This window comes from Bufo gargarizans, chromosome 2 (genome assembly GCF_014858855.1).
Source record: "Bufo gargarizans isolate SCDJY-AF-19 chromosome 2, ASM1485885v1, whole genome shotgun sequence".
NCBI lineage: Eukaryota > Metazoa > Chordata > Amphibia > Anura > Bufonidae > Bufo > Bufo gargarizans.
In genome coordinates, this window is record NC_058081.1 from 692,115,982 (window position 1) to 692,237,877 (window position 121,896).

Here is a 121,896-nt window from a genome sequence, read left to right on the forward strand (position 1 = left end):
TTGTCCACGCAGGGGGGGACTGGGAACTTGAAGTGGCCCTGGAAAAAAAATACTAAAAGTGGCCCCGTTTTGTAGTCTGGTCCAAATTGATGGGAGGCAGGACCAGCAGTACCATGCACATTATACCACCCAACAGAGCCAAATACCACAGTCTGCTGCTGCCAGCAGCACAAAATACAACCCCAAAAACGTCCACTGGCCGGCCGTGAGGAGGGGCCCAGGTGGCCCCCTGGGAAATTTCCCTGTAAGGTCTATGGCCAATCCGCCCTGCTAACAAGGCATATCCATCAGACTCACCATTAAAGAGTTCATGGTGAGCTATCAGCTATTGTGAATCCTACACTACTCCTCCATAAGCAAGCACACGTAGGTCAGAATGGTATGTTATTTCTATCCTGAGACAACTCTGACACAGAAGGGTGGAAAAGCCATCTACCCTGCTCCCCCTGATGGCAGAATTGGTGGAAAGGTCTGCTGGACATCATATGATGGCCATACACCCTTATTCCTATGCAATGAATAGGGTATTGCAAGTGGAGTATATGTATTTTTTTTGTACATTACATTTTCCTCTCTTGTAGCACCCCCTGCTGGTTATCCTCCTAGTCCATCTTTTCCTGCATTCAGTGGTGGACACACATGCTCAGTAGCTTCCCTGCTTCCTTCCCCTCAGTGCTGGTGTGGTGATCTCATAGAGAAGCAGGTGAAGCCACCCAGACACCTCCAATTCTTTCCTCCCTACTTCTAAATTGATAGAACTAAATAGTTTTTCTGAATAGACATTCAAGAAGGAAATTGTGTGGGGGGATCACATTCAGTACCACATGTATGTATCTCTGGGGCTGTGTGTGCGGGACTATTTTCTATGAAGCGGAGGAAAGGGGTTAACAAGAGCTAATTGCCATGTATCCTGGGAGAGGCAGGAACTTGACTGTCTGATGTGAGCTGCTGCCCACACACGGAAAGGGAAGAAAGTCCTCCAAATAAGCAGATACATGAGTAAAAAAAAAAGTTATAAATTCATGGGATAACCCCTTTAATAGCTGCTCACTGGAGGCTCGGTCAGGCCAATGGCATTATAATAGGGGCACTCGAGTCGGCAGCCCGGGGTCCGACATCAATGAGGGGCCCAACGCCACCCCAAATGCACAGGTGCTATTATATATTAGTATTTTTGTATTTTCTGAGAGGAAGGAGCGAGGCAGAGGAGAGTGAGGCAGGAGGGACTCACATAACTGTAACACCTCCGGGAGTTTGCGTTCCAGTGCCAGTGTTGTGTGTACAGAGAGGCAGAGCAGAACTGGGAGAGAGTGAGAGCAAGAGTGAGCCCCAGTCACACACCCTGCGCCTGTTGTTTAGTACCGTCACTCACTGGTAGCTGATCCTCAGTCACACACCCTGCGCCTGTTGTTTAGTGCCGTCACTCACTGGTGGCTGATCCTCAGTCACACACCCTGCACCTGTTGTTTAGTGCCGTCACTCACTGGTGGCTGAGCCTCAGTCACACACCCTGCGCCTGTTGTTTAGTGCCGTCACTCACTGGTGGCTGATCCTCAGTCACACACCCTGCGCCTGTTGTTTAGTACCGTCACTTACTGGTGGCTGATCATCAGTCACTCACCCTGCGCCTGTTGTTTAGTGCCGTCACTCACTGGCGGCTGATCCTCACTCACACACCCTGCGCCTGTTGTTTAGTACCGTCACTCACTGGTGGCTGATCCTCAGTCACACACCCTGTGCCTGTTGTTTAGTACCGTCACTCACTGGTGGCTGATCCTCAGTCACACACCCTGCGCCTGTTGTTTAGTACCGTCCCTCTCTGGTGGCTGATCCTCAGTCACACACCCTGCGCCTGTTGTTTAGTGCCATCCCTCACTGGTGGCTGATCCTCAGTCACACACCCTGCGCCTGTTGTTTAGTGCCGTCACTCACTGGTGGCTGATCCTCAGTCACACACCCTGCGCCTGTTGTTTAGTACCGTCACTCACTGGTGGCTGATCCTCAGTCACACACCCTGCGCCTGTTGTTTAGTACCGTCACTCACTGGTGGCTGATCCTTAGTCACACACCCTGCACCTGTTGTTTAGTACCGTCACTCACTGGTGGCTGATCCTCAGTCACACACCCTGCGTCTGTTGTTTAGTACCGTCACTCACTGGTGGCTGATCCTCAGTCACACACCCTGCGCCTGTTGTTTAGTGCCGTCACTCACTGGTGGCTGATCCTCAGTCACACACCCTGCGTCTGTTGTTTAGTACCGTCACTCACTGGTGGCTGATCCTCAGTCACACACCCTGCGTCTGTTGTTTAGTGCCGTCACTCACTGGTGGCTGATCCTCAGTCACACACCCTGCGCCTGTTGTTTAGAACCGTCACTCACTGGTGGCTGATCCTCAGTCACACACCCTGCACCTGTTGTTTAGTACCGTCACTCACTGGTGGCTGATCCTCAGTCACACACCCTGCGCCTGTTGTTTAGTACCATCCCTCACTGGTGGCTGATCCTCAGTCACACACAGCCTTAAGGCCTCATGCACACGTACCGTGTCGTTCCATGCATTGGGGACTGCAATTTGCTGTCCCCAATGCACGGGCACCATCTGTGCGGCTCCCGCAGATGAATACAGCCCCTTTCAACTTAAATGGGTCCGTGATCCGTCCGCACTGCAAAAAAATAAAACATGTGCAATTTTTTTCCGGGGTGGAGGCACGAAGAGAAACCCCAGGCAAACCCTAAAATAATAAATAAAAAAAACATTATAAACTTGGTCAACCTCTTAGGGCTGAACTCATATGTAGTATTTTAGAATGGTTTTTTTTTCTGCTCTTTTGCATTTCTTTGCACGTGTTTTTAGTGCTTATTTTTATTTTCCAGTAAAAAACGCCCCCTCCAGATGTAGGCTGAAGGTCTATGGGAAAGATGAAGCACAGAACAAACAAGCATTTTTGGTGTTTTTGTTTTTCTGGTTTATTTTAAAAAATGATACATCCTTGAGGTATTGGCGGTTTTCAGGCATCTTCACGTCATCTTGCATATAGTGAAAAAACGCCATGAAGAATAACAGCAATGGAGCGAAGGCGCAGATGTAGCGGAGTGCGCTTTGACTTGGGTGGAAGTGCTCAGGCTAGGAAGGGGTTAAGGTTGGTAGTTGGGGTTGGGGGGAGGAGTGAATTTTCGCGGGCAGTATATAGGAACGGGGGAGTGGCTTTGTAGGCAAGTGTTAGTGCAGGGAGAGTGTTTGCAAGATGTCGTCTCTGGAGGAGCTGGTGGCCGCGGTCAGGGCGGCTGTTCGCGAACACGGTGCGGAGCGTCTGCATGACACCCTGCAGGCGGCTCTTGTCCCGTCCCCTGTGGCAGTGGCGGCGGCTCGGCCCTATAGGGCGCGGAGGTCGGTCCCCCCGGAGCGTTTGAGTCCGGAGTCGACGCCGCGTGTGCGCCGGCGTCTCCGGAGTCCCCTAGTTCACCCTCCGCTGTCGCCTGTGGTGCCGGAGCCCAGGCGCAGCGGGAGGCGGTCGGCGGTGCGTGTTGGAGCGGCGGGAGGGGGCCGGAATACACCCGGTTCGGGCCCCCAAGTGTCCAGAGGCAGAGAGCGCGGGCCGGCGCGCGTGGCGCCTGGGGTGCTGCGGCGTGGCGTGCGGTCTGGAGCGGCCTTACCTGTGAGTCGGCGGGTGAGTGCGGCCGGGAGGTCCTGCAGCCTGGGTCTTGAGGGCAGGAGTGAGGAGCGGTCGTCTGCGCCGCGGCTGGTGGCTTCCGGCCGGCGGCTGGAGAGTGTGGAGTCGGCGGAGAGCAGTGGAGGAGGACGGTATGTGCGTGCGTCGCGACCCCTGGTGGTGGGAAGACGGCATGGCAGCGTGGAAGGGGACAGGGTGGTCGCCTTGTCCCCTGGCCGGGGAATGCGGATTGCGGCTTCTGGCGGCACGCCTGGAGAGCCTGAGGTGCTGGATGAGATGATGGAGGACGGTGTGCGGCCCTGTGCTGGGGTCGGTGCGGCGCATGACTTCCCGGATGACGCTCTCCTGCAGGAGCGGGGTGATGCGGAGCTGTCGCCGTTGGAGGAGGGCGAGGTGGATCCGGGTGACGATTTGGCGGCAGGCGGTGTGGACGTTCCTCCTGTGGATGAAGAAGGGCCGTGCTGCTTGACTGCGCCATCGCGGATGTCTGGGAGGAGTTCGGCGGCTGCCGGCGATGTTGTCCGGGGACGGCCAGGTGAGAGACCGGCGAGTCAGAATAATGTTGGGGGGGGTGGGGACACTGTGGGGGTTCATGTGGGGAGTTCAGATGCGTTGGTGAGGGAGGTACTGTCTGGTATGTTGTCCTTATTGTCGCGGTTGGGGTCCGTGCCTGTGGCGGGGCCGGCGTCAGTCTGGGCTTCGGCACCGGCGGGGGGTCAGGTTCAGGGGCCGGCGGTGGGGCCTGTTGGGGTGCGGGAGGACGGTGTTAGCGGTGGCGCCTTGGTGTCTGGGGCTGGAGCGGTAGCGGCTGCTGGGGGTGCAGCGGGGGATGGTGTTCGGTTGGCGGATGCGGCTAAAGGGGAGATTTATGTGTGTTTTGAGGGGCCGCTGGGGGCTCATTTGAAGCAGGAGGTTAAGGATAAGATATGGCGGGATGAGTTTGTGGAGATTTTTGCGTTGCTCCCCTTGGAGAAATTTAATTTGGATAGGGGTAAGCCGGATGAGAGTAAGAAGGAGGAGGAGGAACGGCGGAGGTATCGGCTGATACCGCGTACTTTTCAGAATTGGCTTCAAGCTTTCGCCATTCTGGCGAGTGTGATTGGGGAGAAGGCGCCCGAGCATTGCTCGGCTCTCTTCTGTTATATGGATGCTATCGGGGAGGCCCATCGGACTTATGGGGGCGTGGCGTGGCTTAGGTATGACGAGCAGTTCCGGCAGCGGAAGGCGGTCAGGCCTAGCATTCGCTGGGACCATAAGGATATTGGTCTGTGGATGCGATTGATGGCGGCCCCGAGGGGGGGTCCGCAGCCCTTTCGTGGAGGGGCCGGGGGTGCCTCGGCCTCGGAGGCTTCTGGGAGTGGTAGAAAAGGGTGTTGTTGGCAGTACAATGAGGGGCATTGTCGGTTCTTGTCCGACTGTCGGTACAAACACGAGTGTTCCGGGTGTGGTGGTTCCCATAGCTTGTCCCGGTGCTTTAAGCGAGGTAAAGGGAAGGGATCCGAGGTTGTGCAGAAGAGGGGTGACGCCGGTGAGGGTGGACGAGATGGCGCCGTATTTAAGGATGTATCCAAATAGGGAGGCGGCGCGGTTGTTGTTGGCGGGGTTTACTGAGGGTTTCGTTATCCCGTGTGGTTCGGTGGGGGTCAGTCGGGCGCTGCGGAATTTGTCTTCGGCTTTGCGCCATCCGGCTGTAGTGCGGGATAAGATTGCTGGGGAGGTTGCGGCTGGTAGGGTTGTGGGCCCCTTTTTGGAGTGTCCTTTGCCGGATTTGTGGGTTTCTCCTTTGGGTTTGGTTCCTAAGAAGGAGCCCAACAAGTTTCGGCTTATTCATCATTTGTCTTATCCGGTTGGCGGTTCGGTGAATGATGGTATTGCGGATGAGTTATGCTCGGTGTCATATACGTCTTTTGATGCGGCTGTGCGGTGGGTGCGTCGTTTGGGAGGGGGGCACTACTCGCGAAGACGGACATTGAGGCCGCTTTTCGGTTGTTGCCAATTCACCCTGATAGCTTACATTTGTTGGGTTTTCAGTGGGACGGCTGTTATTATGTTGATTGTTGTTTGCCGATGGGTTGTGCGATTTCGTGCTCTTTGTTTGAGGCGTTTAGCTCGTTTTTGGAGTGGGTTGTGAAGACTGAGGCGGGTTGGAGTTCGGTCTTGCACTATTTGGATGATTTTTTGTTTTTGGGTCCGGCCGGATCTAGGGTTTGTTCTGTTTTGTTGCGCACCATGGAAAGGGTGGCGGCGCGTTTTGGTATTCCGTTGGCGGCTGATAAGACGGAGGGCCCGTCCACGGTGATTAAGTTTCTTGGGATCGAGATTGACAGTGTGGCTATGGAGTGTCGTTTGCCGGCCAATAAGGTGTCTGATTTGTTGGAGGAGGTGTTGTTTTTGCGGAGGGCGAAGAAGGTGCAGCTCAGGCGGGTTCAGTCGGTTTTGGGAAAGTTGAATTTTGCCTGTCGTATTTTGCCGATGGGGCGGGTGTTTTGTCGGCGCTTGGCCCTGGCTACGGCGGGCGTTTCTGCCCCTTTTCATTATTTGCGTTTGCCGGCGGCGGTAAAGGAGGATTTGGTGGTTTGGGAGTCCTTTTTGTCTGAGTACAATGGTCGGTCCGTGTGGATGGAAGCGGTGGTGGGCAGTCCTGAGTTGGACTTGTTCTCGGATGCATCGGGATCGTGTGGATATGGGGTGTTTTGCCAGGGTCAGTGGAGTGCGGGTGAGTGGCCGGTGGAATGGAGGCAGGCTGGTTTCCTTACTAACTTGGTGTTGTTGGAGCTCTTTCCTATTGTCTTGGCTACGGAGTTGTGGGGGACTTTGCTGAGGGATCGGCGGGTTCGCTTCTATTGTGACAATATGGGTGTGGTTCAGGCGATTAACAGCCAGTCGGCGAGCTCGCCGCCGGTCTTGAATTTGTTGCGTCATCTGGTGTTACGGGGTTTGCAGTTGAATGCATGTTTTGTTGCTGTGCATGTGCCGGGCGTGGATAACTCACTTGCTGATGCTCTTTCTCGCTTTCAGTGGGATCGTTTTCGCGGCCTGGCGCCGGGTGCCGAGGTCTCGGGGTTGCCCTGCCCCCAGTGGCTCTGGAGCGTGGCCTTGGGGTGTCGGCGGGCCTCATTAGACGGTCGCTGAGTGGAGGTACGTGGTTGGCGTATTCTGCTGTGTGGGTGTTGTGGGAGGCTTTGATTGACAGGATGGGTGGTTGCGGGTCTTTTGCGGATTTTAGAACGATGTTGATCTTTTGGGTGGGGCAGTGTTATGCTGATGGTTTGTCTTTTTCGGTTGCATCAAAACGGGTGGCGGCTGTTGCCTTCTGGTTGCGCTTGAGGGGATTGGCGGACGTGTCTCGGTGTTTTATGGTGCGGCAGGCCTTGAAGGGTTATCGTCGTAGTGTGGTGAGGAAGGATGCTAGGAGGCCGGTTTCTTTTGCGGTGTTACAGGCGCTGTGGAAGGAGGCGGGGCGAGTCTGTCGGTCAGCGTATGAGGTGTGTTTGTTTAGGGCGGCATTTGTGTTGGCCTTTTTTGGGGCTTTCCGGATTTCTGAATTGGTGGCTGCGAGTCGCACGAGTGGGGGCGGTTTGTTGTGGGAGGATGTCGAGTTGGTGGAGGGTGCTTTGAGATGTCGGATTCGCAAGTCGAAGACTGATCAAGTGGGTAGGGGCGTGGTAGTGTGGCTTCGGCCGCTTGCGGATTCGGTTGTTTGCCCTGTGCGTTGTGTGCGGGAATTTTTGGACTTGCGGCCGGTCGGCGCGGGTGCTTTACTTGTGCATGTGGACGGCTCGTGTTTGTCTAGGTTTCAGTTTGTGGCTGTATTTCGGAAGTGTCTGTCGGCTGCTGGTTTTCCGGCGTCGGATTTTGCGTCTCACTCGTTCCGGATTGGGGCCGCGACGGAGGCGGCCAGGTGGGGACTTGGAGGGGAGGTCATAAAGCGTATCGGGCGTTGGGAGTCTGACTGTTTCCGTACTTATGTTAGGCCTCATCTCTTGTAGAGGGGTTGGGGGGCGTTGTGTGTGATCTGGTTGTTGGGAGCGGGTTTGGCGGTGCTGGTTGTTAATTTGAGTTGTTTGTTTTATTGCAGGGGCAGCTCCTTGTCTCGCGTGGATTTTTGGACATTCGTATGTCTACTGGGGGGCTTTGCGAGCTGACGTGCGGCGGAACGGCCGTCAATTGGGTTTTCCGGCGGAGGATCTGCAAGTACGGTGGATTGGGGTGCGGGGGCTTCTTTGGGGGCGGGTCTTGCCGGAGATCCGTACGAACGTTTTGTTGGACCGTGCGCCCGATATTTTGGTGTTGCATGTGGGTGGCAACGACCTGGGGGTTCGGCGATCGCGGGATGTGATCAGGGACATCAAGTTGGACGTGTTGCGGTTGGTGTCGGATTTCCCGGACTTGTTATTGGTTTGGTCGGATGTGGTGGCGCGGAGTAGTTGGCGTGGTGCGCGTTCAGTGGCGCGATTGAATAAAGCACGGGCGAAGTTGAACAAGGAGGTAGGGCGTTTTGTGCGCAGGCAGGGCGGCGTGGTGGTTCGCCACCGGGAATTGGAGGCGGCGTCGCCTCAATTCTTGAGAGCTGATGGTGTGCATCTTAATGATGTGGGTGTGGATATGTGGGCCTTGGGTTTACAGGAGGGGTTGGAGACGGCCTTGAGGGTGTGGCAGGACGCCCACAGGTGAGGTGTCACCGGTGGTCTTCTGGTGGCTGAGTTATATGAGATCCTGGGGGAGCAATACAATGGTTTTAAGAGATGCAGGACATGTTGGAGCCTGTATCTCATGTGGTTGGTGAATGCCGAAGATGGGGCTCCTGTTGGGCTAGAAGGTCTACAGGAGGAGATACTTGGATGCTTCAAGGATTTGGTGCCCTTGGGTCGGTGAGCGCGGCCAAGGGTAATTTTGAAGTATATGGAGAGATGGTTACGGAAGATACCGCGTGGTTGTGTTGCCCTCCAGGATCCTTGTTACGGTGCAGTGGTTCATAAGGTTGACGGATGTATTAAAGTGATTATTGTTATTATTATGTTATTTGTACAATAAAGTTGGCCGTAATGGTCATTTACCAAGCAAGAAGGTGTCGGTGTGGTTATTGGTAAGAAAAGGGTTGTGAGGTAGCCTGAGGAGAAATCTTCCATCCTTGAAGTCAGACACTTGAGGCAAGACATCGTGGTAGGCTCTACATAGAAAAGTCATACATTTTCCGTTCTGGCGCACAGATAGCAGGAGATGCAGCAAATATATTAAGAGTTGAGCGCCCCTTAATAATTTAGTCGGATCTTCCTCCAACTGGGTTTTCACTAGGGCTGGCAAGTGTAAGGACCCTAACACCCTTCATGCACACAGCCGAGTCCATATTCCGGTCCGCAAACACTGGATCTTCAAAATACAGACACCTGCCATATGTACTGTGCACGCTCGTGCGCATGAGCCCATACGGATAAGAATAGGACGTGTTCTATCATTTGCAGGACGGCCACACGGATACGGACAAAGATACGGATGTTTGCATCACCCCATAGAAAAGAATGGCTCAGTGCGCGGTCTGCAAACAAAGAGATGACAAACACAGTCACGTGCACGAGGCCTCAGGCTTCTTTATGGGATATCATTTTGAATTTAGTGCAATGTAATGGCATTGACAGAACTGAGAAAAGCTATATGTGCACGTTTTCTAGGAAATTGTCAAGCAACCAGTTGTCTCAGAATGATAAAGCCAAATATTTTTTTCTTTTTTCCTTTAAAAGGGCATCTGTCAGCAGTTTTGTGCCTATGACACTGGCTGACCTGTTACATGTGCGCTTGGCAGCTGAAGGCATCTGTGTTGGTCCCATGCTCATATGTACCCGCATTGCTGAGAGAAATTATCTTTTATTATATGCAAATGAGCCTCTAGGAGCAACGGGGGCGTTACCATTACACCTAGAGGCTCTGCTCTCTCTGCAACTGCCGCACTCTCTGCACTTTGATCGACAGGACCAGGCAGTAAACACATCATCACACTTGGCGCTGTTAGGCCTCCTGCACACGACCGTAGGTGTCCCGTTGCCGTATTGCGGACCACATTTGTTGATCTGCAATACACGGGCACCGCTCCGTGTGCATTCACTTCAATGGGTCCATAAATCCGGAGATGCGTAACGGTACACTATGAAAGCACTATGGGGTGCTTCCGTGGGGTTTCGTCCCGTACTTCCGTTCCGCAAAAAGATAGAACATGTCCTATCTTTTTGTGGAACGGCCGGATCGCGGACCCATTAAAGTGAATGGGTCCGCGATCCGCTGGGGCTGCCCCACGGACGCTGTTCGTGCATTGCGGCCCGCATTTTGCGGGCAGCAGCACGGCCACGGGGCGCACACCTTCATGTGCAGGAGGCCTTAATCAAAGTGGAGAGGGAGCGGCAGTTGCAGAGAGAGCAGAGCCTCTAGGTGTAATGGTAACGCCCCCGTTGCTCCTAGAGGCTCATTTGCATATAATAAAACATCATTTTTCTCAGCGATGCGGGCACATATGAGCATGGCACCAACACAGATGCCTTCAGCTGCCAAGCGCACATGTAACAGGTCAGCCAGTGTCATAGGGACAAATCTGCTGACAGATGCCCTTTATATATAAATTGCATTAAGACTAGAGTTTTTTTTGTCTGTTTTTTTTTATTTAAATTCCAAAAAGTATTTAACTAACTATCACTTAACAATGGAAACATAGCAGATGTGGAAGGTGAGATGGATACCTACATACCTAATGTTGCACAGAAATATAATAATAATAACAATAATAATAATTATTATTATTATTATTATTAGAGATGAGCGAATTTCCGCTTATGAAATTTGTTCGCACTTCGTTTGTTGGTAATAGGTGAATTGTGTTATGGATTCCGTTACCACGGACCATAACGCCACTTTATGACGGAATTCCTTTTAGAGGCATTCCGTTATTCATTCCGTCATAATGGTAGTCTATGGGCTACAAAACGGATCCGTCCCATTTCCGTTATGCAGAAGAGGACTCCCCTGCATAACGGAAACTGGACGGATCCGTTTTGCAGCCCATAGACTTCTATTATGACGGAATGAATAACGGAATGCCTCTAAAGGCATTCCGTCATAAAGTTGCGTTATGGTCCGTGGTAACGGAATCCATAACGCAATTCACCTATTACCAACAAACGAAGTGCGAACAAAGAAGAAATTCACTCATCTCTAATTATTATTATTATTATTAGAATGGTTGCAATAATTGTATTTATAAGGCCTCATGCACACGACCGTTGTGTGCATCCGTGGCCGTTGTGCCGTTTTCAGTTATTTTTCGCGGACCCATTGACTTTCAATGGGTCCGTGGAAAAATCAGAAAATGCACCGTTTGGCAGCCGCATCCGTGATCCGTTTTTCCTGGCCGTGAAAAAAATATGACCTGTCCTATTTTTTTCACGGCCAACGGTTCACGGACCCATTCAAGTCAATGCGTCCGTGAAAAAACACGGATGCACACAAGATTGTCATCCGCGTCCGTGATCCGTGTCCGTTTTTTCCAATCATTTCAATGGCAAACTTGACTTAGATTTTTTTTTCATTTTTCATGTCCGTGGATTCTCCAAAAATCAAGGAAGACCAACGGACGAAAAAACGGTCACGGATCACGGACCTACGGACCTTAAAAAAAAACGGTCGTGTGCATGAGGCCTAAACAGAAGAAAGCTACAATGCTATTGTTTCCAAGGAGACAGAAAATAACAAACATTTCCAATCTTTATTCAGAAGTTTTAGACTGTCTTCCAGCAGACATCCACTTGGATATTATGTAACATACACTTTTGCTATCAGGTTGTCCCCCCCCCCCCCTCCTCCTATGAGCTACACCTATGGAGCTGAGAATCCTGCCCATCAGGAAAAGGCTCCGAAAATTCAGGTCTTGATCTGCACAAAAGAAGACAAGTCTGAACGCAACAAGCATTCCCAGCGATTGTGTTCGCTTTAGGGAAGTGCGCGGGGAGGGCGAGTGCTTAACCCTTTAGCCTCCTACACACATGCTCCCTTACCGGTGGCTCTTAAGGGTATGGCCGCGCGGTCCGGTTTCCGCGTGCAGTTTCGGAAGCCGAAATCAGGACAGGGGTCATAAAAGGAGAGAAAGTATTAGGGACAGATACGACTTTTTAAAAATTTTTTAAAAAAAAATGTATTCACTCCTTCCAGTACTGCATGCAGAAACCTGACCGTGTGGCCCTACCCTATCAAAGGTGAATGGCAGCAAAGTGGGCATGGAAGTCCTCATCCCTGGTAAGACAAAAGCGCATTGCCAGAGGGATGGGCGACAATGTGTGCCTTTTCCTACATGGACAGTAAAATAAAGTGTTAAAGCTGTGAAGACTAGTTCCCAAGCCCAGCCCTCCTGCTTTCCAATCACTGACATCATACAGAGAGGGGGAGGGAGAGAGAACTGCAAGAGTCACACAGGGGAAGGCAGGCAGGCAGGAGCAGGGGCTCAGACACAAAGTGTAAAGTGTCCAAGGATCCTGCACAAGGCACTGCTGGACTGGAGAGACATCACCGCACAACCAAGTCCTCCAAGGCTCACCACTCATGGACCCTGAGACAGCATGACCACAAAAAGCTGAAAAAATATAACATTTGTTTCCGAGAGAAAGCTCTTGGGGAAGCAGGGAAAATTGCTGTGTATGGTAACTGTCTCCCTGGGGTGGAGAAGAAGGGGGATGTGTGGATGCCTTCTCCCTTGTCCTACTAGTTAGCAAAAACACCCCCCAAAAAAAGAAGGATTTTGCACATGCAAAGGAAATTTTGCCATTCTGCATTGCTGTTACATGTCCCTGGAAGAGGATAAGAGGGTGGAGAGTGTCTCTTAAGTTGCTCCTGCTTTAGATACTTGGATTTGATGCTTATCCGGTGGATTATGGCTCCAGGTCGGGAAGGATCCTGCTGCTGTTGCTGCTTGTGGTGGCCCCTGACCATCAGCATCTTCATAGCTTCAGTCTTCCAAGGTGAGAGAAACTTTGATTTTGCAGTGGAGGTCCTAATGAAGTCTGTTCAGGGGGCTGCTGGGAAATGGGATGCTTTCATTGGGATGGATGAAGGTGACACCATTCATGCTATGTGAAATAAGTAGAAGAATGAATGGTACATAAATGGTTTAGTCTATGGGTACTGGGGAAGTGCCATACAGAGGAGGAAGAAGAAGAGAGAGTCGAGGTGGACTCTTGGGATGTGAGTCATGCACATAGAGCTGAAGCGCCTGTCATCCCAAAACTACAGCGAAGGATAATATTATATACTTTAGACTCTAATGCCCTGCTGGAATACGCATCATGAAAGCCAGGGCGACTTCTCTGGTGTCATTCGCCGCAATCTGTCAATTAGGATGACCGTTTATAATGAGACTAGAGAGGGGAAGATTATCATGTGCCATCAGCCACCTAAAGGGGTGACAAAACAGCCATACAATACAATATTACAATGTATCCCATAACAGTGCAGGCAATGCGATACGATTTCAGAATATATAATACAATGTGTAATTGACAATATTACAGTGTATAATATACAGGAAAGCAATGAATAATATAATACTACATGGTATAGTATACAAGAAAGCAATGCATAGTATAATACAATGTAGGATATGCAATAAAGCAATGCATAATATAATACAATGTAGGATATGCAATAAAGCAATGCATAATATAATACAATGTAGGATATGCAATAAAGCAATGCATAATATAATACAACAATGTATAAGATGCAATAAGGCAAAGTATAATATAATAATACAACATATGAGATATAATAAGGCAGAGTATAATATAATAATACACAATAATGCAACGTATAATATAATCCATTGCAAAACAATACAGTATAAGACAATGTCTGGATTGAGGCATTTTGGTTTCGGCCCCTGTGATGGAGGCGGCGGTGTCATCTCCAGGGACGAGCAATCACACTTGTTGGTGATTTAATTCCTGGCGTCCATTCTAGTGGGCAACAGGTTGGCTTGGTGCCGAACGACAATAGAAGTACTACTTCTACCTTATCATGTACTACTTTCTTCCCAACCATCATTCTATGTACTGCTTTTGGCGGAGCCAGACCTGTGTCACAATATATGACACTTGTATGAGACCATAGCAAGGAGGAGCCATGGAACTTTCCCTGATTTCTATAGAGGCTGCCCGGTTCTGCGTGAGTGCCACCCGGGTAACTGGGAGAAGTAGGAATGTGCCGTTCTGCGGACTGGAAAATAAAACTGGAGGCAAAATTGTAGCTCTTTGTGATCTGATCCCTTTTTGGGGGGGGAGGGAGGGTACAGTAGACATCTATGCCAACCAACATGGAGAATGAATGGTCCCTCCTCCTCCTCCCCCCCCCCCCTCCACAAAAACATCAACATAGGGGGTTGAGCTGCCAAGGGGTTTGCTGTCTTTTTGACATGGGGGCAGGAGCTAGAATTAATGTTAGCTGGGGGATCATGCAGATGCAGAGTGTGGATTACGCCGTTTTGGGACCCCACAGCTGTCTGATCTGCATCCTCTCGGAAAACTAGTTCCGCCCTGTAAAGTTTAGAAGAGATTCTTTGAAAAAAAAAACATATACATTTTTAGCTCTCCAGGAGGGAAATTGTCTCGATTCGCAGTTAATCTCAAGCCTGGTGAATCGAATCATTTTGTCTCATATTCTAATGATAAATGGGGAGGGGGGGGGGAGTGATGGGATTGTACGACGGCTCGTATGCCATCTACCACGACTCCCAAGTGTAGCTTTTTTGTGCAGTTTTTGAACCAGAGCCAGGAGTAAATCCAAAAAGGAAAAAAAATATATAAAGGAAAGATTGATACTTCTCCTCTGTACCCTCTTCTATGTTTGGTTCCAAAAACCATGTGTGCCAATCCGGCCTCGGAGATAGAAGAGGATATATATACAGGAGGAGACAACCCAAGCACAGATACAGAGGCTCCCCTGTCATAGGAAGATGTGCAAACTTGACGGTGCCTTCAGAGCACTGGAGGGAACAATGGCCGGCACCAGACACGGCTTAAGCTCTATTCATACTTGAATTTCTTCAGACCTTCCTGAGAAAAAGTAGGTAGAGAAGGGACTCGCGGAGCTAGAACCATCCGTATATTTCACTTGGAACTGAAAATCGACACTCAACCCATTAAGGCCTCCTGCACACTAACGTGTGCGCTCCGTGGCCTGTATTGCGGACCGCATTTGCAGATCCGCGATACACTGGCACCGTTCCGTGTGCATTCCGCATCACGGATGCGGACCCATTCACTTCAATGGGTCTGCAAATCTGGAGATGCGGAACGGAAGCACGGAACCCTAATGAAGCACTGCGGAGTGCTTCCGTGGGGTTTGGTCCTGTACTTCCGTTCCGCAAAAAGAGAGGACATGTCCTATCTTTTTGCGGAACGGCCGGATCGCAGGACCCATTAAAGTGAATGGGTTCGCGATCCGCTGCGGCTGCCCCACGGGGGGGGTTCGTGCATTCGGCCACGGGGCGCACACGTTCGTGGGCAAGAGGCCTAATTGTGACTTGTTTTTAGCCGAATTTCTATATTCATTCCTGTCCGAAGGCCCATATAATGCCCCAGGCTGAAATGCATTGAAGTGCATGAGCCGATTAGATAGTCTAAGCTGGCCATAGACTTTAGATACTCTTATGGCTGAAGGCTAATCCTTCTGATCTCCCTTCCCCCCCCCAGACATACACACTCAACTTGGCAGAGCATGCATGTGTTCTCCAAAGGGAGGTAAGAAGCCACCTGAGATGTCTGGCAGTGGCTTTCTTCTCTCTTCCCATTGATAAATATATATTATAGGCCACGTGTATATGGGGGAGTCATCTGCCGGCCATTGAAGGTGTATGGGCATCTTAACCAACCTCTGGTGTTAGATTATCACTCCTGGGCATATTGCAATCCAACCTGCCTGACCTTGATCACCAGGGAGAGTTGTGGCACCATCATACCCATTACATGGTCGGCCAATGCCACCAAAATCCTTGGATTCAGCCAGCAACCACGTCATCCGTACGGCCACCCTTAGATGCGATCATTTAGATGACACCCCACGATCATTCCAGATGGGACTGATCAGTGCAGGTGTCGGCCCTGTATTCTGCTCACACGGGCCATGGCGTCGCACACAGTAACTTACATTCAGGACGATTCCTCCCCAAAATGACTCGAAGCCAAGTGACGTGGACTAATGCCATAATCTGCCCATTATAAGACTCAGTCATGCTGAATCCTCCGTCTTACCATTCACATTCGGCAGGCTATTTAACTCCTCATAGACCGGTCCTGCTTAATCACCAGCAGACGGATGATGACTACTTCCCTGAGCCCCAATTTCTTCGCATTCCCGGCCCCTGATGCTTTAATAATTAGACCCTTCCTGCTCGGTGGTGAAGGCTCTCATTGTTTGGAATGACCTGAAGCAGAGTTTGCTTCCAGATTCGATAAATGTGTCCGTTAGGGTACGAAAAGGGTTAAACGATATCCTCTCAATTGCCAGGAATTAATCAAGACGGCTCTTATCATCACCATCAATCCTTTTAATGAAATCTTCCCTGATTAGCGGGAGTATATCGGACGGTGATCCAGCCCCTGTGCATCCATTAGCCTCCGCAGCAGCAATCACATCATTATAACACGCTCGCTGTATCATTAGGCGGCACAGCAGGGCAGAAAGGTCAGCAACGATGCGGGGCGTGTGCCACGGGGCAGGGTCACTGCAATTCCCAGAATGACCTCTAGGGGACATTACAAACAAAAGGGGTTTTCAAATCTGATATGATCTTTAGGCCTCATTCACACTACTTTTTTTTCCCGTTTACAATGGTTCCGCAAAAAAAACTGAATGTACTCCGTATGCATTCCGTTTCCGTATTTCCGTTCCGTTGAATGATAGAACATGTCCTATTATTGCCCACAAATCACTTTCCGTGCCTCCATTCAAGTCAATTGGTCCGCAAAAAAAAAAAAAACGGAACACATACGGAAATGCATCCGTATGTCTTCCGTATCCGTTCCGTTTTTTGCGGAACCATCTATTGAAAATGTTAAGCCCAGACCAATTTTTTTCTATGTAATTACTGTATACTGTATATGCCATACGGAAAAACGGAACGGAAACGAGAAACGTAACAACGGATCCGTAAAAAACGGCCCGCAAAACACTGAAAAAGCCATACGGTCGTGTGAAAGAGGCCTTAGGAAGAGGAAGCTGCCTTTACTAAAACTTTGCAGATGTAGCAGAGCCGAGTGTGTCATTTTTACTCAATACAGAGTGCATTATTTTCCTACTGTCGTTGCACAACCTAATGTGTTATGGCAGATAGCAAACTTGGCTCTGCTACTTCATTGGCATGATATTGTTTGCTGCATGCCCTGGCATTAAAATCGTATATTGTATATAAGAGGAAAAAAAACTATCGCCGCACGCTCCTGTGACAAGGCCACATGTGGATGACTGGGGCCAGGATGGACCGCCACCTCTGCAGTTGTCATGACAGACTCATCCAATCAGTAATGGTTGGTGAACTCCCTCATTTTATTCCCCTGACATGCTGAACAACACATCGCTCTCCGTCTCTACCTTCTCCGCTCTGTCTCTCTACCGCAGTTCTCTGCTGCGACCCAGTGTCTAGGCTGAGGCTGAAAACACCAAAAAGAACTTGCAGATGTCCTCCGCTGACTATACCAGCGAATGCTGGGATTTGCGGAGCAGTTGGGCATCCGCCGTGCTGCTGCTTTTTGCGGTAGATTTGCTACTGCGGCGTATGGTTAGTAAATAGTTAATCCAGGAGATCTTTAAGGGAAACTGTTGTACAGCATAGAGGAGGACGAGTTGAGCAGATCGATATATCGTTTTACGGGAGAAGACTAAGGCTTCGCGGATCCACAAAATACCGATGCGGTCCGTGTGCCGGCTTTTCGGGTGGACCCGTTGCATTCAGTGAACTGATGTAAGGAATGGATGATCCATATGCTTTAAGCATCCGTACGTAGGATAGAACATGTTCTATACCTGTCCGTAAAAATGCGGGGGGCGGATCCATTGAGGTCAAAGGGTCCACCAAAAGCACGGATGCAGCGCGGACGGTATACGTCTGATTGGCGAAGGTCCAGCCGTTGTGATCCCAGCGAAAGAGCCGTGTTCCATTGACTTGTGCAGACTTTTTTTTTATATTTTTAGGCGCGTGAGATTTTCCTGGTGCCGCTGACACTTCGGCGGTACAGTGATGTTGGTCGTATGTTGTCGATGTCTGTAATAGGACAGCCCCTTTAAAAAGGAGTTGTCCCATCTGTGGCATATCTACAGGACAGTCCGATAGGGGCAGGTCCTACTTCTGTGACCCGTTCCTATCTCGAGAATGGAGCCCTGTTGTGAAGAATGGAGATTGGCCCACGCTTTCTGCTATAGGACTTCCAAAAGTAGCCGGAAAAATGCAGTCAGTCCCATGTCCAGATGGGAGTACTCGTATAAAGGGGTTTTCAGAGATTTTTTAACTCATGAGCGATCATCTGTATCTGATTGGTGGGGGTCCAACGCCCCGGACCCCCCGCTGTTTGAGAAGGCAGCGGCGCTCCTGTCAGTGCTGCGGTCTTCTCCTTGCCCACCAAGCACAGGTTGTATAGCGGCTATGGTTGGTATCACAGCTCGGCCCCATTCACTTCAATGGGGCTGAGCTGCACCTAGGCCATGTGAGCGACGAATGTGACATTTCGTGGCCCAGAGAAGGATGTGAGAAGGCCGCGGCGCAGCGCGCTACTGCAAGCGCCTATGCTTGCTCAAAAAGCTGATCGGCAGGGTGAACCCCACCGTATCAGAAACTGATGACCTATCCAGAGGAACGGCAGAAAAAGACCACCTGGTCCATCTACTCTGCCCTTATGTATCAGTTAAAAAATTTCGGAAAACCCTTTTAATACTGAAATCACACATCCGTTTTTTTTTTAGCCAAAGTCATACAGACGTGGACAAAATTGTTGGTACCCTTTGGTCAATGAAAGAAAAAGTCACAATGGTCACAGAAATAACTTTAATCTGACAAAAGTAATAATAAATTAAAATTCTATAAATGTTAACCAATGAAAGTCAGACATTGTTTTTCAACCATGCTTCAACAGAATTATGTAAAAAAATAAACTCATGAAACAGGCATGGACAAAAATGATGGTACCCCTAACTTAATATTTTGTTGCGCAACCTTTTGAGGCAATCACTGCAATCAAACGCTTCCTGTAACTGTCAATGAGACATCTGCACCTCTCAGCAGGTATTTTGGCCCACTCCTCATGAGCAAACTGCTCCAGTTGTGTCCGGTTTGAAGGGTGCCTTTTCCAGACTGCATGTTTCAGCTCCTTCCAAAGATGCTCAATAGGATTGAGGTCAGGGCTCATAGAAGGCCACTTTAGAATAGTCCAATTTTTTCCTCTTAGCCATTCTTGGGTGTTTTTAGCGGTGTGTTTTGGGTCATTGTCCTGTTGCAAGACCCATGACCTGCGACTGAGACCAAGCTTTCTGACACTGGCTAGTACATTTCTCTCTAGAATTCCTTGATAGTCTTGAGATTTCATTGTACCCTGCACAGATTCAAGACACCCTGTGCCAGACGCAGCAAAGCAGCCCCAGAACATAACAGAGCCTCCTCCATGTTTCACAGTAGGGACAGTGTTCTTTTCTTGATATGCTTCATTTTTTCGTCTGTGAACATACAGCTGATGTGCCTTGGCAAAAACTTCGATTTTTGTCTCATCTGTCCACAGGACATTCTCCCAGAAGCTTTGTGGCTTGTCAACATGTAGTTTGGCATATTCCAGTCTTGCTTTTTTATGATTCGTTTTCAACAATGGTGTCCTCCTTGGTCGTCTCCCATGTAGTCCACTTTGGCTCAAACAACGACGGATGGTGCGATCTGACACTGATGTTCCTTGAGCATGAAGTTCACCTTGAATCTCTTTAGAAGTCTTTCTAGGCTCTTTTGTTACCATTCGGATTATCCGTCTCTTAGATTTGTCATCAATTTTCCTCCTGCGGCCACGTCCAGGGAGGTTGGCTACAGTCCCATGGATCTTAAACTTATGAATAATATGTGCAACTGTACTCACAGGAACATCTAGTTGCTTGGAGATGGTCTTATAGCCTTTACCTTTAACATGCTTGTCTATAATTTTCTTTCTGATCTCTTGAGACAGCTCTTTCCTTTGCTTCCTCTGGTCCATGTCGAGTGTGGTACACACCATATCACCAAACAACACAGTGATTACCTGGAGCCATATATATAGGCCCAATGGCTGATTACAAGGTTGTAGACACCTGTGATGCTAATTAGTGGACACACCTTGAATTAACATGTCCCTTTGGTCACATTATGTTCTGTGTTTTCTAGGGGTACCATCATTTTTGTCCATGCCTGTTTCATGAGTTTATTTTTTTACATAATTCTGTTGAAGCATGGTTGAAAAACAATGTTTGACTTTCATTGGTTAACATTTATAGAATTTTAATTTATTATTACTTTTGTCAGATTAAAGTTATTTCTGTGACCATTGTGACTTTTTCTTTCATTGACCAAAGGGTACCAACAATTTTGTCCACGTCTGTAAGTGGATTCGAAAAGGATGAGTTACATAAAGGCAGGACATGGGTTGCTGTCAAATGGCCATGTGCAGTCCGTGTGGTGGCCATATTTCCCGGTGGTCACAGCCCGACCGGGCATCTAATGATGCTGTGGGTACCGCACAGTAGACCCTCGGTTCGTCTGGATCTCACAGCATCCTAGATCACTGTGGTCCACCACCAATGAGGCCAGCTGAGGCGATCGTCTCACGCAGCACCAGGTGGGGGGCAAGAGGGCAGCAGCGGAAGGGCCAAGGAGTTCAAGGGCCAAGGGCATTTCAGTTTTCGCCTCAGGCAGCAGAAAGGCTAGGAGTTCAGATAACGTGAGGCGCGGTTGATCCGGGAAATGTTGCCGTCACACGGACCGTATTTCACAGAGCGCACATGGCCATGTGAAAGCAGCCTGACACTGCTCCTGCCTGCTGCATCCACTTCTCCCAAAACTGCCCGTGTGCGTCCACTCATGCAGTGTATTGTTATCATGTACGGCACGTATGCTGCAGGTCAGCTTTTTTACGGCTTTTCCTACCTCGCTGGTGAAAAAACTGATGGTAAAAACAAAACAAACGATGTCTAGTTTTTATATGCAGGTTCGATAAAGGCATCAGAAGAAACCTTTCCTAGAACTTTTTCGCTGGCACGATCACCCCCATCGTCCTAGATACTGGGGGATGAAAACATGGTGTCACCGGTGGCATTAGCATAGCCCGTCTTCCATCGTCATTGTCATCGTCTGCAGCACATCAACCCCACGCAGTACGGAGAAGGGCTCTGCAGTCATCCATTAGCACCAAATCTTTTATAATTGGGTATCAAATCCGATCCTTAGATACAGTTCAGCGTTCCTGTAATTAGATGCAGGCGGGCAAGAAGTCGCGAGCTTATGCACTAAACTCTATTGATTTCATCAGCGCGGTGGTTTTTCGAGCCCATCAGCAATGTACTGTGAATGGTTCCCGAAACCTCCAGACAAATACATCAGGTCAAGCAATTACCTCGCACGTCACTAATTCAGACTGACATGCAAAGTACAACAGACAGTTATCCGGAGAGCGGCACAATGGGAGGTTTGTAACGCGCTGGAAATAGACAAATTGCACGCTCGCTGCATTCTGTATTGTATCCAGGTGCGATGAAGAAAAAGCCGCCTTGCAGTAAGAGGCAGACACAACAAGCGCGCACACAGCGACACGCAGATACGAATGGAGGGGAGACAGCGGTGCCCGGATTAGACAGATGGAGTCTGAGATGCAGGGCATCCATGCTGGGGATTAGAGTGCTCGAGGATAACGGCGGTGCTGTACTGCGCAGGCACTATGCACACCTTCCTTACTAGTAAATACCAGTGTAGCAGAGCTGAGTTTGTGACTGTTTTTCACAGTGCAGTGGGTTGACTTGTAGTCCTGTGAAGTCCTGAAGAGTTAAAGGGGCTTTCTCATCAAAGGGGGGGCTGTCCGACACCTAAAGGTTGTTGTTTTACAAAAGTCTCCTGAAGGGGTTTTAAAAAAGTATAGAATCAAGTATTCACCGATTGCCCAACTCTGCCGTTCTGCTGCCGGCCTCTGCCTCCTGGTCCCTTTCAACACATCGGAAATCACTGCTCAACCAGTTATTGGCTGGGATTGGGATCATTGGGACTGGTAAAATTACCGGCTGAGATCGGTAAATTTACTGTTTTTGATTGAGATTACTGGATTGGTCAAGTTACTGGGTCGCACTGGATTGGTAACATTACTCGCTAGCATTGGGATTACCTATATTGGTAAAATTACAGGCTGGCACTGGGATTACCGGGATTGGTAAAGTTACTGTCTGGTATTGGGATTACTGGGATTGGTAAAGTTACTGTCTGGCATCAGGATTGGTAAAGTTACTGGCTGGCATTGGGATTACTAGGAGAGATAAAGTTACTGGCTGGTACTGGGATTGGTAAAGTTACTCGCTAGCATTGGGATTACCTGGATTGGTAAAGGGACTGGCTGGCACTGGGATTACTGGGATTGGTAAAGTTACTGTCTGGTATTGGGATTACTGGGATTGGTAAAGTTACTGTCTGGCATCAGGATTGGTAAAGTTACTGGCTGGCATTGGGATTACTAGGAGAGATAAAGTTACTGGCTGGTACTGGGATTGGTAAAGTTACTCGCTAGCATTGGGATTACCTGGATTGGTAAAGGGACTGGCTGGCACTGGGATTACTGGGATTGGTAAAATTACAGGCTGGCACTGGGATTACTAGGATTGGTAAAGTTACTGGATGGCATCAGGCTGGCATTGGAATTACTGAGATTGATAGTCACTGGCTGGCACTGGGATTACTGGCATTGGTAAAGTTACTGGATGGCACTGGGATTACTGGCATTGGTAAAGTTACTGGATGGTACTGGTTTACTGGAATTGGTAAAGTTACTGGATGGTACTGGGTTTACTGGGATTGGTAAAGTTACTGTCTGGCATTGGGATTACGGGCACCGACTGTGGGCCAGCCGCATGCGGATCGCGACCCCATTCACTTGATAGGGGTTCGCGATCTGTCCGTTCCGCAAAAAGATAGGACAAGTTCTATCTTTTTGCGGAACAGAAGCATGGGACAGAACCCCACAAAAGCACTCCGTAGTGCTTCCGTTCCGTTCCGCATCTCCGGATTTGCGGACCCATTCAAGTGAATGGGTCCACATACGTGATGCGGAATGCATACCGCCGGTGCCCCGTGTATTGCGGACCGCAATACGGCCACAGGGGACACGCGGTCGTGTACAAAAGGCCATAGCCAAACGCTGAGCTTGATAGTCAATGTGCACTACCACTCCATTCATCCAGGAGTGATCAGGGGGGTCCCGGCCACCGGACCCTCAGCCATCATTCATTTGTCACCTACTGTTCACGCAGAACCTCTTTAAATGACAAAGTCAGCTCTGCTACGTATGGGCGCATCTACATTATCTCCAGCCCGATCCAGGAGATGACAGGTATCTGGACTCGAGTCGTTATCTGGTGCAGCAGCTACAGGCACAATGCAAATAGATACAAGCCTTTGGCGCGGTGCCAGCGAGTAAATCCTGACGCTCAGCGGAGGGCGAATCTATTGTATATTTGGTATTAAGTCTCTTTTTTTGTTTATCCAGGAGATATTCTTGGAATGGAATAGCGGTTTCACAATCATTCTGCTCGTATCAGCGTTAGTAAGCTCCTGTGCACCCAGCAATTAAATCCCTTATGTTATTGAATCATCCGAAAGCCGAGCGAACCCAAAATACGACCGAAATCGGCGTAGAAACTGACATAAAACACGTAGTAATTACATGCTTGACATACGTGTAACAATATCTGCTCTGCCTCTACAGCAGCTTTAAAGGGGATTCAGATGTAGAAAACCTACGCCTACTCTAATAGATAAGGGGGGCTCAAGATCCTCACGTACTACCCAAAGCAGAGAACGGTTACAGGAGCGTCCCCCATTCTGGAGGACCCAGAGCATCCACAAGTTACAGAAAGGGCCACTGATCTCAATGAGAGCAGTGTAATACCTTTTTTCTCCTGTGGAGGTGCTGCAGTGGAACACTTGCTGCCCATTCCTCCGCTGATCACATTGGATCACTGTGGTCCCAGCACCGAGGAGAGACGCCCTGCTTGTCATCAGGGGACCCTCGTATAGAAAAGTGATTGTCCAAAGCCGGCAACCCATTCGGTTAGGGTACTTTCACAGGAGCTCAATACCGGAGCATTTTATCCTAATGCATTCTGAATGGAGAGCATTCCGTTCAAGATGCATCAGTCCAGTCCCTCTTACGTTTTTTGGCCGGAGAAAATACCGCAGTATGCTGCAGTTTTCTCTCCGGCCAAAAATCCTGAACACTTGCCGGAATGCCAGCATTAAATCCCAAGTGTTCCGGCAAAACGGATCCGGTTTTGCGGTCTGCGCATGTGCAGACCTTTTTAAAAATGAAAAAAAATGAAAAATACCGGATCCGTTTTTCCGGATGACAACTGGAAAGATGGATCTGGTATTGCAATGCATTTGTGAGACAGATCCGCATCCGGATCCGCCTCACAAATGCATTCATTTGCGTCCGGATTGCCGGAATCCAAGTGTGAAAGTACCTTTTAGCATACGTATCCTTTAATGACTAGGAGCCATATATTTCTTTAAATGGCGCCTGTCGACTCTCCTGACAATGTCTGTTTCACCTAATCCTTGCATTCTGGATCATATTTATATAATATATATCTTTGTGTTGTGCTGTTACTCTGTTATTCCTACTAGAAATGGATGAATAAATAAATAAATGGATAACTGGGGGGGGGGGGGGGGGTTGTGAAAGCGGCATGTCCCTACGCAGGCTGACGCGGCCAACGCGGTCTGGTCATACTGTGTGGAGACGCGCCCTCAAACTGGTAACTCCAACATGTCAATTTATTCATACATTACTTGGAGGAATAACAGAGGGACCACACAACGCAGAGTGCATTGTTATATTATTTGTATATTTCTCACTGAAGGTGTTCATCCCTTACTAATGCATTTTTATATGTTTTATATATTTTTTATATACCGTATGTATTTTTATATATTTTTTTATACATGTTATATGTTTTATTTTATTTTTTTATATATGTTTATCATCTACAGAATTTGGGGCTCATTTATAATGCTGTGACACATAATCTGCTCCAGTCCAGAGATTTATTGACGGCATAGATTTCACCATCGTTCACGGGAGATATTTTGCAATCGTTGCATCGTTTTTGGTCGCTCTAAACAAGACCAGAAATCCAAAAACGTAGAACATATTGTTGCAGGGAAATCCGATATTTAGCTCCCAGCACAAATCTGACATTGCTGCCGAATTTTGTGGATTTTACATGGATTTATTAATACAGTCGTCAATAGTACAATCTAATCAATCTGGTCCGTACACATTATATCATCTGCTGTCTATGGAGGGAAGGGGGGTGTCCCAACTGTTCCCAGATTCACAGACAGCAGGGCTTAAAAAATGGATTGGGCTGTTGAATTCCAACATGTCCAATCCTTTTGTTCTCAGTGGAAGTAGCAGCTGCCAGAGGAGAATTCACAGCAGCTCCCCATTTAAAACAGTCAGGGAGGAATTGCTGTCGACTCAACTAGTGTTTGCCTTCTAAGGCCTCATGCACGCGGCCGTTGCCGTATTGCGGCCCGCAAACAGCTTGAATGGCTCTGCAATCCGGAGCTGCGGTGCGGAACGGAGGCACGGAACCCCATGGAAGCACTGCAGAGCGCTTCCACTGTGTTTCTCTCCGTGCCTCCGCACCGCAAAAAAAAAATGCGGTGCGGACGGATCACGGACCCATTCAAGTTGAATGGGTCTCGATCCGTCCCGGCCGCCGCACGGAAGCTGCAAATTGCGGCCCCGAATGCACGGAATGGCCGTGTGCATGAAGCCTAAAGCATATGAACATCCTAAAAATGATTGGCTACAAAATGTTTTCCTTTGTGCCATCTTTCCCACATATAGATTATCATAAACTAGCCGTATGGTGCAGGAAGCATATCGTAAGGCTACTTTTTGAGAAAGGAACCCCACCCTGAGCTGTGAGAGGAAGACTTGCAGCAGAAAGGACACACCCTATTGAGCAGAGATAGGGAAATTTAGTGTAGCCACTGAGTTATTCACTGAAATCTACCTGTAGAGCGCCACCTGCTGTTTGTCCTGTTTCCAAATTCTCTGTCCTGCTCACTGAGGTAGCTTGACATACACGCTCAGTTCCATTCTTCAACTGCCATGAGCAGCAGCAGAAAGGACACTCTCCCTAAGAAAGGACACTCTCCCTAAGAAAGGACACTCTCCCTAAGAAAGGACACTCTCCCTAAGAAAGGACACTCTCCCTAAGAAAGGACACTCTCCCTAAGAAAGGACACGCTCCCTAAGAAAGGACACGCCCCCTGAGCTGCCAGCTTGATATAAATCTAGCAGAACAATGAATGGGGAGATCTCTGGATCCATGTGAGGTACAGGGCTGGTCCTAGCTTTGTTAGAAAGAGATGGTCATGTACTCTATGGTGTCTGATTTTGATTCTTTACATTAGATACTGACATGTAACCATATTTAATATACTTTGCATTTGTGCGCAGAGATCAGCGTCTAAACGAGTTACACGAAGAAGCGATTATTTTTCCGTCACTTAGAAAGAAACATGTAGAGAAAACCTCTGTTATGATTTATCAATCAGACTGTTATTTATTGCACTACAATGACATTTCCTAGACGCAGACTGTTATTATGTGTCATCTAGTGAAATTCAGCTCCGCCATTTATCTAAACGCATCCGCATTAATTCCATAATGTATCCTCATAGGGGTTAGAGATGCTTTCTGATTCTGGGCTCCGAATCCCCAGCGTATCCGCAGAATTAAAGGGAGTGGCCCCCAGAAACTACTGCTGGGACCCCACTGATTACGGGCTTTGTGGGAATGGAGCGGTAGTGGGCATCAGGGGCATAGCTAAAGGCTTGCGAGCCCTGGTGCAAGAGTTCAGCTTGAGCCCCCTTTCCCTCCGCGCTTTGTGGACGGGCAGGGAAGCACATTGCCTTCGTGCTGCCTGAAGCAAAAATTGAAACGCCCCCCCCCCCCCCCCCCTCCATGCCACATTCTAGACCTAACCCTTTCCCTCCATTCAGGGTCTTCTTATACGGCACAAGGGTCTTTGGGCCCCCTCAGGCTCCTGGACCCGGTAGCGACTGCTACCTCTGCACCCCCTATAGCTGCGCCCCTGGTGGGCATGCTGGACCACCACTCCTTTCACTTCAATAGGAATGCATGAGATAAAGCTTTACATGAAAGCCCCATAGAGAGGTGGCCGTGCACGAACACTGACGATCCATTCAAACAGGGCATTTAGGGACAATCCTTCTTGTGATCGGGACGGTCCCAGTGGTCCCAGTTCTGGTATTTATCGGCGCAAAACTTGAAGCTTAAAAAATAGTGGTCAGAGGTGGACATTTAACTTTGGTTTGAAAGTGTCTAAAAGTTCTTCTACATTCTTAAGGTTCAGCAGGATCAGTCAGCTATCTTAGGGCTCATGCACACGACTGTATGTATTTTGCGGTCCGCCAAAAACACAAATGACGTCCGCGTGCATTCTGCATTTTGCAGAACGGAACAGCCGGCCCCTAATAGAACAGTCCTGTCCTTGTCAGTAATGTGGACAATAATAGTAGGACATATTCTATTGTTTTGCGGAACGGAAATACAGAAATACGGAAACAAAATGCACGCAAAGTAACGTCCGTTTTTTTTTTTTGCGGACCCATTGAAAGAAATGGTTCCGCTTATGCTCCGCAAAAAAAAAGCCGGAAGGGACACGGAAAGACGATACGTTCGTGTGCATGAGCCCTTGTATGTATGGTGGCATGCCAGCCTTGCCCATACTGCGGACCACAGATTGCGGGCTGCAATGCACGGGCCCCTACCGCGTGACTGCATTAACCAGCTCCATCACTACACAATGGGTGACTAGAACAGTCCGCACAGTCCGTAATATGGACAATAATAGGACGTGTTCTATTTGTTTGCGGAACGACCAAAACTAAATGCACATGGAGCAAATTCCGTATTTTATGCGGGGCGCGTTGAAGTGACTGGATCTGCATACGGGCCGCCAAAAAAAACGTTGGTGTGCATGAGCCTCAGCTCCTCAGACGGGAATGGCCTCTGTAAACCAGAAGAGCTGGCCGTGGTCGGGAGCATTCCCCATCCATGATGCTCCAGCCCAGATCACTTCTACTCTCATCATCCTATTAAGGAGGGCAGAGGATGAGTGTAAATCACAGACCAACTGCTGGTTCTCAGTCTGATCCGAGACAATTAGAGATCACAGCGAGCCTGGGACAAGGAACAAAGGGCTTCCTCATGGCAGCAAATGGAGGACGTGTTGGCACAATAACACGTGGAGCCGTTCCTCCCGTAATCCTACTTGTAAAGCCTTGGGCTGTCTGCGATTTGTACCTCAAGAGGGTGGACAATGGATGCATATGTAGGGTAATCCTCTCCGCATACTGTACCTGCCCGTATAGCTTGTAATATCATTTCAATATTTCCTATTGGTGACATAGCACCGACATAGGGTGCAGCGCTGTACAAAGCTTATCATCTCAGACATGGGGTGCAGCGCTGTACAAAGCTTATCATCACCGACATAGGGTGCAGCGCTGTACAAAGCTTATCATCGCCAACATAGGGTGCAGCGCTGTACAAAGCTTAACATCGCCGACATAGGGTGCAGCGCTGTACAAAGCCTATCACTGACATAGGGTGCAGCGCTGTACAAAGCGTATCATCACCGACATAGGGTGCAGCGCTGTACAAAGCCTATCACTGACATAGGGTGCAGCGCTGTACAAAGCGTATCATCACCGACATAGGGTGCAGAGCTGTACAAAGCTTATCATCACTGACAGGGTGCAGCGCTGTACAAAGCTTATCATCACCGACATAGGGTGCAGCGCTGTACAAAGCTTATCATCGCCGACATAGGGTGCAGAGCTGTACAAAGCTTATCATCGCCGACATAGGGTGCAGCGCTGTACAAAGCTTATCACCGACATAGGGTGCAGCGCTGTACAAAGCTTAACATCGCCGACATAGGGTGCAGCGCTGTACAAAGCTTATCATCACCGACATAGGGTGCAGCGCTGTACAAAGCTTATCATCACTGACATAGGGTGCAGCGCTGTACAAAGCTTATCACCGACATAGGGTGCAGCGCTGTACAAAGCTTATCATCACCGACATAGGGTGCAGAGCTGTACAAAGCTTATCATCACTGACAGGGTGCAGCGCTGTACAAAGCTTATCTTCGCCGACATAGGGTGCAGCGCTGTACAAAGCTTATCTTCGCCGACATAGGGTGCAGCGCTGTACAAAGCGTATCATCACCGACATAGGGTGCAGCGCTGTACAAAGCCTATCACTGACATAGGGTGCAGCGCTGTACAAAGCGTATCATCACCGACATAGGGTGCAGAGCTGTACAAAGCTTATCATCACTGACAGGGTGCAGCGCTGTACAAAGCTTATCATCACCGACATAGGGTGCAGCGCTGTACAAAGCTTATCATCGCCGACATAGGGTGCAGAGCTGTACAAAGCTTATCATCACCGACATAGGGTGCAGAGCTGTACAAAGCTTATCATCACTGACAGGGTGCAGAGCTGTACAAAGCTTATCATCACCGACATAGGGTGCAGCGCTGTACAAAGCTTATCATCGCCGACATAGGGTGCAGCGCTGTACAAAGCTTATCACCGACATAGGGTGCAGCGCTGTACAAAGCTTAACATCGCCGACATAGGGTGCAGCGCTGTACAAAGCTTATCATCGCCGACATAGGGTGCAGCGCTGTACAAAGCTTATCATCACCGACATAGGGTGCAGCGCTGTACAAAGCTTATCATCACTGACAGGGTGCAGCGCTGTACAAAGCTTATCATCACCGACATAGGGTGCAGAGCTGTACAAAGCTTATCATCACCGACATAGGGTGCAGCGCTATACAAAGCTTATCATCGCCGACATAGGGTGCAGAGCTGTACAAAGCTTATCATCGCCGACATAGGGTGCAGCGCTGTACAAAGCTTATCACCGACATAGGGTGCAGCGCTGTACAAAGCTTAACATCGCCGACATAGGGTGCAGCGCTGTACAAAGCTTATCATCGCCGACATAGGGTGCAGCGCTGTACAAAGCTTATCATCACTGACATAGGGTGCAGAGCTGTACAAAGCTTATCATCACCGACATAGGGTGCAGCGCTGTACAAAGCTTATCATCACCGACATAGGGTGCAGAGCTGTACAAAGCGTATCATCACCGACATAGGGTGCAGCGCTGTACAAAGCTTATCATCACTGACAGGGTGCAGCGCTGTACAAAGCTTAACATCGCCGACATAGGGTGCAGCGCTGTACAAAGCTTATCATCACCGACATAGGGTGCAGCGCTGTACAAAGCTTATCATCACCGACATAGGGTGCAGCGACCTGTACAAAGCTTATCATCACCGACATAGGGTGCAGAGCTGTACAAAGCTTATCATCACCGACATAGGGTGCAGCGCTGTACAAAGCTTATCAGCACCGACATAGGGTGCAGCGCTGTACAAAGCTTATCATCACCGACATAGGGTGCAGCGACCTGTACAAAGCTTATCATCACCGACATAGGGTGCAGCGACCTGTACAAAGCTTATCATCACCGACATAGGGTGCAGCGCTGTACAAAGCGTATTACTGACATAGGGTGCAGCGCTGTACAAAGCGTATCGTCCCTTCTGTCAGTCCTCCATAATCCAATATCCCTATTACAGAGGACCTGTCACCTCCCCTGACAGGCCTGGTTTAGTAACTACTTGCATTCCCCATGTAATAATTCTGGAACATCTATTCTTATGACTCTATGTTGCGCCATTCCTGTATTATTCCTACTAGAAGTAATAGATAGATATATTAGCCAAAAGGCAGCACTTAAAAAATGCAAAAAGTTTATTCACCCATGTGGATACGCAACGTTCTGCTTGAGAAAAGTCTTTTTACTATTTTGTATATTGGGCAATGGTCTGGTCCCTTCAGGCGTGCACCTATCTTGGGCAATTTTCTGTATATTATCATATATACCATATATATATTGCATTGTGCAATGAAGGTCCAGATGGGTGTTTGGTAGGTGTCCCTGCACAGTCTGCCACTATCCAATCAGTGATGACCGTGTCAGACTGTGCAGGGGCACACCCCAACAGGTAACACCCATCTGGACCTTCATTGCAAACTGCTAGTAATTCATTCATAACTTCTAGCAGGAATAATAGAGGGGCGGAGTCAGAAGAATAGACGCTCTTGAATTATTACATGGGGAATGCGAGCAGTTACCAAACACAGACATGTCAGGAGAGGAAAGGGAACTTTTTAAAAACACTAGCACCAAATCCTAAGTCAATTAAACTGTTGGACTATAGGAGGAAACCTACAAACTCCATCCAGCTGATGTCCACATGGCATGTTTAGTGCATGCAAATAGCGTACTCGTCATACTGTAAGGGGATGAATGATCGCTACTAGGATTGTTTGTCTATGACGATTTTTATGCTCCCATAAAAGTTGATGACAAAGCACCATTTGCTCATTTGTTGGCTGAACGTTGGTTGCAGAGAGAGCAGAGGCTCCAGGTGTAACGGTAACGCCCCCGTTGCTCCTAGCGGATCATTTGCATATAATAAAATTTCATTTTTCTCAGCAATGCGGGCACATATGACCATGGGACCAACACAGAAGCCTTCAGCCGCACATGTAACCGGTCAGCCAATGTCACATGGACAAAACTGCTGACAGATGCCCTTTAAGAAAGCCCCGACTGTATGAGGACAATCTGCCACCCATGTGGAATATTTTTTTTCGTCCTTGTTCCTGAGCTCTGGTAAGAAGATAATGACTCTGAATCCTATTCCCCAGTAATATCTCAGTCATGCGGAAAGGCTAGTCCTCTCTCATTCCAGTTCATTAAGCTGCGGATTTCTATTAAACGGGCACCGTTATGGGTGGGAGTCATTTTCCTTCTGATGTTTTTTTGTCGAAACAGAATCACATGATGGAGCGGATGCTGACAATGTAGCACCGAAACCAGAACGTTGGTAACTGATCGGCCGTATACAAGGCAGAGGATAGATTCTTATGCTTGCGTCATGTCAAACAAAGCAATTACAAGCGGGGAGGAGTAGCTCCCAGCGCAGATCTGCTGCTGAAGGAACATTCCCATTCAGGCTACCTGCACACCAACAATGTTTCTTTCCGTGTCCGTTCATTATTATTTTTTTGCGGATAGGATGCGAGCCCATTCATTTCAATGGGTCCGCAAAAAAAATGCGGACAGCACACTGTGTGTATTACGCATCAGTATGTCCGTTCCGTAGCCCCTCCAAAAAAATAGAACATGTCCTATTCTTGTCCGTTTTAGGCATTGTTATAATAGATCCGCAAAAAAAAAGTATGGCTTTTTTTTGGGGCGGATCAGCAATTTGCGGACTGCAAAACGCACACGGTCATGTGCATGTAGCCTTACTAGAAGAATTGGACCTGAACAAGTCTAAGGGTCACCCCCCGAGTCTACACACCTCTTTACATTGTCTCCCCCACTCCCCCCCAATTCCGCAGTAGTCACAGCAGCCCCCTGCCTTCTCACGCTGTAATTACAGGGGGCCTGCCGACTTTGTAAGCAGTTAAAGGGGTTGTTCCATATGAGACATCGGTGGTACCTCGCTAAGATAGCCCATCAAAGTCAGATAGGAGCAGGTCCCAGCTATGAGACTTGCACCAATCTCCGAAATGAGCTCCTGAAAGTAAATGAGAGCGCACCGCGCATGCGCAGCATGCTCTCTATTCATTTATATCAGGGTTACAAAATTAGCCAAGCAAACATGTATGCGCTGCGTGTTTTTCATTCATTTCTATGGGAGTTCCGAAATTAGCCGAACAAGCAAGCATGGGCAGCGTGATCTCCATTCATTTCTATGGGAGTTGCCAAAATAACTAAGTGAGCACGCTCGGCTATTTTCAGGAGTTCCATCGAAATGAATGGAGAGCGCACCGCGCAAGCGTGGCCACCGCTGCCTCCACTTCTATGGGACTGCTAGAGATAGCCAAGCCGGCTACTTTCGGCAGTGCCACGGAAAAGAATGGTGGCTGCTCTCCGCTCACTTCGGGGGTCCTAGTGATAGACCGCCAATGTCTCAACCTTGTTAAGCTGGCAATACACCTCCAGTAGCTGTCAGCTCGCCCGACACACGAACGCTCTGTCCAAGCACGGCATGTGTTTCAATATGGATACACTCTAATAACTAGTTATATCTTTATTCATAACCTTATAGGAATAATAGAGGAACAGGACAACATAAAGTCATAAGAATAGATGCTCCAGGATTGGTATTACAAGTAGTTACTAAAACAGACATGTCAGGAGCGGGGGCCATGACTGGTAGGGCTCCGCGCACTTCATTCAGTATGGCGGCTGGCAGATATTTCTGTTTATATAGTTCCTGACCTACAAACCGTGCGCATGGTACACACTGATAACGCTTATCATCTCCCAGGTTTGCTTGCTTACCTGCTACTGGAAAAGCGCTGGCTTGTATAAACACGCGCATTCTGCGGCCTGATTGATACATTGTAGCCAGAATATATTGTATGTTGTAATGATTGTTTCATTTATTTGTTTAAAAAGTCAGGAGAAATCAGACCTCCGAGAAAGCCAATTAACACGATATTCTTCTGAGCTTCTGATATTGTGATCTGAAGCCTCTTCTTATGGAGGCGCTGAATGGCGATCATACAAGCAGCGCAGAGGATACCATGACTGTATTATGGGACTTTTTTTATAGTGCTTCCCATATCTACTTCCATTTACTCAGGGCGGTTCCAAGCTGAATACATAGAGCTGTGGAGCGCAGCTGTCATGGATGGAGCAAACATCTTCAGTATTAAAGAGAAAATAAGGATACGTTTCATTATGGTATCCTCACCCAATAGTCTATGACAGTGCTGCAGATGAGCGTCATATGGTGAGGTGCGGCGGCTGCTTATCTTACTAGGCTAGAAAAAGGTAATGTGGGCCACATCGGGTGTCTATAGGCATCTGTATGATGTTGTGCTGTCTGAGATTAGCACTCAGCAGAGGTCCCACCAATCAAGTAGATATCGTAGGTTAGCATTACAGATAGATGGTAGATTAGAGGGATTGTCCAGGCAGTACAGATATTTATTTATTTTCTTTCTTTCTTTATTTATAAATACAGAATGGCATAACAAAACATTGTGACGCTTCCTGGGTCCCTGCCGGTGTCTACTTCCTGCTCCCTCAACACAGGAAATGTGTTCCCTCGGTCAGTACCAGCTGATTGGCTGAACAGTCATTTCCGGTGTGTCGAGAGGGAGCAAAAAGTCCCTCTTTTAATACTATAAATGGATGGATAGTAGATGGATAGATAGTACATGTATATTAGATATTGGATGGATAAACAGTAGGTGAATGTTGGGTAGATTGATATTAGATGGTCAATGGATGGAAGGATGGATATTAGGTGGATGTTGGATGGATGAATAGTAGGTGGATGAATATTAGATGGTCATTGGATGGATGGATATCAGATGGATGTTGGATGAATATGAGATATTGGATGGATAAATAGTAGGTGGATGTTGGATGGATGAATATTAGATGGTCATTGGATGGATATTAGATATATATTGGATGATATTAGATAGATATTGGATGGATAGTAGAAGGATGTTGGCTGAATATTAGATATTGGATGGATAAATAGTAGGTGGATGTTGGAAGGATGAATATTAGATGGTCATTGGATGGATATTAGATAGATATTGGATGATAATAGATGTATGTTGGCTGGATATTAGATAGATTTTGGATGTTGGATGGATGGATATTAGAAAGCTATGCCAGATAAAAACTATTTGAATGAGAGGATACATTGATATTTTAGTTACACCAGTTAAAGAAGAATATATAGATATTATAAGTTTGACATTTAACGGTTCCTGTTTCTTTCTTGTGCTCCGTCCAGAGATAATATTCTATCTTTTTTAATATGTCAGGAAGTTATCCGCCGTTCCCTTAGGGAAATGTACTTGTTAATTAAGTTGTATATCACGGCCGAACCTCCCCACTTAAGGAAGTGATGAAGGTTTCTTAATCAGAACACTGGATTCTGGCCGGTCAGTCACCGTCGCTGAGGAGCGACCTCTAGAAAGGTTTGCCGGTGGGGGCATCACCTGCCGGGTTATGGAAGGGATAATTGGAGCAGAACCGAGACGGCTTCAAGCAAAGAAACTAAGTGGTAAGGCTAGGGGAGATTAATTTATATATATATATATATACGAAAGGGACGGAGAAGAAAGTAGAAGGGCTTGTCTGTGCGGGTTTATGGCATCCACTTGTGGGAGTCGTGGATGAGAAAGGCAGTGTGTAAACTAGAAACGCGTGAGCTGACTCACATCTCATTCATTTAGGTAGATTAGAGTTGCCAGAAGAGAAGAAATGGAATCCTATCGAATCCCACCACACGCTGTGTATCTGATGCAATGCGCACCTGAGCCCGATGCGTCTGCTGCGCCATACAAGCCGGGTTACAAATCCATACATTAGAATTTGTCCTCTGCAACATAAAAACACTTTAATAAAGCCACCTGGTAGTCGGTGCTACTCGCCCAGCACTAGGCAGACAGAATTGGAAGGTGTCAGAGCTTTGTGCTCGAAGAGCCGCCTGCCCGGCCTCATTCGCAGGACCAACGTCTTCTGGAGGATTTTATATTATTAGGATTTTATAATTATAGCTAATTAATACAATTACGGTTGGGTTTTACAGAAACCGTTTCAGGAACCAAATGACTGCCTAAAGGCACGTCTAAAGAGCGTATTAATAAATGGGAAAAATGAAGTGCTAGACGTGTTTCCGAAAAACTCGGTCACAGCTTCTCCCTTCAAGGGAATTTATCATTGATATTTTTTACTTATTAAAACTAATATTGACACACGTTTTTTACTTCTAATTTGTTTTAATTTTTAGTCTGCACATGATTATGCAGGAAGGGGGGGGGGGGGGGGTGACCATCTTGCCTAAGTTGCCATTGATAGCACTGAGAGCTGTGCTTTACAGCAGTCACGTGGGCCTTAGTAATTTGTAGTCAGGAGGTGAGCCATTGATTTCTATGGGAGAGGTTTGTGGGCATGCTCTGTGAACTGTGCAGAAGTCATTGTGCGGGGAGGGGGAGGAGATGAGCTGTGACTTGCCTATTGTAAATGATGGATATCTGTGCGTAGGTGTTACCAGTCATTGTAATCCTGTCTGTAATGATACTGAGATGACTGCTGAGAAGTGACCCTGTACAGAACAGAAAGTGGAAGTCCATTCCGCTAAAAGTTAGAATATGTCCGCGATAAAATGAGGACAGCAAATGGACTGCATCTGTGTTTTGCGGACTAAAAAATGGATATGGTCGTGTGCATGGGACCTTATAGAGTAAATCTGCAGTCTCAGGACAACGGGCCTTGGCCCTAGGCGAGTGATGTCACATGGCCTAGGAGCAGCTCATCTCCATTCAAGTGAATGGGACTGAGCATCGGTACCAAGCACAACCTCGGTACAATGTATGGCGCTGCGCTTGGTAAGCCGTGGTCTCCTCAGAGAGCTGATCGGCGGGGCTACTGAGGGACGGAGCCCCACCGATCGGATACTGATGACCTATCCTGAGGATAGGTCATCAGTACAAAACAGTTGGGGGCTACTAGAGACGGAGCCCGACCGATCGGATACTGATGACTTATCCTGAGGACAAAACAGTTGGAAAACCACTTTTAATGCAATCACACTGTTAGACAATTATTGGCTCGTACAACTTTCCTGAAATACTCTGCACTGCCGGGACATTGCGTCTTCCACTGTCAAACTATGATTCTGTACCTTTTAATTTTAATCTAATTTTTCCTCTTCCAATGATGACCTATCAGCCCGCCAAGTGAGGTTCGCTCCTCATTTTCATAACCCCAGGAGCAGACCGATCGCCGCCTTCTACGAAATCGGAAAACGGTGCTGCAGTCAGATACACCTTCATTGTGTTAATGTGCGAAAACCTTTATTGAAATTTTATGATGTGATGTTAAATGTTGCTTGGGGATAAATAAGGGGGCAGGTATTTAGCACTGGAAGCAGTGTGCCGCCATGCTGCGGTGCAATCCGATACGTCTGAGTGAAGTGTGCACATACTGGAGGGCGCCTGTGTGCGCATTACCTCATCCTGACTCACCTGTACACTCCCCGGCCTTGGCTCTTGAACACATTATCTCACCACTTCCCCGTCCTGCCAAGTTGATGTGACCTCACGGTAAAGTGAAGGACAAAAGCAGCGAGTAATTGAGGAAAGCTTCCATCAGCTCCTCCGTCTGGTGCTCTGATTTAAGTGTTTCCGGCAGTCATAGAACATTTCTATCTGGAATATAAGACACAGATAAATATAGCCTTCCCTCCTCTGATAATGGCTATTAGTGTGAACAGACATTTTATTCCCTTGTTTTCCAAAAAGGAGATTGCTGCTACTACAACTCCCATAGAGGGCGCTGCCGAGCACGTGGGGCAAATCCACCCGAGCAAGATGCTGGCTAAGGGCTCATGCACACGAATGTATTTTCTTTCCGTATTTTTTATTTGTTTTGCAGACCGTATGCAGAACCATTTATTTCAATGGGTTCCTCAACAAAAACGGAAGTTACTCCGTGTGCATTCCGTTTCCGTATTTCCAGTTCCGCAAAATAATAGAACATGTCCTATTATTGTCCGCATTACGGACAAGGATAGGACTGTTCCATCAGGGGCCAGCTGTTCCGCTCCGCAAAATATGGAATGTACACGGACGTCATCCATATTTTTGGCGGATCCGATTTTTTGGGACCGTAAAATACATACGGGTCATGTGCATGAGCCCTAAGTCTACGTCCACATCATAGTTCAGTAAATCTGGTAGTCTGTTCTGGCAGAGGAGTAGACCACTATAAATACCGTATCCGGCATAGCTGGACACCGCCAGGGGCCCACCAGATCCCTATTCACTATAATGGGATCTGACAGAAAAAAAGTAACTAGGGATCTGGCGTGCCCCTGGCAGTGTCCGGTTATGCCGGATACAGTACTTATAGTAGTCTGATCCTCTGCTCTATTGAACGCAGATGTGAACGTAGCCTTAGCACTAACCCTGCTTTCACACCTGAGCGTTTCTCAAACGCGCGTTTTACGCGTGTTTTTGTCGCGTGTTTTTATGCTCGTTTTTTGTAATAGTAAACGCGCGTTTGACGCGCGTTTGTGTGATTGACTGCAGTGTCCTATGGCCACAAACGCGCGTCAAAACGCCCCAAAGAAGCTCAAGTACTTGTTTGAGCGTCGGGCGTTTTACAGCGCGTTCGTACGTGCTGTAAAACGCCCAGGTGTGAACTTAGGGTTAGGGTAGTGGCATCCTTTGCCTGGCCTCCTTCTGCATCATGTTCCTGGGTCATGTTCATGCGCTGATTCCTGCTGTCTTAAAGGGACAGTGCTCACAAAGTGCCCCCTGACTCCAGCCAATGTCCATATGCCCCTAAGCCATAAAATGACTAATTTGGTGTGCATTACAACTTGTTCTCCTAACAGCGACTTCTTGTCTGCTCACATTTTGGCAGCGCTGGGGGGGCTGGCGAGTGACGGCAGCTCTGGGGGGAAGGCGGGTGACGGCAGCTCTGGGGGAAGGCGAGTGACGGCAGCTCTGGGGGAAGGCGGGTGACGGCAGCTCTGGGGGCAGGCGGGTGACGGCAGCTCTGGGGGGCAGGCGGGTGACGGCAGCTCTGGGGGCAGGCGGGTGACGGCAGCTCTGGGGGGGCGGGTGACGGCAGCTCTGGGGGGGAAGGCGGGTGACGGCAGCTCTGGGGGGGAAGGCGGGTGTCGGCAGCTCTGGGGGGAAGGCGGTGGCGGCAGCTCTGGGGGGCAGGCGGGTGACGGCAGCTCTGGGGGCAGGCGGGTGGCGGCAGCTCTGGGGGGGAAGGCGGTGACGGCAGCTCTGGGGGGGAAGGCGGGTGACGCCAGCTCTGGGGGGAAGGCGGTGGCGGCAGCTCTGGGGGGCAGGCGGGTGACGGCAGCTCTGGGGGCAGGCGGGTGGCGGCAGCTCTGGGGGCTGGCGAGTGACGGCAGCTCTGGGGGAAGGCGGGTGACGGCAGCTCTGGGGGGGCAGGCGGGTGACGGCAGCTCTGGGGGGGAAGGCGGGTGACGGCAGCTCTGGGGGGGAAGGCGGGTGACGGCAGCTCTGGGGGGAAGGCGGGTGGCGGCAGCTCTGGGGGGAAGGGCGGGTGGCGGCAGCTCTGGGGGGAAGGCGGGTGGCGGCAGCTCTGGGGGAAGGCGGGTGGCGGCAGCTCTGGGGGGAAGGCGGGTGGCGGCAGCTCTGGGGGGAAGGCGGGTGGCGGCAGCTCTGGGGGGAAGGCGGGTGACGGCAGCTCTGGGGGGAAGGCGGGTGACGGCAGCTCTGGGGGGAAGGCGGGTGACGGCAGCTCTGGGGGGAGGCGGGTGACGGCAGCTCTGGGGGGCAGGCGGGTGACGGCAGCTGTGGGGGGCAGGCGGGCGACGGCAGCTCTGGGGGGCAGACGGGTGACATCGGCAGCTCTGGTAGCTGTAGGGACAGTCTTTTCCCGTTGCTCTTGGAGAAACTGAATTTTTTATTATTTGACAGAAGAGAATTTAAGAACTTCAATTTACTGAGCTGCGGTAGGAGAAGGAAGCTCCCTGTAAATGCGGGATGTACTCCGCTGATAGAGGAAGCTGTCCCGCCGTGACTGATTCTTTTTAATATCAGGTGTGACAAAGGTCTAACCCAGCAAATAGTCTAGATAAAAAATGGCAGTGCCTAAAATCTAAAACATGACACCTCCAGACAAGACACACATTAACCTGCCGCGTATAGAGTGCGGAGGGGATTCCAACCACCAGTATATCAGGCAGACGGAATTCAATCATGGTCCGTTTTGGGGTGACTTTTTTCCGATTTTATTTTATTTATTAATTTTTATTAATTAATCCCCCCCCCCCCATCACTTTAAACATAAAGGTGTGCATTTATCAAATCTTCTACGCCAGTTTTGTGGCATAAAGATGTCACAAGCGATGTCACATGCAACAATTTGTGAATTTTTGTGCGACTTTTGGTGAAATTGTGCGAATATTGCATCCGTTTTTTTTTGCGGATCCATTGTTACAATGCCTGTCAAAAGGACAATAGTAGGACATGTCCTATTCTTTTGCAGAATGGACATGTGGGCATACGGAATCGGAACTCTTGCTGAGTCATTTCCGGTATTTTTCCAGCCCCACTGAGATGAATGGTTCTGCGTACGAACCTGTAAAAAAAGGAACAGAAACTGAAAAATACGTTAAAAAAAGTCACAAAAAAGGTCGCCACTAGGGATAAGCGAATCGACTTCGGATGAAACATCCGAAGTTGATTTGCATAAAACTTCGTTTTAATACTGTACGGAGCAGGAGCTCCGTACAGTATTAGAATGTATTGGCTCCAATGAGCCGAAGTTATTGCTTTGTGAAGTCTCGCGAGACTTCACGCAATCACTTCATAAATTAATTTGTACTGTAAAAAAACATTTCCGGAACCAGAGTTCGGGAAATGTTTTTTTACAGTACAAATTAATTTATGAAGCTATTGCGCGAAGTCTCGCGAGACTTCACAAAGCAATAACTTCGGCTCATTGGAGCCAATACATTCTAATACTGTACTAATACTGTCGATTCGCTCATCCCTAGTCGCTACAACAGGCAACATTTATGGCAGTGGCGAATCCACATCACACTTGCACCCAATTTAATAAAACGGAGCGTCATGGTCATAAATTTGCCACACACCTACAATGATAAATTCCACCCAAAATTCGTTTTATGATATCACTTAGGGCGGATCCGAATTAGCGTTATAGTATAGATTGCGTTATAGTGTTCCGTTATAACAGGGTTAAAACGGAATATAACAGAATGCAAAATGGAACCCTTTAAGAGACCTTCCGTTTTGCTCCGTCCAAATTTATTTCTATGGGCGCAAATAACGGTTCTGTTTTTTTCCGTTATGCCCGAAACAGAATGCCTCTTTAAAGGGTTCCATTTTGCATTCCGTCCTAAAATTCCGTTATAACCCTTTTATAACGGAACACCTATAAAGCAATCCCTTAACGCTAATGCGAACCCGCCCTTATTGGTAAGCAGAATAACTTTGTGGGTGTACTCTGTCTACCAGGGATCAGCAACCTGGTGAAACTACAGCTCCCAGCATGCTCCATTCGCTTCTATGCGAGTCCTGCAAGTGCGCACGCTGGGAGTCGTAGTTTTACCACAGCTGGAGTGCCGGAGGTTGCTGACCACTGCTGTACACTATGCTATTTACATGCAGTCTGATTGCAGGGCGTGTGGCTTGAATATAGAATTCATACAATGATGATCGCTTGACAGCGCGGTAATTTGCCAAAAATATGTATATACTGTATAATCTTGATAGGTCAAAAGATTCCAGATTTTAGCTGAGAAATGTTGCAAACTTGACGTATCTGCCACGAAAAAAAACCATGCCCTTTAATTATCGGAGCATCCATCAAACTCACTATGACTCTGCCCTTTGAAACAATAATTGATTATATCTTGTAATATTTTAGTTTCATTTAATATTTTTCAATGCCTGGAGGCTGCATGGTGCATTTATACCCCTAGTCCTAGTTAGCGGCTTTAGATTTCGACATCTGCAGGGGACGATATCCTACGGACGTAAAAGTCAAAAGTCATGGTGCGGATATCCGCCATCGAATTGCTGTAGCGGAGGCAGAAGTATAAATTGCGAGCTTTGTGTAAACTTGGACCGGTGCTGATTTGAAAGCGAACCTGGGAAATGCTGTTCACAGGCGTGATGTTATAGAGCAGGAGGAGCTGAGCAGATTGATATATAGTTTTATGGGGAAAGATTCAGTAGAACTTCTTATTTAGCAATTGAAATCACTGCAGTTTCTATGATTTAGGAGTCCTCTTGGTGACTACCAGCCTCCCTAATTAGGACCGCCCACTGGACTCTGAAGACCAGACTGAGCAAGGCTTTAAATGAATAAAAAACGGAATCTTACTGAATATTTTCCCATAAAACTATATATCAATCTTCTCAGCTCCTCCTGCTCTATAACATGCTGCCTGCAGAACAGACGTCATTTTCAATGTGACATGTTCCCTTTAAGCACATTTGTAGAGTCTGTATTTCTTCTGTAGGTCTCCAAGTCTCCTGAAGGAACAACCTTTTTCCACAGCAGTGTTGTTGCTGTGTGCGAGCTCTCACACCACAAGAAGGTCATCACAATTATTCTTTCCGTGTGTCACTCATATGGAGACAATACACATGGAAGCATCTGTTTTATTTATTTTTCTATCTGTATTCTTTTTTTCATTCTGTATATTTGCATTTTTAGCCAAGCAAGGATTAAACCTCATTTTTGGTATGAAAAAAAAAGGCTTACAACCGTTAGGCCTCTTTCACCTGAGCAATACGGATTGCGTCAGGATCTGTTCAGGGAAATGCTGATGGTTTTGTACGCAAGTTTTTTTTCTGTGATTGCGTTCAGTGTGTGCGTATTTCCGTCCAGGTTGTATCCGGATTGTATGCATTTTTCACGAGCACGTGAGGAAAAACTGAAGATGTATTCATTCATGACGTCATGATGTCATCCATGGAAAACCACGTTAAGGTCAAAGCATACGTGAGCGGCCTGTGGAGACCACGGACAGCACACGTGCATGATACACTGACATGTAAAAGAGGCCTTAAAGGGGTTCCCTGGCTTTTAATAAGGATGACCTATTCTCAGGATTGGTCGTCAATATCAGATCGGCGGGGGTCCGACTACCCGGCACCCCGACAATCAGCCGTATGAGGAGACGGAGCGCGTGTAGTCTCCCTTCTCTCTTCCTGCTCGCCATAGACATCGCAGCAGCAGCAAGAAGAGACGGAAGACTGCACGTGCACGCCTCTCCTCATACAGCTGATCGGCGGGGGTGCAGGCTGTCGGACCCCCGCCGATCTGATCTGATATTGATGACCTATCCTGAGGACAGATTATCAATATTAAAAACCGGGAGAACCCCTTTAAATATTTCAGTGCATGCTTCAGAATGGGGGCCCTGTACCTACGTCAGTGCATGCTTCAGAATGGGGGCCCTGTACCTATGTCAGTGCATGCTTCAGAATGGGGGCCCTGTACCTATGTCAGTGCATGCTTCAGAATGGGGGCCCTGTACCTATGTCAGAATGCCTTCAGAATGGGGCCCTGTACCTATGTCAGTGCATGCTTCAGAATGGGGGCCCTGTACCTATGTCAGTGCATGCTTCAGAATGGGGGCCCTGTACCTATGTCAGTGCATGCTTCAGAATGGGGGCCCTGTACCTAGTGGAGCCCCCTGAAATGGACGGAGCCCTGTACTCGTCGCTCCCATAGAAATGAATGGAGCAGCGGCGAGCATTTCCGACCAGCCGCTCCGAGGGTATGGAGCCCCCTGTTCTTGTGATGGGTGGGAGTCCCAGAAGTAGGACCGCCACCGATCTGATAGTTATCCTCTGGATGGTGGATAACTTTCTACTGTATAACCGGAATACCCCTTTAAGCTCCTCTTTAGGGCAATGCAGCTTGTAAGGCAGATGCGCACAAATCTTGCTAAAGCAATAGGTCATGGCAAAACCAAAACTGGAGGGAAAATATATAAAAAATAAAAAAAGGTCTTCAAGTAGTAGACGATATTCCATTGCTTGACCCTAGAGAAGATCCTACAGTGATCTGGGAGAGCCGCCCCGAGGTTAAACCAATTTCATAAATCATTTCCTGTGGAAAATTCATGCTTTCTACAACCAAATTGATTAAAATGCTAAATCCAGCTTAGAAGATGCAAGAAGGTTATGCTGACAAGGCGACGAGGAGAAGCAGATACTGCCGGTCATGAAGGGGTTATTCCTTAGAATTCCCACTGACGTGTACGGTTTATGTTAATGTCAGGCATTACTATGTATGATGGCGAAATAAGCATAATAACGCCGCAAATGATATTAATATTACATTTCCAGCCGGGATCCTGTTTCCTCCTACCCTACGTAACTATAATAATTAAATGTATAAATCCGTCTGAAAATCATAATCCTAAAATATGCGATGCGGCCGGCCGTAATTCCATCTTTTTCACGACGGCAATATCGCCTTCCATTGCCAGAGGCTCAACGATTTTAGCAATGATTTGAATGAAATTTGCATCTTTTACGAAATAATGGCGCGGGGCTATATACTGTGAGGAGGGTGTTCTACATCTCGCCTGTCGGGGGTGACATTTTATAGGCCTGTCATGAGAATAATGGCTTCAATGAAACTTCTGATATAATGCGGAGATGCTACTCGCCAGGGGCGTCGCCAGGTCAAAACATTGGAGGCTTGAGCCCCTGATGCTTTGTCCAGGGCCCTGAATGTTACGGCTGGTAGCTATACAACTGCCTCGCCGACTCAAGGACGGCGATACAGTTGAGTTACTGTGGCTTCTTGTAGAATGGCGCGGGCGGGCGCCAAGCAACTGCCTGTGCCTGGTCTCAGGCGGCGTGATGATGTCATCGCACACGCCTGCGCCAAGACACAGACGGCGCGGTGACTTCAACATGCCCGTCTGAATCCAGAAGCCTGCAACTTGGACCTCCGGCGGTGGGAAGTCAGGTGAGTATTTTGTGAATGCCAGGGGCACTAACTGTTGGCATTATACCTGCTGGAGCCACTGGGAGATTGGTTATAACTACAGGGGCCTTTGCAAGTACTGGGGACACTGAAGAGGTCATTTTACATGGGGGCACTATGTGGGGGCCATTATAATTGTTGGGGGGCACTATAAGGCCTCTTTCACACGGGCAAGATTTCTGCGCGGTTGCATTGCGTGAGGTGAACGCATTGCACCCACACTGAATCCCGACCCATTAATTTCTATGGGGCTGTGCATCACTTGTGCGTTGCGTGAAAATTGCAGCATGCTCTATTTTGTGCGTTTTTCACTCAACGCAGGCCCCATAGAAGTGAATAGGGCTGCATCCGCAAGCAAGTGCGGATGCGGTGCGATTTTCACGCACGGTTGCTAGGAGATGATCAGGACGGGGACCCGATCATTATTATTTTCCCTTATAACATGGTTATAAGGGAAAATAATAACATTCTTAATACAGAATGCATAGTAAAATAGGGCTGAAGGGGTTAAAAATTAATAATAATGTAACTCACCTTAATCCACTTGCTCCCGCAGCCCGGCTTCTCTTCTGTCTTCTTCTTCTTTGCTGTACAGGAGCAAATCCGGAGATGCGGAATGGTACGGAACGGAAGCACTACGTAGTGCTTCCGTGGGGTTTCGTCCCGTACGTCCGTTCCACAAAAAGATAGAACATGTCCTATCTTTTTGCGGAACGGCCGGATCGCGGACCCATTCAAGTGACTGTGCTCGTGCATTGCGGCCCGCATTTTGCGGCCCGTACCACGACCACGGGCGCACACGTTCGTGTGCAGGGGGCCTTATCCTGGTGCTGCCCACAATTCTGTGCCTACTGTGCTCCCCAATGCCCCTAAATACTATATAACAGAAATGATACTGCCATACATGTACTATATAGATATTAGCTCTATCCCTTTTACATCTCAGGGGGAGTGTTCTTCCAACTGCAGCTCTCTCCCTATCACAGCTCAGGGGGAGTGTCCTTCTAACTGCAGCTCTCTCCCTATCACAGCTCAGGGGGTGTGTCCTTTCTACTGCAGTTCTCGCTCTTTAACGGTCACAGGTCTAACAGTAGATCTGGCTGGTGGCAGTTCAAGGATGGAACTGAGCACGTGCATCCACTTGTTACTTACGTGGACAGAGAAAAAATGAAAAGCAGCAGAAAGGACCAGCTGAGAAAGGACACGCCCCCTAGGCTGCCAGCTTGATATAAATCTAGCAGAGCAATGAATGTGGAGATCTCTGGATCCTTGTGAGGTGCAGGGCTGGTTCTAGCTTTGTTAGAAATTGTCCACTTTGATCAACTTTAGACTTTAATGTGTATAGGAACTGTAAAAGTTCGTTTTAAAGAGGGTTATCCTATGACTAATGTAACAAATAAAAATCAGACATCCTATAGTACACGACAACCTCTTTATGACAAAGCTAGAACCAGCCCCGTACCTTACATGGATCCAGAGATCTCCACATTCATTGCTGCAATTGCTCTGTATTTATGTCACTCTGGCAGCTTGGTGGGGAGGTGTGTCCTTTCTGCTGCAGCTCTCTCCCTATGTCTGTCACAGGTCTAACAGTAGGTCTGGGTGGTAGCAGTTGAAGGACGTAACTGAGCATGTACGACCACCTCAGCGATGTAACTGAGGTGGACAGAGAAATAAGGAAAAGAACAAACAGCAGGTGGCGCTATACTGATGTATTATATTGAATACGTCAGTGTCTCTACCACTTTTTTTTATTATATACAGTTATAAAAGTATTCAGATCCAGGAGCGGGTCTAAAAAATGTAGAATATTTTTCGTGAGACAACCCCTTTGACATCGATCGGTGCTAGTAGAGTAAAGAGACCCCTATGCTAGTAGAGTAAAGAGACCCCTTTACTCAGACCCCTGCAGAGTAAAGAGACCCCTACAGTCTAATTCCGCACATACATGTTTCATGTATGCGACATCGTATGAGGTTTTTTCAGGTTTTTACTTATTACATTTCAGTCTATGACCACCGTGCGTCTCTTCCTGTCTTTGGGGCAATTAACTCTTTAGTGCCACTGGATTCTGTTCCGGCAGAATGAGCTCCGAAAAAATACAGCATTTCCCCGCGGCTCGTGTGCCATCCTTCCAGTTACAGAAGCAATCTCACAAAAATGTTTTGAGTATCCAATCCACCATGACACCCTTTATTTTCTCTGTGTGCTGTCTGTGTCGGGGAAGGCAAGAAGCGTGAAGTTAAAATGTGTCCCCGGGGAAAGGCTCTTGGCAGGTGGCAGATTGTCACTGTTTTTACACACCGTTTTACCTTGACATTGTTAGTGCGATCATCACATCATTCTGGATGATATTTCTAGCTATATTTCGCTTTCTGCTTTTTTTATCTTTATACCTTCAGGGCTGGGGGAGGAGGAACGCAGTATATTTTCTCTAAATGCTCGTGAGGCTGAGCAGTTAGGATTGTCTTCTGCAAATGTTTTTCAGGGTAGACTCTAGGAACATAAAAATAGAGCTAAAGGGGGTTGTCCGGCTTTTACTATTGATGGCCTATCCTCAGAATAGATCATCAATATCAGATTGGCGGGGGTCCGACACCCGGCTGATCAGCTGCATGAGGAGACGGTGCATGCAGTGTGCACGTGCCGTCTCCCTTCTTGCTCTGCTGCTACTGTATGTCTATGGGACAGCAGCACCTGACAGGAAGAGAGAAGGAAGATGGCACGTGCCGTCCCCTCATACAACTGATCGGCGGGGGAGTCGGGTGTCGGATCTGATATTTGATGACCTATCCTCAGAATCGGTCATCGATATCAGATCGGCGGGGGTCCGACACCCAGCTGATTAGCTGTATGAGGAGACGGCGCATGCAGTGCGCACGTGCCGTCTCCCTTCTCTCTTCTTGCTCTGCTACTGTATGTCTATGGGACAGCAGCACCGGACAGGAAGAGAGAAGGAAGATGGCACGTGCCGTCCCCTCATACAACTGATCGGCGGGGGAGTCGGGTGTCGGATCTGATATTTGATGACCTATCCTCAGAATCGGTCATCGATATCAGATCGGCGGGGGTCCGACACCCGGCTGATCAGCTGTATGAGGAGACGGCGCATGCAGTGTGCACGTGCCGTCTCCCTTCTCTCTTCTTGCTCTGCTGCTACTGTATGTCTATGGGACAGCAGCACCGGACAGGCAGAGAGAAGGAAGATGGCACGTGCCGTCCCCTCATACAACTGATCGGCGGGGGAGTCAGGTGTCGGATCTGATATTTGATGACCAATCCTCAGGATCAATAGTAAAATCCCGGACAACACCTTTAAAAACGCACCTGTCAGCAGGCGCGACCCTCTAAATCCAGACATACTAGGGTTGATCTTACCGACGGTCGGAGAACTTTTCTAGCAAAGGGCATTGACCAGAGTGGAGAACCCCTTTAAAAAGCACCTGTCGGCAAGATCAGACCTCTGAAACCAGGCCTACAGCCCTGTTTCAGGTTGATACTTCCGATTAAAACGATACCTTTCTTGTGAAAATCAGTTGTGATATCGAGAAAATAATATTTGCATTCTTTATGCAAATGAGGGCTTCGGTGCACTGAGGGTTGTGGCCAGCACTGGGAAGGTTGAGTCGCACAGAGGGGCTAGACCAGTGATGGGCAAACTACGGCCCGCGGGCAGTATATGACCTGGCAGGCCTTTTTATCCAGCCCGCAGAGCTGTCTGGAGGCAGCAGGAGTGGAGATGAGCGCTTCCATTGTGGAAGCGCTCATCTCCATATTCATCTGTATACCCGTCCTCAGAACAGCGATACAGATGAATGGTGCGGAGGAGCAGGGGAGAGGCGTGTCCCTTGCCCGTTCCTCTGATAGGTAACAGGCCTAGTGCCCCCTAGGCCCCTCCCCCTTTTTGCACAGAAGCCCTCATTTGGATACAGAATCGATACCAAAACCGATTTTATGCATTATTTTAAAGGGAATGTGTCATCGGAAAAAAAAACTATGGTTTAAAGAGGACCTTTCACTTGCTATGAGCTGTGCGCTGCGATTGGCCAGCACTGCAGCAAGGGACACGCCTCCTACAAAAAATCAGTCCAGTACAACAGACGGAGCTGAGACACCGGAGCCTATACCGGGCGAACGGAGCGGCGCCCAGGCATACTAGTAAGTGCAGGGGGACCCCTGGGCGCCGCTCTGCCCACATTGGTATCTCTATTAAAAACGTGTTCTTTTTTCCTTGGAGATACCTCTTTGTAATTTTTTTTCGCATGGAGCATTGCCAATAGGTTTCCATACACAGCTGGTCTTTTTAATGAGAGCCGGCACCTGCCTAAGCTAAAAAAAAAAAAAAAAAATATTTAAATTCACTTTTACGCTGGTCAATAAGCCTTATAATTTTGTTCTGTACAGATCACTCTTCAGCAGTCAGCAGCTATTATCATCACGGGCAGGATTACAATGTCACCTACGGTATAGAGACATAACGCATGATCCACCATTCACAATAGGTGATGAGCACATCTACTCCCCCACCCTGCACAATCGCCTGATGCACGGAAAGTGAAAGCTCTAGAACAAAAACTGCTGAAAAGGTTTAATAAAGACTGATTGAAAAAATTATAATTTAGCCCAAAATTGGTAAGATGCAATGATTAAAAAATTGCCCCAAAAGGTGTCCATAGCTGAGTAGTTTCTCAGTCATAAACTCTCTGTTTCTGAACGTTTACTAGCAGGCCTATAGCAGGCAGAGCCTTTTGGTTCCCTTTAACGCTGTTCACCCTGTAACCCTTAGAGCGATCTATTGTTTGCATGACCTCTATTCACTTTAAGGTCAGGGTTCATTTAGGAAATTGTCCTCACGCAGTGTTGGGGGGGGGGGGGAATCACCCCCATAAAGACAAATAGACCCTCCTGTGTCTCCAATAGCAGAATAGTAGGAATTTTCTGCCAATGTTGTTTCTATTCCTTCCAAATGTCCTTTGAAGATTTTTTTATTTTTATCTTTTGCCCCGCTGCCACGGCCGTTTAACCCTTCGTCCTTTTTTCCCTATGGGCGGACAGTGGTGGCCTACTGTATTTATCATCTTCTTTATTACAACCTGCCGCTTTATCGGTCCTTTCATTTTCGCCATTTCCTGGGCATTGATAGCGTTGACAGAATTAGCCCAGCTTATCAGCGCCGCATTCCCACGGCTAGATGCTGGAATTAATTGTGAAGTGATATTAGCGAGCCCTGCCCAGTCTGTTGGCGCCGCTCCAGCTTTTAAGCTAACTGTACCAAGGAGAGCTTGAGAACAAATGATTTCTGACCTGGAGTGTTAACATGTAATTTAGTGCACGGTATAGAAGACGGCTATAAAATTGGGCATTTTCACGTCCTTCCTGGCAATCTGAAATGTTTGTGCTGCCAAAGGGTCTATCGGAGGTGTTTAGCCATAGCCACGCGCTTCATCATCGCAGCCGCAGCGCCGATCACAACAGAACGCAGCAAAGACATATTAGTATTGGATTCACTGGGGTTTTTTTTTTGCACTTGAAGAAGGTCCTTCACAGCATGTTGATGAAATGCCCTTTTTTTCTGCACCATCTTCTACCCTGTAGCCAAATCCCAAAACAAGGCTATAAAAACACATGTGACATGCAAAACAACACCAGACCAAATGCATGTGTGTAGGAGCATTAAAGGGGTATTACCATCTTAGACAATGGGGGCATATCGCTAGGATATGCCCCCATTGTCTGATAGGTGCGGGTCCTACCTCGGGGACCCGCACCTACAAGGAGAACGGAGCGGAGAAACTTGAGGAGGGCGCACTGCGCATGCGCAGCCGCCCTCCATTAATTTCTATGGAGACGCCGAAAATAGCCGAGCGCTGGCTCGGCTATTTCCGTCGGCCCCATAGAAATGAATGGGAGCAGTGGCCGCGCATGCGCGGAGCGCTCCCATTCACTTCAATGGGAGAGGCGGGGAGCTGCACCTGGTGGTTTTTGGAGCCAAAGCCAGAAGTGGATCCAGCAGGAAGGAGAAGTAGAAGTCCTTCCTTTATAATTGCCATTCATTTTGAATCCACTTCTGTCCCTGAGCAAAAAATAATTAAATGGTGTTTTAATGTTTTTCTGAAAATCGCTGAGTGTGAAACCAGCCCAACAGATGTTTACTTTTTCCTTCACAAATTATACACACAGAACATTGTAAAGAAAACCTCGAACCTGAGCAATTTTTGAGAAGCTATTTGTAAGCATTCATGGTGGGTTCCTCCATTAGTGTCAGGCTTTGAAGTTGCATGGAATGTGCAAAGCAGCAGGAGATGTGTGCTCGTCCTGTGGCCGGCAATGACCTGTCCACTCCTGACGGTTAGTGGGGAGATGGATGGGACTTGGGCGCTCATAAACCAAGGAGAACAATGGAGACAAAGAAAGTCATAAATTGTGTGAAGGACCAACCTCAAGTCTATGGATAAGCCCTGATGAGTGTTTGTCCAGAACAGATAAGGGAACTGTTAGGTGGACAAAGGAGCGTGTCCCAAAGTAACCTTTTTATATGACAGAGATTAAGAAACGGTGAAAGCCAGACGAAGATAAAAACAGGGTGTGATATGGGGAAGAAGACAGCTGTGTGGGTGTTCACAGCATAAAAGGCATTTTATTTACAATCGGGATATAGAAACTACCACAAATCTACAAAGTGAATTTACAAATAATAAAATAAAAAAATCACATCATACCAAATAGTGGCCCACATTTGCTAACGTCTAGATTACGGCATAAATTGCTAAATTTGGTCCATCTAGGTTTAGCACAATTATCTGCACCTAACCTAGTAAAGATCCCCACAGCAAATTTTTCATCGGGCCCCCCCCCCCCCCACTGCCAGCGACTTCTTCGTAACTCCCGTCTCCTGTGCAACCCCCACTCTTGAGGCTAGTCATGATCATGCTCTCAGACGAGGCCCGGCTTCATCTGTTTCCTGCAGTGTCACTGTATATAATGTCATTAAATAATACTGCTGAGGGGGCACTGACAAAAAAATATTTTTAGTCCTACTCCTCCTCCTAGGTGGGGCCCAAAGCAGCGGCTTCACCTATGCCTACGCTCCTGCCTCCAGCCTGAGCCCCTGTGATAAATCTGGTGCATGTTTAGGTGCCACCTATAGGGTTAGTAAATCGTCACCTATCCACAAAGCATAGGCGCTGTCATTGTGCTATTAAAATGAGTGACTTTTTGCACGTGACCCATTGCACTTACTCTGTATATTGAGTCAGGGTCACATGATGCGGCTTAGGAAAGTTAAATGGGTCGACCCCCAAATTTTTAACTCGCTTATCTGGAGTTCTTTCTTCCCTTTCTGTGGGTGGGCAGCAGCTCAGACAATCAAGCATCTGTATCTCCCAGGATGCACTGCAAACAATCCTTCCCTGCATAGAAGATAGTTATTCACCTATAGCATGACATGTGACGCCCCCCCCACAATTTCCTTCTCCACGGTCTAGAGTGAGATGTAGCTATATATTTCTAGGAATTTAGAAGCAGGGATGAATGGATGAAAGGGGTCTGAGCCAATGCACTATGGACAGGGATGGCTAACCTGAGGCTCTCCAGCTGTTGCAAAGCCACAACTCCCAGCATGCCCAGACTGGCTACAGCTATCAGCCTACAGCAAAGCATGCTGGGAGTTGTAGTTTTACAACAGCTGGAGAGCCACAGGTTGGCCATCCCTGCACGATGAGATCACTACTACACCATCACTCAGATGGGGAGATGAGAGCAGGAAAGCTACTGAACGTGTTAGTCCACTGCTGAATGCAGGAGGTAGTGGTTCAGAAGGAAAAAGCAGGAGGCAGGGGGCGCTACCAGAGAGAAAAATGTCATGTACTAAAAAATAAAAAAATAAATCAAGTTGTGTGTGTGTGTGTATATATATATATATATATATATATATATACACACACACACTTTTTTTTTATGGGATAACACATTCAACTAACAGATGACAACAGTAGCCCCTTATTGCTCATGCCTATGTAAAATCTGGGTCACCTATTCCGCAAAATCAAACAAAATCCACATTCCCGATCATAAACCATAATTTCCTTAGTGATTTTTGCGCTCTAGAAAAGACAAAACCCGTTCTGTGAATGACTTTTCAAACGCAGATTCAATTACCACCCTGTAGAAACGAACACCACGCCTCTTGTCAAAACCGGCCTTTAATTGCTCGGCAGAAGTGCATACATTACCACGTTCTTCAGGTACCAATTAATGTGAACAGTGGCTTCTAATTAATGTTTTCCTCCTTCATCTACCCGGCAGCTTAATTACTAAAACAAGACACCATTCATAGAAATGTAGAAACAAGCCGACTACCTGTAAATCCAACGCCGAAGATCTAGTTCTAATGAAGATTTGCATGTGTAATGAGGGAATTTATATGCATGGGGTACGGAGAAAATATTTACCCAGCAGTGATGTATTACATTAGGGTGATTATTACTGTAAGCAGAGCTGGAGACGAGCTTTTGATAAGTGCCTGAACTTAGTCTATATTCTTGCATGTAATGCAGGATTTATGATAGTTCTGGTTCTAACCAATTGGCATCACGAGGGATGAGCAGTCTCATCAAAAATAGTTCTTCACCTGTAAAGGGCTGCCCCTGCTGGTGGAGAAGCTCCCTCCTGCTGCTAGATTGACGGGGGATGGACCTCTCGCGCCTGCATTGCTGTTTTGATTAGTGGCTCCAGAGCAGAGACTTTACTTCCGGAGCGTTGACTGTTCATGAGCAGCTACCCGGAAGTGTAGAGGCGCATGGACAGTAGCTGCTCTGAAAGCAGGGCCTCTGCGCTTGGGCAGCTACTTGGCAGTCTGAGATTGTCAGGGATGGGTGAGATGTCCAGCCCTGTCAAATAAGTGCTGGGGGAAGGTTCTTCAACAGCAGGGACAGCTCCTTGCAGGTGAAGAACTCTTGATGATGAGACAGATTGATTTCCTCATCCCCAATCCTAACATGCCCAAACCATCCATACTGTTTCCCTCACATAAGGTTGAACTATGGTGACTATAGAAATAGACCCCAGTGGCAACTTCTTCTTTATTAATTTTTTCGGGACCTTTGGGGCCTACTGTGGTATAAGAACCTAGGTCCACCAGAGGAACCACTGGTGGGACAGTCCAACACTGCCCTTACATTTTCCCCTAAATCCCTCACTTCAATCAGAAATGGTTGCAATCTTCCGGTGGGATACATACAGTCCTTGTGGATCCTCAGGCTTCAGAAGTAATCAGGGCATTGAGACTATACATCTCTCCACGGTGTGCTAAGTTTCGGGAACCTGGTGTGACTATGATTGCACATACTGTAGATCATGCAAATTTCCCAGAGATTCGATTTATGCTACATGCACATGAACGTTGTTTGTTTCCATTCCGTTTTTTGTTTTTTTTTGCATGCACATTGCTATGATGGAGGGAGGGGGATTTCTTTAGACTGGTATGACAAAATGAAATAAGCTATTCCCGCCAATACACATGGACCCCCAGCTTGGCACGTGTGCGTTCTCAGTGTGGAGAGGGCACCGAGCTGCTGCCGGACACTACTGGCAGTGGCAACTTAACTCTCATGAGAACAAAGAATCGGGGACAGGGGTGTAACTACCGTGGTGGCAGACCATGCGACTGCTATGGGGCCCATGGCAAGAGGGGGCCCAGTCTTAGTTGGGATCATCTCCTCTTCTACTGAAGGTGAAAACCTGGTCAGGACTCTACCCTCTAAAGGAATAACTTTTAGCAAATGAGGCAGTGGAAAAATGGCCCAAGGGTCATTGAAGAGGGTTTAGGAGGAAACCCTTCTGTCCTGTGTGGGGGGGGGCCTGGTTTGATCCTTGATATGGGGCCCTTACCTTCTCTATGTAAGACACTAGGTCAGGGATATTGAAATTCGACATGCCCAATCCTTCTTTCATCTGACATCATCTTTCAGGAGAAAGTTGGCATGCCCCCATGGATATAAGATTGTTTTGAGTTTGGCCGATTTTGCTCTTATGCGTAGGGCCGCCATTACCCATAGCTGAACATAAATTTCCAGGAATAACAGACAGCTTTGAGATCAGGCGTGAAGCTGGCATTTAACCATTAATTATTTGCTGTGTGCATTGTGATACATCAGTCACAAAGTTTCCAAACATGAAAGCTTTTTCCTGAGGTGAGAGGCTGAAATTCACACATCCTATAATGAGTTTGATGCAAATAAATGCAACGGCTAAATTAAGACTGTATATGGCAGATATGAGAACAGTACGCGGCAGATCATTCCCTGCGGTGCCTTTTAATGACCGAATATACTGAGGCTGGATCTGCCTTCTTTTAAAGGGGTTGTGCCGCCCTTTAATGTCATTTTACTATAAATCGGCACGAATAATTTACTTTCTGATACAAAAAACGCTCTGGTTGTGAGATATTTTCTTTACTTTGTTATAATGGCGCCCCCTGGCATTAAATCTGTATAGTAATGTGGACATCCACCTACTAAGGTGGTCGCACATGCTCAGTTTCATCCTTCAACTGCCATCAGCCTTATCTATCGTTAGAAGCTGTGACAGTTACAGGGAGAAATCTGCAGCAGAAAGTACATGTCCCCTGAGCTGTTACAGGGAGAGTGCTGCAGCAGAAAGGACTTGCCTGCTGAGTTGTGATAGGGAAAGTGCTGTAACAGAAAGGACATGCCCCCTGAGCTGCTAGCCTGAATTAAATCTAGCAGTACCCACTGAGGATGGCTACCTGCCATTTATTTTCCATATACCTTGCATACCGGCTTCTTTTTAGCTCCTCTCCATCTGTGACTACCGCTTAGCTACAGGTGCCAACAGGGAGTCTGAGGTCGTCTCAGACACACCCCCAGTCTCATCATTGGTTCAAGCTGCTGCTATCTCCCTCCCCCTGTATCTCTGCCTCCTCTGATTGGCTGTTTATTAAACACTCACCAGGAAGTCAGTGCATGAAGAAGGGTTTTTGATTACAGAAAGAGCAGAATGACTATAAAGTACAGATTCCGAAGCCACCTGTGGGTAAAATAAATATTATCGGCTGGAGGATCACTTTAAAGGGGTTGTCCTAGATATTCATATTGATGGCCCCAGCTGCTAGGAGGCCCCAACCTTCTTAAACATCTGATCGCAGGGGCGCTGAGAGTCAGACTCTCGCCGATCTGATACTGATGACCTATCCTCAATATCAAACACAACCCCTTTAAGGACCTAGTTTAACCTACTGTTAAATGCAAAAAAATTTTCTCTGTTAACAGCCATTTCAGGCTTGGAAGAGAAAAATTGTATCAGTGAGTGGAAGTCAAGTAAAATATCTGCTTTCATGACCAACACTTAAAGCTGTTGTCCCATTTGGACATTTATGGCATATTGATAGGATCGGCCATAAATATCTAAAAGTGCAGTGCAAGTCCCACCTTATCTCAATAGCAGGACCCTGCCATTCTCTGCTATGGGATTTCCATAAATAGTATATCCAGCTCTTGGCTTTTTTTTTTGGAAGTCCCATAGTGATGAATAGAGGGATGGCAGCGTCAGACTGAAGTTCCATGGGCCCATTAGAGCAAATGATTCTGAGGGCCCACCTTCCATGTGTATAGGACCTTATAGACCCTGTTTTATTAGGTGTCCATTATTGTCAGAGCTTGGGCCCACAGGAGGATCATCTTGTTGGTCAGCCCAACCTTGGTGGCAACACATGTGGACCATGCTATCCATTCACAGCAGGGCCATGTTCTTGAGATAGGGGCAGGTTGAAGAGGTGGAACCAGTCCCTATCAGACAACTTTGGGATCTCCTATCCATGTACCGTTCAAGCCCTAGATGTGAATATCCCATTAATCTTACATCTCCAGTTCTGAGAACCTCTAGAAACCTTTGCAGGTGTGAATTATAGTAGCAGCTCTTCTTATAAACTTTAAGCAGAGGTTTAGCCGAGGGGAGGACAACTGGGACATGTGTCCTTAGTGCTTATTGCAGGGACAAGTCACTTTACCTGTCATGGCAGAAAGATACACAGTGCTGCTGCCATGTGCAAAGCCTATACAGTGAGTTCCTTCCCGCAGGTGGAGTCTTCCACAGTGCAGGCTCAGACACATCTTGGTTCCTCCTTTCTCGCTCCTCTCCTCCAGTAAGACTGGATCCTGTGGACGTGTTACAGCTTGAAGCGCTGCACATGTGACAGATGGAGAGATGGAGTGTCAGTCATGCCGGCTTGTTTTCTCCATTCAGTGGTCACACCTTAGGAAAACGTACACAAATACATCGGCGTCGCTGAGTATCCGGTGATATTTTTGAAACTCTTTGAGTAATGTGAGAATTAGAAAAGCATTTTAAAGTAAGGAAAACTATTCAAGCCGGGGCAGCTTCCACTTATAGCTGAATTAAAGTAAAGGGAACTTACCAAACAGTTTTCAGGGTCAGTAAATTTGGGCAAACATGATAGCAACATCCATAATAACTGTTTCCTTTAGCGAGGTCATATTACACATACTTGACAATCTTTTCTCCTTCTTGTCTACATTTGGGGGTCATCCATATAGAAGTGGAATTGTTCACATCAGCCAGTCCATCTCTTTACAATACTCCAGAGCACATTTTACCCATGTATTTCCCTTTTTTTTTACAAATTGAAGGATTCATCTTGTTTACACCAATCCAATTTATGGAATTCTGAGGGATTCATTACCATGATCTTTTTACCAAAGTAGGAAGTGCCTACAAAGAACATCAGTGAAGCCCACTTGATTTCAACTGGATTTATTGCTTAAATTAAGCAGCCCCTTCAAAGGATTTTTAGGGAGTCCGATACGGATGACCTATGCCTGGGATAGGTCTTCAGTATCTAATTGGTGGTGGTCTGACTCCTGGCACCCATGCCGAGCAGCTGTTTGAAGGAGGCTGCATAACTTCTCTGAGCGCCGCAGCCTGCTCACAGCTTACCAAGCACAGCGCAGTACATTGTATAGTGCTTGGTATTGCAGCCTAGACCTAATAACTTGAAGGGGACTGAGCAGCACCTAGGCCATGTGACCAATGAATGTGAGGTCACTGGTCTACGAAGAGGCCACAGAGCTTACTAGAGTCCCGTGACCACGTCAAACAGCTGATCGGTGGAGGTGCTGGGAGTTGGACCCCCACAATCAGGTATTGGTGCCATATTCTGAGGATAGGTCATCCATCAGTATCAAACTCCTGGAAAAACTCCTTTTAAATGGGTTGTCCCACCATGAGACCTTTTCCCCTATACACAAGACAGGCGATAAGTATCTGATTGGTGGGGGTCCAACCACTGGGACCCTCACCGGTCACAAGAATGAGGTGCTAGACTTTTCAGTGTGAATGAAGCAGCGGTCATGCATGTGTCCTACCACACCACTTAACTCTAGGGACTGCTGAAGAGAAGCAAAGTAGGACGCTTCGCTATCTCCGGCAGTCCCATGTACATTAGGAGGAAAGTTCTTATGGTGAGATGACCATGGTATGATCGATACACATTATCAGATAAGGGGTGTCCACACCTTGCAGATGGATTAAGGGGGTTCTCCGTTTTGGACAATCCCTACTTTTCAGACTAAGCAGATAAAAAGTGTCCCTCTGCTGGCATCCCCAGCGATCAGCTTTAATCTGTGCAGGAACCTGATTCAGTTCCACTGACATCGCCACTACAGGGGAAATTATTACACACTGCCCATAGCCATCAAAGAATTGTCCGTGTAGTACAGGAGTGAACAACACCAAGAGATATGGATCCAGAACAGGACCTGCTTCTATTAACTCCAAATTCTCTAACAAGGTATGTAAAAATGGGTTTAGTGAAAAATGGGTTTAGTGGGCAACCCCATTAAAGTTACCGATCATAGATGAACCACTGAAACTGGACTTTGAAGATCCCAAGGGGAGCAGCTATAGAGGCAGACCATGTGAACAGCTATGGGGACTTTGGAAATAGGTGGATCTATCCCCTGTGCTAATGGGTGGTGTCAAGTCACCTCTCCAGAGCAAATGATTTGGAAAATTGGCCCAACGATCATGGTCACCCTTCCATCCTGGGTGGAAAACCCATAGCCATGCAGTGTTACACAGGACATAAAGTAAGTAATACATTAATGATGCCTGTACACAGGAGCACAGGTTCAGTAGCAGCAACTTTCATTGACATGTCTACTTCAAACTGGGAAGATTCAGCCTTTATTTCTGAAGCCCAGAACCTAAAGAGCATTATTTTGCAAAATCCTTCTCCTGCTATAAATATGTTACAGCCATAGCCTAAGGCAAAACTAGACTTCTGAAAATAGAACATTTCTTTTTATAAAAATCTGTGCGCAAATAGACTATCGGTCTAGTAAGGCATACAGCAATGTCCACGGTATACACTGCTTGGAGGAAATATGAAAACTGTATCTGGAAAGGTCTAACTCATGAAGATCCAATAGATGTCCGAACAAATTATAATTCATAAAGGACAAAGTCCTAGAAAACTTCAGTCAGTAGCTAGCAGTACTTATCTTCCCTCATCCAGGTGCAGGTAACAGTGGGCACTGACCCGACCTGGGAGGCCACCTTTTATGTGCCTGCTAACAAATCCCAGAGCGCCAAGTGTCCTACTCCCCATAGGTCATGATCCTGCCCTACACCTGTGTACAAGGCTTTGGTCGGTCGTTAGTCAATTAGACCAACGCCGGCCCCCTAATCTACTTTGAACTTGTGGCCAGGTGCTATTCCCATCGCCGGTCGGCGAAGCGCGTACGCGCGACAGCATATCCCCTTTCAAACCTGTCTTCAAGCGTACCCACGGACGCACGACAGGCTCTGCGAGAGTGCACGAGCGCGTAGACATGGACACTGAAATGGAATCCACAATAGGCACCGGAGACAAGCTCGGCCGCGGAGCAGTGCCGCTAGCCCGGCCAAGATGTCCCCAAAACCCTTGCGGTCTTCCCCTCCGGCGCACATGCGAACGTGTCCCCGCGTCGGTTCACAAAGGGGTAGGAGCTGGTGTATCAGTGGAGACACGCGTAACCTGTCCCGCCCCTCCACGAGGACCCTTTTTGGTCATACCAGAGTGCGAGACAGGTGAGGATCTTACACCTCTCATTACAGAGTGTTGCAAAATACTGTTTAAAAAAAAAAAGCAGGTCTTCTTGCTCCACTATCTTGGGATATGTTAAGCCAAAAAGAAAGGTATGCTCCCCATCCCATTTTTTGTGGTGCTCTTATCAGCTTTGCTTTTATGATACATACATTGAATGTCATAATGCTCTTTTGTCCATATAATAAGAGTCACGTCACTAGCATACTTGATTTTTGGATGTAGGCAATATTTTGTATATTTTCAAAAAGTTCTGCAATGGATAGCAGCTTGTTGGTATTCTCCAGTAATATGATCTATGCTGTGGTAAAAGATGCAAATTTCCATTGCACATACTGGATTCATGCTACATACATGAGGCCATACTTCTTCTACCCAGATCCTTGTAGTCTGAAGTTTTCTTTTGTGTCTGTTGCAGAAACAAAGTAACGCCTAAATACTGTGAAAAGTAATGATGGTGCCGGAACAACTCCCATCATTAAGGTGGTTTGTCATTTTCCTGCTCACTGATTCTACAGATGGGGAAGGGAGGAACAAAGGGGCCTTATTTGATTTTACAGTAGGGAACTCTAGTCTCACCCTGACTCTACCAGCCAAACGATGTTGCACCTGCCTGCGATATATTGAGGACTGGAGACTCCCTGAATATTGTTGGAACTGATTTAAAGGACTTGTGGTCAATGTTGTCAAAGGCATGGACTGTGATAACATGACAAACAAAAAACCCAATGCTCACCCGATTGACCATTCCCACCACTTCCAGTGCCACCTCTTTTATGCCTCCCTCCAGTCTTTGTTTACTTGGCTGCAGTAGATGACCATGACAGCCAATCACCGGCCTCAGAGGTCTACGGAATACAGTATATATTGTGCGTTTTGTAAAGAGTGATGGTCCTTCGCCAATGCTGTAATTTTGGCCATGCCCTTTCCAGTATGGTGCTTAGGTAGAAAAGGGTTCCAGAGGACAGGATTGGTGGCCCTCTCCGATGTGAGAACGTATAGGGACGTCTTGCTCCTGGTGTGTGCCAGTGGCTAAATTATGAAGGAGTTATCCTTCCTGCCCTAGGTTGGTTGGGCAAGTCTTCATGTGAAAATTGCACCTCTGTGTGAGGAGCTGGGTTCTGTGAAAGGCAGAAATCTGGAAGCAGACCGTGGGGGTGCCAGCAGGGGGTGCTATGGGTGCACGGTTTATTTGGCCATATTCCATGGTCGTCCGTATGGCAGTGCCAGCCACACAGTGACTGGAAAGAGTGGTGGTATGAACATGGAGTTTCAGCAGGTTTTGGGGAGACCCTGCATGATTTAGTTACCAAATACCTATTTACCCCTCCCCTCCCCCCACACACACACACACCGCACCACTACCTATTTTCACGGCCTTTGACTTGTGAGATGGACCACTGTAACATTAAAGAACTGTGCCTCTCATCTGAGACGTCTTGTTCCCAATCTGTAGGCGGCAGGAGCCCCGCTCCTATGAAGACCATTCCATAGTAAATCTAACTATTGTTGTCATGCCTAATGCTTCTGCACTAATGATTGATGACTCAAATGCACCAACCCTGCACCAGGACATCACAGGTCCATCAAACACCAGGCCATGACCACAGAGCAGTGGTGGCGGTTTATCACACCTGTACAACTGTTCACCTCTCTCTGACCCAGGCCTGCAAAATGTATTCAGGTTAGGCAGGGGTAGGTTTGCCATTTCTAGGGTTCAAATCAAAGTTATGTCTGGGGCCCCAGTGCATGGCTAACCTCGGCCCCATCACACCTCTAAGCCCCAGTGCACACTGGGCACTCCTGCTACTGCTGTACAGCTAGGAAGGGCTCCCTCCCTCCTTGGACCCCTGAGCCAGCTGCACACATGGCATGTCTATTTCTTTAGTCACCAGCAGGGGGCCCCCTCACCACTGGGACCCCATGCATTTGCTTTGCCTTTGTGCTGGTAAAGTCTGCCCCTGCAGGATATGTAGGAACTCAAGCCTTAGATGAGAGGAGAGCAAGACCAAGATGGAGGCCAACTGTAAAATTAGTACAGAATAAAGCCGAACTCTACCGATATTAGTACATCTTGTAGAACATGGAGCAAGAGTATCATGTGGACCCATCTTGTAATGCCAGACAGGTTCGAAATGTGCAACAAGAACCTTACATTTCAAAGCATAGCAAAGCGTAATGGAATTCCATTATTCATTGTTTGCATACGTCCGCCGGGCGCTGCAGCTTCTTTGCATTGCATCTACACATTTGCACGGAGGTGCTACTCCACTTCGCTGGGAGGTGCTAATTTTATTTCATACATAGTCCATATACATGTAAAGAATTACGTGCACTGGGGCCACAAGCAGTGACCGTAAAGAACTCTTAGGCTACCTGCACACGGTGCGTTTTTGCACGCAGAAAATCCGCATGAAAACTGAATAAATAAACTCAATAAAAACCCACACACATCTGAACTAATGTTTGTGTTTTTCTGCATTTTTTGGCGTTTTTGGTGCTGACTTTCTGTTTATTTCAACAATCCCATTGAAGTCTATAGAGAAAATCCCTATACATTGAAAAATTTATTTTTCAGGATTTTTTAATCCGCATGGCAGGTCTAAACTACCCACTGTGTGTATGAGATTTTTGCAAATCTAGTTCGCTTTGCCGGTGTTCCGTTAGATTTCCCTACCCTCGTCACTTCCGGCCACACCGGACATGACGTGAGGAGGTGTGCCGTGTCGTGCAGGCACACAACGACAGGGTAGGGAAATTTCACAGCAGAGTTAGCTGGACACCGGTCGACACTGCACATGCGCCGGGAGCCTCACCAGCGGTTAGAGTAGGGAAAACTTACGGGCCAGTGTGCAGGCGCGGTGATCGGGCCAGTGCTTTTTCCCTACCCTAACCGCTGGTGAGGCTTCCAGCGCATGCGCAGTGTCGGCCGGTGCCCAGCTGAAAACATCCATCCGATCACCGCACCTGCGCACTTGCCCGTAATTTTTCCCTACCCTAACTGCTGGTGAGGTTCCCGGTGCATGCGCAGTGTCGGCCAGTGTCCAGCTAACTCTGCTGTGAAATTTCCCTACCCTGTAGTTGTGTGCCTGCGCGGCGCGGCACACCTCCTCACGTCATGTCCGGTGCGGCTGGAAGTGAAGAGGGTAGGGAAATCTCACGAGGTAGGGAAATCTAACGGAACACCGGTACTGTATCAGGGTTCGTGAACGTATTTTTATTTCATTTTTTGCAGCCTGTATACGGAACCATTCGCTTCAATGGGGCCACAAAACAAATGGAAATGACTGTGTGAATGTGTGCATTCTGTCCAATCAGATTCCTCCTTTGCTTTTTCAGAGTACCTATTGGAAAATGAAAGGGGGGATCTGATTGGTTGCTATGGGCAACTAATCCAGTTGTACTTTACAGCAGTTTTGATAAATCTCCTCCATTCACTTTTGCAGGTACTTACAGTGCGGATTTTCTGCAGGTACCCTAATAATATTCTGACCTTAAAAACCTGCCTATGTCCCCGTTCTCGCTTCTGTCTGTTTTGTCTAATCATCTACAATATCTATTCTGCTGAGTCCCAAATCCCCGGTCCTCTCTGTATTCAAGTACATGGATACAGGACTCATGGCTCCCACTGTCCATTTAGTCAGTAAATTCTCAGGAGATGTGTCTGTGATTGAATCGGATGTTAGGCAAAAACAATGCGGGGGTCGTACGTGGCTTTCCTGCGGAGATTGTGATGAAAGATATGAGCATAAAATATAAATGAACGTAGGCCGGCAGGAAGATTCTGAAAGCGCCCACAGAGGTAAATCCGAAAAGTCTACGAACCATCCGACCTACCGCAAGCAGCATGACGAGCGGCACCGCTCCATATTTCAAGTTTTATTAGTCTCTGTCTTTGTGATCCTCCCCGCGACTCGTTTTATCTTTTATCACCTACCTTAACCAGCATACTGGCGGTTTACAGTCCTCGACAACCTTCCTACATGACTGTCAGCGCCTCCAGTCCTCTTCCATTGGTTTCTCTTGATTAGAGATGATCAAATTATTAAAAAATGCTATTTGGCTGCTTTGACGAATTTTACAAAAATAGCTGCTTCGTGATGAAGCTCATTTCTTTGTAAATAGTGGGTACAATGACAAGGAACGGCGATTGCGCTGCTCCCCATCATTGTACCCGTCAGATACCGCGCTCCTACATGATAGCCTCTGATATAAATAAGAGTGTAACATTTTTACAAAAATCATATTTACCCGATCTATTTGCTCACGGCGGACCGCTCGCTGCCATCTTGCTTAAAGATCTGGCTCGAAATCTCAGCGAGATTTCGTACAAGATCTTCAGGCAAGATGGTGGCGGCCAGACCCTTGCGAGCAGATGGATCAGATAAGTATGATTTTATTTTATTTTTAATTTTTTTACACTATTTCAGGTTAAATCGATTCACTACCACGAAACACGAGGATATTCGACTTTGCGGCGAATCAAATTTATCCTGAAGTTTGCTTAACGCTGCTCTAGATTATGGAGTATGAGGCTGGCGGTAAAGCTCTAGAGTTTCTCAGAGAATTGGACCCGCACTCACTGAGTATCGTCTTGAGTCTAGAGACCCTTTTACAAGGGTCAACTGAGCCGGTAATTAATAGGAATGAATCGTTTGTTCCTGATAATTGCCGTTCTTCAGAGGAAATGAAAACTGCATTTACTTGCATCGCCACCATGGGGATGAACAATCGCTACTGTGATCGCTTGTCCCATAGAGAATGATGGTTTCTGGGCAGCAGATTCCTAGTTACACAGAGCAATGTGCTGTTCAGAAATTATGATTTTGGTGTCCGCATCAACAATGCCTTCCCCCGAGGAACTAGTTTTTGCCATTCATTTCAATGGAGGCTTAAAAAATGTAGACATCACACCTTGTGCTGTCCGCATTTCCATTCCGCAGCCTTGCAAAAAAGATAGAACATGTCCTATTCTTATCCTTTTTCCGGACAAGAATAGACATTTCTAACAAAGGGAGGGACGCACTGATCTTCGGATACACAGCAGGTATCTGTGTTTTGCGGATATGGTTGAGTGAATGGTCCCTAAAGCAAATTTTCTCTCCCCAGAAAACCCTTTTTCGTCACCTATTGCCTATATGTTCAGGTGGACCACCTGTCCTCCTCCTGTTTCTGGATGTCCTTGCAGGGTTGGCAGTCCCAGTTAAAGGTGTATGACCTTAAGGCCTCATGCACACGACAGTTTATTTTCACGGTCCGCAAAAACGGGGTCCGTAGGTCCGTGATCCGTGACCGTTTTTTCGTCCGTGGGTCTTCCTTGATTTTTGGAGGATCCACGGACATGAAAAAAAAGTTGTTTTGGTGTCCGCCTGGCCGTGTGGAGCCAAACGGATCCGTCCTGAATTACAATGCAAGTCAATGGGGATCCGTTTGATGTTGACACAATATGGTGCCATTTCAAACGGATCCGTCCCCATTGACTTTCAATGTAAAGTCTGGAGTTCTTTTATACCATCGGATTGGAGTTTTCTCCAATCCGATGGTATATTTTAACTTGAAGCGTCCCCATCACCATGGGAACGCCTCTATGTTAGAATATACTGTCGGATATGAGCTACTTCGTGAAACTCAGATCCGACAGTATATTCTAACACAGAGGCGTTCCCATGGTGATGGGGACGCTTCTAGTTAGAATACACTACAAACTTTGTACAAGACTGCCCCCTGCGGCCTGGCAGCACCCGATCTCTTACAGGGGGCCGTGTTCAGCACAATTAACTCCTCAGGTGCCGCACCTGAAGGGGTTAATTGTACTATCATATCCCCCTGTAAGAGATCAGGGCTGCCAGGCAGCAGGGGGCAGACCCCCCCCTCCCCAGTTTGAATATCGTTGGTGGAACAGTGTGCGCCCACCATCGGGCCCCCCCCCTTCCTCCCTCTATTGTTATAAATCGTTGGTGGCACAGTGTGCGCCCCCCATCGGGCCCCCCTTCCTCCCTCTAGTGTAATAAATAGTTGGTGGCACAGTGTGCGCCCCCCATCGGGCCCCCCCTTCCTCCCTCTATTGTTATAAATCGTTGGTGGCACAGTGTGCGCCCCCCCATCGGCCCCCCCTCCCTCTATAGCAGTAACAACATTGGTGGCAGTGTGCGGCCTCCCATCTCCCCCCCCCCCCCTTCCCCGATCATTGGTGGCAGCGGAGTTCCGATCGGAGTCCCAGTTTAATCGCTGGGGCTCCGATCGGTAACCATGGCAACCAGCACGCTACTGCAGTCCTGGTTGCCATGGTTACTTAGCAATAGTACAATAGTAGAAGACTCATAGTTACCTGCTTGCTGCTGCGATGTCTGTGTCCGGCCGGGAGCTCCACCTACTGGTAAGTGAAAGGTCTGTGCGGCGCATTGCTAAAGAACTGTCACTTACCAGTAGGATGAGCTCCCGGCCGGTCACAGACATTGCAGCAGCAAGCAGGTAAGTATGAATCTTCTACTGTTGTACTATTGCTAAGTAACCATGGCAACCAGGGCTGCAGTAGCTTCCTGGTTGCCATGGTTACCGATCGGAGCCCAAGCGATTAAACTGGGACTCCGATCGGAACTCCGCTGCCACCAATGATGGGGGGGGGGGGGAATGGGAGGCCGCACACTGCCACCAATGTTGTTACTGCTATAGAGGGAGGGGGGGCGATGGGGGGCGCACACTGTGCCACCAACGATTTATAACAATAGAGGGAGGAAGGGGGGCCCGATGGGGGGCGCACACTGTGCCACCAACGATATTCAAACTGGGGAGGGGGGGGGGGGGTCTGCCCCCTGCTGCCGGGCAGCCCTGATCTCTTACAGGGGGATATGATAGTACAATTAACCCCTTCAGGTGCCGCACCTGACGGGGTTAATTGTGCTATCATATCCCCCTGTAAGAGATCGGGTGCTGCCAGGCAGCAGGGGGCAGTCTTGTACAAAGTTTGTAGTGTATTCTAACTAGAAGCGTCCCCATCACCATGGGAACGCCTCTGTGTTAGAATATACTGTCGGATATGAGTTTTCACGATGTGAAAACTTGGATCTGAAAAAGCTTTTATGCAGACGGATCTTCGGATCCGTCTGTATGAAAGCAACCTACGGCCACGGATCACGGACACGGATGCCAATCTTGTGTGCATCCGTGTTCTTTCACGGACCCATTGACTTGATTGGGTCCGTGAACCGTTGTCCGTCAAAAAAATAGGACAGGTCATATTTTTTTGACGGACAGGATACACGGATCACGGCCTCGGCTGCAAAACGGTGCATTTTCCGATTTTTCCACGGACTTTCAATGGGTCCGCGAAAAAAAACGGAGAACGGCACAACGGCCACGGATGCACACAACGGTCGTGTGCATGAGGCCTAAGGGGGAGGGCAAAAGTTTTTTATTTATTTTTTCAATCAAAACTTTAAAAAAACGCCAGCATACGCTACACCACAGCTATTAGCGCCATGACATTAAACTTTATATCTCTCTAGATCAAAATGACTGTTACAGAAAGGAGACATGATTTAAAACAGTATTTTAGTTGCTTATTGTGTTATTAAAAATATAAAAAAAATTGGAAAACAGTATCTTTTCCCTTTTTTTTTTTTCTTTTTTTTTACATTTCCCTAGGAATAAAAAGTAAAAGAATGCAAAAGTAAAAATTAGCCCCATATATCACTGATAAAGTCACAAAAAATATTTACATAACTAAATGGGGAAAAAGTTATGGTTCTCAAAGACGTATGTACTGAAAAAAAAGGAACACGCATCTGGTTAAGGGCTCATTCACACGGCCGTTGCCCCTCCATTGCCGTATTGCGGCCCACATACAGCGGGTCCGCAATACATGTAGCACCGGCCGTGTGCATTCCACATCACATTCACTTTAATGGGTCCGCAATTCCAGAGATGTGGTGCGGAACGGAAGCACGGAACGGAACCCCACGGAAGCACTACGGAGTGCTTCCGTGGGGTTCCGTTCCATGCCTCTGCACCGCAAAAAGATAGAGCAAGTTCTATCTTTTTGCGGAACGGATAGATAGCGGACCTATTCAAGTGAATGGGTCCGCGATCCGCATGCGGCTGCCCCATGGTCGGTGCCCGTGCATTGCGGACCGCATTTTGCGGTTCACAGCACGGGCTGCACATGGTCATGTGAACAAGCCCTAAGAAGAAGGGAAAAAGCCCTAGTCTTGAACTGGTTCAACTTCATTTATTACAGGCACAGAGTGTTGTGTTTGGATCATACCGGGGTAGGCTGGTTTAGGTCTTTTTATTCTATACATTTATATGCAGGTTGGTATGTGTTTTATTTTGTGTATTATGTTCTTCTGCCAAGTTCTTTGGGTTTTTAGCTATTGTTTTCTGAACAATGTAGTCATTATCCATTGTTCTTCTGTAAACTCCCTGCCAGCCACGTCCCTGTCTGAATTAACCTCAAACCTACTTTGCATACAACACAGGAGAAATCTTTAGGCTTCTTGATGGGCTTTTAAGTCTTTCAGATTAGGTTTAATACCAAGAGTGGTCACACACAAAGTCAGTATGAAATGATTGATGACTGCAGATTATTATACTCTGACAGGACCTGAGTCCACATCAGTCATGACTGAGGCATGAAATTCTCTGATCCAGGGGGAAATCATGGGTCACAATGTCTCCTGGGTTCCAGAGATGTGACTGAGAAATGAAATGTCAAGTGCCCAGTCTGTTGCTCAGTACTACAAAAACTGAGTACACGTGGATATCTTATCATTTTAGGTTATTCGGTGATAGCCGTAATCCAATTGATTATTAACTATCCAGTGCTACATTCAAGCAGGTCACAAATGGTTGTTATAAAGACTGAAGCTTCTGTGGGACGTGCAGGAGAGACGACATCTGTGCCACTTCTGCCTTGTCTTAGATCACTTGTAGTCTATCTGATGCAGGCTACAATTAAAGGGTAACTGTCATATCATTTTTTTATTTTATTTGCTAGTTTATTAGAGCTAGGCATGTATACCTGAGTTAGTCTGTCAATGATTGTCAAAAGATCTGTAATTACCTTACAATAACAGCTTTCATTAATGTCCTCTATCCCTTTCCACTACTCCCTTAAAAGACCTTTGCTAGGGCTTGTCTGTCTTCCCTTTAGTGTAAACTGAAGACAGAAGGGCGGTCCTCCACACTGTGTGCCTTCATTAGGCTTCAGAGTGAGGAGGCGTGTCGCTCTGTAATCCAATCTGATTGGCTGGCAGGGAGCGAGTGTATGGGAAGTGAGGGAAAGCAGTTTTGGCCTCAGAGAACTGGCAGAGGAGCCATCTTGAGAAGGTCCTCATATTGTACATTTTTAAACATCCATAACTAAGGGAAAAACTCAAGGAAAACAGTGGTATGTGAAGAAACTAAAGATTGCTTTATGTATAATCCTGCTGCAGCATCCTGCTGATGATAGGGAAGAGGTTAAGATTTCTAATTTGTCTGGCTGACTTACAATTGATTGATATTGCCGACAACCTGCACTAATATTTAAATATTTTTTTAAAATATATTAGGTAATTTCTAATAAAGGTGTTTTTTCAGAGATTTTTTAACTGATGACATATCCTTCTGCGTAGATCATCAGTATCTGATCGGTGGGGGTTTGACACCCGGGAGCCCCGCTGATCAGCTGTTTGAGAAGGCACTGGTGGTATCGCTGCGGCCTTCTTGCAGCTTTGCCTACGCCATGTGATTTCACGGTCATCGGTCACATGACCTAGATGTAGCTCAGCCCCATTGAAGTGAATTGGGGTGAGGTGCGATACCAAGCACAGCCACTATACAATGTACGGAGCTGTGTTTGGTGACATGAGAGAAGGCCACAGAGCGACTGCAAGCACCGGTGCATCGTCAAACAGCTGATTGATGGGGTCCCAATGTCGCACTCCCACCAATCAGATACTGATGATCTATCCAGAGGTAAAATGTTTATTGACTTTTATGGGAGAGTGTTGTGGGCATGCTCTGACCTGTGCAGAGGTCATTTTGCAGGAAGGGTGAGGGGTGAGCTTTGTCCATCAACTATTATGAATGGTGGCAACTTTGTTATCGATGTATCTGTCAGTTTAATCCTGCCGGTAAGGATAATGAGATGACTGCTAAGATGTTATCTCTACAGAACAGGAAGTCTCAGCCTATTAAAGGGATTTTCTGAGTTTCTAATACTGATGACCTAGGTCATCAGTATCTGATCAGTGGGGGTCCGACACTCGGGACACTCGTCGATCAGCTGTTTGAGAAGGCATCGGGGCTCCTGTGAGTGCTGCGATCTTCTCTCAGCTTTTTGTAGGCCAGTGATGTCACTTTGATTTGTCACCTGGCCTAGGAGCAGCTCAGCCCCATTTAAGTGAATGGGGCTGAGCTGCAGTACCAGACGAAGCCGCTATATAATGTACAGCACTGTGCTTGGCAAGTTGCGAAAAGGCAGAAGCGCCGGTGCCTTCTCAAAACAGCTGATCAGTAGGGGTCCCAGGTGGCGGACCCCCACCAATTAGATACATCATCAGTATAAAAATCCGGCTGACCATTTTTAATATATGTATTTTTAAATATGCTATTGCTTAGCGTAAAAGCTTGGTTTAAAAAATAGATAATCATTAATGACATATTCCCCTTAAAACACAAAACTCTTGCATTTGCTGAGCCTGCCAATGACTCCACAGCCCAAAAGCCATGGTACCACGGAAACCCCCTTTATCTAGGCAATAGATTCAGTAGCATTATCTAATGTATATAGCGGTAGGGAAACTGCAGCCTCAGTCTCCTTCACTTGAATGGGACTGAGCTTGCAGTACACTGTAGATCCTGCAGTCCTGCTGACCCTGATGTTGATGGTCTATCCTAAGTTATCCTGAGTCCTGGAATACCCCTGTAAGCAGCAGCAATGAGAAAATATGGACCAATATTAGATGGGCCCATACTCACCTGCACTGACTTCACAAGTGGCTTAGTAATCCATACTATATAATCGTTCTGCCCTTGCTGTAATAGAAATCCTCTCTCCATACCCTGACTTTCTGGAGAGGCTGTGATAGACTTGTGTTTATACATGACAACCAATCAGAGGAGGCAGCGCCTACAGGAGGAGTTGGAGAACAGGCAACCTGAACCAATCAGGAGAAAGGAGGCGTGTCTCAGACTACCTCACACTCCCTGTAGGCACTGTAGCTAAACTGTAGTCACCGATCACAGCTCTGCCTGAAAGGAACTGAGCTAAAATGTAGCCAGGGACAAGATCTGAGAAAATTAAGTGGCAGGTGATCCTCCCCTATAGTTCTATTCTCATTGAGCAGGACCTGCGCTGATGTCACCTCGCTCACCAACGCATCCGGACCTAATCTGGACACGCTCGTCTGCAAGGGGCCTGAAGGAAACAGGGATTTATTCCAGGAATATATGTCTGTCCTGCGGCAATATGTGGTCAAGACCCAACACATCTTCAAACCACCATCCAGCACAGGCCGTACCTTGGGCTGCAAGCCTTGGGTTAGCCTGGCACTGACTGAGGCTTGGAGGGAGTGGAATTTCTCTGGGACTTTTGGGATCAATTTGTAGGGCCGGTGAGGGCGGTGCGCTAGGGGTGGGGTATAGGGTTTAAAAAGGGTGGCAAGGGTGGAAAAAGGGGCCATCTTGTGGGGACAGCAGATGTGCAGCAGCCCCCACCCACCCTTGCTTGCTGGAGATGGTCTGGTGTCTTGAAGGGATGGAGTTTTTGGGGGTTGTACCAGGGTGGTTATGGTGGATTTTAGTTTGGTCAGGCAGGGACTGGTTGTCTTGTCATAGCGGCCAGGGCGGTGGTGGGTCCTTGGAGTTGGTGGTTATGGTGGCTCTGGTGTGGTGGGGAGGGAGCCAAGTGGGCTCTGGACTCCCTAGGTAGTGGAATTTGGGGTGATATGGCGGGTATGAATTTGGGGTGCCTATGGCGGTATGCTGCCCATGGTTGCCATTTTCTGCCTCTGAGCTGGCGTTTATCCCTGTGTTTTCATGTTATAGAAGGTTCTTGGCCGGGGCCTTCAGATGGGAAGGCCTTGGGGTTAGTTATTGTTGTTATTTATTGTATGTTTGTTATTAATAAAATGGCTGCTGTGGTTAATAAAATCCACTTGAGGAGTTGTGTCTTTATTTGGTTGGGAATGGGGAGATTGGGAGGAACGACTCGACAATACGCTGGTCTTGCTGTGTTCCTGTTTGAAGAATGCACATTGCAGCAAGTTTCACCGTGTGTGTGTATGTGAACCTCTCGGAACATGCTGTAACCCGCTTGGCGGCCCTGCCCTGAATTTACAAGCGTTCCCTGGCCTCCTGGTTCCCTGAAGGCACCAGTCTACATCTCTGTCCCACACCCTGGGGAGTGATGTATAAGAACTCCTATTGTGTTCCTATCTCCCATGAAGTCTGCTGGTAGAGCTACTGATTATGACTAATTACAATTGCAGAGGTTATTTACATTTTGTATAGGAAGTTTATAGCATAGGCTCGGCTGATGACATGTGGGAAAAAATTTGCTCGTAGATTTTCTTTGGAAAAAAAAAAATAATCTTTGTATGATGAAAAAGAAAAACTGTGACACACGCCTCTTTGATAGATTTGTTAAACCGTTGATTGTGCAAGAGAGCCGTGGCGTGAAATCCAGGTACATGGCGTGCAGTGCTTGCAAGTGAGCCCTCTCTGAGTCAGTCCGAAGACTTAGGAGGGGTCAAGAAAATCTCCTGGGTAGCTACTCTGTAAGTCCATGTGCGACCCACAAAAGAGCCTTCATGCAGGGCTGGGAAGGTGTATCAGCCAAACCAGACACCATGTGTAGACAGCTGTTTCGGTGCTGAGGAGATAACAGGTGGCATTTGATGCATCTCTAGGGGTTCTCCTTCTCAAGTATGGAGTAATAAGGCCCCTAGTGTATTTTCTACAGACGTCCCTGAGAAGGACAGGCTTCACCTACAAGATATTGTGTATCAGGAGGAGCCACTTCTCCCCCAACAAATTGATGTTGATGGAGAGTAAAGCTGTATTTACAGGGGCTGACTGAGTGACCGACTGTTGGGAAGGAAGCGTTCCTTCATGACAGTCGGCTGCTCGCTCATAGTGATGAGCAGCAGGGGCAATATTTGGCGAATATTTGTCATATATTTGAGAATTTACGATTATTTTCTTGATTGCGAATATCGGCAATGTAATATGCACGTATTGCGTGCGCAATACAGGCGTGGGTCACTTTTGCTGCATTTTTCAAGCTGCTATAAGTTTACTGAGACTGGAGAAAACGGTCGGCACGGCAGAACATTACAATAGCTTTATATGCAGCTAGAGTGCTCCAATATATTCGCGATTGCGCAAATTGGCAATTAATGATTAGCATATTTTTGCGCAATACGTGCAACTTCACATTTTAGCAGGTCTGACTACATATTACTGATTGGTGCACTAAGTATTGTTGTGACTTGTGACATCACAGCACTATGTCTGTAGCATGTATGTATGGACAGCAGAGAAACAGTAATTCCTATCACACTACCTAACACCTTGCAGCTACACTATATCACTATCTAACCTACACTGACTATCTGTATTATATATATATAAGCTAACTATCTAATGTAATGACACAGGAAAGCACAGAGCACAGCGATGACACTGCTATCTCTCTCAGGACTCCATAAAACTACAGAAAATGGCTGCTGGGGAGGTTCTTATATAGTAAGGGGTCGGCAACTTTCCTATTGGTTGCTAGGGATGTTGCTAAGCTCAGACAAAGACATTGCTGCCTTCTCATTGGCCCACAAGCAAGAAAGGAGGTCACTGATGAAAAAAATCTAGAATATTAGAGAATACGAATATATAGCACTATATTCTAAATATTCACAAATTCTCGAAGTGGTGATATTCGCAATTAAAATTTGAGATTCGAATATTTGCGCCCAACACTACTCGTTCAGTGAAGAAGACCGCACGTTTACATGGCGAGATCTCCTTCGCTGTATGAGGACGGGGATGGCTTTTGCTCCTCATACAGACTCTTGGTTTCTAAGCAGCAGATCGCTGTTTAGACCACACAATCTGCTGCCCAGAAGCCATGATCGGTATGGCCTGCACGAGCGATCACCCGATGAATGAGCGCTTCGCTCGTTCGTCAGGTGATCGGCGGCACATTTACATGGCCAGATTGTCCAGAATGACCGTTCACTTGAACGTTCGTTCCCGATAAACTGCCCATTTCTCAGGCTGAGTAAATACACCATAGGGTGGGTTCACACTAGCGTTAGGGATATCACGGAAAATAATGGAATGCCCAGACAGAATGCAAAATGGAAGCCTTCAAAAGGCATTCCGTTTGCTTTCCATCCTAATAGAAGTCTGCGGGAAAGCATAATGGATCCGTCTGGGTCCCGTTTTGCAAGACGGAAAACAAAGTCTTGTCGACAGGACTTTGTTTTCCGTCTTGCATAACGGGACCCAGACGTATCAGTTTTGATTCCCATAGACTTCTCTATTAGGACTTAAAGCAATCGGAATGCCTTTTAAAGGCTTCCATTCCGTCTATGGGCAGAAAAACGGATCCGTCCTTCCGTCTTATGGATTCCGTTATTTTCCGTTATAACCATGTTAAAACAGAAAGCCATAACGGAATCCCTATCGCTAGTGTGAACCCACCCTTAAGTATAAGGCAAACTGAGGTTTTTTTGCCCCATTCTTCTGTTCTCCTAAGACAGGGATGCAAAGCCTGTGGCCCTCTAGCTTTTGCAAAAACTACAACTCCCAGCATGCCCTAATAGCTGTAGGCTGTCCAGGCATACTCTGAGTTGCAGTTTTGCAAAAGCTGGAGGGCCGCAGGTTGGGCATCCCTGGAGATAAGCCACAACCAGAGGTATCTGGCAGAGGCCTTCACCTCTCTCCCCTTTGACAATGCATACACTGTGTATGAGGGTGTCGGTACACATAGCTGTCAGACCGGTTAAACAGACCGTACATGCATCGTTGCAGTTTTTCTCGCTGGCCTAGCTGGAAAATCAAAAAAGTCCCAAATGTTCTAAGATGTTTGGCCATAGACTGAGCCCTACTTGGTCTGCACTTCCTGTGACGTCTCATTTCAGGTTCCTGGTTTATCTCCAGGCGTGCAGTACAATATGGTCATACTGCTGGACTTTAGCATCCAGAATATAGCAGAAGACCCAGATCTCCTGGTTCTACTGAAACAAACTTAGATAGATCACCATAAAATCTTACGGTGGTCTCTGTCTGGTCCCATGATTAATGTAAAATCAGACATCATATAGTACATGACCATCTCTTTCTAACAAAGCTAGAACCAGCCCTGTACCTCACATGGGTCCAGAGATCTCCACAGTCATTGCTCCAGTTACTGTGCTACATTTTCTTATATTTCTCCTGCAGCTCTCTCCCTTTGGCAGCTCAGAGGACATGCCCTTTCTGTTGTAGCTCTCTCCCTATCACAGCTCAGAGGACATGCCCTTTCTGTTGTAGCTCTCTCCCTATCACAGCTCAGGGAGAGTGTCTTTTCTACTGCAGCTCTCTCCCTATCACAGCTCAGAGGACATGCCCTTTCTGTTGTAGCTCTCTCCCTATCACAGCTCAGGGAGAGTGTCTTTTCTACTGCAGCTCTCTCCCTATCACAGCTCAGAGGACATGCCCTTTCTGTTGTAGCTCTCTCCCTATCACAGCTCAGGGAGAGTGTCTTTTCTACTGCAGCTCTCTCCCTATCACAGTTCAGAAGCTGTGACAGTTAAAGGGGTTGTCCGGGTTCAGAGCTAAACCCGGACATACCCATATTTTCACCCAGGCAGCCCCCTGATGTTAGCATCGGAGCATCTCATGCATGGGCACTTTTGTTTACAATAACACACTGCCGGGCAGAGGCTTCCGCCCGGCAGTGTGTTCGGTGACGTCACCGGCTCTGATGGGCGGGCTTTAGCGCTGCCCTAGCCGTTTTACTGGCTAGGGCAGCGCTAAAGCCCGCCCATCAGTGCCGGTGACGTCACCGGACTTCCTGGCAGCCCCATGGAGAGCCCGGTTTGTCACCGGAACGCCTGAAAATGCCTTTGCCCTGCGCAATTTAGGTTCAGCTATGAACCCGGACAACCCCTTTAGGCCTCATGCACACGACCGTTGTTTTGGCCCGCATCCGAGCCGCAGTTTTTGCAGCTCGGATGCGGACCCATTCACTTCAATGGGGCCGCACGCACACGACTGTGCTGTTTTTTGCGGTCCGCAAACCCGCCAAAAACGGAAGCTGCCCGTGTGCCTTTCGCAATTTCCAATTTGCTGTCCGCATCCGTTGCACAGTTCCGTGGTCCCGCAAAAAAAACATAGCATGTCCTATTCTTGTCCGTTTTGCGGACAAGAATAGGCATGTCTACAATGGGCCTTCCGTTCCACAAATTGCGGAAGGCACACGGGCGGCTTCTGTTTTTTGCGGATCCGCGGTTTGTGGACCCCCCAAAAAACAGCACGGTCGTGTGCATGTAGCCTTAAGGTGTGTATCAGGTGTGTCCTTTCTGCTGCAGCTCAACTTCACAGCTTTTAACAATACATATGGTCAGTGGCAGTTGAAGGATGGAATTGAGCATGTGTGACCACCTCAGTGATAAGGAAAAAAACTAACTGCAGGGGGTGCTATATAGATGCCATGCAATTGCAAAAGTATTCAGTTCCAAAAATGTTTTTTTCTTTTAGACCATTTCTATAAATTCCCCTTATTTCTGAGACTTTTTTTTACTCATGATCTATCTTCTGGATAGGTCATCATTATCTGATCGGTGGGGGTCCGACAACGGGGACCCCTGCCAATCAGCTATTTGAACGTGCACCAGCGACGTGGCCTTCACTCAGCTCTCCAAGCACAGCGCCATACATTGTATAGTGGCTGTGCTTGGTATTGCAGCTCCAGCCCCATTCACTTCAGTCATGCTGAGCTGCACCTAGGCCACATGACCAATTAAAGTGACGTCACTGGCCTAGGTGCCTTCTCAAACAGCTGATCGGCCGGGGTCCCAGGTTTCAGACCCATATCGATCAGATACTGATGACCTATCCTCTGGATCAGTATAAAAAAAAGTTGGAAAACCCCTTTAATTGCCAGAAAGTCGGTGAAGCTCTACTAGAGCACCTTCTAAGAATGCTCCAAGATTTTCATTCTTGGAAATGCAATTCTTTTTTCTTCATCTCCTCCGGAGATTGTGTCCTTTACAACCTTCTCTTCTGCTAGAAAAAACACGAATGGTACATGTATAAAGGAGATGACGCAGCTGCTGCTTTTTTTCGCCACCGCACACCGCTGCCAGTTTTGACTTGTATTACATGCCGGAAACATCATTCAGTTCCTATGAATTAGGAGGCATTTCGGCAGATGGCTGCTCCACACCTCCAGCCTCACACCTGCTCACATCCTGCTCATTGTCTGTGTTCCTGGTCACCCATTATATCGCCCACTCGCTGAACGCCAGCACCTGCACAAGCTCCTTCTGGCCTACCCGACCCAAAACTTTCTAAATTGTCCAAAATCTGTTCCTTGTGTCCCTCACGATGACTCCAGGCATCAGTCATGGTGCATCTCTTCCCGCTTCCACCGTATTACGGTGCTCCTCTCCCACCCCACCCCCATCTCGTCGGCAGAACCGGATTTTCCAGTCTGCTCTTGTTTGACACAAATAAAAGTGTGAATAATTTTTGTGTGTGATCTGTAAACGCGGCAGGAACTCCCGGGAACGTCTCCTCTTATGTAGCTTGAGATGCAATTAGGTTTTTTTTGCTACAACAAGGATGACAAGTTAGTGTTTTTGTGCTTTATTAACCCTTTTACTTCTTTTCTTTGGCCGCAAAAGTAAGAAAACCTTTAATGACGCGGTTTTACCAGTCATTAAAACACGAAACAGATGCTGGATTAGGAATCGTTGAGGAGAGTTTGCAGTCACGCCCTAGGGCGGCAGCACAGGAGGCGAGGCTAGTCAATTAGATGTACGCTATCAAATATCATGCAGTTCAGTTTCATCGCTTTGATCCAATGGGGAGATTTAAACAATTGGAATTTACTAGATGGAAATTACGACAATCTATATATCTACTAAAGACCCATTCACATGACGGATACTTTGAAGTGTTTTGTTTTTACATTGGGGCATATGTATCAAGCTTGTCTGTTTTTGGGCATAAAATTAGTGAAATTAGTCAGTCGTATTTCTTTTGGCTTTCTTTCTTTTGCCGAGTATTTATTAAAAGTCGTTGCTGAATTAGAGGAGACGTATTCTTATTAGTCTGACCTCTAGTGGTTGTTTTTTCAGTTAGACGGGTTCATATTCACTTAGACTGGTCTAAATTAGGCTACTTTCACACTAGCGGCAAGGAACTCCGGTAGGCTGTCCCGGCAGGTGAACAGCCTGTCGGATCCGTGCTGCCGCTACTGCACGCGTGCCCCTGGAGTACCGTATGTCATAGTTTTTTTCCGGCCGCCTCTCGGCATGTTTGCCGTGCTGCCGCTGGAACTCTGGCCCGCCCCCATTATAGTCAATGGGGCCGGAGCGGTAGTCCGGGGCCACGCGTGCACTAGCAGCAGCACGGATTCAACAGGCTGTTCACCCGCCGGTACAGCCTGCCGGAGTTCCTTGCCCCCCTAGTGTGAAACTAGCCTTGGGCTACTTTCACATCTGCTGTCTGGTTTTGAGATCCAGCAGGGGATCTGAAAACCACAGCAAAACGCATCCGTTTGAATAATACAACCGTCTGCATTCGTTCAGAACAGATCCGGTTGTATTAGATCGAAAATGAAAAAACTGAAATTGACTTGGGCTACTTTCACACTTGCGGCAGTGTGATCCGGGGGCAATTCCATCGTCGGAACTGCGCGCCGGATCCGTGCGATTTGGATGTGACTGAAAGCATTTATGAGACGCATCTGGATGCGGATCAGTCTCACAAATGCATTGCAAGAACGGATCCGTCTCTCCGCTTGTCATGCATTCCGGTATTTTGAATGCCGGATTCGGCACTAATACATTCCTATGGGGAAATTCAGGCAAGTCTTCAGTTTTTTTCGCCGGAGATAAAACCGTAGCATGCTACGGTTTTCTCTTTTGCCTGATCAGTCAGAACGACTGAACTGAAGACATCCTGATGCATCCTGAACGGATTACTCTCTATTCAGAATGCATGAGGATATGCCTGATCAGTTCTTTTCCGGTATAGAGCCCCTGGGACGGAACTCTATGCCGGAAAAGAAAAACGCTAGTGTGAAAGTACCGTTTTTGGTGATAGATCCTGCTTCTTCAGTTTCCCATGTCGCACACAGAAGCAGCAGTTTTGTGTCCGGCATGGAAACGCAATAAGGCTACTTTCACACTAGCGTTCGATCGGATCCGTTCTGAACGGATCCGATCATATTAATGCAGACGGAGGCTCCGTTCAGTACGGATCCGTCTGCATTAATAACTTAGAAAAAATTCTAAGTGCGCAAGATGCCTGAGCGGATCCGTTCAGACTTTCAATGTAAAGTCAATGGGGGACGGATCCGCTTGAAGATTGAGCCATATGGTGACATCTTCAAGCGGATCCGTTCCCATTGACTTACATTGTAAGTCTGAACGGATCCGCTCGCCTCCGCACGGCCAGGCGGACAGCTGAACGCTGCAAGCAGCGTTCAGCTGTCCGCCTGTCCGTGCGGAGGCGAGCGGAGCGGAGGCTGAACGCCGCCAGACTGATGCAGTCTGAGCGGATCCGCTCCATTCAGACTGCATCAGGGCTGGACGGAGGCGTTCGGGTCCGCTCGTGAGCTCCTTGAAACGGAGCTCACGAACGGACCAGCGAACGCTAGTGTGAAAGCAGCCTAAACCGGAACGGAATGAATTCTGGCGCACTCCGTTCCGGTTTGTTCAGTTTTGTCCCCAATGGGCAAAACGGAAGCGTTGTGCTGCGGTTTTGAGACCCTGTGCCGGATCTCAAAACCGGACAGCGCAACGCAGATGTGAAAGTAGCCTTATTTCCACATGAAAAATAGTCGCATCTGTGCAGAGAAAAGTCGCACCTCTTCCTGAAAGTGCGACTTATAATGCAAAAAAAAAGGTTGCACTTTACCACTCAAAACTGTTGAATAAAAATGTCAGCCCTGGAGTGGAGTTAAAATTAGACTGTTTTTGTGCCTAATTCATGTGTAAAAAAGTCGCACCTACATAAATAGTTGAGGAAAAAGTTTTAAAAATTAGATAACTCCTGAATTAGTTTAAAACTTTAAACAAGACGCAAAAGCCTCCAAAACAGGCGCGATTACAGTAGTAAATGTGACTAATAAAATTAGACGGTCTAAAACTGCGCGGCACATTTATCACGCTAGCACAATTTTACACCAGTTTTTTCACCTGTTTTTCTGTGGGTTGAAATTTTGTTTTCCGGTCGTTCCATTCATTGGGGACCACAATCTGCATTCAACTTGAGAATGGGTCTGTGATTCGTCCGCAACGCAAAAAAAAAATTGAACGTGAATCAGTTTTATCCTGCTAGTATAATTTTACGCCAATTTTTGCGCCTGTTTTTCTGTTAGAAAGCTTCATTTTCTCCACTTTCTCATGTGGATCTATTTGTGTCCATATTCTTTTTTGATTGTTTTAAGGTGAGTCATAATTTCGAGGTGTAATTTATGGGGCACAATTATCAAGCTCGCCTATTTTTAGGATTTCGATTAGATAGGTGTATTTTCTTCACCTGTCTTTCCTTTGCTGACTATGGGGGTCACTTACGATCAGAAATACGCCTATATTAGAGGTATTTCTGGCGCAGATTGCGGCCCAAACATTATCCGCGGCTTTTCCCCTCTTACGCCAGGTCTAAAAAAGTGGCTCCTGCAGATGGGTGGGGAACGCACACAAGTCTCGCACAAATGTCCATTCGGATTTATGTGCGTTTCTGCACCAAATCCGCACCAAAATCAATTGCGGATAATATCTAATTGCGGATTTTGGTGCGGATTAGATGCAGTTTTACCGTAGATCTCACCCTTCCATTGAAAAGGGTGAAATCCTTAGCTAAAACCGCAAACGTAATTGACACACTGCAAAGTGTTCCTGAGATTTTGTGTAATCTCATGCACTTTGCCGGTACTGTACTACGCTGCGGTTTTTCGGAACGAGAGTCCGCAACGTGTGCCTGAGCGTTCTTTTATTTGATGCCAAAGGGAGGGGAATTATATTTTTCTCTTATTTTTATCTTTGGCTTAAAAAAGAAACTGCATCAATGAACACCCTCTTAGGGCTCATGCACACGGCCGTTGGTCAGCCATTCCGTGCATTGGGGACCACCAATTTGCGGTCCCCAGGTCATGGGCAACATCCGTGTGGATTCCGCAGGCGGATCCAGACCCATTCAGCTTGAATGGGTCCGTGATCCGTCCGCACCACAAAAAAAAATAGAACATGTTCTATTTTTTTTGCGGTGTAGAGGCAAGGAGAGAAACCCCAGGGAAGCATGGGTGCCCCATGCGGGGTGCACACGGCCAGTGCCCACATATTGCAGACCCGCTGTCTGCGAGCCACAATACGGGCACGGCCGTGTGCATGAGCCCTTCCAGGAATTTACTTCTCATCTATAACTTTGCCTGCGCTTCTGTCGCAATATAATCAGCACCTGCTGGCCGCGAAAGGAAATGCACTCAGGGGCCACAGGACTGGTGGGGATTGTAGTGCGGATGGTGAGGGGCACTGTCCGGCCGTCCCTGCAGATGACACATCACACGGCACTTTGTTCTCTACGGCTGTGTATTTACTGTGCAGGCGAGCAAGGCTTTGTTCTTCTTTTCTCTTTAATGCAGGTTGTACGTTGAGGGAATGTGCCTTTTACAGCGCTGTGATCTCCGGCGCTTTATGTACAGGGGTGGAGACGCTCAGCCATGTGTTCTCCCTTTGTTCTCTGGTGTGCCAGCTGACGGCGCGCTCTTTCAGGTTGTGGCCGCTGTCCATGTACAGTGATGCTGTGATGTTAGCTGGTGGACGGTCCACGAGAAATATTGATCATCTGTTCAGATAAAAGAAGCCGCCATGCTGATGTGTAAGGGTGCTTTCACACATGCTGTTTTGATGCAGTTTTTTTTTCATGCAGTTTTTGATGGCAAAACTAGAAGTGTGAAAAAAAGATTGAAGTAGAATCTTTGGCTTAAAAAAACGATGAAATGTGTGAAAACGCCTTAAGGCCACATGCACGTGGTGCGTATTTATGTGCAGATTTTCGTACAGAAAATCCAGGGTGTAATGCAGTACCAGCTAAGGCTACGTTCACGTCTCCAGCAGGCTCACCGCTTCCGAAATATTGCTGTCCATCGCCGATTTTCTCAGATAAACAATTTTATTCAATATGTTAATTCGCTTCTATAGGTGCCCAGGGGCGGCGTTCATGCGGCCGTTGCCCAGGCCCCTCGTCACTTTTCATATAAAAACCCTCCCCTTTCACCCCTCTGGCCCACCCTAGGTTCTTCTGATTACGTCCTCCTCTTAGTGAGGAATCCAGCACCAGCACCGTTCAACAGATTCGCCGCGCCTGCGCACTTCATTCCCCATTATGGGCAGAGGCTCAAGGCCGGCTAGATCGGGATGTACGGGCCGGCACATGCACATTAAACGCTCTTATGCCTCTGCCCATAATGGGGAATGAAGTGCGCAGGCGCGGCGAATCTGTTGAACGGCGCTGGATTTCTCACTAAGAGGAGGACGTAATCAGAAGAACCTAGGGCGGGCCAGAGGGGTGGAAGGGGAGGGGTTTCGTATGAAAAGCGACGAGGGGCCTGGGCAACGGCCACATGAACGCCGCCCCTGGGCATCTTCAGAAGCTAATTAACATATTGAATAAAAGTGTTTTTCTGAGAAAATCGGCGATGGACAGCAATATGGAAGGGAGCGTTCTAATATGGGGAATGTAATGGAGATCCTGGTGTTAGTGTTCTATAATGGTGATTTTAGGTGAAGGACTCCCTTTTAACTATGTAACTATTATAGGATCCGGCCTCTTTCTGGCGGCATTTGTGCTGGATCGGACTGCCGGATCTTCTCTATCTGAGATGTGAACGCAGCCTTGGGCCTCGTTCACTTTTCCATGTCAGTGTCAAGTCCATGAAATTCATCCGTGAAGATGTCCGTGAACCATCCGTGGTTAGCCCGTGTGTCTATTTTTACCATCCGTGTGTCATCCGTAATTCACTGACGTTGCTCAGCTGAAAATTATTTTCCAAAGAATATCCTATTAGTCTTTAGTGAAAAACGGACGCAACACAGATGTGTGTCAGTGATTTTCACAGACCCACAGACTTCCATGGGCGTGCTTGGTCCGCATCACGGATCAAAGTAGTGCATGTCCTTGTGATTTTTTTTTTTACTGACCCACGGTCAGTAGAAAAATACTGAAATCTGAACAGACACAGTTAAATCAATGGGTACGTGTGCTGTCCGCGGAAAATACGGACAGCACACATCAGTGAAAAACGGAAATGTGAACGAGGCCTTAGCTACGCGGTGAAGAAATTGACTTGCAGTTTGGATTTTGCGATGCAAAAGGTGAGATTTGGGGCAAATTTACTTCAAATGTGAAATTAACAGATGCGGATTTTGGTGCGGAAACCATGGAGGATAACTAACTGATAGTGGGGGTTTGACTGCTGGGACTCCCACCGATGCCAAGAACAAGGATCCCGTTCCCCCTCCCAATTGGATGGAGCCGCAGGTCAAACACGTTCCCTGCCGCTCCATTTATTCTCTATGAGACTTCCGGAGATACTGTAGGTGAATGCAGCGCTCGGCTATCTCCGGCAGTCCCTTAGAGAATGAATGGAGCAGCGGGGAACATGCTTGACCTGCAGCTCCATCCGATTGGAGGAGCAGGATCCCCTTTCTTGGGATCGATGGGGGTCCTAGCAGTCAAACCCCCACCGATCAGTTAGTTATCCTCTATCCCGGGGGAAAGGAAATAATATTACATCAAACCTTGGCACAGCCACTTTGGTCCACTGATCATTCAGCCCTCTCTCCTGATCCTTCCACACACACATGCATGCTCGGCTTAGACTCCTCTGGCGAGATCTAGTGTCTAATCAGTCCACACCTGTGACCATTTACATACCTGTCTGAGACAAAAGGGCATGCCGAGCTTGGCAGCAATCTGCCATTTCTATCTGGGTGTGTTATTTTGTCAATGACTGTATATATAGTGTTTTAACCTTTTGCCATTTTTATATCGTCCCTTAATTTAACTCCCTACTGAACGCTCATAATTGATGAATATTTGGATTTTTCTCAGCCATTCATTTGTAGCGCCGTACAGTCCACTTTTCAATTTACAACTATACTGTAGTCCCCCAGCCTTCCGATATAATGCCATGTTAATGCAGGACCCCGTGAGTAATACCGGATTATTCATTTCAGAAGATCTCAATGAATATTTAGAGAGAATTTATTAGTTTTGCATTTTCTCTAATAGAAACCTGGAGAACAGGGGAGATCAGAATAATCCGCACCAAAAAAAGGGGTTAAACGACCATATCCATTTATCAAGATAAATGGAGCGAGTCACAGCCTGTGTGCACGGATGGTTAAAAGATGCCCACCTGCATGGCACCACAGGGGCATTTTCTTCATGCCCTGTAATGATCGTATTGCTTTATAGCAGCTTAAAAAACTGTTTCTTATGCCTCCGTTTTATTAGAAACGCTCTTCCTTTATATACTTTAAGCTCATTATCAACGTAATATAGCAGAAAAGGCATGTGCTGTTTAGAAAGGAACCCGACGTGGCAATCCGATTTCAGAAGACCAAAGGGAATGTCTGGTGTAATACAGATGAAGCACTGGTTAACTTGATATAGTGTTTTAAGAATACAGCTGCAGCAGATGTTACTATGACTTTCAATGGCTTGTGTTGTGTTAAGAGTCAGTTTAAAGTTTGCGCCGACTGTGTATTTAATGTGTTAAAGGGAACCTGTCATCAACTTTATGCTGACATCACTGAGGGCATCAAACATTAGTGACAGACATGCTGATGTCAGCGCTGTGTCAGTCATGAGCTAAAAGTAAGTGGTTGCTGAGAACCAGCATCATAATCATTGCAGCCCAGGCCTTGAAAAGAGTCAAATCTACCTGAGAAGAGTCCTGGTTATTCCTAATCTCCTGCTCTCTCGCCCATCTGCTGATGGTTGGCAGTTCTCTCCTAGACAGAAAGGGAGAAAACTCGGTAGAAGACAATCATCAGCAGGAGATCAGGAATAACCAGGACTCTTCTCAGGTGGCCGGGACTCTTTTCCAGGCCCAGTCTGCAATGACTGTGATGTTGGTTCTCGGCAACCACTTACTTTTTACTTATAAATGATAGAGCGCTGAAATCAACTCATCGGTCTCTGCTTTATTCTGCCATTGGTATGGGCAGCATATAGTTGATGACAGGTTCCCTTTAAATGTCAAGTTAAAGATTGCTGAAACTGTATTACATGAAGGTCATTCAAGTGAAAGCGATTACTCCTCTACTTTAACATGCCGACTCCCAGTTATGTCTTATAGGGGCTAGTCTTAAGCAGGGTACTCCACTCTAAGAAGCCCATGTCCCCTAAGACCACTTCCATAGTTGCCCATTGTATGACGAGGTTTTTTTTTTAGTAGTTGTTTCCCTTTAATTATTCCTTGTAATGTAGTGAGTTAGTGAGCATATACAGGCCCCTATTGTTCTATAATCATCAAGACTGGTACCTGGTACCCGGCTGCATTCCTAGGAGTTGGAGAAACTGTATATGTGTCTTGCACACTGAAGACCCTTAGGATGCATGTAACATAGTCCTCTGCTGTTCTGATTATATTGACTGGGTAAGATGTCTTATAACTATCTCTTTCTCTCTGTATTACCATGGGCATTGGCTAGATGCCATGTTGGGGACTGGTCAATGGAGAGCTCACTCATTTGTTCATAGCCTAGCTGGCTGTTACTTACTTTTGAACTTTTTATTCACCTAAGCCTTGTCAAGCCTATTTTATTTCGGTATCCCAGAATTCACTGTAAAACACCCATCGATCTCAGTTCTTTCTGCTCTATCAATAAAATGTCGAAACAACATGTGACCACCGCAGCCAATCTCTAGCTGTAGTGGAGAAATATCATCACTGCTTAGGTCAGTGATTGGCTGTAGCATTCACATATTGACAAGTCATTGCTGGAACAGGAAAAAAAGTATACTGGCTCTGGACCAAGGAAGCATCGGCAGGGGAGTGGGTAACGGGAGTATTACTACTTTTATATTTTAGCACAGTGTACTCTGTTTTTAAAACTGCATAGGGTTGGACAACACGTTTAGAGTAACTGAACATGGAGCAGATTTCTATGCAGAAAATCCATATGAAGTCTGCACCAAAACCACACACAAATCTATACAATGTATCTTGTTTTTCTGGCGTGGATCATCTGTTTATGTTAACTCCATTGGAGTCTATGGAGAAAACCACTCTACAGAAGGTGGAGGATGGCACAATATAAATCCACATCCTCTTCCTTACAAATTTAGATCATCGTGACTGCATCAGTGATGACAGACATTATGCTGTTCATTCATGGCGCTCTTTCTTATATTATACAAGATTGTATTTTGTTGTTCTGCAACAACATTATTTCTTATTAGTTCTGTTACCTGCAGTGAATGGGGAAGAAGGGGGAGCAGTTCTGTTACCTGCAGTGAATGGAGAAGGAGGGGGAGCAGTTCTGTTACCTGCAGTGAACGGGGATGGAGGGGAGCAGTTCTGTTACCTGCAGTGAATGGGGACGGAGGGGGAGCAGTTCTGTTACCTGCAGTGAATGGGGACGGAGGGGGAGCAGTTCTGTTACCTGCAGTGAACGGGGATGGAGGGGGAGCAGTTCTGTTACCTGCAGTGAACGGGGACGGAGGGGGAGCAGTTCTGTTACCTGCAGTGAACGGGGATGGAGGGGGAGCAGTTCTGTTACCTGCAGTGAACGGGGACGGAGGGGGAGCAGTTCTGTTACCTGCAGTGAACGGGGATGGAGGGGAGCAGTTCTGTTACCTGCAGTGAACGGGGATGGAGGGGGAGCAGTTCTGTTACCTGCAGTGAACGGGGATAGAGGGGGAGCAGTTCTGTTACCTGCAGTGAACGGGGATGGAGGGGGAGCAGTTCTGTTACCTGCAGTGAATGGGGACGGAGGGGGAGAAGTTCTGTTACCTGCAGTGAACGGGGATGGAGGGGAGCAGTTCTGTTACCTGCAGTGAACGGGGATGGAGGGGAGCAGTTCTGTTACCTGCATTGAATGGGGAAGAAGGGGGAGCAGTTCTGTTACCTGCAGTGAATGGGGACGGAGGGGGAGCAGTTCTGTTACCTGCAGTGAACGGGGATGGCCAACATAGAGTCAGTTTGGGTTACGTTGCAGTTTGCTAATCATGCAGTAACTCGTGTAGGTGTGATATATAGACCACCTGGTCAAGTTAAAGAACTAGATGATCTACTAGTTGAAGAAATAGCTAAAATGACAATGAAAGGAGAAGTTATCATTATGGGAGATTTCAATCTTCCAGATATAAACTGGAAAACCAAAATAGCAAGTTCTACCAGGAGTACAGATATTCTAAATTCCCTACTGGGGTTATCCCTACAACAAATGGCTGAGGAGCCAACCCGGAGGGAGGCCATTTTGGATTTGATATTCACAAATGGGGATTCGGTATATGATGTCATTGTCGGCGAAACCTTGGGATCTAGTGATCACCAGTCAGTGTGGTTTAATATAAGAACTGTGAAAGAGTCCCACCACACAAAAACAAAAGTTTTAGATTTTAGAAAAACAGACTTTTCAAAAATGAAATTAGTCATAAATGAGTCCTTATCAGACTGGAACGGATTACATGGAGTCCAGGAGAAATGGGACTACTTAAAAGGTGCATTATTGAAGGCAACAGAAAATTGCATTAGACTTGTCAGTAAAAGCAAAAAAAGGAAGAGACCACTGTGGTACTCAGCAGAAGTGGCCCAAATCATTAAAAATAAAAAGCTAGCATTTTGCCAAGCAAGTTATAAGAACTTCTAAAGCTCAGGCAGAAGAAAAACTAGCTCAGTCTATGAAAAAAGGGGATAAGACATTCTTCAGATATATAAATGAAAAAAGGAAATTAAAACAAGGAATAACTAAATTAAAAATAAAGGACGGAAGGTATGTAGAAGAGAATAAAGGGCTTAATGCCTTAATGAATACTTCAGTTCAGTTTTTACAAAAGAAAAAGAAGGAGAAGGACCTCCACTAGAAAGGATGACTAATAAATCGTTTGATGCATGTGTCTTTACAGAGGAAGATGTTCTAAGTTTGCTGTCTAAAGTGAAGACAAATAAGTCACAGGGGCCTGATGAGATACACCCAAAATTATTAAAAGAGCTTAGTGGTGAGCTGGCAAAACCGTTAACAGATTTATTTAACCAATCATTAGTAACAGGAGTCGTCCCGGAAGATTGGAAATTGGCAAATGTCGTGCCCATTCACAAGAAAGGTAGTAAGGAGGAATCGAGCAACTATAGACCAGTGAGTCTGACATCAATAGTAGGCAAATTAATGGAAACCCTATTAAAGGATAGGATTGTGGAACATCTAAAATCCCATGGATTGCAAGATGAAAAACAGCATGGGTTTACTTCAGGGAGATCATGCCAAACAAATCTTATAGATTTTTTTGACTGGGTGACTAAAATAATAGACGGTGGAGGTGCAGTAGACATCGCTTATCTAGATTTTAGTAAGGCTTTTGACACTGTCCCACATAGAAGACTTATCAATAAACTGCAGTCATTGAGCATGGACTCCCATATTGTTGAGTGGATTAGGCAGTGGCTGAGTGACAGACAACAGAGGGTTGTAGTCAATGGAGAACATTCAAAACAAGGTCATGTTACCAGTGGGGTTCCACAGGGATCTGTACTGGGACCAATTTTGTTTAATATCTTCATAAGTGATATTGCAAAAGGCCTCGATGGTAAGGTTTGTCTTTTTGCTGATGACACAAAGATATGTAACAGGGTTGATGTTCCTGGAGGGAAACGCCAAATGGAAAAGGATTTAGGAAAACTAGAAGAATGGTCAGAACTCTGGCAACTGAAATTTAATGTGGATAAGTGCAAGATAATGCACCTGGGGCGTAAAAACCCAAGGGCAGAATATAGAATATTTGACACAGTCCTGACCTCAGTATCTGAGGAAAGGGATTTAGGAGTAATTATTTCAGATGACTTAAAGGTGGGAAGACAATGTAATAGAGCAGCACGAAATGCCAGCAGAATGCTTGGATGTATAGGGAGAGGTATAAGCAGTAGAAAGAGTGAAGTGCTTATGCCGCTGTACAGATCACTGGTGAGACCTCACTTAGAGTATTGTGCGCAGTACTGGAGGCCATATCTCCAGAAGGATATAGATACTCTAGAGAGAGTTCAGAGAAGAGCTACTAAACTGGTCCATGGATTGCAGGATAAAACTTAAAAGACCTTAACATGTATAGCTTGGAAGAAAGAAGAGACCGAGGGGATATGATAGAAACTTTTAAATACATAAAGGGAATCAACTCGGTAAAGGAGGAGAGCATATTTAAAAGAAGAAAAACTACCACAAGAGGACACAGTTTTAAATTAGCGGGGCAAAGGTTTAAAAGTAATATAAGGAAGTATTACTTTACTGAGAGAGTAGTGGATGCATGGAATAGCCTTCCTGCAGAAGTGGTAGCTGCAAATACAGTGGAGGAGTTTAAGCATGCATGGGATAGGCATAAGGCCATCCTTCATATAAGATAGGGCCAGGGGCTATTCATAGTATTCAGTATATTGGGGAGACTAGATGGGCCAAATGGTTCTTATCTGCGACACATTCTATGTTTCTATGTTTCTATGGAGGGGGAGCAGTTCTGTTACCTGCAGTGAACGGAGAAGGAGGGGGAGCAGTTCTGTTACCTGCAGTGAACGGGGATGGAGGGGAGCAGTTCTGTTACCTGCAGTGAATGGAGAAGGAGGGGGAGCAGTTCTGTTACCTGCAGTGAACGGGGATGGAGGGGAGCAGTTCTGTTACCTGCAGTGAATGGGGACGGAGGGGGAGCAGTTCTGTTACCTGCAGTGAATGGGGACGGAGGGGGAGCAGTTCTGTTACCTGCAGTGAATGGGGAAGGAGGGGGAGCAGTTCTGATACCTGCAGTGAACGGGGACGGAGGGGGAGCAGTTCTGTTACCTGCAGTGAACGGGGATGGAGGGGGAGCAGTTCTGTTACCTGCAGTGAACGGGGACGGAGGGGGAACAGTTCTGTTACCTGCAGTGAATGGGGACGGAGGGGGAGCAGTTCTGTTACCTGCAGTGAATGGGGACGGAGGGGGAGCAGTTCTGTTACCTGCAGTGAATGGGGACGGAGGGGGAGCAGTTCTGTCACCAGCTGCATCTTCTATTAGGAGCTGTAGCAGTTACAGCAGAAAGTGCACACCTCTGAGCTGAAATAAATAGGAGAATTCAATGTGGATCCATGTGAGGTGCAGGGCTGGTTTAAGCTTTGTTAGAAAGAGGTTGTCATGTCCTATATGATGTCTGATTTTACTTTTCTTACATCAATCATGGCATAACCCTTTTAATAACTAATCCAAGTAGTCTGAGAAGATGAAGGGTCATGATTACGGAGAAACATGCCCGAGACTGACAAGCCGAGAAAGCAGGGAACATTCACGATTTATTACCTGGGTGGAGACGCACTTTAATTATGTAATTATTTTTTCTTGGACGGGGATAGCTGTGGGTTTTGAGGCTCGTGAAAAGTTCCAGACAGTGGAGAAGAATTTGAGTCCAACAACAGATTTGATCAGGGATTTCTTCACCCTCCTTGTTGAGCAGCATGGCATCTGGCACGCAGTTTGTAATTTCAGCTTATTAGGTATCATCATCTGACTACAGGAACATACAGAAGAATCAATGTGAAGGGAATATTAATGTTCTGCCCAATGTAATTGTAATTTCTGGAGATGAGCTTTTACAAACGCAGAGCAACTGATGCAGGAGCGAACTCTAGCTAGATAGTATCTGCTAGGATCCTCCTGTCTATGGCACTGCTTGGGGTGACACTGGCATTGACCACTGGCCTAACCATTCTTCCTGAGGGTTAATAAAGTACGAGTTACAGCTTTTATAAGGATGTAGCACGTAAAGAGCCCCTTTAAAGGGAACCCGTTGCATTGAACATGCAGCTTGATCTGTGGGAACCATGTTCTAGAGCAGGAGGAGTTTAGCCAATTGATGTATAGTTTTATAGGAAAAGATTCAGTATTTCATGTATTTTATTATATGTATGATTTCCCTGCCCTTTCGATGTTTAAAAATCCAGTGGGTGGACCTAATCTGAGATATCTGTCAATCATTGATTAGGAGTCAGGACCACCCACTGGACTCCTGCAGAATAAACAGCAATTAAAATGTAAACTTACAAGTTCCACCAAATCTTTGCCCGCAAAATTACCGTATTTTCTGCTTTATAAGACGCACCTGATGATAAGATCCACCACAGGTTTTAGAGAAGGAAAAAAAAAATAATTATACATCAGACGTCATATTAGATTCTCAGATCATACCCCCATAAATATCAGGACATTGGATCAGACTGCCATATCAGGACATCAGATCAGACCTCCATCAGACCTCAGATCAGCCCTCAATGTCAGACCTCAGATCAGCCCTCAATGTCAGACCCCCCCCAATCAGAGTTCCTTGCTAGAACGCCATCAGACCTCAGATCAGATCAGAATAAAATGTTAAAAAAACTCCTCTTACCTCTCCTGCGCCCCGACTCCTCTCCACATCCGGCGGTCTATGTAGAAGTCACGCTCCCCAGTCTTCTCCGGCCAGTCAGGACAGTGCAGTGCTGGCCCCGGGAAGGAAGACCAGGGAGGGTGAGTACTGGAAGCGCTCGCAGCGCTTCACTCCCTGCTCTCGACACCTAATGCATACTAGTGAGCGCATCCATAATGGAAGCGCTGACTACTATTTGCTTTATAAGACGCATTGCAATTTTTCCCCCACTTTAGGGGGAAAGTGCATCTTATAAAGCGAAAAATATGGTATAAAATCCTCCTGTTCTATAACCTGTTGCTCACAGATTGGACCAGGGGGTGAGGGGGGAGGTCGAATTATCATTCCCCCTCATGCCAGTTTTGTGGCATAAAAAGTCACAAACAGCGCGATTGTTGTTTTTTAAAACGCTCATTTATGGAAATTCTTATCAAACTAATAAGAACATGACTTAAATGAGTGTTTATGAGCTGTCAGGGAACTAGAGATAAGGGCTATAGATTAAGCCATCAGAGCAGCGTCCTAGGATTCACTGAGAAGGAGAGGAAGAGTCCGCAGATGCAGTGAAACTGAAAGCTGTAGAGGAAAAACTGTAGAAAATTTTCCTAAGGACCAATTGAAAAAAATGGTTTTTAGCCCAAAATATGTTGAATGTGATCATAAAAAATGCCCACAAAGTGGTCCAAAGCCATTTTAATGCAATATCTATAGCATACAAGATGTTTTTAAACTTGGGAGGTTCTGTTATGCGCTACAAATATATTTACATACTACTTTTATGTATTTTGTTAGTGATTTGAGACATTTTGGTCTAAAATATATGTTTTCTGTCTTTTATTTCAGGAGCACATTCTCAAATGGTACTGGTAAATGACACAGTATCGGGATATGTTGGCACAGATGTTATACTTCATTGTAGCTTCATCAATCCTCTACCCAATGTAAAGATCACTCAGGTCACATGGCAAAAATCAACAAATGGAACAAAACAAAATGTGGCCATTTACAACCCTAACATGGGCCGCTCTGTCCTCCCTCCATACAAAGAACGTGTGGATTTCCAGAACCCCACCGTCCTTGACGGGACCATCCACATCAAGCGTCTACAGCTGGAAGATGAGGGGGCATACATCTGCGAATTTGCAACTTTTCCCACAGGAAACCGGGAGAGTCAGCTGAACCTCACTGTACTTGGTAAGACTCTACCTTATTTCTTGAAGGCAATGTATCACCTATATATTTTTTTACTAATTAAAAACAGAAACTGATTAAACATTTAAAATCTTATTCTATTTTCTGTACGTGATCATGAGGGAAGCATGTTAACAGCATTCAGATGTATGCTTTACAGCAGCTACCTATTAAAACCTGTAGACTGGAGAGGACTCATTAACTTCTATGGGGGAGTGTTGTGGGCATGCTCTGTGACCTGTTCAGTGGTCATTAGGCGGGAACGGGGAGCAGGTGAGCTGTCACTATCACCTACTGTTATCCATAGGTAGATGTTATCCTTTATTGTATTCCTGCCTGTGATGATAATGAGATGACTGCTGAGAAGTGATCTCCACAGAACAGGAAGTGCCAGCCTATTATGAGGCTCAGCGGCCAGAGTGGAAACTGCAAGATGTCAGGATGTTTTTTGGTTTTAATAGTATGAAAGGGAACACTTATAAAAACACCAAAAACTCTTTTAAAATATTTTAACAAAAACCTTGAGTTAAAAGGGTGGTTTGAAACGGTTTACCCACCAATAGGGGGCCAGGCATGGTCTTGAAGTAAAGGGTAAAAAAATACCTCTCCTTTTCAGATCATTCTCAGACTAGCACTGAGCTCTTCTGGTTCCTGATAGACCAGAAGTGTAACCTGCTGCCTACATGCACATCACCACTGCTGGTCAATCATTTGCCTCAGTGGTTATGTGCCATTACTGATACATTACTGATTAGTGGCTAACGGTGGTGACGTACACTTCCGGTCCTACTTGAGTTAGGTGCCGGACCTGAAATGATCCAATAAGAGGAGAGTCCTTTTACTTTGAGACCATGTATGGCTGTCTGGAGATGGGTTAACAGCCTCGAACAACCCATTTTAACGGGTTATATGGAAATTTGATGTCCATGGCCTATCCTATTAATGTCTGATCAGTTTTTCGAAGAGGTTGCAGCACTCAGTGAATGCTTAGGCCTCTTCCTAGGTCAGTGGCGTTGCGTTCATCGGTTACATGGCCTGGGTGAAGCTCAGTCTCATTCAAGTGTATGGGCTTGAGCTACAATACCAGGCACAGCCACTGTACAATATATGGCGATATGCTTGGTAAGCTGTGAGAAGGCCACAGCCTTCCAGGGAGTGCAGCAGCCTCATCAAACAGCTGATCGGCAGGCAGGGGCGGATCGGCCATAGACCCTACAGGGAAATTTCCCAGGGGGCCACTCAAGCCCTTTTGATGGCCACAAGCTAGGTACTTAATGATCTGATGCTCAATGGCCACAGTTGCCCTCATGAACTCAACTGTGATACAGTTGAATACTGTGATGAGGGCGGCAGTATTTAGTGCTGTCCTGTGTTATTTGGTTCTGCTGGGGCAGTATTCTGTGCTGCACTACGGTATAGCAGGCCCTGCCTACTTCTGTTGTCCCTGCCTATTTGTTTTGTCCCATCTGTCAGTTTGGACCCACCTACAACATAGGGCCACTTTTAGTTTTTTTCCAGTGCCACTTTAAGTCCCCAATCCGCCCCTGAGATTAGGCCATCAGAATCCCAGATAACCCATCCAAACCGCACATATCAAGGCTAAGTTCACATATGCGCTGAAATTCGGCACATAGGAACAGAACTGGAATAGCTGGATCCGGCATATCCCAGACACTGCCAGCACCCAAGTGATCCTATATGCTGTAATGAGGGCCATTGGGTTTCTTGCATGGATTTCGGCATGCAGCAGTATTTGGTCCTTTTTTGCTCAAATCTGTGATGGAGACTTCAGGAACCTCTACCGTAAATGTGAACCTGGCCTAAGATGTAGTACCATTACAGACTAATCACTGTGTCCATAACGCCAACTTATAATGCACCTGAAGGACATCTCCTCCACACAAGGCATAAAGGTTCAATTGACGACAAGCTCTTTATCCTCAACAGCGACGGATGAGTAAACCCGGTTGTGTTTCTATGAAGGTGGTTTCCAGTGTACAAAACAGAATACACAATGTCATAATTGCTATAAGACAGGATCACAACACGTCTAATCTGAGCAAAAAATAGCAACCCCACCCTGCGAGCAATAGACTCTTTATGGAACATATGGTCTAGAAATAAACAAGTCATTAGAACTCATCTTTCATTAAAATAGCTCAGGGCCTTTAAAGGGTTATTCCCATAGTAGCTTTTGAGAAACAGACCCCACCTCTATCTCTATCCCGTCCCCCATCCCATCCAATTGTCCAAGTGGAAAACGAATGGAGAGGTAGTCGGGCATGTCTTCTCTTGGGTTGGACGAACAAGAGTGCTTGTTCATTTTCTGTAAAGTCCCATAGAAGAAAATACCTGATCATCATCATCATCCATTGTCCGTCAGGGTGGAGATGAGATAAAATCAATCGAAATACCTAACGCAGATTTGGGTGGTTCCTGATGTTTGACTCACCATCTACATATCCAGCCCATGAAATACAAGCCTTGATGTTCTTACCTGGCAGCTTTGGATGTTTTTTATAGGCTACAGTAGAAGATATTTTTACTGCAGTTTTTATTGCAGTTTCTGGGTATATTCACACACACTTTTTTGGTGGTTGCAGTTCATGTGAATTGAGCTAATTTATTGTTGCAGAAAATTTAGCCCTTTACGAATATACAGTCCTGATCAAAAGTTTAAGACCACTTGAAAAATGGCAAAAAATCTTATTTTACATTGTTGGATCTTAACAAGGTTCCAAGTAGAGCTTCAACATGCAACAAGAAGAAATGAGAGTGAGAGAAAACATTTTTTGAGCATTCAATTAATTGAAAATAACGATTAAACTGAAACAGGCTGTTTTTCAGCTGATCCAAATTTTAGGACCACATGCCTTTTTAAAAGGCCAAATCTGTGCAAAGATGTGGATTCATTGTCATTTTCTGTCAGGTAGTCACACATTGTGATGGCAAAGGCAAAAAAACTCTCCCTTTTTGAATGTGGTCGGGTTGTTTAACTACATAAGCAGGGTCTCTCACAGCGCGGTATCGCTGCTGAGGTGGGACGCAGTAAGACAGTCAAGTGGAAGACCCCAAAAAATTTCATCAGCACCGGAGGATCCAATTGGCTGTCCGTCAAGACACTGGACGATCCTCCACCCAAATTAAGGCCCTTACTAGTGCTGACTGCAGCCCCATAACCATCAGACGGCATCTGAGACTGAAGGGCTTCAAAAACAATAAAACGTCTTCAAAAACCTCGTCTCCTTGAACGCCACAGAACTGCTCGTTTGGACTTTGCAAGAGAGCACCAAACATGGGACATTCAAAGGTGGAAGAAAGTTTTATTCTCTGATGAGAAAAATTTTAACCTTGATAGTCCTGATAGTTTCTAACGTTACTGGCATGACAAGCAGAGCCCACCTGAGATGTTTTCTACGCGCCACAGTGGAGGGGGCGCCATAATGGTCTGGGGTGCTTTTTCCTTCAGTGGAACAATGGAGCTTCAGGAAGTGCAGAGGCGTCAAACGGCCGCTGGCTATGTCCAGATGTTGCAGAGAGCATTCCTCATGACTGGGGGCCCTCGTCTGTGTGGTAATGACTGGGTTTTTCAACAGGACAATGCTATAGTACACAATGCCCGCAGGAACAAGTTATTCTCCTGGAAGAAGTCCCATCACTCTTTTGGCCCATCCTGCGTCTTCCCCTGATCTAAATCCAATTGAAAACCCTTTGGGGATGGATGGCAAGGGAAGTTTACAAAAATGGACAACAGTTCCAGACAGTAGATGGCCTTCGTGCGGCTGTCTTCACCACTTGGAGAAATGTTCCCACTCACCTCATGGAAATGCTTGCATCAAGCATGGCAAAACTAATTTTTTAAGTGATAAACAATAACGGCGGAGCTACTCATTACTGAGTTCATGTTTGGAAGTTGGATTTCTGTTTAGGGGGGGTTTAGTTTTTATTTTTTTGAGGTGTGGTCCTAAACTTTTGATCAGCTGAAAAACAGCCTGTTTCTGTTTATTCGTTGTTTTAATTAAATTGAATGCTCAAAAAATGTTTTGTCTCACTCCCATTTCTTCTTGTTGCATGTTGAAGCTCTACTTGGAACCTTGTTAAGATCCAGCCATGCTAAATATGATTTTTTTTGTCATTTTTCAAGTGGTCTTAAACTTTTGATCAGGACTGTATCATCATTATGGTAGATGACTTCCTAAAAATAAATAAAAAAAATCCACAATACAGACCTACAACGTAGACCAGGGATAAGCACACTTGCTTGGCTGTTCTTGGAACTCCTGTACAAGTGAATGGATCATGCTGGGAATTGTAGTTTCTCAACAGCATGAATGCTGAGGGTTGCTGGCCCCCTGCTCTAGATCCTGCTTTTGTTATTCTGGAAGCTGAACGAGATGTTCTAGTTGTACATGTCCACATGCATCTCCAGCTTCAGGAATCAAACCCACAGCCATATGATGGCTTCTCACAAGCTCTGAGTACGTCAGGTGCGCGTGGATATGAGACAAACAGCGCTAGTCCAACTCTGCAATTAAAAGGAATCTTTCACATTGAGCATGGTGTCTGATCTGAAGGCATATAATGTGAGAGATATAGGCACGTTCAGCGGGAACGCGCCTAAATGGGCGTTTGCTTGTTTCTGCCCATTAAAAATGACCAATACAAACGCCCGATAAAAATGCCTGTAAAAAGCGCTTATCGAATACGCTCAGGTGTGAACCCAGCCATAGGTGAGAGAAGATTCAGTATAAATTGTATTTTATTATTTACAACCCTGCTCATAATGGGCTTAAGAGTCTAGTGGTCGGTCCTACTAGGTGATTGACAGATTTTCCTGTATGACTGTGCATATAGAGAGAGCTGTAAATCACTATCAGTGCTTGCAGATGGAACTGAATGTCTAATGTGACACATTCCCTTTAAAGGGGCTGACCAGCCTTTACTAAGTGATCACCTATCCTCACGATAGGCCATCACTAGCTGATCGGTGGGGGTCAGGCACCCAACACCCCCGCCAGTCATCTCTCGGACGCTACCCTTATTAGTTCATTAGAAGACCCAACTTAAAGTATTCTAGTTGTTAGAAGTTATCCCCTATACACAGCATAGGGGATAACTATTAGATCGGTGTGAGTCCTACCGCTGGGACCCCCACGATCTTAAAAATGGGGAGATCATACCCCTCCAAAATCGGTGGTAGGTCGAGCATGTGCATGAGGCAGCAGCGCACATGCCTGACCTCCCACTATGTTCATCTTTTGGGGACTCTGAGTGGTATGACCTCCCCATTCTCGTAATCAGTGGGGGACCCAGCAGTAGGATCTCAAAAATCTAATACTTCTTCTGTGGATAGAGGTCCACTTCTCACAACCAAAATCCTCCTTTAAGATCTTTTTACACGGACCGATTCACAGGCAGTTTTCAAGAATAGGATATTTGTTCATAATAACTATCTGATTGCTTAGTAGAGGGGACAGCGACATTTACACGCAGCAATCATCTCCTCTGTATGGGGATGCATGATCGCTACTGTGATTGTTTGTCCCCATAAAGATTCATTGTTTGTGGTCAGCACATCCTTGCTTACACAGGGCGATTTGCTACCCAGAAATTATGATATTAGGTGCTGGCGGAAAGAAACAATCACCTGATGAATAAGCGATTGCTGATTCATCAGGTGATCGACAGCACGCTCATCCCCGATACTTGTCCTAATGATCGGCACATGTAAAAGGACTGTCATTTTCAGTCTATGGGGTAGTTTTTCATGATGAAAACACCGTTAATGAATTCTATTTGGATACAGGAAAAGTATAAAGTTGGAAATAGATCCACAGATCAGAAGATTGCTTTTCATTTTCCACCAGAATGCCCACTGGAAAGTGGTTGGTTGTCATGGGCAGCGTCGTTGGTTGCCTTTACATTATTAATAGTATGTTACGCTCCTTGCTCCTAGAAATGTAGTGGAAAACACAGATTTGTACTGTAAATTATTGATATGGACATTAATGTTTAATGGTTGTTGAGTTCCAAAAATGTAAAAGAAAGGTTCCCTTCGGTACATGTCCTTCTTTAATCAACACAGACTTCCTTTTCTTACATGTATCTTCCATGCTGTTTGTATCTAACACGTTTTGCTGAGTTTCCTTGTTTGCTTGTCCTATAGCCAGACCCACCAATACAATGGAAGAAACTTCAATACAGCTGGTTGCAAATTCAAGGTCGAAGCAGAAGATGGTGGTCGCCACTTGCATGTCAGCCAATGGAAAACCGCCAAGCACCATAACATGGGAAACCCAGTTAAAAGGAGAGGCGGAGTATCAGGAAACTAAGAACGACAATGGCACGGTGACCGTCATCAGTCGCTACAGGCTCGTGCCAACTCGAGAGGCTCACAGACAATCCCTTACGTGTGTCATAAATTACCAAACGGAAAGATTCACAAAGAACACCACTCTAAGCGTCCATTGTAAGTATTTGGATCCCATAGGGGGGGGGTGTATGTCAATGTAAATCGCTATGAGAATTACATGCTGTCGCTGATGTTTGATCCTCTTTGGAATGGTCAGGTTTCATGGTTCCCTTTTAGTAATAATTGTCTATATTGCAAAGTGATAACAGGCACTCAATCACCTGGAACTGCGTTAAGAATTCATTTTTAATATATCAAAACAATTAGATATAACAATTAAAGATAAGAAAAAATGTACAAAAGAAAATAGAAAAGTAATAGTAAGAAATTTAAAAAATAAGAAGGTTAAGAATACAAAATAAGCCGCATTTGTATCAGAAATTCATATGGTGGTGAATCAGCTATCAATTGTATATCTTTATAGTCCTTAATCAAGTATACATAAACATGATTCCCATTCTGTGAAATATATCAATAATTGAGTTGTATGATGAAAAAAATAAAAAAATTATGATGAAATCATATCCTAAAAAATCTAATGGTCCAAGTATTAAAAGATAAATAATGTTACTTAATCCAGGAAAAACAATGTATCACATTAATTGGTCCAAATATTCTCAATTTATCCAATAATCACATTAGTTGATCCAAATATTCTTAATTCATCCAATGATTAATGTTCATGATTAAGATAAATAATCAATAATGTCACTTAATCCAGGTTATATACTCAACTCCAAAAAATCTATGTTCATGATAATGAATTGTTAATATTGTTACTTGATCCAAATAGTATGCTTAATTTAATTTAAGAATCAATGTTCATGATTATTAGTATATTTGTTATTTTTCATTCCCCCTTGAAAGTGCATATGTATCTCTCATCTGTTTAGATTGTCCATATAACAATATAATTCAGGATCAGGATGAGTATTATCAATGTAATATGAATACAAATGTATATACAATGTGACTTTCTTTTGTTGCTAGCAGCTAGACTTTACCGCAGCGACGTCTTCACAAAATTGGCTGTCTGTATGAGCGCTGTATGCTGCTCTCAGATGATTCTCCTGGCTCCCTGTGTGTCGGATTGTGCGATGCCTTTACTTGGCGTCCCACATGCTTGAACTCCTTGCATATCCTTCGATACAGCACGCCGTTGGTTGAGTTGTATCGGATTCTTTATCCAGCGGTTCAGTTTTATACTTGTGCATTTCACAACTCTAATATCACGGGGGATCCTTTTCGATTACATGAATTACACCATACGCATTTCAGAGCTACCGGCTCCTTCTTCAGTGGCTTTTGCCGATAACTCCGAAATGCGTATGGTGTAATTCACGTAATCTAAAAGAATCCCCCGTGATATTAGAGTCTTGATACACAAGTATAAATCTGAACCGCTAGATATAGAATCCGATACAACTCAACCAACGGCGCGCTGTATTGAAGGATAAGCAAGGAGTTCAAGCACGTGGGACGCTAAGTAAAGGCATCGCACAATCCGACACATGGGGAGCCAGGAGAATTAGCTGAGAGAAGCATAAAGCCCTCATACAGACGGCCAATTCTGTGAAGACGTCACTGCGGTAAAGTCTAGCTGCTAGCAACAAAAGATAGTCACATTGTATATACATTTTTATCCATATTACATTGATAATACTCACCCTGATCCTGAATTATATCGTTATGTCAGTCTCTGAGGTGGGACCAGCACCTATCGGATATTGGTGGCATATCCTAGCAAGATGGGCCAATCCCTCTAACACATGTCAATTTCTATAGAAAACTACATACTAATCCAAAAAAGTCAGTACTTTGCTTAATATTAGGAATTCATAGATGATGGTCCAGGTACTTATCAAGGGACAGGATATATTAAACAGTAAATTTTTAAGTAGATTTTTTTAGAAGCAGGAAAAATGGGCAAAAGCAACCATATGAGTGGCTTTGAGAAGGGCCAAATCTTGATGACTAGATGACTGGTTCAGAGTATCCTCAAAATGGTAGTCTTATGTGGTATTCCCAGTAGGCAGGGGTTAGTACCTACCAAAAGTGGCCTAAGGAAGGACAACTGGTGGAGCAGCAACCTAGGCACCCAAGACTCACTGATGCACATGAGGAGTGAAGGCTATCCTGTCTGTTCTGATCCCAAAAGAGAGGTACTGTAGCTGGTTATGAAATAAAGATGTCCAAAGACACAGGGAATCTCATCAACCATGGACCAATGGAGTAAAGTTGATTGAATTATGCCTTCTTTTACATCATGTAGACTGTCTGGTGCATGAGCGTCACTTACCTGGGAAACAGATGGCACTAGGATGCACTATGGGAAGAAGGCAAACTGCCATAGGCAGTGTGATGCTCTCGGCAATTTTCCATCATGGTAATGGTAATCCCTCACGGCAGTGGACTTTTTCAGTAGAATAATGCTTCAGCCGCACTGCAGAAATGTTCAGGATTAGTTTGAGGACCATGATAAAGAGTTCGAGGTGATGACTTGGCCTCCAGAGTCAGCAGCATCCAATTGTGCATCTGTGGCACATGCTGGATGGAAGCCGCACCTCAAAACTTACAGGAGCCAAAGGTTCTGCTGTTAGCGTCTTGGTACCAGATACCACAGGACACCTTCAGAGGTCTTGTGGAGCCCATGCTGCAATGGATCAGAGCTATTTTGGTTACATGAAGGGGACCTACAGAATTTCAGGCAGGAGGTTTTAATGACATGGACGATCAGTCTACATTTTTTCTAACACATTTTGGTTTCAACAGAGCTGACTTTTGTATACATGCCCATGTCTCCAGGAGACTCTATTCAATCTGAGGGTCATAGCAGTTGAACACCTAGCAACTCATGAAAGGCTGGATAATCTGTAGTAGAATATAGACTGTTGTAAATGGCAGTCTGTGCTCTGATGTTACTTTTTTTTGCAGCTCACATGCTGTGCGTTCTGTAAGCTGGATCTGATGATAACTTGTCCAGTTCACTAGTACATATGGTTCCAAGGATGGAGCCTTCACCTTAAACTAGGCCAGTCAATCACTTGAAGTGAACATATGCTTGTAGACAATGGAAACAGATGAAAAGTGCTATATTCTTTTATTACTTTACTTTTCTTCCATTTCTACTTTATTGTTATACTGTTTTGTTTTTTTCCAGATGAGCCCCTAGTCTCAATTGAAGGTTTTGATGGTAACTGGTATGTGAAGCGTCCTGAAGTAAAGCTGACATGCAGAGCAGATGCCAATCCACCTGCCCACTCGTACACATGGCGAATGTAAGCATAGCTCTTACCCTATATCTGATTGCTTCTATAATATCTGTACACTATAGTACTGGGGTATTCAAGTACGTTTCTAAAGGTCCACATAGTTGGGTTTGCTGTTGGATGAAGGTCTGAGCTGAAAAAAAAATCTAAGGAGGGACAACACCAGTCCTTAGTGCCCCCTTAGTGTCCCCATAGACAGTAAGATGCCCCTTTAGTGTTCACCATAGAGTATGATGTCGCTTACTGCTCCCCGCTCAGTGATATCCTCTGAAGTGCCCCTTCACAGTGACGCCCTCTTAAGTGCCTCCTCAGTGACGCCTTCTGAGTGTCCCCTCACAGTGATGTCCTCTTAATTGTCCTCCTCACAGTGATGCCCTCTAAGTGTGCCAACAGTCATGCCCCTCAAAGTGATGCCCTCTTAAATGCCCCCCGCACAGTGATGTCCCCTCAAAGAGTGCAGTGAAATGCCCCGCATTGCCTCCAAACACCTACTACACCCCCACCCCCAGTCCGTCCGTCACCTCTCTGCTTCACCATGGTAGTCAACTGTTGAGAGTGGAACATGAAGAGGTCCATATGTGGACCATGGTCTGCCAGTTGAGCACCCCTGCTATAGTATATTATAACAGGTATATTTTTAACATCAAGTATTTCCATTTTTGCCATAGATGCCACTTACAGCCTAAAGAGATACATGAGGAAAACCACACTGGAACTGTTTTCCATTTCCAGAATTTGCAGCTAATTTTACGCTCCTTTTAGATTATTATTTGCCTTTGCCTTCCATGTTCTGGTTCCTTTAAAATGTAATAAGAAGAAGGCTGCCTTAAAGGATTGGCTTGTCATGTTTGTCGCCAGCCATTGTCCTCATCCTTATCTCAATAAACTTTTTTTTTTTTTTTTCGGGAATCGTTCTTGCCTTCAGTCATGGCCAAAGTACAATAACGGCGTGATTGTAAATAATTTGACTGTTATTAAAATGTCTGCTCATGTGCGAGGCCACAGCCGCCGCCGCCAATTATATCTCGCTGTTGTGCCTTCTAGAAAAAGACAGAACAAAGACGTCTGCTGATAAGAAATATCCCAGCGAACAGGGGTTTTGATCAGTTTTTACTTTTGAAGAGGAAATAATCTGGCGCATTTCACATGTCGCTCTCGGGCGTGTTTCATAATTGTGCTCTGATTAATTTCATTACTTCAATCCTTCTGCAGAAACATCTTATTGGGTAATAGGAAAGTTGTACACAAATATTAATGAAGAGTAGACCTGATGATAATTGCATTGCTGTAGCTAAGGGGCTGCAAACACAGCTAGGCCCTGATGCCAGTGGGAGCCCCTAATCCTCTCCATTACCTGAGGGGCCAGCATTACTATAAATGACCAACTTGGTGGGACACGTCAACCAACTAATGTGTATGGTGGCCTCTCAACTCTTCGCTCCTGGTGGATGTTGAGGTAGATGATCAATCCTTTACTTCTCAGGGAGATAAGTCACCAGCAGTAGAGTCTGGCAGCAGCTTACTCAGCTCTCCTGCCCGTACCAAGGACACATGCATGCTCAGCCCAGCTGAGCATGGATGTGTAGAGAGAGCTGACAGTAAAAGGGTGCCCTGGTTGAGATTTTGCAGCAAACCACACCAGTAGATTTATTTGTTTTGTTCCCTTTGTAATAGTAGCCTTTTATTTGCTTAGGGGTTCTCCAGGAATATGCGATTGGTGGGGGTCTGATTCCTGGCACACATTGGATGAAGCTGTGTAGGTCCGGTGCCTCCTTAAGGTGCTGGAGCTAATGCAGAACATGCTGATCAGTGGGGGTGCGGCTGACCCCAATGATCAGACACTTGACCTATTCTATGGATAGGCCTTCAATATAAAAATTCCGGAGAGCCACTTTAATGTTGGTCCTTGGATGGGACTTTTCACCTCTCCTGATTCTTCTTCAAATAATAATTGTGGAGTCTCATTTCTTAGAACTGCTTGTTGAGCTGTTCATCTGTTATACCTCCTAGAAATATACAAGTAAATTGGGATTGCGCTGACATTGTCCACACATCCATTGACTTTAGGCCTCTTTCACACTACAGTATTTTGCGTTCCGTATACGGTCCGTTTTTTGCGTTCCGTATACGGTCCGTATACGGAACCATTCATTTCAATGGTTCCGCAAAAAAACGGAATGTGTTCCGTATGCATTCCGTTTCCGTATTTCCGTTTTTCCGTTCCGTTGAAAAGATAGAACATGTCCTATATTTGGCCGCAAATCACAGTCCGTGGCTCCATTCAAGTCAATGGGTCCGCAAAAAAAACGGAACACATACGGAAATGTATCCGTATGTCTTCCGTATCCGTTCCGTTTTTTGCGGAAGCATCTATTGAAAATGTTATGCCCAGCCCAATTTTTAATATGAAATTACTGTATACTGTATTTGCCATACGGAACAACGGAACGGAAACGGAACCACAACGGAAGCAAAAAACGGAACAACGGATCCGCGAAAAACGGAACGCAAAACACTGAATTCAACATACTGTAGTGTGAAAGAGGCCTTAATCAGTGGTTTTCCCCGGACCATGGGTCCATAGTGACGGCACGGAAGCGTGACCTGTTTTTGTCCATGATTTCGGATACCTCACGCACACGGATGCCATCCATGTTAGGTCTGTGATTTTCATGTCCATTTAATATGGATGACATACGGAGGGCTTAAAAACGGATGCACGGACCAAACACGGATCCTTTATGGACATCTTTACGGGATGAACCACTGACCGTCTTGTCACAGATGTCATCCTGGGCACGGAAGTGTGAATTACACCTCCATTACACCGCACAAAGCTGACACGAAGCTTCACCCGGCTTTATCAGTGCTGAACCCTAGAGACTGAGGAATGACGTTACAGCAGCCGCGGGCGTTTCAACATATGTCAGAGCCTAGAATCGGCCGCCGCGTTCACCCTCCATTCCACTTACGCTGTCACTAACGCTGAGGCGGCGGGTGACAGGCAGGCTGACAGGTGTCGCTTGAGATCAGTTTTCAGTCTTTAGAGGGGACATATTGAGGGCGACTAGCAAACTTTTTGTTTTTGCCGATACGTAAAGTTGAGTCCAAACCGTCAGGAGAAGTGGATGAAATCAGCCTGGAATCACTACATGACTGAGCATCGGCGCTAATTAACTGCAATAAACATCATCTCTCGCTGACGCGTCAGGAGATAACGAGCAGCGCCTCCGCTGATTAGACTGGAGGGCAACGGGCTGAATTTGATTTCCCCTCCACCTGCCATGTTCACTGCAGGAATCCCTCCTGTTATCCTGGGAGTAGAACTGGTAATAACGTTATACCGAGGATTGGCTCGTAACGCTGTGCCCTAATGTCACATACCGCCTCACTTTACAGAGCAAAATACCTGCAGCATATTTTCTAAAAACTCTGCATTGTGTCTTCCCTCTGTTATTCTTCCTAGAAATCTATAGATGTTACCATAGTGGGTGTGTCCCTACCATTTCTGAAATTATGTAATACTTTTCCAATGTAATAAGAATTCTTGATCATCTTTTCTAAAGAAATAAAAAAAATTGTGCAGGGGTGTACATAGAAATCACTGGGCCTCATAGCAAGAATCTAAATTGGGCCCCCGTGCCCCATTCATAGCCCCTCCCACTACGCGTTCTTGGCCAGTATATACAGCAGTGTACTGATATGTGAGGTATGAGGTATAATAGATGCAGTGTGTACAGATATATAGTATATACAGCAGTGTACTGATATGTGAGGTACAAGGTGTAATAGATGCAGTGTGTACAGATATATAGTATATACAGCAGTGTACTGATATATAGTATATACAGCAGTGTACTGATATGTGAGGTACGAGATATAATAGATGCAGTGTGTACAGATATCTAGTATATACAGCAGTGTACTGATATATGAGGTATAATAGATGCAGTGTGTACAGATATATAGTATATACAGCAGTGTACTGATATGTGAAGTATGAGGTATAATAGATGCAGTGTGTAGATATATAGTATATACAGCAGTGTACTGATATGTGAGGTATAATACATGCAGTGTGTACAGGTATACAGTATATACAGCAGTGTACTGATGTGTGAGGTATAATAGATGCAGTGTGTACAGGTATATAGTATATAAAGCAGTGTACTGATATGTGAGGTATGAGATATAATAGATGCAGTGTGTACAGGTATGTAGTATATACAGCAGTGTACTGATATGTGAGGTATGAGATATAATAGATGCAGTGTGTACAGGTATGTAGTATATACAGCAGTGTACTGATATGTGAGGTATAAGGCATAATAGATGCAGTGTGTACAGATATATAGTATATACAGCAGTGTACTGATATATGAGGTATAATACACGCAGTGTGTACAGGTATATAGTATATATAGCAGTGTACTGATATGTGAGGTACGAAATATAATAGATGCAGTATGTACAGATATATATTATATATAGCAGTGTACTGATATGTGAGGTATAAATTACAGCTCGTACCTCACATGTCAATACACTGCTGTATACACTATATATTTTAACACACTGCATCTATTATACCTCGTACCTCTAAATTGTGCCTTTCCTCTGTTATTCCTCCTGGAAATCTACGGGTTCGTGTGAAGAGACACAACCCCTTTAACCTTGTATCCACCATTATTTTCATGTTTCATTCTTTATGCAGGGCTAATGGGACTCTCCCGGACAGTGCGGATGTGAAAAATAATACCATATTCTTCCGGGGCCCGGTAACTTACAGCATCTCTGGGACCTATATCTGTGAGGCCACAAACGCCATTGGAAGTCAGACCGGTCAAGTGGAGGTTAATATTACAGGTAAATGAATTGGCGCTGTCCATATATCAGACTGTCCATCATGGTGACATCCAGGAAAACTGCCTAAAACATGGGCTCAGGCTGAGTATTGATTGAGTTATGTCATTGTGACCCAATGAGGGGAGATTTATCAAGACTAGTGCAAAGGGAAACTGGCTTAGTTGCCTATAGCAACCAATCAGATTCCACCTTTCATTTCTAACATCGTTTAGTTGCCCAAAGCAGCCAATCAGATTCCACCTTTCATTTTCCAACATGGTTTAGTTGCTTATAGCAGCCAATTAGATTCTACCTTTCATTTTCCAACGTGGTTTAGTTGCCCATAGCAACCAATTAGATTCTACCTTTCATTTTCCAACGTGGTTTAGTTGCCCATAGCAGCCAATTAGATTTCACCTTTCATTTGGAAACTGAAAGGATGAATCTGATTGGTTGCTATGGGAAACTAGGCCAGTTTTCCTTTGCACCAGTTCTGATACTTCTCTCTCCGTTTTCCAGTAAATGACTACTCCGTACACTTACCTTACTGTACAGAAAAAATCCCTTTTGACACCGATCAAATGTTTCACAAATAATTTGCCTTTTCATTGGGGATCATATTGAATGTGGAGGAGATACGTCTTGAATAAAGGCATGCAAAAAGATTTGGCCAAGCTAGGGAAATAATCACATACCCCTAGTAATTAAGGGGACATGGGGAGATTTATCAAAACTGGCTTAGTTGCCCATAGCAACCAATCAGGTTCCATCTTTTATCTTCCAAAGTAGCTCTGAAAAATGAAAGGTGGAATCTGATTGGTTGCTATTGCCAACTAAGCCCTTGTTTATATCGGTTTTGATAAATCTCCCGTCTGTAATGACATAAATGAAAAAACTCATTTAAGAGGCGATAAAAAAAAAAAATCCTAATAGTGTTTATTCATAACATTTTTAGCTGGAAATTCGTTTTTGGCTTGTGGTGTCAGGAATCCCCGGGAAAGCAGGCTTCTTATAGCTGCCGAGTCTGCGGGGGGTGGTAATGGATGCGCAGTCTTGGGATTACTCTTTTATGGAAATCGGGTTTCTAAATATCGCCTTCTCCACAGAGTTAAAGACAAGCCAATGTTCTGTAGCTGCTAAGCCATTAACCACTTAATGACCAGCTTTTTTTTTCTCAGTTTTTGCCTCTCCGTGGTTAATGACCTTTTTTTTTCATTGACATGGCTGTATAAGGCCTAGCTTTAGGCGGGAGAAATTGCATTTTTTTTGTGCTGTTTGAGGGTACATATAAATTAGTTTGTAATTTATAGCCTTTTTTCATTACAAATATAGAAAAAAGCTATTTCTGACACTGCTTTTTTACTTTTTTGTATAGACAGTACATATTTCACACGGAATAACCCGTTCAATGAGTTCGGGTTATTTCGGTCGTGTGCATATGTAATAATTTTTTTATTATTTTTTTTGCTTTTACATATTGTATGCGCCATAAACAGTATTCTCTGAAAAATAATTGCTTATTTATATTTTACAAGGTTTTTTTTTTAATAAAAAAAATGTTTCATTACATTTTTTTATTACATTTTTTTTACAATCCCATTAAGCAATTACTGCCTTATAAAATGATTTTATAATGTATTAGCATATTTCTGTATACGAATACATTATGCTCTGTGTCTCTATGGAACAGGTTCAGGTTAGGGAAACGTTCGTGTGTCCTAACAGCAGGATTTCTGAACTTAGTCCTGGGGTCCTTTCTAGGTCCCCAGGACTTATGTTCCATGGTAGCGGAATACATAACTGAATTCTTAGATAACCTGAACCCGAACCTTGTACTCCGAACTTGACAACTCACGTTCGCTTAACACTACGCAGGACCAATGGCAGAGGGCTTACCCAGCCGTTGATCTGATCACTGGGACCCAGTCAGAGGGGAAATCCCCTTTTATCATGCTGTGGTCACAGACCGTGGCAATCAGGGGGAATTGGAGCTACCTCAGATCCCAGCTGTAGAGCAAAAAGACTGCTCTAAAGCTGGAGCTGTTCGTTACAATTCAGTGGTAGAGCAGGAGCAGTAGTGCTCACAGAGGCACTCGGACCCCACTAAAACAGAGACAACAAAAGACAGTGAGTGGTCGTTAAGGGGTTTAAAGGATATTTGAACTTGGTCATTTATGACATAATAATTGATATGGGAGCCACACCCTGGTGGAGAATGGTGGTCCTCTAACCTACCTAGTAAGATGTCCCTGACCCACCTGGTGAGATGTCCCTGACCCACCTGGTGAGATGTCCCTGACCCACCTGGTGAGATGTCCCTGACCCACCTGGTGAGATGTCCCTGACCCACCTGGTGAGATGTCCCTGACCCACCTGGTGAGATGTCCCTGACCCACCTGGTGAGATGTCCCTTACCAACCTGGTGAAATGTCCCTGACCCACCTGGTGAGATGTCCCTGACCCACCTGGCGAGATGTCCCTGACCCACCTGGTGAGATGTCCCTTACCAACCTGGTGAAATGTCCCTGACCCACCTGGTGAGATGTCCCTGACCCACCTGGCGAGATGTCCCTGACCCACCTGGTGAGATGTCCATGACCTACCTAGATGGCATATCCTATGAAATACCTTTCATTTCTGTATATGCAGAAAGGCAAGGAAGACACAAACTGTCTCCCTTGTATCTCCCTCCTTCCCCAACATGCATCGATAAAGTTTCGAGTTTTTAAATAGTGTCCGTTGCCAGCCATAATGTTAGTATCAGGTTATCACTTAACTAGGTGATGGCAAGACACAATCTGTTATCACACTCCCAGGAGGACCTTATATTGACCCTCGGCAAGAAGAGGTTAATGAGACGTCAGCTAGCTCATGGACATATTATGACTCAGTTTTGTACAGTGTTCTAAGGGCAGTTTCATTTACACCCAGAGTTTCGGTTTTTTGTTTCTTTTTAAACTCGGTGTATTTTTTTATAGAGCCAAAGCAAGGAGTGGAAGGAGAATGGGAGGACTTTAACTTCTTCCTTCTAGATTCACCTTTGCCTTTGGCTCAAAAAACGGCATCAATGTTTTTTCCAAAAAACACTACCTCAGGCCTCTTGCACACAAACGTATTTTCTTTCCGTGTCCGTTTTGTTTTTGTTTGCATTCAGTTTCCGTATTTCCGTATATCCGTTCCGCTAAAAGATAGAACTTGTCCTATTATTGTCCGCAAGATAGTACTGTTCTATTAGGGGCCGGCTGTTCCGTTCCACAAAAAACGGAATGCACACAGACGTCATCCGTATTTTTTGCGGATCCGTTTGTTGCTGACCGCAAAATACATACAGTCGTGTGCAAGAGGCCTTATAGAGGTGCTTGGGGCTTCTGCTGTACCTCCTTATGGCTTTGGTTTCAAATGATTTAAGACAAAATTGTCCCGAGCGTTACCATATTGTAGAGGAGAGGATCTCCGGACACAGATTTTTTTTCTGCAGCCACATTGTGCTTTATTACCAATGGATGGAATAGCTCCATGCAGATACTACCAAAGTAAATGCCATCTCGGCAGTGACTGCCTGGACACTCGTGAATCCTGTCTTTATGTTTTGCTGCACACTTTTGAAGCACAATTTTTGGCAGCTTTTTTCGGTGGGTGCACTAGAGCAATTAATGCGCTGCCTACACGTCCCAGCTACTCCACACCTACAGGACTGCTGGATCGAGCGATAGAAAAGGCTTACTGTATTCTCGCAGGGCGGGGACAAACAGTCTGTCCCAGAAAAGAGAGGACTGCAGGTAAACAGAATAGTTCAGGAAAGATCTGCAGGCCTGCACACGTCTCCAACAAAGATGTCTGTGATAGGAATTGCAGGGAGAAGCACGCTGCCAATGGCTGAACCAACTCCTTGTAGGGAATAATTTGCCATTTCCCCAGCTCTTTCAACACACCCTTCCCCCGTACACATTCCTGTCTTACTACTTAAGTTTAGAAATCTCACAATGTAGTATTTCTGAAAAAAAAACAATTATGATCAACTGGAAAAATAACATAAGTGACAATTTAGATGATATCTAATCACTGTGGGTGACCAATGACAGGTTTATGAGCTCCAGCTTGTGCTTGTCCAAAATGTGATATAGATTCAAAAAAGCTAAAACTGAAATATCTAAAAGATGTGCGTATGTATGTATGTATGTATGTATGTATGTATGTATGTATATATATATATATATATATATATATATGTATTCTGATTCAATGTATGGAAACTTTTGAATACTCCAGCAAAGCTATGATACCTCATAATCCCAGACCTCTGCATGGGTTCCGATTCGGTTCCTGTCCTCAGATTTAATGAGAAGAAGAAAGGAAAGTACTGAAACATCTGCTCCTGCTGACCAGCACACTCTAACATAAGCACAGAGTTTACATGCGCCTCAAGGCCTCTTCTGCTATGGCTTCTGAGATTGTAATATTCATGATTTTTTTCCAGGGGCTAGCACAGCCTAGAGTAACCTTTTACTTACATATTATAGAAATAGAAGTCAGTTCTCTAACATCTGGAAACTGGTAGGAGAACCAAGAATCCAGAGGAAACGTGTACTCAGAGTAGTGACGATGAACAGAGTATTAGGTTATAGATAGAAAACCCACCCAGTCTATGGGGCCAATGACATGACCTATCTGGCTCGACTCCTTGATAAACGTATGTCCTTGCAACAGCCGAGCATCTCCACCGATCAGCTGCTTCAAGAGGCCATGGGGCTCCAGTAAGTGCTGTAGGCCCTTCTTAGGTCAATGAATTCACATCTTCAGCAGGAATCATACATGCGGTAATTGAGGCAGTTTGCGTTTTTTTTGCTTCCGTGTTGATTATTTTAATGTATGAAGTCCCTAAAGAGGTTACATAACAAGAAGAAGAGAGAACATGGAGTAGAGAACGTGCACACATTGCAGGATGTAGATTATCAAAGCATTGGGAAAAATTGAATAAAATGGATCGCGCACACTTTGCACCATTTCCAGTAGGTCTAAAATACTGCTTCGTTTAATGACATATGCACATTAAAGGGGGTTTCCGGGACTTAGATATTGATGATCTATCCTGAAGGTCATCGATATGAGATTGGTGAAGAATAGCTGCCAACCAAACAAACATCTGGCTGACAGATATTTTTTTTAATTTTTTTTTAATTTATTTATTTTTTTTATTTTTTTTCCATACAAGCACGCTTTATTGTATGTGCTGCGGGTACTGAATGTGAGTGTGATTCTCCGTTCTGGACACTGCTTGTCTTGCAGGAGCACATGGCATTATACAGATTTATAATGTTGTGTGTCTCTGCCTGACCTTACTTTTACAGAATTAGGGTTCATGCACACGGCCATTGTCGTTTTAGCGGTCCACAAATTGCGAATCCGCAAAACAAGGATACTGGCAGTGTGTGTTCTGCATTTTTTTAGAATGGAACCTCCTGCCCTCTATAGAACTGTCCTATCCTTGTCTTTAATACGGACAAGAATAGGAGATGCTGCATTTTTGTGCCCCCATTGAAGTGACTGGGTCCGCATCCGACCCGTAAAAAATGTGGATCGGATTCAGACAAAAACAACCGTTGTGTGCATGAGCTCTTATACTGACATAACTCTGTCACTATAATCCTGTAGAAGGAAGGTCATGCAGAGACACACAGCATTATAAATCAGTATAATGCCGTGCGCTCCTGGCGAAGTGGCGAAGTGATTCGTGACAAAGCAAATTTTTGTGTGAAATTCACTCATCTCTACTGTCAATAGGGGGAGGGGCTGACAGAGGAAGCCGGAGTAGCTCGGCCCCGCCCTCGGTGCACTTCACAGTTCATTTGCATATGGATTAAAAGTACTTTTGTTCCAGAATGAAGGAACGGATCACTAAGTGAAAGGCGTCATTACATTCCGCTGAGCTAGCGCTACAATGCATTGTGTCTGGTTTATCATTACATTTCCTGCTGATAGATCCCTTTAATATCTAGATAATTGGACACTGTGGGAGAGATTTATCAAACTGGCTTAGTTGCCCATAGAAACCAATAAGATTCCACCTTTTATTTTTCACAGCTCCTTTGGAAAATGAAAGGTGGAATCTGATTGGTTGCTATGGGCAACTTAGCCAGTTTTACTTTACCCCAGTTTGATAAATGACCCCCTGTGTATTTAGTAGTAGCAGCATCACTTTTATCCTCTGGTTTTATCCCTTTTTATTCTCTGTGTAACCTTCTCCACTCTCCGTAATTTTCTCCTGAGCTCGCTTCTCAATAGCATTTAGAAGTGCGCTGTGGCGGTCATATCTATCATGCGTTATTTGGGTGTAATTATAATTTACGTGATAGTTTGTTGATCACAAAAGAAAAAAAAAAGTGCTGGTTGTTCTTCATAATTGACATTTGGGCCTGTGTCTTGTTATTCACTGATTTGTACAGTTTATATGTATGCCCCACCACCTCCTTGCCTGCCTTTCCTAAAATCCTCAATTTTTCCTCTTTTTTCCTTCCCTACTCCCTCCACCCTAGCAGGGACGCAATAACTGTCATCTAAAAGAGTGTTCTAAGGGAAGTGACATATTAGAGAGCTAGTAATGGATTTTATACCAAGGGGGAAATTTGTCAAAACTGGTGTAAAGGAAAACTGGCCTAGTTGCACCTAGCAACCAATCAGATTCCACCTTTCATTTTCCAAAGTGGCTCTGAAAAATGAAAGGTGAAATCTGATTGGCTGCTGTAGACAGTTTTCCTTTACACCAGTTTTGATAAATCTCTCCTTAAATTTTCACAATAAATTCCTTATTTTTTTTTTTTTTTTTAAATAGGTATTCACCACTGCATTGTATTTCTTGAAAATTTGTATTTGTATTTTCATTATCATGATGCCATGAGCAAAGCTTTAAAGGGAACCGGTTATGCCGTCCATGGTGTCTGATCTGGGAGCAGCATGTTACAGAGCAGGAGGAGCTGAGCAGATTGAAAAAGATTCATTATAAGGCCTCATTCAAACGTCCGACATCCATGACAAGATGGTCAGTGATTCATCTGTGAAGATTCTGATCCCTACTATAGATGGTGTAAGCTTAGATCGGCGGTCTAGACCTGCATCAGATTTAGGCCTCTTGCACACAAACGTGCCGTATTTTGCGGTCCGCAAATTGCGGATCCACAAAACACGGATGCCGCTCCGTGTGCCTTCCGCAATTTGCGGAACAGACGGCCCATTATAGAAATGCCTATTCTTGTCCGCAAAACGGAAAAGGACATGATCTATAATTTTTGCGGGGCCACGGAATGGAGCAACGAATGCAGACAGCACACGGAGCGCTGTGCGCATCTTTTGCAACCCCATTAAAGTGAATGGGTCCGCACCCGAGCCGCAAAAAATGCAGATGCGGAACCAAACCACGTTCGTGTGCAAGAGGCCTTATCCTGTGGTGCAGAGATAAACACTTTTCTCTGACTCTACACCAGCTATTGGTTGGCTTAGGGCTCATGCACACAAACGTATTTTCTTTCTGTGTCTATTCCGTTTTTTGTTTTTTTTGTGGACCGCATGCGGAACCATTTATTTCAATTGGTCCACATAAAAAACTGAAGTTACTCCGTGTGTATTCCGTTTCCATATGTCCGTTCCGCAAAGGGATAAAACATGTCCTATTATTGTCCGCATTACGGACAAGGATAGGACTGTTCTATTAGGGGCCAGCTGTTCCGTTCCAAAAAATACGGAATGCACACGGACGTCATCCTTTTTATTTTGCTGATCCATTTTTTGCAGAACGCAAAATACATAAGGTCGTGTGCATGAACCCTTATTGCGAGACAGAATTTTACGCCAGAATTGTGGGTAAAAATGGCGCCTCTTAGGCCCATTTACAGTGAGGCTACACCTTTTCCCATTAAGCCCGACTTCCCTCTTTGAGCAAGTCAGGAAAAAGGTTTGAAACCCTAGTTGTGCCAGATTGCTCCAGTTTGCGCCACTTTTTAGACAGACGGGCTACTTTCACATCTGCGTTTTTGCAGCATCTGTCATGGATTAAAAAAAACGCTTTGATTACTGATAATACAACCGTCTGCATCCGATATGAACGGATCCAGTTGTGCTATCTCTAAAATAGCCATGGCAGATCCGTCATGAACACCATTGAAAGTCAATAGGGGACGGATCAGTTTTCTTTTGTGTCCAAGAAAACAGATCCGCCACCATTAACTTACATTGTGAGTCATGACGGATCCATCTTGCTCCGCATCCTATGCTGGACAGAAAAACGCTGCTTGATGGGACGCAACGGAATTGAAGGCATTCGGGTGCATTCCGTTCAGTTCAGTTCTGCCCCATTGACAATGAATGGGGACAGAACAGAAGCGAATCCTATGATGGATCTCAAAACCAGAAAGGAAAGCTTGTGAAAGTAGCCTTAGTAAATCGGAGCCTTGAATTTTTTTGGGTGTGGCCTTTTTTTAAAGTGTTTTCCTATAGACTTTTCTATAGGAAATACAATTTTTTTTTTTTAAAGATTGTGTGGCCCAAAAAAAAATGTCTACCAAATATGAATTTCATGCCAAGAAAAGGCCCCCCACAAAAATCAATGCAAATGGGACGCGGACTGAAAATACGGTCATGAATTTTTCCCCATAAAGCTATATATCGGTCTGCTCAGCTCCTCCTGTTCCATAACATGCTGCCTACAGATCCGACTGCACGTTCAATATGACGGGTTCCCTTTAATAGAACACAACCCATCATTACAGTAAGGGCTCATTCACACGGCCGTTGTTCGGCCGTTCCATGCATTGTGGGCCGCAATTTGCAGTCCCCAATGCACAGGCACCATCCGTGTGGCTGCCGCTATGGATCCAGACCCATTCAACTTGAATGGGTCAGTGATCCGTCCGCACCGCAAAAAAATAGAACATGTTCTATTTTTTTGCGGTGCGGAGGCACAGATAGAAACCCCACGGAAGCATTCCGTAGTGCCTCCGTTCTACACCGACCTTACGGATTGCGGACCCATTCAAGTGATTAGGTCCGCATCTGTGATGCGGAGTGCACAAGGCCAGTGCCCGCATATTGCGGGCCGCAATACGGGCATGGCTGAACAACGACCATGAGAATGAGCCCTAATGTACTTGCCTTACACAAGTCTTGTTCTCTATAAGTTTTTTTATAACACATTGACCTGGTGTATAGGGTCCAATTGAGAACAGTCAACAGGTGGGAATAGCCGATACTACTACTCTCTATTTGCGTCTCTGTCTATGGGTTATAGCATGAATCCAGAACCTGATATTGTCCCTTTCCTTGTCTTTCCTACCCAGAATTCCCTTTCACCCCGACTCCTACAGGACAGACGTTCAAGAGCGACTCCTCCATGTTCAGCGCGGCAATCATTGGAGGGGCCGTAGGCGGAGCAGTTCTAGTGCTAGCTGTTTCGGTTATCTTGTTTGTGCTGCTTCGAAGAAGACATCACACCTTCAAGGGGGACTACAACACCAAAAAGCACGTCTACGGAAACGGCTACAGCAAGGCTGGTGTGGCCCAGCACCCACCGATGGCTCAAAGTTTGCAATACCCTGAGGATTCTGACGACGAAAAGAAACCAGGCCCGGTAGGAAGCGTTAGCTACGAAGAGGAGGAAGATGATGAAGGCATAGTTGGGCGCAAAATGAGCACAAAGTATGATGATGAATCAAAGCGCCCGTACTTCACAGTGGAAGAGGGGGATCGCTGCGGTTATGGTGAGGACAGAACTCTAGGGTTCCAATATGAGCCAGAAGATCTTCCCGATAACCTTGTGCCCCAGAATGATGGTTCCTTCATCTCAAAGAAGGAGTGGTACGTGTGAGAGTGATGTACAGAATAAACTGACCTATGTGGCTGGACACATGCACATGCCCTGGCCCTTGAGATGGGGAACGTGTTTAAGGTTGTCAGGAGCAATGATTACGTGATCAGAGCATTGTCTTGTTTCTTGATATCTAAAGTATTTTTTTTTTTATGCCTCACAACTGCTGGGTCTTTGCGGCCTAAAAAAAAACAAAAAAAAAAACAGACCCCCCCTTCCATTCCTCCTAACCGCTATACATTCAGCCTCACGTAACGTTGTCATGAGGTGACGTAAACCTTACAAACAGGGTCACGGTCTCATCGTGTTTCAGTTCCTTTCCATAAGGTTGACACGCAACGCATGCTTTTTCTTTACACAGTAGATGTTGTGCGAAACGCTCAACTACTTGATATTGCCCTCAATAAGGCTTGCCATGGCTTCATTCCGATGCACAGATCATACTACTGAAAAGGCCAGAAGAGTCCTAACATCAAAAACACATGCATATGGTTCAGTAACCCCCCAAAAAACTATCCCGATTGTATGTATATATCAAATATGCAACCTTCCGGTCCCTCCTGGAAGCGGATACATCGCCATCTCATGTTGCGAGTCCATCACATCCTGCCATTCCTTGCTGTAAACACTGGAATCTACTGCTGGGTTCTTTGTAGAGTTTTTTTATTTTTTTTGTTGGATAGTTTTATTATTTCTTTGTCTACTGTTGGGAGTTTTTTATTTTACTTTATTCTAGGTACGGGCTGCTGGGCCGCCACAGGTACAATCCTCTTTTAAGGGGTGATCATATGTAAGAAGTAATGGGTGGTCTCGGAGGCTTGTGAGAATTTTGTGTTGTCTTCATTTCTGGCTGAACAGATCACAGTGGACATTTCTGACAAAAACTCAACATGGAACCTTGTCATTGCACCCGTCCTCCAAGCGTCCAGTTCCACCCAAAATGACATCACGTTGACAACTGCCAAATTGGTCGACACAATTGTATACTTAAGTAAACTGCTGCTCCAGGGGTAACTAAAGAATGACTGAATATTCAGAAGGTGAACATATATTTTTTTTGTATTCGAGATAAGTAATGCAATTGTGTAATGTAATGCAGTGTGGGTCTACGTGTGTTGGCGGTACTTTGTAGAAGGTAATGGATGCGACGTCACGTGGGTGTGCCTCCAACCTACTTCTTTTTCCAGTCCATACAACAGAAATGCAACATTTTGGTATTGTTAACGATCACATTGTGGATTGCCAATAATTCATAAAAACATTATTACAGTCTGCGTTGTATTGTCTTCAGTGGAGATGACGGAACGGCCGTCAGTACTTTAATGAGATTTCGTAGATTTGCATTGAAAAGTGAATAGTACATTATTATTATTTTAGATGTTTATACAGATGTAGCAAAGCCAGAAGAGAACGGATTGGCAAGAAAATGTTAATTGACTTTTTCAATCACTTTTTTTTTTCGGGAGATAACACTGTGACATGTGTTATCACAATTCCTTTTAGTTCTGCTACATCTATGTAGTGCCAATATATTCCGCAGCACTCTGCAGAGTTTTATCACCCACAATCGGTCCCTGTGCTCGGTATGCTTGAGATGTGTAGGAAGAAACCCATGAAAACTCCATATAGATGTTGCCCTTGGAGGGATTTGAGACCAGAGTTGCCGGCAACCGTGCTAACCATATGGACATATTATGGTCCCTACGGTTGTATGGCGCTGTAATACGGCCATACACGTCCCATGAAAGTGTATGGGCACTTATTGTACCTCTGTAGATGCCTCCAATTCTATATAGAGATGAGATGCTGAGTCTTATAGAAAAAAGTTGTCCCATTTGTTTTATTACAGAGTATTATGCTCTAGAAGAGTTGAGTGTAGAGAAAAATATCTCTGTAGAATACGGTACCTGGTGGAGTCTGTATGGTAGAAGCTCCCAAACTAAGACTAAGGTTGGCCAAACCTGCCATTTTTTGTAGACTAGCTGGCCATTTGATGTGTATTTGACGTTCAGCTGGCCTTTTTTGGACATGTTGAATTTTACATGCCCCATCCTTTGTTCTAAAGGAGGAGGTATCTGCCAGTGACTTACTGCCCTCCCGCCAAACTCATGCAAGCTTATTGATCACGTACGTGTATAGGGAGGTCTGGAAAATTTGTGGTCTACCCAACAAACATTTGGCTGTCTGCTATTGAATGTCTGGCCACCTTAAAGGGGCGGAAGCATGAGTCACTGGTATTTAATGCCAGAGGTTCTTTGTACAAGTCATTACTACTGATATACCGTGACCTGGATGAATGAGAACCTTCACAGACATGTCTCTACTTTGATTCTAAAAAGGAGGTTGCTTAAGTTTAGTTCGTTATATTGTTTGAGATGTAACTGTGGAGGTCTACCTGGTGTTGGACCCTCCCCAACCGACATGTCGTAGTTTTATTTCGGCCGCCTCTCGGCGTGTTTGCCGTGCTGCGGCCGGACCTCCGGCCTGCCCCCATTATAGTGAATGGGGCCAAAGCGGACTTCCAGCAGGCACCCGTGCACTTGCTGAAGCACGGATCCGGCAGGCTGTTCACCCGCCAGAACAGCCTGCCGGAAAAGGCTACTGCTAATGTGAAAGTAGCCTAATGGCAACCAATCAGAGCTCAGCTTTCAGTTCTTAAAGGCTATGTACACCTTTGGAGTCAATTTTTTTTTAATGATTGCATTTACTTATTTTTGGGTAAAAATAATATTTTCAATTGGCCTTTACTAAAAATATTGAGCTGTTTAGTCACAAAGAGTTAACTGTTTTTGTGTGACTGGTACTTGCACTTTCACTTTGTGCCGTTACCCTTATTTCTAAACTACTGAGAGGTCATAAACACTTATTTAAGCCACATTCTTATTAGTAAGATATGGATTGAGCTTTAATGAGTGTTTATGATGTGAGAGAGCAGAGATAAGAAGTCCGTCTGCTCCTCAGATGACGGAAAGGACAACAAATCCACAGGCAGCTAGTAGAGCATCTCAGCTCTGTACAGAAAAAAGGATTCCATATTGTTAATAAAGACCAATTGAAAAAATTATTTTTAGCTTAAAATAAGTATACAGCAGTAATAAAATAAAAATTGCCCCCAAAGGTGTACATAGCCTTTAAGCTGCTCAGGAAAACCGAAAGCTAATCTGAAACAAAGACCGTTTTACTATCAGTTTTGATAAGTGAGGGCCTTCTTGCTGTCAGTGGATGGAAACACTGCTGTTTACATTCAGAGACTGAAGCCTTGTCCTGATGATGTCCATGTGCAAGGTCATTACAATAGAGAGCTGTAATACAAGCCTGTGAACTGGAAATAATTTGGACAGTTTTTTTTAGTCTCTGAATGTAATGCCTCATGCACACGACCGTATCCATTTTGCGGTCCGCAAATCGGGGACCCACAAAGTATGGATGCAGTCAGTGTGCTATCTGCATTTTTTTGTGGACCTGTTGACTTCAAAGTGCTTTCTATGAAAAGATACAGCATGTCATTTGCTTGTCTGCAAAATGCAGACCACGGACCCATGGAAGTCCATGGGTCCGCAAAAAATGCGGATGCCAAATGGTTGGTAACCGTATGTTGCAGATCAGCAGAACGGATGCTGTCGTGTGTGTGACGCCTAAAGAAAACCATTTTTATTCACTGACAACCAACATTTATTTAAATAAATTACTTAGGAGTCCAGGGGGCGGCACCAGCAGGGAATGTTAATCATCAGTAGGTCCGCCCCCTGGACTCCTAAACATAGAAAGAGCAGGGATAGAAATGAATAAAATACAACTTATACTGAATCCCACAAAACTATGAGGCTCATACTTTTATACACCAGTCTTAATAAAGCCCTGCACTGGCGGTGGATCCTCCGTAGTTATATACAGGGCGCCGGCCTCTCCATAACTTCGGCATATCTACCACCGCTCCTAAATATAAGGCGGCTTCCTAGCTGTCTTACATTTAGACCATTTTCTAGGGTACATTCAGACGTCCGTAAGTGTTTTGCAGTCCACAAATTGCGGATCCGCAAAATACTAACACCAGCCATGTGCGTTCCGCATTTTGCTGTCTTCTGTCTTGTCCGGTATGCTGCCTGCATCTTTTGCAGCCCCATTGAAATGAACGGATGCGGATCCCAAACTACAGACGTGTGAATGGACAGTAGAAAATGGTAAATGAGATGGGCCTGATCCCCGTCTACACCAGCCGCGTCCCTTTTCTTCTCTTGATGTTTATGTGCACAGACATTTCCATGACATTTTACATGTTTGCTGCGAAACCACTGCACATCTGCAAAAATAAAAAAAACTCCCAATCTACTTGTTTGTCCTGACGTTTAGACAGCTGTTAATTAAATTGGAAATTCCCCTTCTACATTTCACTGCCGCTCATAAGACATGAGGGATTTGGGTAATACTGTTTTGGATTGATACTCCACAGAAAGGGATTATTAAGGCTCCAATGTAGTCACCGTTAATATTGCTGGGACAGAAATTCGGAAAAGAAAATAACCTTTCCGTGTCATATTGTCTTAAAATGATCGACACACATCACTTAAAGTGACTGTCCGGGCAGGGGTTTGAAAATACTCTGCAAGTCAGCATCTCTGATGGATGATCGCCTGCTATTTATTTTCCTCAGATCTTGCTTTTTGGTGGCTTTTTAGCTTGGATCCCTTAGAG

General features: G+C 46.0%; 1 protein-coding gene across 1 annotated transcript; it reads left to right on the plus strand.

Annotated features, from left to right (window-relative positions):
• Positions 1-12,096: 12,096 nt before the first annotated feature.
• Positions 12,097-118,478, plus strand: NECTIN1 (nectin cell adhesion molecule 1). The gene is made up of 6 exons (XM_044282348.1): positions 12,097-12,665; positions 92,478-92,828; positions 98,992-99,294; positions 102,398-102,515; positions 107,221-107,372; positions 116,678-118,478. The coding sequence occupies exons 1-6, from the start codon at positions 12,560-12,562 to the stop codon at positions 117,202-117,204; spliced, it is 1,557 nt and encodes a 518-aa protein (XP_044138283.1). The 5' UTR covers positions 12,097-12,559; the 3' UTR covers positions 117,205-118,478.
• The last annotated feature ends 3,418 nt before the right edge of the window (positions 118,479-121,896 follow it).

Bases quoted from the DNA above. Each gene is read 5' to 3' on its own strand.
- NECTIN1 (XM_044282348.1), top strand. From the start codon at position 12,560: ATGCTTATCCGGTGGATTATGGCTCCAGGTCGGGAAGGATCCTGCTGC. The intron at 92,829-98,991 runs GTAAGACTCTAC...CTTGTCCTATAG, and splicing joins GCTGAACCTCACTGTACTTG to CCAGACCCACCAATACAATG. The intron at 99,295-102,397 runs GTAAGTATTTGG...GTTTTTTTCCAG, and splicing joins CACCACTCTAAGCGTCCATT to ATGAGCCCCTAGTCTCAATT.